This window comes from Myotis nattereri, assembly GCF_964212035.1.
Source record: "Myotis nattereri genome assembly, chromosome: 18".
Lineage (NCBI taxonomy): Eukaryota > Metazoa > Chordata > Mammalia > Chiroptera > Vespertilionidae > Myotis > Myotis nattereri.
Genome location: NC_138093.1, coordinates 5,288,208 through 5,426,694, shown reverse-complemented (window position 1 = coordinate 5,426,694; position 138,487 = coordinate 5,288,208). Strand labels below are relative to the sequence as shown.

Here is a 138,487-nt window from a genome sequence, read left to right as displayed (position 1 = left end):
TTGTGCTGAAGGACAGTCCTGTCCGAGACCTGCTGCCCACTGTGAGCTCTTCCGCTCGGAGCACCCCCTCTCCGAGCAGCCTGACACCCCGACTCCGGGGCAGCGATAGGAAGGGGTCCGTCAGGGCTCTTCGGGCAGCATCTGGAAAGAAGCCCTCCAGCGGGAAGAGGGTGAGTGTAGCGGCTCTGGGTGGGATGTGTGGCCCCAGACACAGTTCAGGCATAGAGTGGCTCCTTGTTGGGAAAATGGGGATAGTGAAATTCTACCTCACAGAATTGTTGGCATTAAATGAGATACCGTAAGCCATGCACTTTCCACTGTGTCTGTGCAGAACTCTATAGCGTCTATCATAAGCTCTCAATAAATGGTGGTGGTGGTGATGAAGTTAGCAGCTAGTTGCTGCCCTTCCTTACTGGGATCTAGGCAACTCTCCACCTCTATCCCTCAGCCAGCAGAACAGATTCTTTTTCCATTTTAGCTCTTTTTTTTTTCCCCTCTCTCTCTGTGTGTTTCAGGAGTCGCCCACTTGCAATCTGTTCCCCACATCCAAAAGCCCAGCATCTTCTCCTCTTGCCCGATCAACTCCTCCAACCCGATCAACTCCTCCAGCCCGATCAACTCCTCCAGCCCGATCAACTCCTCCAACCCGATCAACTCCTCCAACCCGATCAACTCCTCCAGCCCGATCAACTCCTCCAGTCCGATCAACTCCTCCAACCCGGGGGAAAGCTGGGCCCAGTGGGAGAGCAACAGCAAGTGCGAGGACCCAGGGAGCAAAGCTGGGGGTAAATGGGAAGAGGGAGGATGTGGAGCTTACCCTAATATCCCTCTGCCCCAGGCCCGCCAGTCCCCGTCAGACCAGTCTTGGCCCCACAGCCTTCTACCAGCAACTGTCAGCGCCTGTCTCGGCCACAGGGAGCAGCTGCTAAACCTTCCAGTCGACTACCTGTCCCCTCAGCCATCCCCAAGCCTGTCAGCCGAGTGCCACTCAGCAGCCGGAGTGTACCACCCAGCAGAGGTGCTCTAGCTTCAGATTCGGTGTCAACTCGGAAAGGACTTCCAAGACCAGGTGCTGCAGGGCACAGAGGTAAGGAGGAACGGACATCGGACAGGAAGTTAGGAGTAAGAATACCTACCCTCGCCCAGCTCTGCACTCTCCCAGAGCTAGTAACAGTGACCACTTTCTCCATCTTGTTACAACTCTATTTGAAGACGGTGAGTTTGGAGAAAATGTGGGACTGGACCAAGACTTTAGCCTTTTTTTTCAAATACCTTTCAAACGTGTTTACCTTGGGTGAGAGGGAAAGCATAATCCAAAACTCACCCTGCCTTCGTCCAGTGTTGATCTTTGTGAGGCGGTCACTTGACCTTTCTGATAACCCATTTCTTTTGTGGGCCCAAATCAAGTTCCTGTTTCCCAGCGACCAAATCTTCCTGGTGCCACTCGCAGCCATCTGCAGCCCCCCCGGAAGGCTGCAGCCCCAGCACCTACCAGGTAAGGCTGGTTAGGGTGCTCTCTCTCTCCTCTGTCCTCTGGGCTTCTGAGCTCTTGGGTGCATCAGCCCTGAATCCTGTGTGGCAAGATGGCGGAGAGGAGGGGAGCCTGGAAGTTGGGGTGTCCCGTTTCTTCCTGAGAAACTTGAGCTCAGCTGGGTGACATGGGCTCGAGGAAGAAGGGCAATCCAGCACTTCCTCCTTCTGCTGTCTCTTTAGGTAAAGAGATCAGGACAGCAAGCAAGAATTCAGTAACCAACCACGACAGTCCCTGCCTGGACTCGCCTCCTCTCCGGCCTCCCAAGCCCTCGCGTTGGAGGCAGTTCCGGACTCCTGCAGATTCTGGCTCAGGGGCAAGAGGAAGAGATGCCACCACGGCTGGTGCCCAGGGAGATGGGGTGGATTAGGGTGGAGCTGGAGGGGATTCAGACTCTCCAGATTGGAATGTTAGGGAAAAGAAGTCACCCCCCGGCAGTGAAATGAACAAACAGATGAGAAGTGGGTTGTCCTCATCCACCCCCACTCTGTGTTCATCCCCAGGCCGCGGGTCACTGGGCATGAGCATGGGAATGGCCTCTGTCGCTGACCTCCCTGCTCTCCCAGGAGCAGTCCTCCTGAATCACCTCCCCTACTGGACTCCGGCCTGTTTGGCGAAGCAGAGGCAGGCACCTGGCCTCCGGAACTTGCTTCCTGTGAATTCTGTGAATCGTAACAGGCCAGTTTATGATAAACTGACTCCTTTGGTCTATACTTTTCTAAAATAAAGTGAGTGTATTTTTATATTCTCTGCGTATGTGAAAGCAAATCCTGCTCCAGTTTCTAACACATTTAGAGTGAACACCTGTGTAATTCCAAAGAGGGAGCCAGGATGGGCTTCCCAGGCAGAGGAGCCTGAATAGGCCCTAGGGCCTCGAGATTCCAGCGAATCAGGCTGTAACTACCCCCTTGTTGGTATTAGCTGGAAGCAGGCTGCCTTTTCCCAGGGTTTGAATGTTATTAAAAGGTCCAGGTCAAGTTAAGTAGAGCTTAATTCACAGTGTGCGAGGCTGTCAAGTCAAGGTCTCGGTAAAGTATTTACATTTTAAATATATTTTTATTGATTTCAGAGAAGAAGGAAGAGAGAGAGGGAAACATCAGTGATGAGAGAGAATCATTGATTGGCTGCGTCCTGCACACTTCCCACTGGGGATTGAGCCCACAACCGGGGCATGTGCCCTTGATCGGAATCGAACCAGGGACCCTTCAGTCCACAGGCTGCCACTCTATCCACTGAGCCAAACAAGCTAGGGCAAGTATTTATATATTAAACTTGGGTGTCCTTTCAGGGCAGGAGAATGGAGCAGAATCTTGTCTGCTGTACTTATGGGCTGAGGGGCACTTAGGAGTCTTCAGCCTCCCTGACTGCCTCAGGCAGAAGATACCAGGACACTTCACGTTCCCCTTTACTTCATTAGGGTTGTTGGTCTCCTCTTATCTCTACTGGACTCCAGGGCTGGCACCAGGGTGTATAAGCCCCTGCAACGCCCAGGGTTGTGACTTGTATGGGGCAGAGAATTTCATTCCTTTGTTGAAAAAGATATCTGAGAGCAAGGGGGGCAGTAGTTCAATGAATGACAAAGACTCATTTAGAGCAGATTTAATAGTCCCCCTCTTCTCACAGCCTTTGATTTTGCAACCAGAAGCAATTCAATTCCTTGCGAGTTTTGAGAGAATGCCCCCTTTTTTAAATTTAATAAATTTTATTGATTTTTTTACAGAGAGGAAGGGAGAGGGATAGAGAGTTAGAAATATTGATAGGAGAGAAACATATCGGCTGCCTCCTGCACACCACCTACTGGGGATGTGCCCGCAACCAAGGTACGTGCCCTTGACCGGAATCGAACCTGGGACCTTCCAGTCCACAGGTCGACGCTCTATCCACTGAGCCAAACCAGTTAGGGCAAGAATGCCCCTTCTTGAAGGCCAGGCCATGACTTGAAGCAACAGGCAACTGGGTGCAGAACATGGATGCCAGCTGGTGCCCACCCTGCCCAGGTTTATGTGCACATAAGTGCCCAACTGAGGTATTGCAATGCCCTTTCTCTGTTCCCAGGCCAGGGGCCCTCAGCTGCTTTCTCCTTGTTTGTGGCTGATCGCCAGGCTCTTTTCACACATTCACCTCTATCACAGTGACAGCTGTCTAGACCTTCACCTTTCCCTCAGCCTCTTGCAACAACTCTTGCAACAACTCTAGGGTTCCCAGAATGGAGTTGGGGGAGGCGGTGTGGAGACACACTGAGCCTTTGACTCCGGAGAAATTTGGTGGCCAGAACACATGTGCTTCCCAGCTGGGCCCCGCACTGGGGTCTAGTGAGCAGGGTCTGGTCCTCACTGCCCGCTCTGACAGAAGCACTGGAAGAGTGCAAGACTAGGCACGCACATAGGTGTGGGTGCGGCCAGCAAATGGCAGGTGTGACCTGGGCGTGGGCCACGCCTTGCTGGGTTCTTAGAAGCAAAAGCAGCAGCAAACCCATGTGCTGTTGCCACCTGGTGGCCAGAGAGGACACGGCATGTTCCTCTGGCCCTCTTGGTCAGTCCGGAGTTTTATCCCCACCCCCACCCCAACCCCCTCCAAACCTGCTTGAACCTAGTAGGCAGTGCCAACTAGGGAGGAGGCCTGCCTGCCACAGCAGTCCTTGGTCAGCTACCTGCTTCCTTCCCTTTGGTCTGGCTTTCCATTTGTCTCTATGCATCCACCCCTGCCCCCACCCAGTAGGAACAAGGGAAGCCAACGTTTATGGACCTCTTGCTATGCACTGTGAACGGTTCTAAGCACTTTATGTGTGTTAACTCATTTAATTCTCATAAAAGCTCAATTAGGCAGATGTTATTATCATCCTCATTTTGCAGGCAGAGAAACTAAGGCTGAGAGATGAAGCCACTCAATCCAGTTCTTGGGTTTGTGTTCCTTTTAAAATTTTTTTTTATTTATTGACTTGAGAGAGAGAGAAGGAGAGAAACACTGATCTGTTGCATCCATTAGTTGCTTCTTGTATGTACCCTGACCGGGGATTGAACCTACAACCTTGGCATATCAGGACAATGCTCTAACCAAGGGAGCTACCCCGCCAGGGCCTGGGATTGTGTTCTTAATCACCACCCTTAACTGCCCCCCACCTCATTTGTTAAACAGACCTTTGAAAAACACAAAACTTGGGGACAGAAGAAATGTCGTGGAGGACACGGTTGTCTTGGAGTATGAGCAGCTGCTTCATTTCCATTGGGAAATAAACACACAAAGTGGACCAGAGAAGTAGCATTAGGAGGTGCCCTGTCACTAAGCACCTTGAAATTCCCATCAGCCTCTCAACTCCGCCCTCCCTGTCTCCTGAATTCTGCCCACAGGGTGCAAGCCCTGAGGGTTTGGGCTGGAAACCTGCCTGCTCTGCCAGCCTCCTCTCCAGCGACACAAGTCCCTTCTGGCGAAAATGAAACTTTCCCGCCACATCTTCCTTGGAAATGCCGGGGCACGGGCCCTGTGCTGATGAGGCTGTCTGGGGAGCATGCTGGGATGCTGGTAGCGAGTCTAGTCACACCAGCCACTTGTTGTCTGATTCCCTGACCTCCCGGTCCTGCCTGCTCTTATTTTTAAAGGCCAGAAAGATGAGCACCGCACCGAAGCAATAATGACAGTGCTCAACCCGCACAGAACTAGTTTATTCAGTAGTATGGGAAAATGGAAAAAATAAAACAACAAAAACAAGCACAAAACCCTACGATATTTACAGTAACAAACTGTACAATCTGATGGTTAATGTCAAGTTAGCATCCAGCATCTGTATTTTTTTAAGTCAAGTCATCAGTAGTGAAAACCAGTGACATGTTTAACCCTTTGCAGGAATTACTGAGGGGAGAGGGGAGGAACCAGGGCAGGAAAGCCAGAGACCAGCCTTACACATGAGGAACGGGAGCTTTTTCACCTGCTCCAGAGGCAAGTCCATGACAAGTCTGGATTACATGCTTAGCAGAAATGGTGACTCACATGAGTAGCAGTTGGCAAAACTGAGGAGGGGGAGGAGGGTCAGGGAGATGACAGCCTGGAGCAAGGGGAAGGGCCTTGGGCCCCATGCCAGGACTGCGGGGCACACACCCAACCTGTAACAGCCACATCAGACCCCCTGGGACCGGATACCAACCCATCCCCACACACACACAAAAAAAGCAAATAAATAAAAAATATATATTAACTCTCTCTTCGCAGGGAGCTGGGGCGGGGGGAGAAGGAGAAAGAGGAACAGGACCTGGTCCTTTGAAGAAGAGAGCCAATTCCCAGAAGGGGTTAAAACTAGAACATGTCTCAGAGGCCACAGCAGCTGAGTGGGGTCGTCGGCCTGATCTTGGGAGGACCCCAGAACCCAGACTTGAGGCCGATGCTGGGAGCGACTGAGCCAGCACTGTATTCACTCTTCTCCCCATCCCACCCACACGACAGCAAAGAAGCGCAACTGAACGTGACTGGCCTTCCCCGCGGGGCGTGCGGGTCTGGCAGGGAAATGAAGCACTTTTGGGTCAGCGAACTGAGCAAACGCCTGGGCTGCAGCGAGTGGCCGAGTCCAGGAAAAGGAGAGGAGCAGGGGTGGCCCGGCTGCCGCCCGGGGCACGGGTTCCCCTCAAAATGTGTTCATGCAGCATTTGGGGGTCCGGGGGCGCCGAGTCCTTCGGCCCCCTCTCCAGACGGGCTTCTTCAGTTCCTGGGAGGGGCGGCCCAGGCGGGGCCCGGGGCAGCCTGCCGGGCTCGGCACCCTGGGTGCGTGTGGCTTCGTCCTTTCCTTTTGGTGATGGCAAATGAGGGGCAGGCCCCCCAAGAGTCCCTCTCCTCCCAGAGGCACAGCAGATGGGAAACCGAGGAGAGGCTGGGAGCCTCCTGGAGGTCCTATCCTCTTTGGGAAGGGAATGGGGAGTCAGTTTCCAGCATATAAAAAAAATTAATCCCTGAAGTCATGAGAGTGGAGATCCTTTTTAAAATTTTTTTTTTCCTCTTTTCTGATAAACTCTGTCTTGGAGATGTTGGCCCCAGGGGTCCAAAGTGCAGTGAGGGGCTGGTGGGGGAGGGAGTTGGCACTAGATGGCCTTGGGGGGGGTGCCCCTCCCGGCAAGGCCCAGGCTCCTCAGATGGACGTTTCATCGCTGCTGCGGGCAGGCGGCGGGCGGCGGGGAGCGGGGGCAGGATAAAGCACAAGACAGGAGTGGGGCATGAGTGCCGCTGGGGAAGGCAAGGGAGCCTGGGGTGTGGGAACCACCGGCCCAGGGTTAATGCAGGAAGTTAAAGAAGAGGAATCTGGAGAGGCAGGAAAGGAAGCGACAGAAAAGGCAGACGGAGGGTTAGTCGGAGCAGAGCAGACAGCGAGAAGCTTCCACCAGATGAAGGAAACAGAAAAGCAGCCCAGCTCCCCACCCTCCCGCTCTGCCCGATGCCCACAGGGCACTGTGGTTTGTGGGCACGTCACCGTGAGGGAGCTGGGCCACACTCCGCCCGTTCGTCCTCTGACTGCCAACCAGAGCCCGCTGGGGAGCTCCGAGCCCAGCCGGGGCCTCTGTACCCCATCCCGCTCCCCCGGCCACACTCACTCGGAGCCTGACGAGTCCTCATCCACCGTGCCCGCCTTGATGCTCATGGCGATGGGCATGACCCCGTTCAGCTGCTCCTGGAGACTCTGTCGGGGTGGTGGGCGGGGAGGGGGCCCACCTCGGCTGCCCTCGCTGGCCGAGGAGCCCCGAGAAGACGCCGTGCCCTGCTCCAGGGGCAGCCGTAGGAGGCTGCTCTTCTCGCTGATGGTGGGCAGACACTTCTTCTTGAGGATGCCTGTGGGCCAGGAGGGCAGGTGCCATGAGGAGCAGGTGGTGACAGCATGGGGCGGCCCTAGTGAGCCCCACTGGCCGCAGGGCAAGTGTGGGGGGTGAGGCTGCCCACTCACCTTTGTGAGGTTGGGCAGAGAGGCCTGGAAGGGGGCCCAGGGACCCCTCCCACGCCAGGGCATCTCCATTCTCCCGAGGACGCTCCTCAGGGGCCCCATGGCCACCACTCTCCTTCGCTGTGGTCCCAAAGTCCGGCCAGGGGGCCTTCCCGGGCCCCGAGACACCGTCTGGTGGAGGAAGGAAGTAGATGAGTCCCAGAGAAGGCAGACAGCTGAGAGTCACCGCCCGCGTGTTGCCCCCCAGGAATCCCAGGCCCTCTGCCCGCCCCCTGGCCCCCAAAGGCCACAGCCCTGGCGCCGGCCCACCCTTGGGGGTGCTGTGCAGGGGCAGCCTCTCGGCCCCGGGCCCCAGCAGGCTGTCCCAGCCCGGCTCTCCAGGGAAGGCGGCCGCCGCCTCTTCCTCCTCCTCCTCCTCGCTGTCCGATGAGTGGGTCGAGGCATAGGAGCCGCTCTGGTCATCTTCTAGGGACAGGTCACTGTCGGAGTCTGTGTCAGGGTCTGGGAGGGAGAGAGAGCTCAGAATGGCCCACCTGCCTCTGCCCACTCTCAGCGGAACCCAGGCAGCTGCACCCCCACCCGACTAGCCGTCAGGGCCCCCGTCCTCACCATGCTGCTGGTCTTGACCTTCCAGGAATAGGCTGCTGGGGTCCCCCAGGCCAGGGGGCGCCTGCCCAGGGTTCAGTGTGGACTCCTCCCTAAGAAGACAAGGCCATGCTGGCCGGGTCAGCCTGTGCCTTGCCCAGGGTCCCGTTCTCCTGGGTTTCCCAGTTCTGCCCTGTGTCCTTACCGTTAACTCAAGCTGCCACCGGGTCAGCCTCGGTGCGCGCTCCCAGCAGCCGGCTGGCTGGACCTGGCATACACAGGGCTCTTCTCCCCCCTCTTCTCCCCGCCCCTCCCCTCCCCCCCATCACTGGGCTCACCTCAGCAAGAAGGGGATGTAGCTGGGCTGACTCTTGCCCGAGCGGCTGGCGCTGTGTAGAGAGCCGACTGAGTCTCCATAGGGCTGGTACAGCCGCCCATCCGCATACGGGCTGGGGCAGTTGTAGGACTGGATGGGGAACAGAGGGGTCAGTGAGTGCAGGAGCAAGATGGGGGGCGGTCCTAGGCTAGAAGCAGAAGAGCTGGGGGAGCCTGCCCCAAGTCCCACCTCCCACACCCCACGTCTGGAAGAGAGAGGCCCACATCTCCGCTGCCTCCCATCGCAGGGCCCAGGAGTGCTTGTGGCCCTGCCATCCCTGTGCCAGTCCTGTGCACCCCGAGCACCCGGACTCGGCTGTATACGGGCTTGTTGGTAAGAGACGGTACTAGGAGCTGTCTCCTGAGGGCCTCCTGGGAGCCGCGGAGAATTTACCTGGAGCCCAGGGGGTTCTCAGGTGTTGGGCATTCAGGACTTGATTACCTGTCCTGGCCACTTCCTCACCTGATTCTTCCAAACTCCAGGCCCTGTCTCCCAAGTCAAAGGCCCCCTCTCCTCCCCTCCCCTCGGGGGCCCCGTCTTCCCAGGCCACACATACCACTCTACCGCCCCTTCCTCCTTCCAGGAAAGAATGTAGGGATGGAGAGAAAGTGGGACCAAAGCACAGAGAGCAGGCTCCTGGGGCCTCGTGCCTCTCCCCCGACTCCCCGAGAGCCCTCCTCCTCCCTGAGCCCTGGGCCCCTCACCGAGGTCAGGGTAGACTTGGTGGTCAGAGCAGGGTCAGGGCTGGGCTTACGGCTGCAGGCAAACTTGAGTGCTTTCCGGACCTCCTTGCTAAGCACCACGTAGGAGAGGAAGATGAGGGGGCCCTGGCAGGCAGGAGGCAGCAGCTGTGTCAGTGCCCACTGGAGCACCCACAGCCCCGCTCCCCCTCCTGTCTCCGAGGGGCTCCCCCAGGCACGGGCGGCCGGGTACCTGGATGCAATTGCAGGCAGCGAAGAGGTAGTGGAAGAGGAGGGTGTCGCTGTTGACGGAGAGCAGAGCCAGCAGCCACGAGGCACTGAGCAGCAGCAGGACAGCGAACGAGGGCCTCAGGCCCGAGCTGGGGAGCGGGGCGGACTGTGAGTGGGGCCAGGCCATGCGGCCTCCCAACGCCGCCCATCCACTGCCCGGCACCCACACCCTGTACTCACACGGGGCCCTTCTTCTCAAAGCCCTGCCGGCGGGCAGCACAGGAGGCCCGGGCCGCCAGGATGTACAGGAAGACACTCATCTAGCAGGGGAGCGGGAGGCACAAGGAGGATCATCAGGGGGCAGCCAGCTTCCACCCACGGGCCCGGCAGCCTCAGTGTTTCCGAGGATCTGAGGACTCAACTCACACCCAGCCCCGCCCCCCCCATTCCAGCACTCACCGAGACAGCGAAGGCCACGGGGCCAGCGAAACTCCAGATGAGGGTGTCGTAGATGGACAGCCAGCAGAAGTCGGGGTTCCCATAGCCCTCGGGGTCCAGGCCCACGGCTAGACCTGGGAGCACGGGGACAGCAGCAGGGAAGGGGTGGTCAGCGCTGGGAAGCAGTCGGGCCGTCAAGTGGGCTCACAGGGCCAGGCACAGAAAGTGATGGGTGCTGCCCCCCATCTGTCCATGCCGTCCTCTCCGGCACGCGGGACCCAGCCCCTGCGTGGGGGCTTCAGGGACTGGGTTCAACCAGAGGGACACATGGAGAACCTGGCCTGGGCATTGGGATGTGGCGCCTCTGGGCCTGGGATACGCGGGAGAACGCAGCATGACGGTGGGCCGTGAAGGGGTGTGGGCCCTCGAGGCCCGGACGGGTGGGTACCTGTGATGAAGGCGGGCACACCCCAGCCCAGCATGTAGTAGAAGCGCATGGGGCCGGCATTGACGTCGCGCACCTCGGTGAGCGCCCGGTACAGGTGCAAGGCCTCCAGCAGAGCCCAGGAGAAGGTGCAGAGGAACAGGAAGTGCAGCAGGATGGCGATGACTGTGCAAGCGAACTGAGGGCCGGGCCAGGTCAGGCCGGGCACCCCAGGCACCCCCCGAGCGCGGCTTCCGCAGAGGGTGATGGCCTGGGTGTCGGGGGTGCTTCAGGGGGAGTCTGGGCCAGAGGAAGGTGTTTCTAGGGTGCTGGGGAAGTAAGGGAGCTAGAGAAGAGGAAAGCTGGGCCAGGCCCCGGGCTGGCCTCTTGGACAGTTACTGCTGCAGGAGCGGGTTGAGGCGGGTGGGGGGTGGGGAGGACTCATCTGGGAGCCTGGGAGCTGAGAACTAGGGGGGTTGGGTGAGGAGGGACATCTTACAGGGAGGTCAGCCTGGTTGATTCCCAGGAGGAAGACCAGCTGAGCCAGGCCCAGGGCGGCAGTCAGGTTCCGGCGGATGCCGTGCTGGTTAGAGCGCAGGGCACGCAGGAGAGTGAGGAAGAGGAAGGTGAGCAGCAGGGCAGCCAAGGTGACCCCTAGGGCCACGTACGTCAGCGTCTTCAGCGGCAAGATCTCCCCGTTCTGCGGGGCGGGTGGCAAGGGGTGGGGGGCATTAGGAAGAGCAGGGCCTGAGCCCCCAGCCCAGTGCCCGGGCTCCCACCCCAGCTCTGCGGGCACCCCTGTGGGCCCACCTCCCGTCGGGACACATCCATGAGCACGGCGAAGCTCGTCATGTGGTTGCACTGGCAGCTGACGTGGCTCTCATTGCGGAAGACGACTTCGCAGCCTCGGGCCGACCAGCCGCCTGTGCCACTGACCCTGCGGGAGGGAGGCAGGGTCAGGAGCCAGGGGGTTGGGGTTCCTAGGGGTCCCAAGCCTCAGGGGGGTCGGGCAGTGCAGGCTCACAGGATCGAGTGGTTCCAGAAGACACAGATGGGCTTGGTCCGCTCCTCCGTCTCCAGCAGCCGGAACTGCACGGTGACGGGCTTGTCCAGGGCGCGGGGCAGCAGCTCTTCGTCGTCATGGACGCTGATGCTCACCACGGGCGTGTTGATGACGGGGCGCTTGGGAACCCTGATGCAGGGCAAGCGGGTCCACCGTCACCGTGGGGGTCGGTAGTTGTATGACTGGGGCACGCCCCTCACCACTGAGATGTCCCCCGCAACCCCGGTCCTGCTCTGAGTCTCAGCACTCCCCCACCAGCCTGCACCCCAACCCCCCCCTCCTACCCTGGTCTCCCCAGCCACTCACCTCAGGCTGCGCTTGTCCGGGTCATAGTTATGGGGCAGCAGCCCGGCCAGGGTGCGGTAGATGATGACACTGGCCACGGCCTCGCCCTGGCTCAGCTCCGGGTGCCGCCGCTGACGCCGGGCCAGCTCCTCGGGCTCCTGGGCTTCCCCGGGGCCCGCGGACCTGACCACGGGGTGTGCTTCTGGGGTAGGAACACTGTCCACTCAGCGTGGCCCTGCACAGACACCCCAGCCTGGCCCCTGACCCACCCTTAGGCCCCCACTGACCTCTGAAGACAGACTCGGGCAGAATGACCGTGGTCTCAAGGTCCGGGGGCCGCTCCCCCCTCAGCGCCTCGTAGCGGGGCAGCTTGGCCCCCGCGAAGTTCCCCTTGTCCAGGCGAACCACGGAGATGACTAGGGAGGGGGCGCAGGTCAGACCGCGGTGAGGCCGGCAGGGCCTGGCAGGGCCACCTCGCCAGGGACTCTCTCGGGAAACCCCTCCCCGCCTCGGGCAGCAGTCTCACCGATGTTGGGCGTGACGATGGTGAAGGGGCTGAGGTAGGTGTGCCGCATGTTCTGGGCCAGCGCGCTGGCGTAGGCCTCGTAGTGCTGCAGCAGCCAGGCGGTGCCGCCCTCCGTCTGCTGGATCAGCTCCCAGTGCCGCTTGTTGGCCGCGTCCAGGAGGGCGCTGCCCACCCGCAGCAGATTCTGGGGGTGGGCATGGTTACGGTGGGCTGTGCCCGCGGCCCCCCCACCCCTCATCCCCACTACCAGGTGCCAGCCTGTGCCTAGACCAGCCCTGGCTTCCCACCCACCTTCCCTTCCTCATCTTTCCGAGCTGCCCAGGCCCTACCCTGGCACTGTGGGCAGAGAAGCCTGGTCAGACCAACCTCCAATACAAATGTTATTGTTTATGGGCACCTTGCTATGAAAAACATTGGGCCCGGCCGGCGTGGCTCAGTGGTTGAGCATCGACCTATGAACCAGGAGGTCATGGTCCAATTTCCGATCAGGGCACATGCCCAGGTTGCAGGCTCTAACCCCAGTGGGGGCGTGCAGGAGGCAGACAATCAATGATTCTCTCTCATCACTGATGTTTCTCTCTCTCTCCCCCTCTCCCTTCCTCTCTGAAATCAACAAAAATATATTTTAAAAAATAAAGAAAAGGAAAGCATTGGGAAGAGGTGTTCTAAGTTACCCAGGTGCTGGGCCATGGCTCAGGAGATCTCACGGAGGTCTCATGCCAGCTGGGAGCTGCGCAAAGGCGGGGCGGGGAGAGCTCTGGACTCTGCCCTCAGGAGCGGACTCACTCAGAGACCCCTCCTCACTATGAGGCACCCCTGCCCCCTCGGAGCCCCACCTCAGTGAAGTGCACGTCCTGGGTGGCCGACAGCCCGAAGCCCCGCTGGGCGCTCTCGTGGGCCAGCAGCCGTGTGGCCAGCTGGTAGGCCACCTTGACATCACTGCCGAAGTAGCCCGCCGTGTGCTGGGTGGCGTTGCGCAGAAGCAGGGCCAGCCGCTGGGAGCGCCCGGAGTCCAGGCCCGACTCGTTTCGCTGCAGCCGCTCAGCCTAGGACGGAACCAGAAGGGAGGGGAGGCAGGGGTCAGCACAGGACGGTGGCAGAGAGTTCATCCCAAGAGGGCAGAACTGGAGTGCAGGGGCCTCAGCAAGGGAGAAACGGCCTCTCCAAGTCGGGGCCTCAGGAGGCAGGAGCTTGAATCCCAGAATCCTGTTCTCCAAGTTGGGCGGGCCAAGTGAGCCTGGGCAGGGGAAGGGGAGGGAGGAGGTGGCCATGGGGAGGTTCACTTACAAAGCCCTTCAGCTCTGAGAAGGTGAGTGAGGTGCAGTTGAAGAGGTTTGGGGGGAGCCACCCCCTGTGCTCGTCACAGTGGCGCACAGCGGTCCCTGGGGAAGGAAGCCAAGAGGGCTGCCTCAGGAAGAGAGCACCGGAGGCCACTGAGACCTCGTGGGCTAGAGACGGGAGACAGGCAGACGAGGCCCTGCCCTCCTGTAGCCCAGGTGAAAATGGAAGGACAGTGTGCACAACACTAAAGCCAAAGGCTTGGCCAGATGAGCCTAAACAAGGGCTAAGGAGCACGGGCGCATGGCCTCCTTGAGCCCCCCAGTGTCCCTGCCCACCTCCAGCCACCACCTTCTGCTCTCAGCCATTCTCTGCTTGAGAACTCTGCTCATCATCAATCCGAGGACCAACAACAAACCCATCCCGGGCTGGGTCCCCTGGGACAGTGCCCAACATCCCTTGCTCCCCAGACTATGACAAGTGGCATAACTCCAAAACCAGGTGATGAGCTCAGGCTGAGAACCCTGTGGGGTTCATCTTTGAATCCCCAGCACCCAGCCCTGTGCTGGGCACACTGCAGGTCTCTCAGCACTTGTGTTAAGAGTCCAAGATGTAGGCGCCATTCCCCTGGGCACCCTTGGGAGCAGAGGAACCATGATCCAGGGAAGGATGGGACCTGGAGTCTCTAGGACCTGGAAGCCAGAAAGGGGGTCCCAGGGTCTGCAGCCAGGGGCTTTCGGCCCTCACCCCACCGATGAGAGGCTAAGTCCTCCATATCACATTCTAGGTCTCAAGGCCTTCAGCACGTACCAAAGGAGCCTTTGGGGCAGGGGGCAGCAGCAGGCAGCCCGAAGCGGGTACGGGGCCACCAGATCCCCGCTTCGATGGCCCGTGGGCAGCTGTCGTAATTCACTGCGGGGAAGCACACACAGTCACCGGGAGCAGATCTCCCCTGCAGCTCTGCCCAGGCTCCCCAGCCCTCCCTCCTCGGGTCTATCACCAGGGTCTGCTCCTGGCCTCCCTGGGACACCAGGACCTGGCACACCGTGAGGAGGGCCACCCACCCGTCGAGGGAGCCCCACCTTCACAGCCATTGGTGGTGACCTCAGCAAAGGGGTTGTCACAGCGGTCGCACTGGCGCCCAATGACCCCCGGCTTGCATGGACACTGGCCGTCCTCAGGGTCACAGACTCGGGACAAGGAGCCCGTGGGGTAGCAGTCGCACAGGAGGCAGGTGGGGCTGCCAGGGGGGCGATAGTGGTTCTCCTGGGAGGGAGGAGGGGGAGAGGGTTTCTGGCTCAGGCTCTGCTGGATGCTCATGGATCCTTTCCGCTGTGGCCCCTTGGAGAGAGGCTCCCTGCCCCCAGGCTCCCCTCGCCCCAAGAGTAGTATTCAAAATATTTAACTGCCAATGACCGGGAGGTTAGCCCGTCAGACACCAACCAGTCCGGTCCTGGGTCCCCCAGCTCCCGAGACACATGAGGACTAAGCGACTTGCCCGCCGCATTAGAGCAAAGGCACAGGGCCCGCAGTCTCTGCAGGAAGTCCTCTCCCACGGCCCCCTCGAGGGCCCGGGAGGTGTAGAGCAGGGGTCAAGGCCTAGGTCAGGGCTGTCACCTTGCAGTGGCACTCGCCGCTTGTCTTGTTGCAGTCTGGGTCGAAGCCTTTGCTGACATCACAGTTGCATGGGCCGCACGTGGGGTGCCCCCACCAACCTCGGGGGCAAGGCTGGTCGATCCTGCAGAGAGGGGCCCAGGCAGGCATGAGCTCCCTCTGCCAGTCTTGCCTGGTGTCGCCTTGGGTGGCCCTTCGGACCCTGGCTGCCACTTAGCCAGGTTCTCAGTGCTCTGAGGGACACACCAGAGGTAGGCAGTAGCCACTGGGACCTGCTACTGTGTGCCCGGCCCACTTACCTGGTCTCACAGTATGGCCCAAGGTAATTTGGGGGACACTCGCAGGTGTAGCCGTGGGGGGCGCTGGGCTTTCGGGTGCACGTGGACTGGTGCTCACATGGGTTCAGGTTACACACATTAGTACAGTTGTCACCATAGTAACCTGGGACCAGAAGGAGAGGCGAGGCTCAGTTCCCACCCTCCCCCAGCACTTTCTTTACCCATCTCCTTCCATTGTGAGCACCATACCAGCACTGGCTTTGCAGTGCAGGAGACCGAGGCTCAGAGACGTGATGTGCTTGGCCCCGCACACAGCAGAGCCAGACGGAGACCTCGGGCACCTGCTAACCCGCCCCATTTCCCTGGATCCCTGGCTCACCTGGATCACAGCTGCAGGAATAGCTGTCCCAGTCATCGCTGCAATAGCTGTTGGCAGGACACGGGTTCGAGTCACAGGGATCTGGCAGGCTACAGCCCGGCTCCACATTGATGCTTTCCCCACGGCTGGGATCCAGGCTGCTCACACCCTTGGGTGTCTCGCTCACCCGCACACCCTGGGAAGGACAGGGGCAGTGTTGGCCCCCGGAGAGCAGGCCTCCCGGTGGTGGTGGTTGCAGGGGGATGGGGTGGGGGTTGGCTGGGAAGGCCGGGGAGGATGCTCACCTGCAAACAGCCCCGGAAGCCTCGCGCCACACCGCTGGCTGGCCCAGGCACTCCTCCCACCGTAATGTTGCTCAGGTGCAGCCCGTGCAGCCGGGGGCCCAGGTTTCCCTCTGCCCGCTGCTGCCCATAGTCGAAGGACAGGATGGCATGGCCAGGGCCCCCGCTGGCTCCGAGCGCCAGCTGTGCATGGTGCCAGTCGCCGTCATTGGCCCGGCCTGGCTCCAGGCGGAGAGAGGAGGCCTGGAGGCCTGTGCCCTCCACACTCAGCACGACGTGGCCCTCCCGCAGCTGGCAGAGGGAGGAAACACAGGAGGGTCATCAGACCACCTTGACCGGCTCTTCTCCAGCCCACCGTCCCCCTTCCTGGACGGGAAAACCCATCCTACTGCCCCACTGAGGCCAGAGGACTAGGTGTTATTTCCTTCAGGGCCAACAGATGGCAGCAGCGACCCACCAAACTGATCACCTGCCTTTTCATTTCCAGGAAAGATCCATCTCAGACCAGCCCCCTGGAGGCTGCAGCAGCCCTGGCCAGGGCCCACCTCCCCCTGCCCTCCCTCCCTGCGTCACCTGCAGGGTGATGGTGCTTCGCCCCCTGGTGACGGCCTGCAGTAGGACACCGTCGGCCTGGCGTGTGCGGAACATGAGGCTGAGGTGCCAGGGCTGGGAGATGGGCAGCGAGAGGCCATGCCAAGCCACCAGGCTGCTGCCCAGGAAGCGCTGGGGGTTGGCCATTTCTGGGGAGGCAGATAAAGGCAGGCTGAGGGGCGGAGCAGACGAGCGCCTCCGGAGAGATGATGCTCAGTGGGGGTGGCCCCGTAGGAGGCAGGGCACTGCCTCTCCTGGTGCCCACTCCCTCGTCGGTCCCGCCCTCCAGAGCATTTACCTGCCCTGGGCCCGCCCCACGCTGTGCCCACGCCTGTCTATCACTGGGCCCTTTGTCTCCTGTGCTACCCTCTCAGGGCTCTGCCCAGACACGCTTTTCCACCCTCAGCCCCAGCTCGACAGGGCCCTGCCCAGTGCCTGTCCCTGCCAGGGCTCCCAGCGCTGTTGACAGCTCCGGGGCCTCGGCCTCTCCTCCTACCCTGGGCACAGCTTTTGCCCCCGAAGCCCAGAGGGCACTCGCAGCTGAACGCATCCCACTGGTTCACGCAGGTGCCCCCGTTGTGGCAAGTGCTGCTGTCACACACGTTCTTCTTGGAAGGGCAGCCTGGGATGGAGAGAAGGGGGCTCAGGCCGGGGTTCTGGGCCAGTGGCTGGAGGGGTTTTGAGACCCCGCATGCAGGTGTCCCCAGACCAGGTGTCCCAGACACAGGTGTCCCCTCTGTGCACTGGGCTCCGGGCCTTGCCCCACCCGGGCTCGCATACCAGGCTCAGTGCCGTTATTGGCGATGAAGTCGGCCATGTCCACGTGCCGGCTGTCCACCTGCAGGTTCCTCATGCAGCCCACGAAGTGCCGCGTGCGGACAGGGAAGCTCTCGGGCAGGTCAGGCACCCCGCCCAGCAGCAGGGGCCCTGTCAGATCCAGAGACCTGGGGGGGGCGGGCGACAACGGGGTGCCGTGAAAGCAGAAAGGGCAGCGGTGGCTCTTCCTTCTCCCGACAGCCTGCCACCGGGCCCCAGAGAGGAAGGGCCTCGGGGTCCAAGGGGCCCTGCAGAGCAGCGCCAGGGGGAGAGGAGGCACCCCATACCCACCTCCTCTCCTCACCAATTCACAAGGCCCTGATCTAATCCCCCAATCTCGCCTGCTCCTACCCCCAGAAGGCTGAGCAGGATGGGGGACGCAAGGTGAGGGTGGCCCCCATCTGGATTGGTTCCCCTTCCAGGGCCCCCGAAGGCTTCCTCTCGACCGTCCCTCCCTGCCCAGCCTCTCACCCCACCCTGGCATCTGGCCCTCTCCCCTGCTTACTTCTTGCTGCCACCCTGGGTGCCCTGGGCAGCGCAGGAGTAGTTGCCCAGCACAGCTCCGAAGCGCAGGGCCACCCCTGTGTCACAGCCATCCACTGTCACCACGGCCACCTTCTGCTCTGATGGGCCCTGGGGGAGGCCTGTCTGGCCCAACAGAGGCTGTGGACGGGGAAGGCAGAGAAGGGAAACAGTGGGCAGGAGCCAACTAGGTTCGTGGGCCAGGCACAAAGACACCGGCGCACTGACACCCCTTTGTGCCCACACATGTGCACACACGTGCAGTCACATGACTGATGAGCTTAAAGCAATGTCCATTGCGTTTGGCGAGCAGAATAGGGAGCATCTGGCACTACCCACTGGAATGGAAATGCCCCAGCAAGGTGACAAATGCCCACTCCTCCCTCCCTTTCAGGCAGACATGCCTGGGGACAGTGCCACCCAGGTCTGCGTGAGCACCTGAGCCAAGGGCAGGACCCGCCCACTCCCTAACCCCCTCCCACACCCACCTTATTGTAGTACTTCAGCTGTACTGTGTGCCACTGGCCATCGCTGACTCCCCCTGGCACAAACGGGGACACGGTGGTGGTGGACTCCCCTAGGGAAAGGACCCAAGTGAGCTGGGACACCAGGTGAGGGCTGGGAATGGGGGGGGGGGTCTGCTCATGCTTGGTCCTGGGCCCAGGTCTGGCTGGGAGAGTGGGTGACTTGGGGACAGGGGCTGAGAGGCATGGCGCCTCTGGGAGATGGGCAAGGACACAGGGCAACCAGATCACCTGCAGAGAAGGTGAGCTGGACCTGCTCCTGGATCACCTCGAGGGCCACAAAGTCATGCTTCTCGTTGAAGCGCCCGTTGTAGAGCAGTAGCCCGTCACGCTCCTTGGTGGCAAACCTGTGCGGGAGTCGGGGACGGGGGCAGGGAATGGGGCACCCATTGGCATGCCAGGTCCCCAGCCACCCAACTAGCCCTGGATCCTATTCAGTACCATCCAGACATCCAGACGGCCGACACCTTGGTCAAGGCCGTGGGCCATGGGGCTGCTAGAATGTGGAAGATGAGCCCAAACCAGAACCAGAACCCTGGCCCGCTGCAACTCCAAGTGCACAGACCTGGTTCTGCCAACAACCTGCACCCAACACTCCCGCTGCCTGCCCGCTCGCCTTGTCTGTAGAACAGGAGGCACCGGACTCCCACCATCCCCCCCCCGCCCCGCCCCCCGAGGCCCAGCCACTCACGAGAGGGCCAGCGTGAAGTGGAAGCGCTGGCGCAGGCCTCGGAAGGTGATGAAGGAGCGAGCAGGGAAGCTGCGTGTGGTCACCTGGCAGAAGGGCTTCTCGAAGTCTCCGGACGGGCAGTCGCACTTGAAGCCGCCGACCAGCAGGTTGACGCAGGTGCCCCCGTTCTTGCAGACGCCAGGGCTGCAGCGGCCTGAGCGGGCACTCACCTCACAGTGCTCCCCTGGGCAAGAGGGAAGGCAGGGTGGCAGCCAAGTCCCTGAGAGCAGGTGGGGGACTGGGGCTCCTCCCCACCAGGCGACACCTCCCACGGCCTCCTGTGACCCCACAGCACTCCCACACTCTCCCAGCACCCCTTTTCTCCCTCCATCCCCTCTGAGAAACCTCAGTCCTTCCCGCTGCACCTGGCCCCCTGGACCATTCTCACCACAACCCCATATACCCCTCTCCTGCAAGTTCCTGAAGCTCCCCGGCCCTTCCGTACCCCTTTTGGGCCTGTGAGGTCCCTGATCATAAGGCCTGGGTCCCTAGTAGCCTTTGGTACCAAGCAAGCTGGGGGGGTGTTCTGGCCCCTGCAGGGGTGAGTGTGCGCGGAAGGAAGAGCTGCAGGTCAGCATGAAGCTGGTGCCAAACGCCTTCCTCCCTCCCTCCCACTGGTGCTTTTGTCCCGTCAGGCACCAAGATCAGTTTCCCTCCCTGGGGATGAGACCAGGCTTCCACTTGGATTTGTCGGAGTTATGGGGGACGTGGGGGGAGGGCAAGGGGGGGACTCCCCAGGAATGGGGCGGGGACCTCCCACCCTGAGCCCTGGGGTCCAGACTGGGACCTCTGTGCACGTGGGAGATGCTAAGGTGGGAACTGAGCGCGGGGAGCAGACCAGGATTCAATGGAGGAGCTGAAAATTCCAGTGGGAAAACCCACCCCTTTCTCTCCCTCCCCATTCCCAGATTCTAGAGATAGGTTCTCAGCTCCTGTGCCTAGTGACTGGCTCTTGTTTCCATGGAAACTGTTGTTCGCCTACTCTAAGCCCCCCCTGTCATCCTCCTGGACAAAGACTCCACTCCCCTCCCCCAAACCCACCCCTCCCCTCCCCCCCACCCTCAGCAGCAGCTGAGAGGAGTCAAGTCTGGGAAGTTCTGGGCAGGATGATGCAGCAGGGGAGGCGGTGGCGCCACTGCGGGCTGAGCCGTGGGCATGGCTCTGGTGGAGGGGGAGCCAGGCCTAAGGCATGGGGAGGAGGGCCACGGGGAGAGGTGAAGGGTGTCCAGATGAGAAACGAGGGCCTGCAGGGAGGGGCCAGGAGCACAAAGCAGAGGCAGCCAGCAGGGGAGCGACTGGGTCACAGGCCAACGGGAGGCCTCCTGGGCAGGACCCTCTTTTGTGCACCTGAGGAGGGTGGGGTTATGCTGCGTGGGGTCGCACAGGTGCAATGATCTGAAACACCCTTATCCCCCACACCTGAGCCCCTCCGGTGTTCCCAGCTCTTGTGCCTTCCCCTCAATGCCTGGGGAGAAAAGCACTTTGGGCAGCTCTGGCAGGTAACTTACACTGGGGGGGGGGGGGGGGATCCGGGTGGAGGCCCAGCCTCACCTCTAATCAAGCTTTGAGGTGAGACCTGAAGCAAGTCACCGGATCTCAGCCAACATTTTCCATAGGCCAGCGCTTTCCGCGTATTAAATGAACTAAATTCATCCTCACAACCGCCAATGAAATTAACACTCACAGCTGCCACATGATGTAAGCAGCCTGATCATTGCCATTTTAAAATACTGAGGCACAGAGAGGTTAGGTAACTTGCTTAAGGACACACAGCTACTGGTGGCGAAGCTGGGATACCAACCCAAGCGGGTTGGCTCTGGAGCCAGTGCTGACTTTGGTGGCACTGCTTGGGGTGCAGGGGGTGGGGGGTGGAGAAGAAGGGCTCCCTTTTCTGCCTCCCTCCATAGGAGGTTGGTGTAAAAGAGCGCGCGGGGCGTGTGCATGGCCGGGGCAGCCTGTGCCTCGCTCTGGAAGAGGCGACGGTAACACACCCCGCCCCCAGCTCACCCGTGTAGCCATCGCGGCAGAGGCAGGTGTAGCCGCCCTCGCGGCTGCGGCAGCGCCCGTGGGGCCCGCAGGGCCGCGAGTAGCAGAGGTCCACCTCGGTCTCGCAGTAGTCGCCCGTGAAGCCGGGCGGGCAGCGGCAGCGCAGCCCCCCGACGGGGTGGATCGGCCGGAAGAGCACGGACGAGGAGGCGATGAAGGGCGCCGAGGAGTCGAAGCGCAGCACGGACACGCAGCGCATGTAGTTCTCGCAGGGCTCGCGCAGGCAGATGTTGTCGTCGAAGGGCAGCACGCGCTGCGCCGAGATGGCCGTCAGCAGGCTGCGGTTGAGGTACAGGCGCTCCTGCAGGTCCTCCGAGGGCAGGAAGGGCGGCCCGCCCCCGGGCCCGGGCGGCTGGCCCACCGACAGGCTGACGTTGAGGATGTGGCCGCCGGGGGCGTCGGTGTCCCGCTGCACGTTGAAGACCACCACGTGGTCCGGGGGCGTGGCCAGCGTGGCCGCCACCGCCTGGATGAAGAGGCCCAGCAGCGGGGACAGGAAGCGCTCGGGGGACATGTCCTCCAGGCGCAGGGTGATGCTGTGCGTGAGCATCTCGTCCGTGATGATGGTGACGCGCAGGGCGCACTGGGCGGTCACACTGTGCACGCCATCTGCGGAGAGGCGGCGATGCGGGTCAGGACCAAGAGCGAGCAGGGGTGCGCGCGGCTGAAACCCAGCGCGGGCTCTTGTCTGGCTCGGTTGCCAGGAAGGGTCTGGCTTTTTAGAGAAACATCGATGTGAGAGAGACACATCGATTGGCTGCCTCCCTCATGTGCCCTGACCTGGGCCAGGGACTGAGCCTGCAACCAAGGTATGTGCCCTTGACCGGAATTCAACGGGGACCCTTCAGTCCACAGGCCTGCGCTGAGCCAAACCGGAGAGGAAGGGGCTCCCTTTTCTAATTGGCATAAAGGTGCCAAGGAGATATGCCACCTGTAGGCAAGTGACTCCTTGAGGATCAGCCCCCAGAGATGCATAGGATTCAATATTCAGAAGTGCTCTCCCACCCTAGCCCGTTTGGCTCAGTGAATAGAGTGTTGGCCTGTGGACTGAAGGGTCCCAAGTTCGATTCCTAGTCAAGGGCACATGCCTGGGTTGCGGGCTTGATCCCCAGTGTGGGGTGTACAGGAGGCAGCCAATCAATGATTCTCTCTCATCATTGATTTTCTCTTTCTTCCTCTTTCTCTCTGAAATCAATAAAAATATTGTTTTTTAAAAAAGTGCTCTTTCCCCAAACCCTCTGGTGTGAAGCATGGTGCATCTTTTAATGTCTGTGCACCTTCCTCTGCCCAAGCCATGGTCCTGCTCCCTCAGGTTTCCCTGCAGAACTGTATTCTGCCTTTTTCTTACGTCTCCACAGGACCAGAGCACCAGGGGAGACCCACAAATCGAATCTTCCTGCCCCCTCAGACTCTTTATCTCCACACTGCCATAGCTCTGACCCTGGCTGTGCTCCCCCCTCCTCCACCACAGCAGAGAGTGGGGGATGAACTGGGTCAGTGGGCCACCCGGTCCTCCTCCCACTGAGCCCCATGGCTGCTTGGGCGCAGGCCACTATCCCCATAGCAACGCCCCACACAAAGCATTCTTCCCATCCAATTCTCTGGGCTGCTAAGGATAGCCTTGGGGGGTAGGGGGCGGGCTGCACCCCAGGAAATCCAGCTGAGCCACCTAGCCAGTGGCGACAGCACCCACTGCTCTGGTGCTCAGGGGTCTGGGGGCACAGATGGAAAGGCCTGGGCAGCTGAGACCCTAGACAGAGCCCCACTGGGCTGAAGCCTTCTCTGGCCCTAGGGCCTCTCACTACTCATCGCCCACTTGGCTCGCGGCCTCACACCAGGATGCCAGCCACACACTCACAAATGGCTACATGCTAACGCACTCTGCTGTCTCACTCCACCCACACGCTAAGCCCAGCAGCGCCATACACACCTGGACGCACAGACACACGGGAATGGACTTCATTTAGCTCGAAAATGCACGCTGCAGGTCAAGGGGAGGGGGGAATGGCTTGGCAGGGCTTATAAGGAACATTCCTGTTTTCATTTCCTACAGAGGCCTGCACATAGTGGGTGTTCAGTAAATATTAAGATGTTGATGAGAATCTATTCAGTCTCCGTCGTGAAGAAACAGTTTTTAAAACACAGCAGGAGGGGCGCTGAGTAGACATAAAAAAGAACCCCCTAGCAGGAATGGGGCAGGAGGTGGCGTTTCTGGGGCCGGGTGAGAGTCACAGAGGGGTCTACCGTACAAACGGATTCTGCTTTTCTGTTGTACCTACTGGAGGTGGCTGGCTACACCGGAGGGCTCAGGTGAGGCGAGGAAGACCATCTCAGCCATGTCTCAGCTCACTGCCCACCTGTCCTCCAGCCTCGCGGCCTGAGGTTGGTTGCAAGGCCTGCCCACTCTCCCAGCAACTCTGCTTGTCATCCCCCGTCTCAGCTCCTCCCACTCTTGTCTCACAGCCTGTTCTTCCTACCTGGCCTCCCCAGCCACCTAAACTCACCTACTCCGGGAAGCCTGCCCAGATCTATTGGCCTCTGGCTCTGCTTTGCTCCCTCTTTCAGACCCCCCTGCACTCGGGTAGGGTGCTGGCACAGGCCTCTTGTGTACCTGGGGCCTCTGCCTGGTGATTCCTTGAGGGGAGAGGCCCTTCAGGCAGAAAGCAGCCCCAGAGTCTACACGGAGTGCTCCAGCTGATTAGGGAAGGGAGCGGACAGTCAAGGCCAAGGACCCAGAGAAACCTCACCACCACGCAGCCTGGAAACAAGCACTTCTTCCTGGGTTCCCCCCACCACCACCCCAGGCCCCGCCTATGCCCCTCGCCCACTGCGTCTCTGTTGCCTCCCATCTGGTCCACCATCTGTGGCCACCTGCCCCCCCTGCTATGGCCCCCCATCCCCAGCAGTTAGCCTACTGCTCTCTCCTTCCTTTTTGTTCCTCTCCCCTGCCTTGACCTGGGTCGCCCCTCAGGTGCAAAGGCCGTGGTGGGAAGAGGGGTGGGAGGTGCATTGCCTGAGGCATGCTCCTGGGCATGGCCTCTGACCCCAGGAAACACTACCTGCGCCCAGCGCCCAGCCGGCCACACCTGGAAAACTGCCAGGGCCCAGACTGTGGCAGAATCAGACTCCAAGTCTGTCTTCCCCTGGCAGAGGTGCCAGTGGAGTCTGCAGGCTGCAGGAGGCCTGCCCCTCTGTGGGCTGAGCGGGCCTTGGACAGGAGCCCCTGTGTGTCCTAGCAGAGGAAGAAAGGCCAGGAGGATGCAGGTCCAGGACCGCCAGCAGCCCGGGCTGGGGCAGCTGCGGCCAGTGGGCACGAGAGGGGGGAAGTCAGAGAGGCAGCCACACGGAGACCAAACAGGGGGAGACAAAGGCCCAGGCAAAGAGCCTGCGACAGAGAAAGTGGGAAAGGAGAGACCAGCGCAGGAGAAGGCGAGAGGGCACTGGAAAGGGCAGTGCAGAAGGGCCCCGTGGGCAGGGGCGGGAAGAAAGGAGAGACAAAGAACAAGAGAAGAAAAACAAAGGGGCAGGGGGAGTCAGTGCCCCCTTACCCCCACCTCCATGAACTTTGGGGTTGCCGTGGCGACAGCCTCCAAGGGTCAGAGCTGAGGGGAGAGGGTGGGGCTAGGACTGGAGGGCCAGGGAGGCCTTCCCCTCTATCAGAGGGGAGCCGAGGTCTGGGTCTCGGCCCTGATAGGAGCCCAAAGGCTGGGTGGGGCCTGCTCTGCCACCATCCCTCGGTGTCCTGCCTCACTGGTGAGGGCAGGCTGGGCAAGGACAAGAGGGCTGTCCTTCCCGCTGCCCGGCCTCCCAGCAGAGAGGAACCCCGGCCTCCCACGCCCTCCTCTCGGAGGGGAAACTGAAGCCTCGAAGGCAGGGAGGCCTATTCGTGACCTCCAGAAGCCCCCACACCCTGGCCACCAGAGGAATGGGCAGGGAAGTGTCTGCCCAGGAAGGACCATGATTTGGGAGGAGCTAAAGCCATGCCCTGCATCTCTCTCCTGCCTCTTCCTCCCCCGGGCCCACACTCCCCTCCCTGATATGTGTGGAGTGGGGGGTCCATGATCAACCCATCCCCAGAGGCAGCCTTGTAACGAGGGGTCCTCACAGGATCCCAGTTGTTCCGAGCCTTGGGGAAGGGCTCTGCATCTGGGGCCAGCCCCTCCTTGTGGATGGCGCTCACTCCCCAGAGCTGATAGAAAAGAGCTGATAGAAAAAGCCCCCCCCCCACACCTTCCTCCCCCTCCCCTTCAGTCCAGGGAGTCTACAGGCTGAGCGCTTGGCCAAGCAGCAGGAATGCCCCGTCTGGGTCCTGGCCAGGCTCCCACACTCCAGGACTCTGTTCCCTCCCCGACCGGATCAGGGGGCTCTGCCCTCAAAGGCCATCAGTCCCCTGGCTCATCCTGGTCCTCGCACCCCACTCCCAGAGCCCAGGCTGGTCCCAGCCAGCAGGGAAGGCCCGGTGTCCTCAGAGCAGCCTCTGGGGTGGCAAGGGGGCCCAGGAGGTCTCGGCCTGCCCGGGGATTCCCTGCAGCCCCTCCCCCAAGCCGGACCGAACCAGGGCCTCTGACAGTGGGGTCTGTTTGGACAGAGACAATGAGCTCTGGCCTGACTTCCTGTGGGAGCTCTGAAGGGGGAGCCAGGCCTGGCCTTTCTGCCTGGAGGGAAAAGAATGCTGGAGACAAAGTCCCCCTCAGCTGGTGTGCGGCTCAGCTGGGAGCCAGAAGGGGCCCAAGAGGCCCGACGGCAGGGTCCTGACCCTGTGGCGGCAACCCTGTGCCCCACAGCCTCAGCTCCGCATGAGATCACAGGAGAATCCTGCTGGATGAGGGGTGGATAAGGGGCCCCACTGGCCTCTCTTCCCCTCTCCCAGCTCTTTGCCCCCCCCCCCGCCCCCCAGTCTTGCACCCGCCTTTTTTTCACAATTCCTGGCAGCCACAGCCAGGGCAGCCTCACAAGATTTCCTCCAGCACGTCACAGGCTGGTGGGCAGGGGCAGCCAACCGAAGCAGCCCAGCTCAGCCCTGTACACTAGCAGCCAGGACTCCTGGGGCTCCTTCCCAACCGGCTTCTGCCCTCAACCTCCGTGCCAGGCACCAGGCAGAACGGGGGGGGGGGGGGGGGGGTCGGGAGTTCCACCCTGGCCAGCCGCCCAGGCCCACCCCCTCGACCCTTCCTTACCTGACACCAGCACGCTCATGATGGCCTCCAGGGGCCGGTTGTTGTCCAGGGCCCGGCTCAGCCTCAGCTCCCCGGTGGAGGCATTGAGCAAGACCAGGCTGAGCTCGTTTCCCCGCTCGAAGCTGTACGTCAGGCTGTCTGAGACGTCGGGGTCGTGGGCAGGCACACGGCCGATGGCACCGCCGGGGAAGCTGCTGGAGCGGTTGGTGACATAGTTGTTGAAAAGGATCTCAAAGTTGCCCAGCACTGGCGGGTTGTCATTGCGGTCAAGCAGGCGGACGTGGACGGTGGCCCGGCTCACCAGGGGAGCCGACGTGGCCTGGATGACCAGGATGTATTCAGGCCGGTCCTCGTAGTCCAGGTCCACCAGAGCGGTGAGCTCCCCAGAGAAGATGTCCAGCTGGAAGACCTCGGGGATGTTGCCCTCCACAATCTGGTACATGATCTGGGCATTGGTGCCTTCATCCGGGTCGGTGGCTGTGACCCGGGCCACGGCCAGCCCAATGGGGCTGTTCTCTTCCACAAACACATCAAACTCGTCCTGCTCAAAGACAGGCGGGTTGTCGTTCACGTCCAACACAGTGACCGTCACTTCCATGGGCGTGCGGGCTGGAGGCATCCCCTTGTCCACGGCATATGCCCGCAAGATGTACTGGGCCACATTCTCACGATCCAGCCTCCGGAGTGTCCGCACAATGCCCGACGTGGACTCTACGATAAAGTCACCGTCGCCATCGTCACCCCCTTGAAAGGTGTAGAAGACCCTGCCGTTAAGGCCAGAGTCACGGTCAGTGGCTGAGATCTGCAGGACGCTGGTGAAAGGGGGCGCGTCCTCATAGATGCTGCCCTGGTAGGAGTCTCGCAGGAACTGAGGGGCGTTGTCATTCACATCATTCACCAGGATCTCCAGGTAGGTGGTGTCAGACTTCTGGGGAATGCCATTATCTCGGGCGGTGATGGCCAGGGTGTAGGAGACCTGGTCCTCATAGTCCAGCTCTGCCTGCGTTGTGACGGCCCCTGTGTCTGCATCGATACGGAACTGAGGGATGCTGTCCTCCATAAAGTAGGTGATGCGGGCATTCTCACCTGTGTCCTCGTCCGTGGCACTGATCAGCACCACCGTGGTGCCCGCTGGCCGGTCCTCGTTGACATTCACCGTATAGTGGGAGCTCTGAAAGACGGGCCGATGGGTGTTGGCATCCGTGACGTTCACCACTACCAGCGCCGTGTCCTGCCGCGTGCCGTCGGAGGCAGTGACAGCCAGCACGTACTGCCGCTCAAGCTTGTAGTCCAGCGGCAGAGCCAGGGACACCAGCCCGCCACCACTCTGGCTGGTAATGGAGAAGCGGTTCCGGGTGTTGCCACTGGTGATCTGGTAGGTGATGACGCTGTGGGCATCGCGGTCCACGGCCGACACGGTCACCACGCTGGTGCCCACGGCTGCATCCTCGTTGAGCCGCACCGTGTACTCCGGTTGGGTAAAGGTCGGGTTGTTGTCGTTCACATCCAGGATGGTCACGCTCACACTGGCCGAGGCGGTGAGCGCAGGGGTGCCATGGTCTCGGGCTTCCACCCCAAAGCTGTAGAAATCTACTTCCTCCCGGTCCAGCTCAGCAGCCACGGAGATCCAACCGGTGCCATTGTTGATGGTGAAGGGGAAGTCATGTCCAACCCCAGCGAGGCGGTACTCCAGGCGGGCGTTGTCCCCGGCGTCAGCGTCGATGGCCTGGACGTGGAGAACCAGGTAGCCTAAGGGGACACTCTCCAGGACAGTGGCCTGGAAGGGGGTGCTGACGAAGATGGGAGCATTGTCGTTGATATCGAGGACCTGCACTGTCACCAGGCCCGAGACGTTGGAGAGCGGGGGGCGGCCGCCATCCTGTGCCCGAACCCGTAGGGTGTACTCCTTAGTCGTCTCGTAATCCAGAGGGCTCACCACATCCAGAGCGCCAGTCTGGGCATCCAGGTAAAACTGTCCCCGAGCGTTGCCACTCATGATGCTGTAATGCACCAGGGCGTTGCTGCCCTTGTCTCGATCTGAGGCTGTGACTCTGAGTACCGGGGCCCCCGGGGCCACATCCTCCCGCACCTGCACCACGTAGCGCTTCTCACTGAACTGGGGGGCATTGTCGTTGTCATCCTCCACGGACAGGAAAATAGAGGCTGTGGCGCTCCGTGGACCGGGGTCCCGACCCTGGTCACTCGCCTCCACTGTCAACTGGTAGGATTCCACCTCCTCCCTGTCCACGGGGCCACGCGTTCGGATCACCCCAGAACGAGGGTCGATCTCAAAGACTTCCGAGGGGCTGCCCCCGGGCCCCTCGAGCAGGCGGTACAGAATATTGGCATTGGGAGGGGCGTCGCCATCGGTGGCCCGGACGGTGAGCACCTCATAGCCGACCTCCAGGTTCTCCCTGAGGCTCTCCTTGTACTCCTGCTGCTCGAAGACGGGGTCGTGATCATTGGTGTCGGTCACCAAGATGGTGAGGGTGGCCAGGGCGCTGCGCCGGGGCATGCCGTGGTCCTGCGCCGTGACCCTGAACACGTGGGTGCTCTTGGTCTCCCGGTCCAGCTCCTCGGCTGTGGTGACAGCGCCCGTGATGGGGTCCAGGGAGAAGAAGTGGTTGGAGCGGCTATCGAAGAGGGCGTCCATGGTGTACTCCAGCCGCCCCGCCTCGCCCTCGTCTGGGTCGATGGCCCGCAGGGAAGCCACAGGGGTACCTGCTGGCTGGTTCTCGGGCACCGTGGCCTGGTAGCTGGGGGGCTGGAACTGGGGGGCTGTATTCACATTCCTTTTCCGACGCCCACCCGTGGGCTCCTCTGCTGACCTTTCCCCTGCCCTGAGCCCTGGGGTCTGCACCAGCTTGCAGGACTGGCATCTCAGCCGTGGGGCCTTCAAGCAGGGGTGCTCCTGGGGCAGGGTGAGCTTGCCCTGTGGGGAAAGGTGGCCTCCGACGCCCAGAAGGCGACAGCTCCAGGGGCAGCCTTCGGGGGCCGGCGGCAGGGGGATGTGGGCCCCGGGTTCTGGGCACCAGACCCTCAGCCCATCGTGATGTGGCACCAGATGGCCAGTCAGCTCCGTCCCCGCGTCCCTGCAGCGGCTAGTGTAGAGCCAGAGGTTCGAGGCCGAGGCCGGGCAGAGCCAGCCCACCGGGGCGCAGGCCCCCGAAGAGCCGCGTCCTCCGCTCCCCAGGGAACGACAGGGCCCCACTTGGTCTCCCAGGAGCGGCGGAAGCAGCAGGAGCAGCAGCAAGAGCAGCGGCGGCAGCGGCGGCGTGGGAAGCGGGGTGCGGGCCGCCCGGCTCCGCATCTCTCCCTGCTCCCGGCCGGCCGGGTCAGCGGCGGCGGCGGCTCCTCCTCCGGCTGCTGCCGGCCCCGCCGCGCCTCATGCCCGGGCCGGGGCGCTAGGTCCCCGGGGGCCACCCGTGCGCCCCGCGGGGCCTGCGCCTTGGTGCCTCGGCGGGGCCGGCGCTGCGTCCTCCGATGCGCTCCGGTTCCCACCTTTCCCCGAGCCGGGCCCGCGCCGGGTCACCACGACCACCCGGGCTTGGCGCTGCGTCTCCACTTGCGCGCCCAGCTCTCCCCACCTGCGCTCGCGGGCCCCGCGCGCCCCAGGCCCTGCCGGCTCCCCCGATCGCCGGGTGCCCCCTCCGCCTCGGCGAGATCGCCCACCTGCGCCCACGGAGCTGGACACCCGGACTCGGCCGCCCGCGACGGCCACGCGCCGCCCGCTCGCGCCTCGCGTCCCCGCCGCGGCTGCTGCTGTCGCCGCGGCCCCCGGCCTAGCCCCGCGCTCCCTCGCCTCCCCGGCGGGCCGGCGAGGTCTGCAGAGCGGCGGCGGCGGCGGCGGCTCATTACCATAGACCTGCTCGCGCCGCCGCCGCCTTAAAGTGGCGACGCCAGCCGCACCGAAGGAGGTGGGCCCCACCCAGCGCCCTCCTCCGCGTGGATGCTCTAAGCTTCTTGTCCAGAACCTACCCACCCACCCCCATCCCAGATCCCTCCCACCGCCTAGGGAGGAATCAACAATCAGAAGCCAGAGAGCGAGTAATAATAACAGTGGCGCTACCCTAAGTATGCTTAGGTTTTCCGAACATTTTGAAGAGCTCTCAGAAGCCAAGTGCCCACCGCACACCACCTATACCTGCTGACTGCTGACTGCTGCTGGCTGCTAAGAGCCCTCCATACTGTCCTCTCCCACAGGTCTCAGCTAAAATGGCCTTTCTCAACAGTACAAAGCCTCCCCCATTTCCCAGAGACACCCCAGGGCCCTGGGAACGCACAGTGCGGCCCTGAGCCCCTCCCCTCATCCAGCTGTGACCTCACCAGGCTGTCCCTTGGGATCCCACTGCTGGGCGGGATGTCTTTGTGGTTTGGACACCACCTGGGCTTTGCACAGGGAGGTGAGCTGGGAGTGTCGTCGGGGCAGAAGCCAGCTGGTATAAACACGCTGAGATTGCCACTTCTGAAGCCCAGAGAGGGAGAAACTTGTACAGGGTCCCAAGGCTGGCTAAGGGCGGAGCCAAGCTTTAACACAGGCTTCCTGGGGCCTGGATCAAGGCTTTTCACTTCCCAGCGGGCCTCTGTCTGGAGAGATGACCTCTTGCTCCTCCTTCCTTCACCATCAATGTCCAGCTGTCATCCTCTCCTCCTACCCACAGCTTCGTGACCAGCACACAGCCCTGCCCAGTGCACAGGGCTCCTGGGCCCCTTCACCTGCTGACCCATGGCCTGGACCGTCCACTTGAAAGGGGTGAGAGGATTCCAGGAGTTCTGGTGTGGACGCTGACCATGAAGAAGCAGAGGCAAGGGTTCTCCGGAAGGGGATCCCCTCTCTCCTACCCCAACCAGGGCCACCATCCAGGGACTGCAGGGCCAACTGGGTGAGCAGCAGGGGCCTGGTTGTGGTGAGAGCTGGCTCGGGGAGGAGGCCAGGACTTTAGTCGGCCCCACCACCTGCTAGCTGTGCAACCTTGGTCCAATTCCTGTGCCTGAACTTCCCTTTTCTAAATAGAGGGGTTTGGATAAGGTCAATGGTTTTCAAAAGTTTATTTAGCAGTAGCATCCCTTTTTTTTTTTTTTTTTTTTAACCCAAATAAGATATGAAGTAGAAGCTCCAAATATGAAACAAGTTAAGATAGTGTCGCAGGGCGGGAGAGGGGGTCGGGGACTTGCCCCAACTCCACTGCTCCCCCGACCAAGAAAGCCCTCGGCCACCAAGTGGCATCGGAGGGTCTGGAAGAACCCAGTTTGAAAAAGCATGGGACCAACTGCCAATACTGTACTCTGATCACAAAAGAGGAGCCAAGAATCCCCTCACAGCCCCCCCCCCCCACCACCACCACCAAGGAACTTCCGTGTGACCCCCACAGTGATGCTAAGAATGAGAAATCAGCTTTTCACTTTCTCCCCAGGGGGAAGGAAAGGAGATGGGCCCAGAGACAGGGAGAGGGTTAGACTGCATTCCTGGCAATGGTGAGGGACACGGGGAAGGAGGTGGCGAGGACCCACGGCTCCAGGGAATCTCCTCCCCTTTAACCGAGATGAACTTTTTCCTTCTAGTCAAGGCCAAGGGCAGCTCCCGAGACAGGGAGGTGGCTCTGCCTCCTGGGACTTCCTCTGACTTTGTGGTTTGGGAGGATCTAGGGGCTGCGTGGGCATTTTGCTCTTCCCCTAATAGCCATGTGGTGCGGAGAATGCTCGGAAATTATACCATCTGTTAATTACCCTTTGAGTCGGGCTTGGGTAATGAGACTCTCCTTTCTGCTGAAGGCTCAGGCCGACACATGGAGAAACTGCAGCTCTCGTTGATCTCTCTCCTTTTGTACTAAAAGGAGCTCCTGGGTGCGAGGGAGCAGCGGCCTCGGCTCTGATCACGGAACATTGTTTTGGGGCCCAGCACCCAGGCCAGGGTTGCCTGGGAAGGCGCGGGGCAGGAGGGGCCCCTCCAGGTGAGTGGCCTTCCCGCCTGAGGGCAGACAGGTTGAGGGATGCAAGGAACCCCTCCCTTCATCGCCAAGCACGCTTGGCAAACAGTCCTTAATCCGCCCGCCCTGTCCCCAGGGCCAGCCCACTCTCACCTGCTCAGCTGTTTCCACTTCTCAGAAGCAGGAAGGAAACTTCCAAGTTTTCTTTCTATGCTTCACAGTCTCAGACTAGGGCTTGCCCTCGTGGTGTCCTCCTTGACCCCTATGGGAAGGGCTGCCTACTTCATGGAACTTTCAGCTATAAGGACCTTTTATTTTATTTATATATATATATATCTCAGAGAGGAAGGGAGAGGGAGAGAGAAACATCAGTGATGAGAGAGAATCATTGATCGGCTGCCTCCTGAACGCCTCCCACTGGGGATCGAGCCCACAACCCAGGTATGTGCCCTGATCTGGAATCAAACTGAACTGTGACCTCCTGGTTCATAGATCATGGCTCAACCACTGAGCCACATGGTCGGGTGCTAGCTGCTACTTTTTTTTTTTTTTTTTTTTTTTTAGCTGCTACTTTTAAACCGAAAGTTTATTCATTACATTTGGTCATTATTTTCCTCCCTCCCTCATATTGGCTGTTTGAAGAGTCCAGGCCAGTTTTCTTTGTCGAATGTGCCACAGTCTGGATTTATCTGATTAAAGAACCCCTCCTGGTGTCCCTCAGAGAGGAATGCTACAGAGGCAGAATCCAAGCAGGTTGCTCCCTTCCTGAAAACCTTGCACGGGGCCTTTCTCTTGTGCCTTGAATAAAAGCCAACTTCCTCATGTTGGTCCCAAAGCCCGGTGTGGAGGGGCCCAGCCTCTTCTGACTCCTCCCCCTCCCTTCACTCTGATCTGGGCATCCTGGCTTCCTTCCAGCTGTTGAATTTGGCAGTCTTCAAGGTTCCCTTCTTCATGGCAGGTACAGCAATTTGTAGTTACGTAAAGTATTTATTTGTTCATTCACTTGGATAACATCTGCTTTACCCAAGAGCAAGCAGCAACTGTCCAGGAGCAGGGACAGCGCTTGCACCTTGAAATCCTAGCACCTGGCACGGTACCTGACCCATAACAGACACTCAGTAAATGTCAGTCAGATGGATGCGTGGATAAATGGGTGGATCGCACAGAGGAGGGATCCGCTGTCCCTTCATTCCTGGAGCCACCATCTAGGCAGGTGGGTGGGTCTCTCGGCTCCTCTGTGGACAGTCCTGCAGTCATTCACTTTAACCGCAGAACTTCGCTCCCAACGCAGCTGCAGCGACGACTCCTAGGCCTGATGTCCCAGCCAAGTTCCATAGACTTTCTCTGAGGCTCATTAAAAGACGGCGCTGGATGCCTTCACCCCGTGATAGTTTCAACCCACAATGCCAGTCTTGTTTGCTGGGGGTGGCTCAACAGGCCAGCATTCCATACAGATGTACCGTTTGCCTAAGATTTTGCTGAGATCATTTTTGGCTCCTAAGCACAGAAGGGAAGAGATGGAGCCTGGGGCTGAGCCGTGAGCAGCGAATCCCAAAGCAACACCTTCAATAACTTGGTTGTTCCATTTATCAGAGCAGCCAAGGGCAGAGCCCTAGCCATGCTCTGGGCACCAGGTGAGGTGTGAGAGGGACGCACATGAACAAGACTCCAGCTCTGGCCTCAAGGACAGAGACAAATGCGCTGGTAGAGTTGTATTCATTAAAAATATTTCTGTGGGGGGTGAGAGGGGTGAGGGAAGGCTTTGGAAAGGAGGCGGCCTTTGAAGCCCCCTGAAGGGAAAGGAGGAATTCCACCGACAGGCAGCAGGAATGGCATCCAGGCAGAGGGAACAGCATGAACAAATATGGAGGGTTGCCGTGCTGGTCAGTGCTGGGGAGGTGAGTAGTCTGGTGGGTTATAGCTCAGAGCTGGCGGGGCGGGGGGGTGGGGGGTGGCGGGGGGTGCGGGGGAGGGACGGACAAGCAGAACAGAAGGGCCCATTCATCTGAACTGTGGCCACAGTTGGGTGGGTCTGGACTGTGACTGAGAAATCTGGGTTGTCCTGCTTTTACACATACACACACACACACACACACACACACACACACACACCTGGCCTCTAGTATGCATATAAGATCGTTGGTTAATCTCTTCCCACCCTCCCCTCTGAAATTCATCAGTCTGTTCCATGTTTCCATGCCTGTGCGTTGAGGGTCTGCTCCCTGGTGGTCAATGCACATCATAGCTACCGGTCAAAGGGTCGAACAGTCAAACGGTTAGATGGTTGCTTAGGCTTTTATATGTATAGATCTATCTATCTATCTATCTATCTATCTATTGATTTCAGAGAGGAAGGGAGGAGAGAGAGAGAAACATCAACGATGAGAGAGAACCATTGATTGGCTGCCTTCAGCATGCCCCACATTGGGGATTGAGCCCACAACCCGGGCATGTGCCTTGACTGGGAATTGAACTGTGACCTCCTGGTCATAGGTTGAGGCTCAACCACTAAGCTATGCCAACCGGGGAGAATCTGTTTTTTATTTGATAAGTTGAGGGAGCCGTTGGAAGTGCTTTGGCAGGGGAGGCATGGTCAAGGCTGTGGCATCCAGACTACTTGGCACAGAGAGCAGCCCCACGGGAGGAGAGCCTGGGGTCTGGCAGCCAGCAGGAGATGGCTGCAGCAGCCCAGGACGGGGAACAGGCTGCTTGCTGAAGGGGCAGATCTGAGTGAGGTAGGGACTCAGTGGGACTGCGTGAGGCTGGCCGAGGGGGGATGAGGAGGGGTGGCCCAGGGTGACTCCTGGGAGCTTGTTTTAGGTGCCTGAATACCCAGGAGAGAGTGGGCCAGATAAGAAGTTAGACTAGGACTTTTGGGTTTGCGATTCTGGTGGTGGAAAGGCTCCATGTGTATGCTGGGGGGCGGGGGGGGGGGGGGCTGGAGCCAGGGGTGCATGATCTCCTGGGAGCTCCTGGATTTTGGATCACAGATAGAGAGCACGCAGAGAAAGAGCAGGGAGAGGCCAGCACCCCCCCACCACTCCCCCCACCCCCAGCCTGGAAACTGGCACTTAGGGGCGGGCACTAACTCCTTATCCTGCCCACTTCTCTAGCCTCCACTCCGCCCCGCCCCCTGTCTGCACACCCGTACTCAGGCCTTCCTCCTGCTCCCTCATGCTGTTCCCTGTCTGGAACATTCCACCCTCCCTCTGAGAGGGTGGAGCCCAGAATGTCCAGGAGGTAGCCGGGCCTGAGGTGCCCCCTGTTGACCTAGGAGGGCATGGAGCCAGCTGGGCTCAGAATGGCAGGCAGGGCCAGGCCAGGGCGGAGGGACAGGGACGCTGCCTTAAGGTGGGGACTGTGGGCAGGTGGGTGTGCTGCGGGCATGGGTGGGGAGGGACTGATGGGAGAGCGAGCTGAGGATCCAGGGCTCAGGGGCTCTGAGGGAGGGCGGTGAAATCCAGGGCACCAGTGGCCCAGGGCTGGCTTGGGAGAAAGGGTAGAAAAAATTTTTTTCTCTTTCTCAGAGAAGATGGAAGGAGGAAAGGATTGAACGCTATTCTAAGTGGGCGCTAAATTCGTTCCTTTCTTCAGGGTTTCAACCAGTCGCCCTGGGGCTGAGACCATCCTATCAGCAATGCACAGCCCAGGAAAACCATGTTCCAGACCGTTTCTGCCGGCAGGTTTACTGGGGAGGGAAGCCCCGGGCCGACAGGGGGGCCCGGACTGCTCCCCAAAATGCAGGGCTTGTCAGCCAACCAATCAGAGCCGCGGAAGAGGAACTTCCCTTCTAGAAAAGGGGGCTTTCTCAGAATCAGAGGTCGCGGGGACCCCCTACCTCCGTGCGGCAGGGCAGGTCCGGGACCTAGAGGAGAACTGGCAGGGCTGCTGGGTCGCCTTCCCGCAGGTAGAAGGGAGTTCTGCCCGGGTTTCTGCAACAAGAACCTGCCTGCAGCACGCCCCCCCCCCCCGCCCCGTGGGGGGGGCTCTTAAAAGGGCAACGTCAGAGGCAGCGGTGTCAGCCCCATCAAGCCTCTCCCATTGGAGAGGCAGGGCTGTGCCCCTCCTTTTGTGTGTATCTGGGAGGAGCGTTGGGGGAACCCCACGCTGGGAGGTGAGGCGGGTGGAGCGGCCCCTCTCCTGGCACAGGCTCTGACATGCAGCGCATTTCTCTGGGCCCATCCCAGCTCCGCCTGTCAGGCTCTTCCCGGGAGCCCGGGAGCCAGGCCAGGGCCAGGGAGGTTTGGGGGTGGGAGGGGAGCAGGCTGTCTGGGGACCTGGGTAAAGGAGAGAAGACCTTCAGGGAAGGAAGAGCAGGACGGGTCCCTGGCGAGCTCCCAGGAGAGACTTCACCGCTGGGGTGTGGGCCCCTGGGCGGCCAAGGGACCCTCCCCGCAGGGCAGGCCGAGTGCAGGCCGGCTCCTTGCTCTCACGTTGGAGCCCCGCAGTTGCTGCTTCAGCATCTCTTTCTGGAAGTCTGGCTCCTGGTTGTCTCTATGGCTTGGTAGAGAGGCCCGGGGTCTCCTCTCCTGCCCGAAGCACCCAGGACGGCATCTTGGGCCCTGAATTCCTGGGTGTGGGAACCGAGGGTTGGTGAGGGACCCAGGGCGGTGACTCACCACTCAGCCCGTGGGGGTTGTTTGCTCACTTAGGTAACTCGGCCAGCCGAGGCTGGAGATGGGGCAGGTCAAGGTGCCAGGGATGAGGGCATCAGCCGTGGGTTGCGGAGGCAACAACTGCCAGGGTGGAGCCCAGGTTAGCTGGGCTCGGTCCCAAGTGCTCGGCTGCCTGGCCTGGAAGCCGTTCCTAAACACGACACGCTGGCATCAGCCGGGCTGGCTGCAGGGAGGGAAGGAGTGGGGTTTTCAGCTCACCCTGGAGGCAGGCAGGCCACACCTTCCCAACGATGGTGAGTTGTTTGAGAGCCAGGGCTGTGTCCCCTTCCTTCTGTGACTCCTGCTCTAATGGTGCTGGCACAGGGTCAGCGCTTGGTAAAGGAGTGTGTGTGTGTCCATGTGCGCACCAGCCTGTGTTCTTGTGACCTGCAGGGAGGGACCTCAGCCACAGGGTCATCCTTTCCTTCACAACTTCCAGCTGTTTTCTCCTCTGGCTTCTGGAAGAGCAGGGGGGCGGGCGGGAGCACAGTACTTCTAAGACTGGTGGGTCCACCCAGCAGCTATATTCTGAGCTTCCATGCATTCCTGTTCTCTAGGCGCACTCCCAGGCCAGTCCACGCCCTGACCCAGCCATGGGGCAGGTAGGGCCGAGGTCGGCAAACCGCGGCTCGTGACCCACATGTGGCTCTTTGGCCCCAAGTGTGGCTCTTCCACAAAATACCACGTGCGGGTGCGCACGTACAGTCAGTGCGATTGAAACTTCGTGGCCCATGCGCAGAAGTTGGTATTTTGTGGAAGAGCCACACCGAAGGGGCCAAAGAGCCGCATGTGGCTCGCGAGCCGCGGTTTGCCGAGCCACGGTTTGCTGACCACTGAGTAGGGAAGGTTGGCATGAGGAGCTGGGCTGCCAACAGCACAGGGCAGGAGGCTCTCTGCATAAAGCAGCAGGGAGCTCCAGGTGCAACCCGCTCCAGAAAACTAGTCAGGTGAGAAGGTGGTCAGCCAGTGCAGGGGAGCCGAGAGCTGGGCCAGGCACCATGACCTCAGGGCCCTAGCTTCTACCTTCCTGGTGGAAGGTCCCAGGCCCCAGGAGCCGAAGAAGGTAGGAGTGGGGAGTGGAGGGGGCAGCAGCGGTGACCTGTATGGCTAGATGGGGATGCTCAAGGCCATCTGAAAGTTTCGAACTCCAAAGCCCAGTGGGCTTTTGGAACAGGGATGGGTGGTGGTAAGTGAACCCAGCCTCCTGCTCCCGTGTAAATGCCTTTCTCCAGACCAAACAGCCGAGGTTACAGGAATGTGAAGTTCTGGTCCTTCTGAGTAAGTGCGAGCAGCTTGCTCTTTTGTCCCCTGGCCCTGGCTGTGTGATCCCGGAGCTGAGGGCAAGGGGCTGCAGCAGAGGCGGGCTGGTTGAGCCTGCCTGTGGCGAGAGCCACTGCGATCACCTTTTTGGGTGTCCCAGTTTTGACAGGGTTTCCAGCAGCAAAACTAACAGGACCAGCCCCGAGGTCCCAGTGGGAAGCCAAGCACGTGAGCGCTTTCCTGGTGCCAAGCTCCAGCGGCAGGCCCAGGGAGATGGCTGCTGGGGACTAAGGATGCTGAGATGACTTAAAGCCTCCTAAGGGACAGGCCAGTCCAGAGTCCTCCTCTCATCCTCCCCCCAAGCACAGCAGGCCTGAGGACTCCTGGCTTCCACCTGGCCGTGCCTCATCTCCCTCACCCACCTTGTATTCCGTCTCCCATAGGAAGGCAGGGGTGTAATCATGTCCCCACCCTCCCTTCTGGGACTGTCACAAAGATAAAAGAGACCATCTATAGGAAGTATTTTAGAAGCACCAAGCTGACAAGAGGTGTTATTAAAGCAAAGTGTTTGGAGATTGCAGATGAAAGGCAGCAGGGAAATAGAACCTAAACATCACTCTCCCCAGAGCAAGGGTGCCCTGGCTACTGGGCCACAGTGGGAGCCGCAGAGAAGGGATTAAAACACCCCCAGCCCCCGAACCTGCTGGCTACCTCCATCCTTTGGGTAGCAGCAACAAGCTGGTCTCCCATTTTGGAATGGCTGCAAAGAGAAGCAGCTGTTGGTAAGGCACTGCCTTATGCTCTTGAATCTTGGGCCTCTTTTGGATTAAATATAGTCTCATCTCCCCTAAGACATCACTGCCTCCCTCCCTTTCCAAAGAGCCCTTCCCACTGAACAGAAGTGCCAGGAGGCTTTTTAGATCAGCTGGTCTCTAAGTGAGTCCTGCTTAACTGCTTGGACATGGGAGCCGATTTAGCAAAGGTTTATATGGCGAAGGCGCAACGTTCTCCCTTCGCCCTGGAGCCTTTACTAATCTACCCCAGCCCTCGCCTACCTTCTCAGAGGCTCTCTGACCTGCTACATGGAACAGCTTTATTTAGGAGGAAAAGCACAAGTGAGTGTGGTTCCAGGGAGAGCTGTGAGCCAGGGTTTGGGCCCAGGCGGAGGACTGCGGGCGGGTCCTCACCTCCGCTGGGGAGGCTCATGGCATGACTTCCTCCGTCCTCAGTGGTTGCGTCCTAGGCCCACGCGAGCAGACAGGAACACTGCAGTGTGCATGGCAGAGGGCTCCCGTTTCAGCAATGCAGTCAGTCGGTGCAGGCGATGAGAGGGCATGTCTGGCGTCCCCGCCTGTGGGCAGGCTCTGGGATCCCAGCTGACCGAACCGGGGGGAAGGAATGTTCAGGAATCGGCGAGCGCCATGCTCTGCAGCCGGCTCTCCAGGGTGACATCGCTCTGTGCCCCTTTGTTTTTGCTGCCCTCCTGCTGCTTCTTCTGCTTCTTCGATGGCTCCTGGTCAATGGGCGCAGGCTTCACAAAGGGAATCAGTTCTTGGAGCCCTGGAAGGGAAGAGCCAACCGAATCACCCATCGTTTCTCAGGAGCCAGAGCCCACGGGCCTCTGCGGTGAGCCCGATGCCTTTGAACAAAAGGGCACCCATTCATTCTTTCCTTCCTGTTGGAATCTCAGCGGCAACTCAATAGAACATCAGGCCTGTCCTGGCTACTTCCTCAGCTCGGCCCTGCCATGCCCCGCACCAGGAGACAGGCAGAGTTTGGGGGACTGTGTGTGAACAAGAAGACCGGGTCCATTCTGAAAGGGGCCTCTATTCCGAAGTGTGAAGACGGAAAAGAGGAGGGGGACGGGCTGGGCTGGGTCTCACCTGGCGGCATGAACTCCTTCAACTTCTCGGGCACGACGATGCCCTTCTCCGTCTGGTAGTTCTCCAGGATGGCGCAGATGGTGCGGGTAGTGGCACACATGGTGGCGTTGAGCATGTGGACAAACTCCACCTGAGCAGAGGGAGCAGTTTGACCCAATCCTTAGCTGGTCTAACTGCTGACCGGGAGCCATCACCCCAGTAGCCGGACTCCCCCACTGCAACCAGCCAATTAGAAACCATGGCTTCCACCCACTCCTGAGTCTTCTCTGAGCCTGGATTCTGTCTGGAATTTACTGCCCATCAGGTGAAGTCCAGGAAGACTCCTCATGCCTCCATGAGTGGCAAACGAGGCCAATGGAGGGCTCAGTATTGTGAGCAGAGTTGGGTCCTTTGAGGGAAAAAGAAAACCCTATGGCAGGGGCCTCCCCTCTTAGCCCCTTTCAAGTCCCTGACTTGGAAAAGTAGGGTTTGGAAATTGGGTTTGAAGGGATAAGCTTACAACCCAGACCTCCCTGGGTGAGAAGAGGGCAGGCATTGCCTGTGACTTGTTCTGGGTAGACCAATGGGGGTTATCCTTTATTTGGAAAGACAGAAAGCAAAGCCCCAAAGAGAAAAGTTAGCATGACTTTGTAGAATGGAGCCGGAGTCCGGTTTCCACCTCAAAGAACTCAGCCCTGATTCAGGGGAAGTCATTTTCAGGTTCCCTTTCTGATCTAGACTGAAACGCCCAGGTTTTCCCGTGATGCTGGGGAATGTACTCCGAGGGCTGAGAAATAAGACCAATCCCCTCTGCTCCGAAGGCCCGCTGCCCGCCTTCCCCTGGGCCCTCTACCTTGTCCATCATCTTCTTGGTTTGCCCGTATCGGATTCGGAGGCGGCGAGCCTGGTAGTCTGTGCAGTTAGAACAGGAGACCAGCTCCCGGAAGGCTCCCGAGCCCGGAAACCAGGCCTCCAGGTCAAGCTTCTTACTGGCAGCGTGATTCAAAGAACCTGTAAGGAAACACCCCTCGAAGTCATGAAGGAGGGATGGTATTTCAGAAGGCTAACCTTTAGCAAACCTGAAGAATTCTGTAATTCACATCCCGTCCCCAGAAGTGAAATCACGCCCAGATATTCTTATCAGCAAACGCTCCCAAGGGAGAAAAGTGTGATCTTTTAATTAATGTGGGCAGTTAACTGGATCCTGAGCTATTTCTCTGTGTGGGGCGGGGGATGGCTGTGGGCTGCAGGAAAGGGAGGCTGGTACCTGAAACAATATTCACGATGTGGTATGGGATGCCCAGGGTCTGGTAGAACTCCTCCGCGGTGGAGATCATCTCTTCAAACATCTCCCACGACTTGTTGTCATGTGGTGACGCGTAGACAAACTGCTCAATCTGCAAAGAGGGGCCCAGGGAGACAGTGACAATGAAACAGGGCAAGTCCTCGAAAAGACCGAAGTGGGAGCTACTCTTGCAATGAAGACCTGTTCCTATCCTGCTGGGAGGCAGGCGAGGCTGGGCCCCAGCAAGAGAGATGGTGCTGCACCGGGCTGGGTGCAACAAGAACGCGTGCTTTACAGAGAGCTTACCGCACACGTGCCAGGTGCTTCCTAAGTGCCTCTCGTACTAACTAGTTTAATCCCCTCAGTGGGCCAATGAGGTGGGTACTACTATTACCCGCCTTTTACAGGGAGAAAACAGCACAGAGTGGTTAAGCAAGCTGCCTGAGGTGACACAGCTGGTAGGTGGTGGGGCTGGCATTTGGCCTCAGGCAGCCTGGTTCCGGGGTCGGTGCTGGCAGCTACTCCACCACGTGCTGCTCAGGCTCTTCCCCGAAACACAGATGTAGGCAACAGGAGGCAAGACTCTGGACCAGCCGTGGGCAAACTACGGCCCGCGGACCAGATCCAGCCCGTTTGAAATGAATAAAACTAAAAAAAAAAAAAAAAAAAGACCGTACCCTTTTATGTAATGATGTTTACTTTGAATTTATATTAGTTCACACAAACACTCCATCCATGCTTTTGTTCCGGCCCTCCGGTCCAGTTTAAGAACCCATTGTGGCCCTCGAGTCGAAAAGTTTGCCCACCCCTGCTCTGGACACATAGCTCCTGCCTCTCCCCTCACTTCCCTGGACAGACAGGTAGAAGGGTCCTGCTTCTCACTCTGACTTCTCTACTTACCTTCTCAAACTGATGGACTCGGAAGATGCCGCGGGTGTCCCGGCCATGGGAGCCCACCTCCTGGCGAAAGCAGGTGGACAGGCCAGCATACTTGATGGGCAAATCCTCTGGCCGTAGCCACTCATCCCGGTGGAGAGCAGCGATGGGCTGCTCAGAGGTGGCAATCAGGTATTTCTCATCATAGGAGTTGTCGTCAGACTTTTCACTGCCTTTGCCAATCACCTGAAGGAGGAGGGACCTTTACTGATTAAGAGTGAGGGAGGAGGACCTCAGCCAGAGCAGAGCCCACAGGGGAGACACGAGCGGTGGGACAGGGGACGTTTCTGGAATCCCGGCCTGGGAGTGAGTAGGGGACGCTGAAGACTAGGGAGGGAACGGGTCTGTCCCAAATGGGGTCCCCAATAGAGATCGGAGAAAAGCAAATTAAAAGGAGATAAAAAAAATTGTGATTCTTTTACTTATCTAATAAATAAATACATTTGTAAATGATATAAAATGGCCAATGATGGCAGATGTACAATAAAACCTGAGCTGGTAGCCATATAATGTAATCCACTCCGAGGAACATACAATGCTGGGCAAAAAGAGACGTGGTCTCTGCTTTCTTGGTGCTTAGGGTATAATCCTCAGCCACGTTGGCGGCAAGTTGACAAGAATGACCTTCTGAAGCTGGACTTGAATCCTCTTGCTCTCCCTGAAATGGCCCAGGGTGGAGAGGAACCACACATGGGAAGCCACATCTATGCCAAGAAAAGCATGGGTTGCCCTATGGAAGCTTCCAGTCTGGGGTCAGGAGTGGGAGGACATGGGAAGGCCGGCCACTTCTATAGTGTCCTTTTGTCCAGCCACTCAATAAATACGCTTCTTTTCTATGCTCATTATGTTAAAGCATGCTTATTTATTTATTATTTATTTTTTTATTATTTTTTTAAATATATTTTATTGATTTTCTACAGAGAGGAAAGAAGAGGGACACAGAGAGTTAGAAACATCAATCAGTTGCCTCCTGCACACCCCCTATTGGGGATGTGCCCGCAACCAAGGCACACGCCCCCGACCGGAATTGAACCTGGGACCCTTCAGTCCGCAGGCCGACGCTCCATCCACTGAGCCAAACCAGTCAGGGCTATTATTTATTTTTAATGCCCTGATCGGGAATCGAACCATGACCTCCTGGTTCATAGGTCGACACTCAACCACTGAGCCATGCCGGCCGGGCAAAGCATGCTCATGTAGACCCATCATCCGGATGAGCTGGGGGAAAGATCAAACAGGCCCTAGGTCTGCACTGTCCCATACAGTAGCCACTGGCCACGTATAGCTACTTAAGCGAAAATGTCACTTCCTCCGGCGCACTAGCCGCATTTTAGGTGCTCAACAGCCACAGACCTAGACCACTTCCATCACGGCAGGAAGTCTACTGACAGCGCTGCTCTGTATCTGTGAATTAAACTTCCCAACTAACGAAGTTTTTCTGCCACTCTGCCCAGCTACTCACCTTGTAAAGCTCTTCATCAAACTGGCTGAGCTGTGCCACCTCCTGCATGACCTCCTTCCTCATGAAAAACGGGGTGTAAATGGGAATGTAGCCCCGACTTCCCAAGGTGCGAAGGGCGTACTGGATGAGCGCCTGTTCCAGAAACACCAGGGGCCCCTAAGGAGAGACAGCATTGGGTGATTGGGTTCTGTCGCCATCAAGTTCAACTGCTAGAATTCCCTCTGAGGCAATGGGCCCAGCAGAATGTGACTAACCAGGGGCACACAGGAGGCCAGGAAAGACAGGGTACCCCAACAACCAACTCAAGAGATTCTGACTTATCGCCAGTCCCGAGCAGATCCCCCAGGCAAACAAAGTGTAAAGAGAATTCTCTTTCAGATACCAAGCAAGAGGAAAGGATTAGTGGCCCCGCACGCATGGGAATGTTTTCTTGTGCTCATTCTTACGACACTAGACTCATTTGCATAGAGTAGAGCATACCTATGTATGTGTGTATATGGAGAGTATAGTTGGCCCTTGAACTAGGAGGTTAGAGGCACTGAACCCTCCCCCACCATAGTCGAAAATACACCTATAATTTTTGACTCCTCCCGCAAATTAACTACTAATAGCCTACTGTTGACCAGAAGCCTTACCAATAACATAGTCAACACGTGTTTTGTGTAAGTATCATATACTGTATCCTTACAGTAAACTAGAGAAAAGAAAATGTTATTTTAAAAAATCATAAGGAAATAAAATCAATTAAAAAGTCATAAGGAAAATACATTTACAGCATTGATTGGGGAAAAACCCCCACATATAATGGGACCAGCAGTTGAAGCTGTAATTCCAAAATTATTTTACCATGTCTTTCTAGAAGCCTTCTTTCTCTGAGTGCACCTGCCCTCTGTCCCAGCTAGCCTGGGTTTGCCTCTGCCTAGCGGCCTCCCTGCGCTCTGGGCCTGCTCACACCACAGTTCCGTGCACCAAAAAGGGCCACGTACCAAACCTGACAAGCCCAGGGGAGGCCGGCGTGGTGGGCCCTACAGGCTCCAGAGACTGAAAATCACCACATAGGATTAACGGAGCCTGTCTGCTGCCTTTTTGCATCGGAGCTAACAGGCCTTTGAAATGTCAGCATCATCTCCTTTACCAGACCCCTCGGGCTCACCCACCAGAGCACAGACCACAGAACCCACTCTGTCACCTTGTCTCCCGGGATCCTCTCTCTGTACTGGGAATGTTCACCATGAACAATCCTGTACTCACCGACGGAAAAGAAGTACGTGTCCCTCCGGTGTACTTTTTATCCAATCCCAGCGATTTCACCGCTTTGCTTCTCCCACCTCCCAGATCTGCCACCAGTGGATTTCATGCACCCACCCCCTTCCCCACTTACGTCTCTTCCTTTGATTCTAGTGTATTAAATAAGCTGTAAAACTGCCATTCCCCAGAGCATTTTCTCAATCTGTTGAGATTTTGCTTCCTGGCAATTGTCATCAGTTTGTTTCAAATCAACTCATAAAAATAATTCTCTACAGTTTTGGACGTTTCTTATGTCGACAGTACTGATCACAGTGGCTTCTGACTGTGACTTGTCTGACTGTCAGATTACACTGAGCTCGACAAAGGAGAGACTGTTCTGATTCCGTCGGCAAACATATGCTCCCTGCGGGGCATCGCGCAGTGGCTTTTGTTCAGGACTCCGGCCTAGAAGACACTGCATCTAATTGCCAATAAGTCTGTGGTAGAAAGGCGAGCACAAGTGTGGACTTGGGGGCCTCCTCGAGGAGGTTATGTTTTCTGCACCGTGTTTTTTAAATTCCTTCTTCATAACCCCACCCCCACTGGCTCCTGACTCACCTTCAGGAAGTACCCTCGACTGCCAGCCACCACGACCCCTTTTTCGCCTTCAAAGCCATCGACCATCACCACCAGGTCCACATGCGAGTACTTCTTCTTGACCGTGCAGTCACCCCAGATCCTCTCGACTTTGTTGTCCGCATCCTGAGGAAACAAGAGCAGGAGCGAAAGATGCGTGGCCTCTGAATTCTACAACCTCCATCTTTCCAAAGCCTGTTCTCATAACCCGGAGCTTTGGGAAGCCACGACTTAACTCAAACACCAGGTTTTGGTCATCGTGTCCAGAGACTGGAGAAGGGAATATGCTAGAGAATTTGTGCTCAGTAGAGAAATAATCATTTTCAGATTCCTAGAAGGGATTCTAGCCATGAAACTCAAAGCATGATTGTCCAAAAGATCTCTCTCTCTCTCTCTCTCTCTCTCTCTTTTACCCCTTTAAATGCTTTGTATAAGGACACCTCAACCCTAGACAATCAACATTGCCTGGGGTGCAGAGGAGAATGTAGATTTCTTTTTCCAGGCTCTCATTGGTCCCAGGGCCACGGGAGGGCGGGCTCAGGGCCCCAGACCTCCCGAGTCTGCCACCCCAGCCAGCAGAGAGTTTAAACATTCCGTTCACCAGGGAATGAATGAAAGAGGCACAGATGGGCCCCGCTCTGGCTGGGGTGTCAGGGAACAAAGGCTGGGCTCAGAGCAGCTTTGTGCTGGGGAAGCTCCCTCTCAGCAGGAAACTTTTATCATGCAGATTCCCCTTCAACCTGCAGCTTCTCAGCGGGGTGTGGGTGAGGGGTGAGGTTGATTTAGCAGATCCCTCCCGCGAGACTGGCTGCTACCAGGGGCAACAGTGGAGGACAGCAGCCAGATGCAGAAGAGATTTCTGGGCCAGGAGTCTCCTACCTGCGGTCTCTGCCACTTCCCAATCAGGCAAGGATCTGACGCTTTCAATTCTCAATTGGTGGGCAGGGCGAATACACAAAGGACCTGCTTCTGCTACAAGGCCCGTCGTACAGAACGCCAGTGTGTCCTTATCCTCCTTCCGACAGAGGAGCGGTTAGCTGTGGCACCTACACCTACCTCGTCGTTACTGATGGGCACCGAGGGATGCAGAAGGTTCCCGATCTCTCGGAGGTTCTCGAACCGCTCTTCCTCCAGCTTTATCCGCTGGGCGTCACACTTCAGGATGGCTTCGTCGATGAGGAGTCGGAGTTTTTTGATCTGTGACACTTTCAGGTTCTGTGGACGAACAAGCCAGGCCCGCACCCAGGCCACAGCGCATCAAGGACAGAGTAGGAATGCGAGTCTGTCCCCTAACCCAGCTGTGCTCTGCCGACAATCCTTGTGATAGCCTTTTCAAGACTGACAATGACGGCTTTCAAAGCGACCTTGCCCTGACAAACCCACTGGCATTTCCTTCTGGGGTGCCTGAGGCAGAGATGGCTCAATTCTGGCCACTCTTCTGGTGCCTACATCTCTCAGGAATTTTAACATGTAGCTCTCTCCAGGGCTCTTTCTTCCTGAGTCAACCGATTCAGCGTTCTATTACGCACGGCACTTCACTGTTCTCCAGGAAGATGACACCTTTATCCGGAGCAAGAGACTTTGTCTTAAGCTAACTTTGTATCCCTCTTGCAGAAATTTCAAACTACTGATTTCATGGGGGAGCCCTGAGCAGGTAGGGCTGGACAGGAAGAGCGCCCCCAACCTAGCTCTTCAAGCACAGCAACAGCTTTCTAAAAATTTATTTATTTATTTAGCACCGCTTTTTTGTGTTGATGCTCTTGCTATGCTTTTGTGTTAATGGGTTTTCAGAAAGGGTTTAGCGACTAAAAACTTGAAAATTACTGCTTCAGGCCCTTTATACAGTGACTGTCTACTCAATTACAATAAATTTAAAAATGACCTGACTCTGGGAAAATAGAACACTATAAGCTAACCATAGTTCCTTTTTTCTCTTCTTCCTCCCTTGACCCTTCGACTCCATCTGTCTCCTGCTCTGCTGTCCCATAAACAAAGTACAAAGTATATAACAAGAGTAACAGGGACCCGTCCCAGCTGCAGAAATTCAAGGACAATGCCGTATGCAGCAGTTTTAGCGTTTACTTGTCTAGGAAGAAAGTTACGATAAAAGAAGAGAAACCCCAACCTAGAAAAGGACAATAACTTACAACTAAAGTGTCTGAAGTGAGGTCTTCGAGGTTTAACAAGTTCTCCGGAATGGACTCATCATTTCCCACTGGCTCTTTTTTCTGCAGGAAAAACAAAAAACAAACGAACAACACTATTAAATAAAAAAGTTCTGACATCCTAAGTGCACATCAAAGTAACATCACATAAACGAATCACAGAACTTCCTACACAGCTGTCTAAGCAAATTGGAAGTAAGAAAGATTAGCGAATTGGAAGTGAGAAGTTAAAAGTTTCAAGTCTCTGTTCTGCCGCTTTTTAGCTTTTTGATCCTGGACAGACTGATTAACCCATCAGGGTCAGAGGGCTGACATCATGGGGAACATGAGAAGAAGGTCTGCCCTGGATGTAGAAGAGTGTGGGCACCAAGACTGGGTGAGCACAGTGGTGTGGCTCAGTGACTGAGCATCAGCCTGGGAACCAGGAGGTCACGGTTCGATTCCCGGTCAGGGCACAGGCCTGGATTTCAGGCTGGATCCCCAGTGTGGGGCGGCAGGAAGCCGATGGATGATTCTCTCATCATTGATGTTTCTACTTCTCTCTCCCTCTCCCTTCCTCTCTCTGAAATCAATTATATATATATATATATATATATATATATATATATATATATATATATATATATTTGTATAAAAAGAGAGAATGGGTGAGAATGCTCATGCGCTGGGTGCTCAGTAGAGGTCTGGGTGTGAATCTATGAATCCCTGTCTACCTGCTAAGAACAGTCCCAGTGCTGAGGCTAGGTAGAGCTCGACTACACTGAACAATGGATGGGATGATGGGATGTTAGAGAGGCAAGGAAAACTTTTTGAGGGAAAAGTCACAAAATCTGCACCTAAGTTTAGAGCAGTCAATGCAAGCTGGCAAATAGCAGGGATATACCCAGCACTCGTCTTTTCCCCCCTCTAACTTCTTGCCTCATCCTTCTTTATAATATTCTGCCAAATCATTTCTAATCCTTGTCCACAGCCAGGGGGAAGATAATTTTAATTAATAAATTAAATTATCAAAGGCCATTATAACAAGACCTATAGAACCTCAGCAAACTTGTATAAAAACAAGATGAGCCCTAGCCGGTTTGGCTCAGTGGATAGCGTCGGCCTGAGGAACAAAGGGTCTCAGGTTTGATTCCAGTCAAGGGCACGTACCTTGATTGCAGGCTCCTCCCCAGCCTGGGCCATGGTTGGGGCGCAGTTGGGGGGCGTGCAGGAGGCAACCAATTGATGTGTCTTTCTCACATCGATGTTTCTCTCTGTCTTTTCCTCTCTTCCACTCTCTCTAAAAGATCAATGGAAAAATATCCTCGGATGAGGATTAACAACAACGACAAAAAAACTCCAAGGTGAGATTTAGAGTCTGTTTTGCAAGTATAAATAAAATGTGTAGAAAGCATACTCAATGTCCTTAAGGTCTTAAAAATTCTACATATACAATAGGCAATTATATTTATACAACCTCATATCCTCTGTGCAAAACTGAATCATGAGAAAGGATAACATCTTCTAAGGACAAAAGCATAGAAATCCTTTAGACTCATTACACATTCGCACCCACCAAAGCGAGAAGTCAGGATTCCAACCATAACCCAACTCACATCCTTCCGTGACCCAAGCAAAATCATCTCGAAAAGTTGGGAAAGTCTGAACATATCAGAGTCTTGACAAGAACAAGCATAGACTACTGAGGCAGAAAAAAGGTGGCCCAAAACACAATATTTCCCAAGGGAGCTGAGGCTCCCTTGCTATCTGCCAATCCCTCCTGTCGGAAAGTTCTGAGTTCAAGTTCTGCCTCTGCAGCTAGCGTAATTTAGGAAAGCCCCTTAATTTCCTCAGGTTATTTCCTTGCCCTTTCTTTATTTTATCTTTTCCTTGCCCTTTAAATAAAGCTGATAATTGTACCACCCCACTGAGGTTTAGAACAAAGATCAAAAGCAAAATGTGATATATACAAAAAGGTTTGTAATACTTTCAAGTGCTATACAAGTGAAAGCTAGCACCATTCCCATGGATAGCAAAGGAGAATACTCCTTACAGGGTTAGCATAAAGGGATCCAAGAATCTATAATAACAAAAGCATAATATGCTAATTAGACCAGATGTCCTTCAGGACAACCTTTAGGCTGAAGCCGGGACCGTGAGGGAAGCCTGGGTCCTGGGTGCCGGAGGAAAGCTGGTGCCGGCAGCCGGAGGAAGAAAGGCCTATTCTTGCACGAATTTCATGCACCGGGCCTCTAGTGTTATTATAAATGAAAAAACTTAGTCCTATCTTCTTCTTTCTTAAATTTCAGAGAGGAGAGAGGGAGAGATAGAAACTTCAATGATGAGAGAGAATCATCAATTGGCTGCCCCCTATTGGGGGACCGAGCCTGCAAACTGGGAATGTGCCCTGACTAGGAATAGAACCGTGACCTCCCAGTTCACAGGTCGATACTCAACCACTGAGCCATGCCGGCCAGGCTAGTGAAATCTTTTTTTTTTTTTTTTAAATATATTTTATTGATTTTTTATAGAGAGGAAGGGAGAGAGATAGAGAGTCAGAAACATCAATGAGAGAGAAACATCGATCAGCTGCCTCCTGCACAGCCCCCACTGGTGATGTGCCCGCAACAAAGGTACATGCCCTTGACCGGAATCGAACCTGGGACCTTTCAGTCCCCAGGCCGATGCTCTATCCACTGAGCCAAACTGGTTAGGGCTAGCGAAATCTTTTTATTATGTTCTTTACTGGGTCAGGTTCCTAATTTTTAATCTTTTGGTTTAGTTTAGAGGTTTACAGCTTAAAAATTAGACAGGCTATAGGGTGCATTTCATATGTTTTTTAAAAAGTGATTAAGGGGATATTGTTAAAAAAAGATTAAAAACATGTACTGTTTTGAATACCAAAGGAAGGGCAGAACCGAAACTGAACATTTTCAAGCATGGAAGGATTTTTTGGATGAAGGCCACCCATTGTTACTCGTAATCGATAATAACTACATGCTCTTGGTATCGTGCCAGGTTCTCTACATTTTTAACAAATTTCGTTTTCATAATTCTGTTCTAGAGGTGAATGTTCATATTGTCATTTCAGATGAGAAAAACTGAGGCTGAGAAGTTAACTTGCCTCAAGTCACGTGGCCAACAAACAGTCCAGGATGTGGAGACCCTATCCATGCTCTTTTCAGAAAAGAGCTCGACTGCACTGATCAAAGAACCTAAACTCTGCCGTAGGAAAGTCTTCCTGGCACTGGAGGCTAAACTCAAGAAATAACTGGAAAAGATTACTGGTGGGATCTATGTTATTATAAGAACAGCATAAACAACAGATGACTAGTGTGGCAGGACTCTGGCCTTGCTATAGACTGAAGGTTGAGAGTCAACAGATTCCTATGTTGAAACCTACCCCACAATGTGATGGGATTTGGAGGTGGTGTCTTTCAGAGGTGATTAGGTGACCAGGACAACCTCATCAGAGACCCCACAGAGCTCCCTGGCTCCTTCCGCCATGTGAGGACACAGCAAGGAGACTGCCTATGGGCTAGGAAGTGGAGTGGGCCCTCACCAGAGACCAAATCTACCTGGGCCTTGATCACGGACTTCCCAGCCTCCGGACTTTGAGAAATAAATTCTGCTGTTTATAGCCACCCAGATTATGGCAGCCAAACAGACTAAGACATATCTGAATACAGAAGATGGACTCACCCCCTTACTTCCCTATCTGCCTTCCTTCCTTTCTTTTTTAAAATATATATTTCTTTATTGATTTCAGAGAGAAAGGAAGAGATAGAAACATCAATGATGAGGGAGGATCACCGATCGGCTGCCTCCTGTACGCCCCCACTGGGGATCGAGCCCACAACTCAGGCATGTGCCCCTGGTAGAATTGAACCTGGGACCCTTCAGTCTGCAGGCCGATGCTCTATCCACTGAGCCAAACTGGCTAGGGCCTTCCTTCCTTTCTTTAAAACACATACTATTTTGAATATCAAAGAAGGACAGAACCGAAACTTAACGTTCTTCAAGCAAAGAAAGATTTCCCCCAGCCCTGGCTGGTGCGGCTGTTGATTGGGCATTCTGTGAAACAAAAAGTTGATGGTTTGATTCCTGGTTAGGGCACGTGCCCAGGTTTTGGGCTCGATACCCCAGTAGGGGGCATGCAGGAGGCTGCCGATGGATTTTTCTCCCTCATTGATATTTCTCTCTCTCCCTCTCCCTCCCTTTTTCCTAAAATCAATAAAAGCATATTTTTAAATAAAATAATTCCCCCATATGGGCAAGAAATTCGTATCCCATGGACTCAGACACTAAACTAGAAATTATTAACTGCGCATAAGATTCAATACCTCGGCTAAAGCTCTCATGGCTGTTAGTTCTCTTACCTTCATTTTCTCTCCAATTGTCTTGCTGCATAGGTTCTTCAGCTTGTTCAAGTTGTCGGTCTGAAATCTGCCTGAAGAATAAAGAACCCAAGAATATTCCAAAGACATGCAGATAAATAAGATTCCTCCCTCCCCTAATCATGGCTCCTTAGGACAGATCTCAGCCCAAGGCCAGAGAGCAGGCAGAGCTACAGTCTCTGCCTCAAGAAGCTGTGAAACCTTGTAGCTTTAGAGCCCCAAATTTTAGTTGGCATAATAGGGTTCCCCAGCATTCGGTGACAAGGAAAAGGCCGCTCTGAGGCCGAAATGAAAATGTATCAGAACCTGGGTGACACTGTTGTAGAGTAATACATCTGAGGAATCAGGAATTAATCGAGTGACTATAAACTGCTCGATTCCCTTCAAGTTCATTTAAGAAACTATGTAGTGTGCAGGGGAATCTAGAAAGAGGGCAGTCAGATTTCTACTACCGTGAACTTGGTTGCTACATCTCTATGCTAGAAATGGTTAATGTTATTCCCTTTGCTTTGACATCATGCTCATCCTGCAGCCTTCAGATTAATTTTACTTTTTACATCTTGATTTCTTTTGGGGAAAGCAGGGTACTAGTCAGCCTACTTAGGTATTCTGGCCCAAATTAACATACTGGTATTGTGGTTTATTAGACCGACTTTTGCTTCTAAGCTTTTGGAGCAATGTGGTAAAAATCAAGTTTTAACAGGTAAAATGCAATAGCATCTAGACATAGCTACTGTTGAAGGGTTTGCCAAACTTTACACTTAAACTGAACTTTAGCCCAGCCCGCATGGCTCAGTGGTTGTGCGTCGACCTATGAACTAGGAGATAATGGTTTGATTCCCGGTCAGGGCACACTCCCTGGTTGCAGGCTCAATCCCCAGTGTGTTAATGATGTAAATTTTGGATCATGGGTTAAATAAAATATATTCCTAAAATTAATTTCATCTGTTTTCCTTTACATTTTTTTAAGTGGCTACAAGAAGATCCATAATTATACCTGTGGCTCACGTTGTATTTCTATCAGACAGATTTAAGGGATGTAAGTCAATGCAAGACTTAAGCCTGGAAGCAAAAATGACTAGATTTTCATTTCACATGTCCTTGGGTGTGGCCAGGACTGGGGTGAAACTGAAAGTAGAGTTATTCCAATGACAAAGGCCTGGCTGAAGGAGTCTGCAGTAAAGGTTAAGAGGAAATAACAACTTCAATTTATAGTAAAGAGAAATCTCATTCGGAATAGCACTTTTGGGGGGAGGATAGAATTCTGGTGGTTAGCAGATTGCAAGATAGGTGGAAATCCAGTGGCTTCAGAAGTTGTCCATAGAAATGCTTATCATATGCCCAAATGTGTCCTCAGCCTATTACTCTGAATTGAAAAAAAGAAATCACGGTTTGAATCCTTGGAGCTGTAAGAGCCGTGGTAAAATCTGTGGTGCTAGGGCTCCACGTTTTATCCAGTTCCTTTGAGAGCCCCCGTGGCACCTTGGAGGTGTACAGGCAGACAAATAGGTGCCACTGTCTTGTAGGCCCTTCTGAGGCTTGCTGTGTCCTCAGTCAGGGAACACGATGAGTTCTTAGTGTGGCTCAGGGTTACAAGTCCTCATTGCAGCCAATGACAGGAGAGCCCCAACTTCTGATCTGAGGTTTGGATATAAAAGAACTTTGATGCAAGATCTGTCAATGTCCTACTCTGGCGGCCAACAACTTGGGAAAAACTCATTAACTCCCTCTGGCTGCAAAGAGAACACTGGAAAGGGGTGCTAAGTAGAAAAGAATCAAAGCACAGATGTGTGGAAAATAAACGAAATACACTGCTTTTCATACAGAAGGGCAAAGGCCCTGAACACAGAAGATACTCATGAATTTAAAAAACCTTTGTCGCCCTAGTCGGTCTGGCTCAGTGGATAGAGCCATCAGCCTGCGGACTGAAGGGTCCCGGGTTCAATTCTGGTCAAGGGCATATACCTGGGTTGCAGGCTCGATCCCCAGTGGGGGGCATGCAAGAGGCAGCCGATTGATGATTCACTTCATCATTAATGTTTCTATCTCTCTCTCCCTCTCTGAAATCAATAAAAATATTTTAAAAACAAGCAAGCAGTGCAGTGCTAAGTACTGGGAATCTATGTATACATGTGTACATGTATAACCTGTATGCATATGTACTAGTATACCGTAGGTATTGGGACATACAGATGCATACACCACAGCCCTGTCCCTAAAGAACTCACCCCCCTCACCATCACCATATATCCATTCATTACAAAAGGGATGAAACTCCCTGTAGATGTGTGCATTATACACAAGAGAAGAGCTCACATACTCAAAGGAATTTACTGCGGAACAATGGGTAACAGGATAACAAAAATCCGATACTTCTGATTCAGTAAAACAGTGTTCAGTAAAGTTTTTTCCTTCCAATTAATTTAATTCCATTACAATTCAGATTCAGGTGGTTGGATCTCACAAAAGCGTCACAAACTACCACATTAGAGTGACTGAGACATGGAATTAACAGGCAACCCGAGTTAAACAAATACTCTCTTGGTACCCAATACCCTTATGAACTCAGGAAAATCAGTGTTCCTACTAGAAAGCCACCACACTCTTGGACAGGGACTGCCTTTGCAGTGTGCTGTCATAAACTTGGCTCTCAGCTGGTTGCAGACTTATTGCATCAGACAAAAATCACATGTGCTTGACAGCATCCGGCCAATCGGGGACTACTCCAGTTAACCCAGGCAAAGGATTCTATGATTTTATTTTCGGTTCCAGGTTTTGGCCAAACTCTACCAATATCTTTCCCGGAAAACTTCCACAAATCACAATGACACCGCCTCAATAATTACACGCGTTGTCTTGCCTCGCCGCAGCCCTCTCTCCATGCCTGACCTACCGCGGAACAGACTTTTCGCCATTTTTAAAGGTATGATCACAAGCCAGGGGGACGGCTCTCCCCACAGCTCCGGGATCAATGCTTTTTAGGCAGAAGCGGGCTCCAAAGACCCCAAATGCTTCCAATGTGGGTGGAGCGAAGCTATCACGCTGCAGATGTGACTCGGGCTGGAGCCTTTCATCCTATCCACCTAGGAGATCACGCTGGCCTTGCGGACCAAGAGAGAAAGGCCGGAGGTGACCAAAGATAAGTGTTGGGACAGGGAAAACCTCCCGCCCTGGCTTTCTCGGGGCGACCCGTGCAGGGGGAAGCCTTGACAGCTCTTGATGCGCATGCGCCATGCTCCTTCCCAGACCACCGATCCGCACCGAGCACGCCCGGGAGGGAGCACGGCTGACGGAAAAGTGGGACGGTCCGGGCTACCCAAGCGTTCTGGGGGATAAGGAACGCCTCGGAGCCACCGCATCCAGGGAGTGGGGGGAGGGTCTCCTGAGGGGCGGGAGCTGCGGCTCCAGGAGCGGGAACGAGATCCGAGAGCTGAAGTTGGGCTTAGATGGGGGACGTCCGGTACTCACATCTTCGCCACTCGCCGTCCGCCTTCACCAGCCGATCCACGAGTCCCGGGTCCTTGAAGCGGTTCTTTTGCGTCTCTCGGATGCGGTCCGGGTCCCCTCCTTTATCCGTCCGAAACAAGTCCAGGTCCAACACCATCTTTCCTCCTCCCGGGTCAACAATGAGGAGAAATGAAGCTCGCAGCCAGGGAGTCAACCAGTGACCGACGCACTGCGCCTGCGCGCGGGCGTCCCCCCGCCGCCCCCCGACGCCGGAAGCGGCTGTGTGGGAGGCGGGGCCTCGGGGAGGAAGGCGGGCCGCGGAGGAGACGCATGGGCGTGGGCCTCTCGGGCTCTGTCCCCCTCTAGTGCTTTCTCCCCAGCTCCGCCCCTCCCTGCAGGGGCTCTCCCTGCCCCGGGAAGGTGAGTGCCTCAGATTCCTCCTCGCGTGAAGGGCCTACCTCAGGCTGGACAGGCGCCTGCCGGCGGGAGAGCTTGGAAGCGGGCGCCTCCAATGGAGGCCCGTTTCCGGCCCCAGGCTGCGGTCCTCACCGGACCCTCTCGCCTTCCTCTGCTCTCTTCTCCAGTTTTTAGTCCCTGGGTTACCTCAGCTCAAGATTCCTGCTCTCCCGCCTTAGAGCCCTTGGCACTAGGATACACTTCTTTCTCTCCTTTAATTAATTGTGTTAATCCTCACCCGAGGATGTTCTTTTTTATTGATTTTTAGAGTGGGTGGGAGGGAGGGAGGGGGGGAGAGAGAAACATCGATGTGAGAGAGACACGTTGGCTGGTTGCCTCCCGCGCACACAACCCCCCCCCCCCCCCACACACACACACACTGGGGCTGGGAACCTGCATCCCAGGTTCGTGCCCTTGATGGGGAATCCAACCTGAGACCCTTTGGTGCGAGAGAGCCGACACTCTACCCAGGGCACCCCACCAGCCCGGGCTGGGGTGCATTTCTTAACCTCATTACTGGATAAACCAGATTGTCCCTTTACCAGCCCTTAAGAGCATCGGGTCGGAAAAAAGAAAACACATGTAAAAGAAGAAGGAACACACTCACACACACACACACACACACACACACTCACACAACAAAAAACGGGGGGAAAAGGTCGTAGGGTCAGGGAAGTGCACTGGGCATCTTTGCAGAGACACGGAGAGAGGGTTCCCAGCGGGACACGGGTACCAGGGAAGGCGGTACAGGTGCTGAGCACATGCCTGAGGGGCTTTGAGAACGTGAGCAAAGGTTCCCTCGAACTTCATTTTGTAACATTCGGGCCTTGACCGTAAAGTTCTGGTTGCCGGTGGAGCCGAAGTTATCAAAGCATCTCCCTGGTGAGGAGAGAGCTGGGGGATTTGGGAGCAGGGCTCTGTTTTCCCCATCCTCCCACCTTACAGGGACCTGAGAGCCCCCCCACCCCCCGTGTCCCAAAGCTAGCGGTGCGGAGACCTTGGTCTTACCCACCTGCAGGGCTGCGATAAGGCTGCCCCACCGCTGTCCTCCCTCCCCATCGTGTGCCCCAGGGCCTTGCCCGCTAACCCTGAGGTGGAGGGCGGGGCTCGTGGCAGTCGGGGAGCGGACACTAGAGGTCCCGAGGGAGGCGGAGGAAAGGGGGTTTCTGGGTTTGCCCCCCTCGGGTCAGTTTGCCTAGGATGTTAGGTTTAAAACCAGTGGAAGGGGAGCATAGGGAGCTGCAGTCTCTGAAGAAAGCACGTAAGAAGACTGTCCTCCGCGCTTGGAGTTCTCTGAGTTGAGAGCGGAGTCTGCTAAGAAGAGTGGCCGCTGCTGCATCAGCGAAGGCCAGGTGCTGCCAAAGTGTATTGTTTGCCAAGTTTCAAAGCAATGCTGCGTGTACCCCCACCCCCCCTCCCACCCCCACCCCGAGGCTGCACTGGGGCCCAGGCCCAGGGGAGGAGGGCCGCTGTGCCAATGCTTTAAGGAGGACATTCATATAATTGAAAGGATGACCCTGATGTCTGGCCTCTCCAAATTTCCTTAGGAATTTTCACCATTAGTCTTTGAGAGACCAGTCGGGAACCGAAAACCAGGATTACAGGCTTTATTAGGGGAAAAAGACCTGCCGGGCAGTCTCGCAAGGGAGGACAGCAAACCGTGCAGAGGTGGGCACTCCTTTTGAGGGAAGGAATGGGGGCTTGGTGTACTCGGCACGTGCTGATTGGTGGCTTAATATATGGTCCATAGAGGAACAAGGGCTTAGGGTATTTGGCAGGTGTTGATTGGTGGTTCAGTGTATAGTCCATATAAGGTACATGGTTTGTCACTCAGGTATTTCCGGGCTGCAGGTTATATCATACTCTGCCCACCAGTTGGGGGGAAGGGAGGATCTATCAGTCTTTAAAAGTTATATATATATTTTTTTACTGGAGGCCCTGGTGCATGACATTTGTGCACTGGAGGGGAGGTCCCTCAGCCTGCCCTGCGCCCTTTCGCAGTCCAGGACCCTTCAGGGGATGTCCTTAGTGGTGCCGCAGAGGCTGGAGAGGCTCTTGCCACCACGGGGGCTTCTGGCTGAGTGGCATTACCCCTGTGGGAGTGCACTGACCACCTGGGGGCAGCTCCTGTTTTGAGCGTCTGCCCCCTAGTGGTCAGTGTGCATCATAGCAACCGGTTGTTCTGCTGTTTGGACTATTTGCATATTGGCCTTTTATTATATAGGATTGATTTCAGAAAGAGAGGGAGAGAGGGATAGAAACATCAATGATGAGAGAGAATCATTGATCGGCTGCCTCCTACACACCCCACACTGGGGATCAAGCCTGCAACCTGGGCATGTGCCTGATTGAAGGTCAATCGAACCATGACCTTTTGGTTCATAGGTCAGTGCTCAACCACTGAGGCACACCAGCCAGCCTCACTGTTAGTCTTATCATTAGATTACAAACATCTTCCTTTAAAATGCTCATGTTACCTGATAAATACAAAAATGAATATAATGGCATACTTCATTTATCAGGTTAGAATCCCAGGATTTTTAGAGCTGGAGGGAAATCTTAGCTATCTGCTAACCTATTCCTAATCTTTTCATCGCCTTGTTCCTCATGTTTTGAAATACCTTTGTCTAACAAACAGGATTTAGAAAACAATAATTCATTTCCCCTTCTTATTAAAACATATATGGCTGCCAACTAGAATTTCTGGCTATCAGGAAATAACTAGCGTTACTGCCAGAAGCGCGCACACACACACACGATACTTTAGTCATGGAGAGATGGTGTGAAGCCATACCACCTTTGAATGTGTGGTTTCTGTTAGCCTCTCTTACTGAGAAGAGCCCTTGGGTGCTGTATCTGAGGATTTAGGGGTTCAAGGATCCCCAACTGGGAAACAGCTGGATCAGCCACTTTTTTTATGAGGAAACAGGCCCACGGAAGCTAAGTAATGGAGCTAAAACCTGAGCACTGGTAAATGCCTGCGAGTCTCATTTTGGGCTTATAATTTTGTTAACATTCTCTAGCAGAAAACAGGGTCTTGAGGAACCTTTTAAGAAAAATAGGCTTCTTTTTTTTTTTTTTTAATATATAAGGCAGATACCATTGGATATTTGTATCTTTATCTCCACAGGACGAAGCACAGAATCTGGCGTCTGGAAGATGCTTATTCCATTCCCATTGGGTGAGAGACCTGCAGGGAGCGGGCTGAGGGCAGAAGCTTGTTGCAGGTTTAGGGAACAGAATCCTGGGTGAGCGACTGCCTTGGAAGCGCTGGGCAACTAGTGGGTGTTAGGGTCACCGAGGGAAGAATGAACGAGGCCGAAAGAGGTAAAGAATTATGAATTTATTAGGTGATCTGGAAAACCAGATAGGCTGAGCCCCAAATTGGCACCAGCACCCAGGGATGGGGAGTCAGAGTTTTAAAGGACGCTAGTGGGGGCTTTTTCTGGGCGGGGAATTCTCTGGGCGGCTCCGGATTCTGGGAAAGTCCGGAGGGGAGAGATAATGGTCTCAGCCAGAGGAATGTGGTCTAAGCAGAAGGGAATGTCCAAAGGGGATGTCCGCTGTGAAGTGGACTAAAGGTCAGTTCCCAGGGGAGGGGTATGGATTCAATTATTTGATCAAACCTAACAGTGGGCAGCCCAGGGGGAATGAGTACCTGCAGGGAGGGAGCAAGTAAAAGGGTGGGGAGCCCAGCCATAGATGCCATCCTCAATGTTGCCCCCCGCCCCCCAACTTCCCCTTCAGAGCTGGCTAATGTGGAAGGGCTCTCTCTGGCCTCACTTTAACACACTCTTTGCTCTTTTTTTGTTCCTCTTTTTTATTTTATTTTTTATTTGAAATAGGATTTCTCAGTATTTAACAAGCAAGCCCTAACTTTGCACTCCCCTGCTAGAAGCCTTCAATGACTACCTGTTACTCTCAGGAGGATGTCCAAACATGGCTTGCAAAGCCCTTCATGACCTGCCCCCTAACATGTTCCCTATCTCTTGGAATCCCCCCGAGCTACTGGTGGCTCCCTGTCCTTGCCTCTGAGCCTCCATACAAGCTCCTTCTGCCTGGAACTCTGTTTCTCTCTCCTTTTCCTTCAAACTGGCTATTCTCTTCCTCCAGGAAGTCTTCTCTGATGCTCTCTTCCCCTCATGATTGATTTTGGCTCCCTTCTAGGTTCTCACAGTACAGTGACATTTATCCCATTGTTTTAGGCAAAACGGACAACCTAATCTCCAGTTCTCGGTGTCCACTCCCTTCTCTCAGAGAGTCACATCAACAAAAGAGGGTGATGTTGCTGTCCTTGGATAACCAAGGAGGAACCATTTAAAAATAGCACAGTTCAGGGAAAGCTGCCAGGACCTTGGCGACTTTGATCCCGCCTCTTCCTCTGTTAGAATTGGAATGAGCTGTCGATTATCCTACCTACCACATGGTATTGTTCAGAAAATTGCACTTTATGTGGGATTGTTACCTTTAGCGATAAAATGAAATTATTTATATTCCAGACTCTCCTTGAATAGCTCTTCAGTTATACATAAAGTTTTGTATATGCAACCCTCCATCATTTTTAAAAATTTATTAATTTGGAAGAAAGGGAGAGACACACATTGATTTGTTGTTCCATTTATTTATGCATTCACTGGGGATTGAACCCGTAACTTTGGCATATCAGGATGATGCTGCAATTCAGCCAAGGCCGCCATCAATTTCTATGTCGCTGCAATAGCCATTGTTGCTCTGTGGTTTTCAGTCAATTAAATGTCTTTAAGTTTTAGACCAAGTCATCAGTATCTTCTTGCCTGGTCATCTGACAATGTGTTTCACTTCTTTTGTCAGTGATTGGGAAGTCCTTAAAATCATTCACACATCTCCCCGCCACACACACACACACACACACACAACCACTACACACACACACACAGTTTCATGTTGGGTCATGTCTGCTTCTTGTTTGATGCATTAGGACACTGCACAGTATATGGTTGAATTAATAAAAATTAACTGCACTTTGCCCATATAATTGTTTCTTCCCTATTGTATCCCCAGTGGGTGAGCCAGAAAAGGTTTCACAGTGGGGCGACTTTGAGGACGGGGTGAGGTCTATCCGGTGAAAAGGAAGGGGCGGAGCAGAGACATACACCAGGCAGGGAGGTGTGAAACAGCGTATGACTGAGGCACAGTCTAAAGCTCAGTGGTTAGAGTGTAGCCTAGGCTGCTGGGGACCTTCTATGCCTAACTCCATTGGAGGTGCAGTTCACCTGTTAGAATGGGAATAGTACCCGCCGTTAAGGGCTGTTCTGAGAACTAGGTGGGTACTTAGTTCAGGCTTGACACACAGATGCCTTTTCTACTTTCCTTTTTAAGAGGAAGGTAAATATCTCCCTGGCTTACAACTTTACCCTAGAAGCAGGGGTTATATTTAAAGTCTTTAACCACCAGTACAACCCAGGGACCACTCAGCCAAAACAGATGTGGCTCACAACCAACCAGCTGAAGAAGTCCTTTTGAGGAGATTAAGTGCCCTCAGCTAGAATGCAGTAGAAAAAGACGCAGGAAAACCCAGCTCTCCTGGGAAATGGTTCCGGACTCCCTCTAGGATTTTATCTAGTCCATAATAATCCACCTCAGGCCCCAACAAGCTCATTGAACTTGTATTTGTAGACACTTTGTTACATGGCCGGCCTCCGTGCCACCCGAGAGCAAGCTCAGCTGGAAGGGAAGGGAACTGACGGGCTACGTGTTTGATGTGACCTCTCGTTTGGCCTTTACTCAGTCTTGGGAGGTGAGGCATCATTTAATGCATTTATATGGTGGGAACTGAGGCTTCGGTTGATGGCTGACTCCTCAACAGGTGTAAGCGGCTGCTAGCCCAGGGCGTGTTGCTTCAGAGGATGCTCTTTTCTCTGAAGGATCCAGAACCCTTCTCTTCTGCAGTTTAAGATTCAAGGACATTTACCAGTTCCCAATCGCCGTCAAGCCATCCAGCCCATGTTCAAGAAAAACAACTTGAAAGGTATGTTTTTATTTCACACAAAAATGTGACATGCAATATCCATCCCCTAATAAACTACAAACTCTTGGAATACAGAATAAAAAAGGAAACCCATCCAGTCTTGATAACGCAAAAACATTTGGTTTCACAAAGCTGAAAAACTCGTTACAAAGTTTCTGTTGTATAAATATAGTCAGTCATATCTTTAATGTAGAGTCAGACAAAAAATAAATAAATAAAGGTTTTGTTGGCATAAGAAATCCCCTGGTCTTTGACTGTGCCACAATCTTCATTTGTATTCCCAACCAAATACAGGTCACATCTATGTGATGAGAGTTACTTGTGTGTTCTAGGATGTTAGGTTACCAAATAGGATTTAAATATTTTATCGGCTGAGCCCACACTCCCTCCCCCAATAGCTTATACAAACCACTATAGCCTTAGCTTAAAGGCATAAGGCTTGTCCCATATACCGTCTAACATGTGTCTGTTCTAAAGTTGATTGTGGTGATGCACACACAATGCTGTGCGTACACTAACATCCATTGAATTGTGCATTTTAATTGAGAGAATTGTGTGATATTTGAATTACAGCTCCAAAGAGCTATTAAAAAGTATCTACCCTGTGTCTAAGTTGCCAGGGGAGCTACAGGTAGACCCCATAGCATAACTCAGGCGTTCCTGGCAGGACACAGGGGAGATCCACAGGAGTCAGTACACTGAGGGATGGTGTAAAGGAGATCCTTAAAGTACTATGACTACATCAGTAGGATTTGAGGTTGCCCTGGGGACACTCAGTTTCAAGATGTCAGAATAAAGAAGTCAATGGGGTATGTACTTTGTCCTACAGCTTCTAGAATAGTCTAAGCATATCCTGTGGCCTCTGTCACAAAAGCAAGTTATTCAATGGACAAGCAGATGTCCAGAGTGTTGCTGAGGCTGCAGAAAAAACTGGGGCTGGAGCTCAGAAGCTGGCTGTCTGCATCCTTTTGGAGAAATTCCAACCAGGCCGCAGTGTCTGCGAGCCTGACTCCCACAAGAGAGGGAGAATTTGGATACCCGAAGAAAAGCTTCTAGGTGTGTTGAGTCAAAGGGGCTGCCTCCCTTTAGTGATGCTGTTGTTTGCTAGAGTCACACAGGGCTCCAGTCCTCGTGGACCCTTTTATAAGACTATTTCTGGGACAGCAATGGCTAATGAAGACCAGCAAACCATTTTGTGGCAGACAAACCGCTTAGAAATGCCACCTGCATCCTGTTCCTACCATCTGGTCACCAATAACCACTCAAGAAGGGAGACAGGCACAGACCATGGGCATCTGGGCCCTAGACCAAGGGATGGTCATTCTAGCCTGACAGTGATGGAGGGAAAATTGTCAGTGGTAGAAAGTAAAAGGAAACTTAAGCCCTTGCTCTGGGCTTACCATCCTAGTTAAAGTTCATCCATTGTAGGTGGTGTAAGAGTGGAGAAAAGGGCCACCGAGGACACTCGCTTTACTCACCTTTCAGAAGGGATGCTGCCAGGAATCGGGGCCAGAAGTCTTTTTAGAGGGTTGGCACACAAAGAAGATGAGAACAGGAAAAAGGCAGGACAGGGGCTTGAAAGTGTGAAGTGTCCCAGTTGGGTGAACTCCTAGTTCACCTCCCTTTGTTTTTCCTCCTTAGACACTGATCTGGTTCTGCTGCTGAGTTTGGGGCCTGTGAGTCAGTTCCTTTTCTGGCCAGCCTAGAAGTTACTTACTCTGGCTGAGTAGAAGAATTACACTTAGAAGCCAGTGTCACCACTTCAGGTCCATCCTATTGTGGGCTGGATCCCCCAGTATGGCCCTGTTAAAACCATGGTCTCCTCATGTTCTTTCAAAATATGATACCCCTGTAGCATGATATGGCCCAGGCCTCGAGGAATGGGGCACTCAGGGATGGGGAATTGTCCTCACTGACAGGGTTTGTTATCTGCGGGTAAAAAGAAGTAGGACATCGGGGCTTGGGGGTTACCTGGTTTTCTTTAGTGTCATAGATAGTGAGAGATTTAAAAAAAAAAAGCAGGGGGAGTAGATCCACCAGGGCCTTGGGCATTTTCTCAGTGAACTGTTTCCTTTGGCTCCAGTGAGAATATTTCTCTCTTATTTACGAAAAGAGAAGGAAGTACCTAGTTTAAAGAACAAAACCAGCCCTAACTGGTTTGGCTCAGTGGATAGAGTGTCGGCCTGCGGACTGAAAGGTCCCAGGGTCGATTCCTTGGTTGCGGGCACATCCCTGTTGAGGGGTGTGCAAGAGGCAGCTGATCGATGTTCCTCTCTCATCGATGTTTCTAACTCTCTATCCCTCACTCTTCCTCTCTGTAAAAAAATCAATAAAATATATTAAAAAAAGAGAAAAGAACAAAACCAAACCTTCCTCATTGCCTCTCTTTGTGCTTATCAAGCCTTCTTACCCAGGCCTTACTCTCCCAGCCCTCAGCCTATCCATTACCCTCAGTGTGAGCTATTTACCCAGAAGAGATGAATCCAGGCCACCATGAAGATGGTGCACCAAGGACACCAGTACCCTCTCACCCAACCTCTCTCCTAAAGAGATCAAGAGTGAGGGCACATGATCAGGGAAACTCCCAGCTGCTTCCGCCCTTAAATGAGAGGACAGAGGAATAGGTGCTATATTTAAGAAAAGGGAACTCTTTTCATTCTAGGGCTGTAAGAGTTATGAGCAGGTGAAGCTATGGCTCTGATAGCTGGACCATTTTGGGAAACAAGATGCAAGCAAGGGAGTAATATACAAAGTTGGGTGTATTTGGCAGGTTTGAGGCAAGCATAAAGGAGAGTTTGGATACTCTATAAAAAACACACAAAAGATCTAAAGTTCAAACTTCTGATAAGGCCACAATGAAGAGATTTCCAGCAGTGGGTGTTGCAGGAAGCTGGCACCAAATCGCCACAGGCTCGAAAGGTGGTGTGCCAAGGTGAGGAGGCAGGAGAGGCAGGGCATTGCCCCTCACAGGTCCATGTCTGGGCCTCCTGAGGATGTCTTCAGTGGCACCGAGTCAAACCCATCAGGAGTCCTCTGAAAGAGAGATGGTGACAGGAGCTGGCTGCTGCACAGGGGCAAGTTGGGGGAAAAAGGAGAGAAATGGAAAATAGGTGACAGAAGGAACCCTTATGGAATTCCTGCTTTCAGTGGCTTTGTGGAAACAGAGACATAAGCTACCCACTATTCTTGCTCCCTTCAGTTAGCCAGAGAATAAGAAAAATCTTTAAAACCCTCTGCTTTGCATCTTTGTGGAAGTTCCAGAAAGACTCAAGCATCCCAGGGCAAATTGTTCTCCCACCAATAAAAAATAAATTAAAAAATCAAGGCCTAAGAGGGCCAAGGAGCCATCCTGGTAGGTCAGCACGAAGGATATGAGATTCGGCTGTCTGAACACCCATCCCTCCTGTCCTCTCCTACTGTCTTACCGCCCTCCCTGCCCACACCTGTTTGGATGAGTGGGTTCAGGGCACCAGTGAGGTGTGGGTACTGGCCGAGTGGGGCTGCAGAGGGCTGGGGCCCTGGAGGAGTTGCTTGGATGCTCACTGCTGGCCTCACGCCCAGTGACAGTGCTGTCTGACTTGTATTAAATGAGCTTCAAACTCGCTCACCCACCCACGCAAAACCAGCGCTCCCAGGTCAGAATTGCTCAGTGCTGAGCAGCTTAAATTTAGCGATGACTCAGCCCCCAGGGGGCCAGGGCCAAACATCTGGGGAACAGCACCCACCACTGGCCAAAGGAGAGCCTGACTTCTAGCAGAAGTTGATCTAGAGATCACCTCTTCCCCTCCTTCCAAAAGAAAAGAAAGGGGGGGAATGATTCTTACACCATGGATGGTTCACTACTCCTCCTGGAAGTTGAAAGGCCCAAACAGTTCATCAACTGGAGTTGGGAGAGAAGGAGCCTGGTCAAGAGCAGCCTTGGGCCCCAGGGAAAAGAGTATTGGTATGAAAATACAGAAGGCAGAAGCCAGGATTTTCAGGGTCGGGGGACAGAAGAGTGTGGCAGGTGGGGAGCAAAGCAGTGGTCCCGGAACAGCGTGGGACCATTCAGCGCCCTTGGACTGGTGTCTTCTCCAGCCCTCCAGGCTGACCTCAGCGCACTGGCCAGGCTCCCTACCTTGGAGGTAAATGATCTGATCTTCCCAAAGAAGGTCTTCTTGCTGGTATAGAGGAGGTCATCCTCCACGTCCTCGCCTTCCATGATGGCGCAGCTGTCGGCTGCTGGCAGGTCGTAGTCCTTGAGGGAAGCGTTCATCACCAGCTTGGAGTACTTGTACTCCAGTCTGTGAGACGGGAAGGGGAAAGACAAGACACCAAAATGAGGAATAAACAGAAACAGGAGAGAAGATGGGCTCTGAACAGATCTTCCCGTTCCATGGGTAAGGAAACTCAAGCCTAGAAAGCGGTCTTAGGCTGGGCATATGGCTAAGCAATCTTGGCTCCCAGGTCAGCGACCTTTTTTCCTTAAGACTGGCTGTTTCTTGGATCTAAAAGCTTAATAGAAATATTGGAATTGTATAGTCACTTTTATTATCAAGGATGCTCTTTGCTTTGCTTTGGAGACTATAACAGCTATTTATAGACTGCCATGTGGTACCATGCCTCTTCAGGAGTCAGGACAACCAAGGCATACTCGGGATAAGTGGCTCAGCAAGTCTATGGCCAAGGTCATGGGGTCTGTGGCTGACTCCAGAAAAAGGCTCCATGAATTTACTCTCTGAGATGATCTCCTCCCAACCCTGTCCATCCCCAAACTCCAATACCCATCATCATGTACTTTTGATTCTTTTTCCAAAAGTAGCAGGTCAAGACGGTGAGCAGGATGGCAGTGCAGGTGCCCGCGGAGATGCCCACTTTCAGCCAGAAATCGATAGTTTTGCAGATGGTGATTCTCTGCTCAGGCAGAGCGTCGCCGCCCACGCATAGCTTTGGTTCTCGCCACACATAGGTAGTCTTCTGTTGGGGAGAAAAACAGGCAACTCAGATATCACATTCCCTTCTCTCCTGGGAAGTCTCCAACCAGAGAAACCTACCTGGATCCCAGCCACGCAGCTGCTGATGATAGCGTGGTAGTCATCGGCCGAGCAGAGCGGACAAGCGGCTGCGCTCTCCCACAGGAAGTGGAAGGTACAGCCATCACAGGTCCCATCAGAGCACGTGCTAGAAAGCAAAGAGGAGACTTGAGCTCACTCGCTGGATCAGTGGAGAAAATCTGTTTGGAGTCCTATCATCGCAGAGCTCGCCTGGTCCATCTCCTTACCAACCTGTGAGCCTCACCAGGATCCTTCCAACTAGGCCTTAACTCAGGTTTTGCTCTCTAATTTCCCTGATGACAAGATGCCTCCCCGACCTCCACTGGGCTCCCCACCCTGTGTGTTTCTGCTGACATCCGATGAGAGCCAGTGTACACTGTCTGAGCTCTAGCATGCTGCCCAGCCAACCCCTCAGAGGCTCCTGTTCTCCCCGTGGACGTATGACATTTTGCAAAAGCCACTTTGATGCAACTTCCTGGTGGTGGGGGTCAAGGATGGACTTTAGGTCATGGATATTTAGTTCCTTTCCTGTGATGTTGACAACAAGAACAGGGATCTTACATGGTTGAGTTAAATGTCCTGTCTTGTTCCCCATCTCCCTTATCAGTTGTTTAGGAGCAGCGTTTCCCAAACGGTCTCCCTCAAGGCACTAGTTCCCCTTGAGATGTTAGTTGGTGTGACTTGAAAAAGAAGGTGGGGGCGGGGCGGAGATGAGGGGTGCTGTAATCAAATTAGTTTGGGAATTCTCTTTGGGCACTCAGCTCTTAAACTCAGAATTGGATCTTTTAGTTATGGAGGGATTTCTAGGATTCCCTAAACCAGTGGTTCTCAACCTTCTGGCTTTTTAAATACAGTTCCTCATGTTATGGTGACCCCCAACCATAAAATTATTTTCGTTGCTACTTCATAACTGTAATGTTGCTACTGTTATGAATCGTCATGTAAATATCTGATATGCAGGATGGTCTTAGGCGACCCCTGTGTAAGGGTTATTCCACCGCCAAAGGGATCGCGACCCACAGGTTGAGAACCGCTGCCCTAAACCCTTATTAATTCTAATTATAGCAAGTACACGCCAGGCACCCTGAGAAGTCCTCCAGTCTCAATGTCTTATTTCATTCTCACAAGGACCCCCTGAGGGAACTTCTTGTTATCCCCATGTTATAAATAAGGGAGAAGAAGCCTACAGAAGAGGAGAAATGTATCCACGACAACAGAGCTTGTGAGCAGAGGCGATGAGTCACATCTGCTCTTGGCTATGCAACTGCTCCCATAACCGCCTGGGAATGTGAAGGCAGCTTTGACTCTTTCCTCTGCTCCTTTCTCAACATCTGAAGATGGAGGGTTTGGAGCACAACCATGTTCTCAAGAGCCCAATAATGGCTCTCAGACTGTTTTCTTGTTTGCTCTTTTTTGGTAATCTCTGCCTCTTGGGATGGAACAAGTCCAAGGAAGGGCAACTCTGTTACCCGTTTACCTGGGCAGGGACAGACTTCCCGGGGCAGGCTTCAGTGGACTGCATCTGACTCGGATGGTGGTGGCCCTCCCAGAACTGCAGGACTGAGTCACCTCATTGGACCTGCAGTGAAAGCCAGCCCCCAAGGGGGAAATGAGTCACTCATTTGTGCCACTGGAGAGCCACTAAGTGAAGTCACCATGGAGCAGGTCCCTGGCTGGGGAAGTCAGGACTTGGGCTGCGACCTGGCACACAGGGTGTGCACAGCCCTTGGTTTACTTGGAGCAAGTAGGGATCAGGAAGATGTGGTCCGGGGGAAATGCGCTGGCCTAGGAAAGGTCAGTGTGTGCATAGCACTGAGGGTCCTTAGGTGAGAAGAGAAGTCTACAGACCATCCAATGTTACTCCTTGTCTCTAAGACAGACCTGCCCAGGAATACCCAAGAAGCTGGGATCAGGGGACTCCCAGCCTTTAGCTATCATTGCTAGGCAGACCTGTTAGGCCTTGGGCATGGTCAGGCTCGATAAGTATTAAATGGCTAGAAGGGGTGGGGCATGCAACAGAAAGTGTGGAGGAGCCCTAAGTTTCACTTGCATTAGTCTGGCCTCCCATCGTCACCTATAAAAGAAGATCACGTCCGGTATTCCCAAGGATTCTGGGTGGAAAAGTTCAGCCAGAGAGGTGATTCCATCCACAGTCATATATGTTGTCACCCCTGCCAAATCAGAGCTCCTGATTAGTTCTCACTGGCAGCCACTTCAATTATTTCAATACCCATCAACGTCCAATCTTCCTTCGTCTCATCACATCCCCTAGTGGCTCATGAAAGGGTGAACTGCAGTTTTGTCAGAAGCCCCTGGGGCACTTGGCACCCTAGGATGAGTAGGAAACAGGTCAGAGGTTGGGTCCCTCCTTGGAAGCCCTTACCTCGGAGCCTGGTAGCCTCACTCTCTCTTACAGGCACACACTCAACAGGCTGCAGCAACTGGGCTACTCACCGACAAGCCGATCAGCGAGGCTGACAGGCTGCGAGGACACTCCAGCCTTGTAGCCTGTCACCTCTGGAGGAATGATGAGCGCCTGGCAGACGTAGGCTGTGATGGATTTGGAGAAACCTGACTCCCCCTCAGGAATCCGGAGGTCAGTGACATTCTCAGTGCACACAGCCATTTTCTTACCCTGGGCAGGAGGGTGTGGGGAGGAAGAAATAGGAAGGAGAGAATGGTCATGGAGCTTTCAAAGGGAATGGGGACATTTTTTTTAATGTCTAAAATTTTTAGTCTTCTAATGGTATGTTGCAGTGGAATGATTCATCCCAGATCTAATTATAAGGAGCTTAAAAAAAAAAAAAGCTAAAAATAAGGCCTAGGTGTCCTAGTTTCTGGAACTCTGGCCCAGGGGATCCCAGTCTTTTAGTTTCATTGGAGTCATGTGGGGAGCCTATAGGAGCACGGTTGTAATGGTGGCAACTGATTGGGAGATCTAATCTATCAATTAAGGGCCTTCCTTATCATAGTCCATTTTCTAGACAGATACTGAAAGATGTAACTGACCCCATGAAGGTTTTTGAACATCTGGCCTGGGTCACATTCCTTTTCTGTGTCTCCCTTGGTGCAGTAATTCCACCATGCTGGTCTCTGAAGCACTTCCCAGACAGCAGCTCCCAGGGGTTAAAACAGACCCCATCCCTAATCCCTTCCCTGCCTTGAGATAGGCCATCTTAGGACCAAGTGGAACCTATTCCATTTTTTAAAAAATCATTAAGAGAGCCCTAGCCGGTTTGGCTCACAGGATAGAGCATTGGCCTGCAGATGGAAGGGTTCCAGGTTTGTTCCCGGTCAAGGGCATATGCCCGGGTTGCGGGTTCCATCCCCAGTGTGGAGCGTGCAGGAGGCATCCAATCAATGATTCTCTCTCATCATTGATGTTTCTCTCTCTCTCTCTCTCTTTCTCCTGCATAGTTTTTATATACTTGTGAGGGAATGAAGGTCAGGGAGGAGTAAATGGACAACTTATTTAAAACACTTTTAGTTTCCTAAATTTTTATAATCCAAATGACTTAATTTTAAAGGAGGGAGGCCTCAAAGAGAGGAGTAATCATTTGAAAGCCATTCATCTCCTCAATCTCCTGCCTGAAGGTTTGCTAGCTTTTCTTCTGTGTCCTTCTCTGGCCTCCCGTCCACTGGTAACCCCTCTCAGTTCTCACACCATCGGCTCTCGCACGCCTTACCTCGTTTCCACAGAGACTGAAGGTGAAGTGATGGAAATATTTCAGCCCTTTGGAAGTGAAGCTTGGCCCGCCAGCCAGAGAGACGGGGTCTTTCAGAGCCGAGAAGTTGTAGTCTAACGTCCGGCTCCCAGAGCTGACTGAGAAGGTGCAGTCGTTGTAGCACAGAGTGTGGATCTGAGGGCAAAGAGGTTGTCAGCCGGCTGCGGCAGGGCCTTTGAGGGGACCGCAGTAGTGACCCAGCCCGGTGCAGCCCACGCGGGTAGAAGCAGCAGGGAGTGCAGGTGGGCACTAGAAGAAGCGAAGCAGTGGCTGGTGGGGCTTATGTACATCTTGCCATTCAATCATTAGCACATGTATGATGTACGAACCTAAACCTGTTGTTTTCTAGTAAGCAGTTGGGTCAGATTCCATAGCTTTGTCCCTGTGCTTAGATTATAGAACTCTCAAGGCACAACATGGCTGTTCTTACTTTCAAGCAGAAGACAACAAACGAGGTGCTAACTCGAAGAGGGAAGTCCAGGATGGCAGGAGAGAAACTACAAGCCTTGACCCTCCCCCCATTTTAAACTAATTGGATCCTAATTCCTCTTTCCCAGGGTCTCTGTAGGAAACTGAACTTCAAAGGGGGCTTGATTCCCCATAAGCCCTTCCTTACTCTGTTTTAGGGTCCTCATTCAGCCCCTGCCTTACACAACTGTCATTCCCTTCCTTGGCAGCAGAGGGAGCCCTCGGAGAACAAGTGTGTGGCTAAAGTCCAGGAAGCCCCAAAGACGCTGCCAGGATCTGCAGAATGTTGCACTTACTGCAGAGCTAAACCGAGCAACGTTTGCAGACCATACATAATGCCTTACAGATGTATACCCATGTGGTTGTGGTCAGTAAAACACAAATTCACTTAAAAGCATTAATGAATATTTAAGAGCTTTTAGCCAGAGTACTTTCCTAGATTCAGACAGTACGTGGCCAACAGCACTGCTTTATAAGAAACCACTTGGATAGAAGACAGCAATGCCAATTAACCGTATGTCCCAGCAAAGGTGGGTTACCTTCCCAAAGGAGAGGGGCCAGATTCCTCTGATAAGAGGCTGGAGTAAAGTGGGTCTGAATTTGAGCCACAGGTCCCACTGTTCCTTCCCTTCAGGCCACTGCCCAGATGCCAAATGACCCTCGGGACCAGACGGTCACAGACCTCCCTTACCCATCTCTTGAAGATGAGGCTTGTCCACGACTGAGGCCTCGCCCCTGACAACCAACTTCTACAGGTAAGAACGTGCCACCCATGGTCACAGCCTGGATGGGGGTCCTCCAGGACTCCACCCTGGGAGTATGCTATGGGGGACACCTGGGGATCAGCCCCGCCAGAACCCCATCTAGGCCCTGGCACCCTCTGAGGCTGAGGTGAGGATGCACGTCACGCTGCTGGCACCTTGTTGCTCTGGGTCCCTGAGCCACAGGGCTCGCAGGCCTGGACTCCATAGGGCTGGTGGGCTTTCAGGATGGTGTTAGGGGGGCAGGAGTGGCAGGTCCCTGAATCCCGGTTAATGTAGTAGCCAGCAGGACAGGAAGTACAGGAGGAGCCCATGTCAGAGGCTTCCAGGGCGCAGGGCCGACAGTAGGAGGCCACCCCGTTCATGGCATTGGTGACATTGATGGAATAGATCTTGGCGATATCGTTGGTGTACTTTCTGCCCTGGAAACAAGGAAACGAGAGAGAAGGCAGAGGCCTGAGACACCAGCAGCAATTGAGTTCTCCGGAAATAGTAAATGACTGCCTCATCTTTTTTATCTGTAATGCTTGAGAAAAGTCTGATAAGCACCTTCTTCCTTTATGTACACTTTGTGTCATTTTTTAAAGCAAATCTGAACCATTTAAACATGTCTACAAATATTAAGTGCCATGGGGGAAATATGCAGTAGAGATTGTTATATGAAAAAAGCAGGTCTTGCCCATGGCCAGTGTGGCTCAGTTCATTGGAATAGCATCCCGTGCACAGAGGGTCACAGGTTTGATTCCCAGTCAGGGCATATACCCAAGTTTAGTCCCCAGTTGGGGCATGTGTGGGAAGCAACTGATTGATGTTTTCTCTCTCATATGGATGTTTCTCTTCTCTCAAACTCTCCCATCCTCTCTCAAATCAATTTTTTAAAAAGAAAGAAAGAAAAAAACCAGGTCTTTTTATCTGTGAAAGGAAAAAAGTATTTGTAGAATATCTCCTGGATAGGAGGTACTTAGATGTTAACTGGGTTTTCTCTGGGTAGTAGGATTATAGGTGATATCTCTCTCTCTCTCTCTCTCTCTCTCTCTCTCTCTCTCTCTCTCTCTCTTTCTTTTTACCTTCTAAGTTTCCTGCAATTAATTTGCATTAAATTGAGTGAAAAAAATAAAACCAGAGTTATTATTATTAAAAACAACAGGGATGAACAGGATGTACAGGTGAGGCACCACACTTGTCCTCAGGGCAGGGCTGCTGAGGGGACAAGGTGAGTCATTTGGACAAGGTTCGATGCTTCTCAGGGGCCTGGAATAGGCAGTTCTCGGCTTGACCCCTTAAGATCCTTCTAATCCTTGGGGTCAGACCCTCCCACTCCCACTCAAACTAATGCTAAGGATCCTCCTGGGTTCAGAGGTCTCTCTGGGAGCCAGGGGTCTGAAGAAGGGGAGGCGCTTACGATCTCGTGGAAAGTGGTCCTCTGGAAGGCCCAGGTGAAGCTCACGGTAGCGTTCTTCTCAACAATGTAGGTGAAGGACTGCTTGCCTTTAGAGCCTTTCCACGTCTCCACAGGAGTGTTGGCCCTAGAATTCACACCCTGAACCCAAGACAGACAAGTGAAGAAGGCGCGATGGCTGGGTGGCTGCTGGGGAAGAGCCACCCAGGGGCCATCTGCCGTCCCAGGGGCCATCACAGTTGGCCAGATCCATGTTAAACGGGGAAGCCCCTGACGGGCAGTCTGGGCCCCTCCCCTGTGAAATCACTGTGAGCAGGGGTATCAGTTATGTTGATGCACCAGTGGGGCCGAGGAGGCCAGCTCTCCCTTCCTGGGAACCCCATCACAAACAAAGAAAGGAAAACATACCACCATGAAGTAGAGCTCACAGTTCACAGAACAGATGGTCTCAAAGACAAATGTGATCCTGGCCACCTCTTTGTTCTCTGTGTCCGCCATCACCGACTGTGGAGGTCTGTGGGCCAGAAGTTAAAAGTCAGTTCAGAGGCAGGGCAGTGCTTATTGCAGAGTCCAGAGAGCAGCAGAGGGTCTGCTAGAGGGCTCGGGGGTTGGGGGGGATGCAGGGGGCGGAATTAACCTCCTGGTATATTGGAAAGAGCATGTACGAAGTCCAATCCTGCCCCTTAGCTATGTGACCCTGATGTAGCCAAACTGTAGTTTTCTCATCTGTAAAATGGAGGTAATAATATCTTCCTTCTTCACCTCCCATTACTGTGGTGAGATCCTAAGTCGTACCAGATGGGGAGGTGCTGTGTGAAATGCTGGACAGCCTCACCAGCAGAGTGCGGTCCCCAGACCAGCAGCATCGCGTCACCTAGCGCTCGCTCACTAGACCCCCTGAGTCAGAATCCGCACATTGACCTGATCCCCAGGTGATGCACATGGGCATTAACGTTGTAGAAGCACTGCTATCATGAGATGCACATTGTCTACATTCACTTAGCAGCTCTCTCTTGGGGATGGTGAGAGCTTTGCCTGGGTTCAATGAGCAGATAGTTCAGTTTGTAATCTCTTCAGCAAAGTTCTCAGGGTGCTCCTTCCTTTGGGGAAGAGAGAGCCAGCTACAAAGCCAAAGCGGGGAGGGAGTGGGTGAGGTGCAGGAGCCTTTACTATGGTGATCAGATTTGCAAATTGAGACATGCCCCCATAAAAGCCTAAAGAGTTTTCTTATCTCTCAAACATGGGCTTTATCTGCTCAGCCCTGAGTAACGTAAATTAAGGGAAGGGAAACGAACATCTTCCGAGCCACCACCATGGACTGAGCACCGTCCAGGGATGGAAAGGAGGGAGCTTGGAGGAGGGAATGGAGAGGCCAGCCTGGCAGTCAGGAAGCCCAGTCACTGGTTCCCCCTCATCTTTCAAGTGCACAAGAGTTCACTTTGGCTTTGGAAATCCACTTAGGGCCTTTTCCCAGCTTTGGCCATTTGTTTGAATTCTGAGGACCTGCAGGCCCAAGCTCACAGTTGTGCTAACAAGTGGACTGAAGAGTCATCTCAGCCTGAGTTAGTCCAAATTCACACTATCAATCCCTGGTTTTACAGACCAGGGGCCTAATGCCTATAGGGGCACGATGGCTCCCAAGTTCACAAAGCCAGTAGGTGGCAACATTCAAGTGCCCTGTCTTATAGTCTAGTGCTCATTCCATAGTACCACACTGCCTGTAGTATTTTTTTAATGGCAAATAAATTGCTTTTTGTCCTAGGTCTTCTTGAATAAGTGGATAAATATGATAAGAACAATCCCTCCCAATCTTCTTGCCCCAAATAACAATGAACTATCTATGGGCACTTCTGGTCCTATTAAAAAGATGGGGTTTTTTTAATTGTATCTGATGCTGTGAGGAGGAAGGCTTTAAGTAGCATGTGGCCAGTGAATGGAAGGAGCTAGATGGGACGGGAGAGTGGTAGGTAGATTAGCATGGGCAGCGACTAAGACCCTGGGTCAGGGTCAGGTTCACACTGTCAGACCATTGCTGTGCTCTGTCTGTCTGAACTGCTGCTTCAGCATGCAGAGCCCTCTCCCTACTGCATTCCAGGGTATGTGGGCCATGGATGTGGCCAAGGTGGCGCTGGCTTCCCCTTAGTTTTGCATTCCTCACCTAAATCCTGGCACAACCAGAGTGAGGATCATGAAGTCATTGTCCGAGGCTCCAGCCGCCGTGTAAATGTAATCCCCGGCCACCTCCCAGCCTGGAAGGAGAGCGGAGAGTTAACGCCCCAGTGGTGTTGGGTGCAGGGCACGCATGCGCCCAGATGACACTCTGGAACCACTGCTGGACACAACCATGTTACACCTGTCCCACTACTTTGGTCAAAGACTCTGAAGCTCTCAGAGCAAGACCTTTGGGGCATGTGCATGCTGTTACTAGTTCAGTTTTTGACTCTGAAACAAGATTTGGCAGAATACATGCCCATGAGGAGTGGAACTTTCCAGGGAATGCGTGGCCTGGTTAGCTCATTTCCCCCTAGACATCATGAGTATGAAAATATGTGACGTAGGAAGAGCCCCCGTGGGTGTGCAGGGAGCCGAGAGTGCGTGGCAAGGGGAGAGGCCCTTACCTGTCATGCCCTTGTACTCAAAGTTGGTCCCACTGAGAACGGTTGTTTCCATGTTCGTGGGCAGCGTGTTCCACCATTTGTATTCAAATCCCACGACAGGCTCAGTGCCGGCTGGGCAGTGGCTACAATCTGGGGGGACCATAGATCCATGCATTCAGCAAGAAGGCTGCAGCCACCCTGACCAGGGCTGCTGTCACACAGACAAGTGGCAACCGTCGTGGGCAGCCAATCAAGGGAGTGCTGAGTACTGCTGCACAGTGATATGAAGTTGACCCAAAACATTCTGGCAATGTATTTAACAGGCTCAAGCTGCACATACTGACCCTTCCTTCCCAAGTCCCAGCTAGCCTCCTCGCCCACCTAATTTTTCTTTTCCAAACGTAGATGTATCTTCTGGTCTGATCCATACAGTTCATGTTATTTGTCACATTAGGAGCAGTACATGCATTCACATGAATAGGCACACAAATTCCCCCAACTCCTCTCTGCAGCATGGCTCACAGGTCCATGTGTGTCCAGCTGGCCACCCCAGCTCCCAGACCTCCGGTTAGCATCCCTGCCACCAGCTGGGAGCCTCCGGGGGGAGGATGGGGCCCCTGCAGGCCGGAGTCACAGTGGCAGTTGGAATGAGAAGAGCAGGCAGTTCATTCTCAAGTGTCACTGTGACCTACAGACAGCCCACCCTGACTGCTCGCCTCCTGAACTTAGTCCTCGGGGGTGTCCCAGCCCTCACTGCCTCCCTCGGAAGGACAGCTGACCACCTGTGGGTGCTGTGGAAATGGATGAGATGCAGGGACCAGGCAGGAAAGGGGGGTTACCAGAGCCGTTGGAGTAAGAGCCATAAGGGCAGGGCTCGCAGGTGCTGTTGTCGGTTTTGTAGAAGCCTGGGTTGCATGGCGGGCAGCGAGTCTTCACGCCAGAGGCGGGCAGCTTTACCGCCCCCTCGAGATCCTCGTTACAGATTTTCGGCTGGGCCCATTTGTACATGAGCTGCGTCTGCAGAAATGGATCAAGAACGGCTCAGCCTGTACGCAGCTTAGCACATCTTTAGAAAAGTTGACTTTGAGGACAGGGAGATTCTGGGCTATAGTGAAAACTCCACCAGGGCGGGGATCTTTATCTTGGTCACTGATGTATCCCAAGCACCTAGTCCAGTGCCTGGCACATGGTTGTGCTCAATGAATGCATTTGAATGCATGTTGACTGGGGGAAAGGGGATATACCTAATGACGACTTGTGTGACATGGGGTGGGGGGACCAGTTGTCTTCAGAGAAAGCTCGGATTCCAATGTAGAATCACAGGAAAAGCAGCTGGTAAATCCCAGAGCACAGAAAGGCATGGATGGAATTCCCAATTTGTCTCTTGGGTGCTGTCTTTGCTTTTGCATTTATTCAGAAAACTAGTAACATCTATATGTCAGACCTGGAGACTCAGAGATGGTGAGAGAGACAGGGCAACAGTCACATAATAACAATCCACATGGGGGTATGGACACTGTGTTCTGGGACATCAAGGCTTTGATCAAGCCTATGTTGGCCAAGGGCTACAAACTTCCAGTGATGAGGCCATTATGCTCTGGGGATGTAGTGTACAGCATGGTGATTACAGTTCGTAATAACGGATCATATACTTGAGAGTTGCTAGGAGTGTAGACCTTAAATGTTCTCACCATAAAAAAAAAGAAATGGTAATTATGTGATGTGATGGAGGTGTTAGCCAATGCTCTGATGCTCATCGTTTTGCAGAATGTGAGCGTATCAGATCAACATGCTGCACACCTTCAACTTACACAGTCTTACATGTCAGTGACGTCGCAATAAAGCTGGGGGTGGGGAGGCAAGAGGCCAGTGGACAAGAGAAGCAGCACCCTACAGATCGAGAAGGCCTTGGCCCAAGCGGGAGGGGAGAGTGGGGCAGGAGGGAGCAAAGATGGGCACATTCAGCCACATGATGTGCCCAGAGAGGAGAAGAGGAGCAGGACTGTCCTCATGAAGTCAGGGAGTCAGCTGAGGCCAAGAAAATGGCAATTTTTACAAGATCCGATGGAACACCAGATGCTGCAGAACTGAGTCTGAGGCGCAGCTGATAAGATACAGGCCATTCCCGCTTGCTGCTGGGGAAGGGGATGACGCTGCAAACATGAGGGCGGGGCGGGGGCGGGGAATGAGAGATGACTGAAAAACAGTCGCTGCTAGGACCAGCCTTTATCCTGTGCTTAACAGGCAGAACTCAGCCAGCCAGCAAACATGTGCCTGCTGACAGCCAAGCACACGCTCAGTGAATGCAGCTTCCCGTCTCCTCGGGAGGCTCTGCTTTAGAGAGGCAGACAGTGCATCCAGAGGGTCTGATCCAAGACAGACCCTCCACTCGGGACCGAGTCACTCTGCAGGCCTCTGGGGTTTTCTCTGGTGCAGCTTCAGTGGCCGCTGGAACTCCGAATGTGGTAAAGCCCAGGGAGCGGGAAGAGGGGCCCCGAGACCGTGCTACCCACCTCTCCGTTGGCATCGCAGGCCGTGTGCGTGTAGAAGTAATCTTTGTCGGTGCAGGCTGGGCGCATTTTGCAGGAAGAGGATCCTTTTTCTAAACGGCAAACGCGAGGACAAATACTCGGGTTACATAGGAGAGCAGAGCTCTTGACCGCTTGCTCATGACCCTGTGGCCCCAAGACCCCGGGGTCCAGCACAGCACAGATACTGCGGGAAGCAGGAAAGCCTGCACCAGCCCGGCCCGCGGCCTCAGTGGCAGAAGCCACAGTGCCTGAGGCCCTGCTCGGACGCCCCTGTGCTCCGTCCCTGGTGTGGGGAGAAGCCACAGCCGCGCTGGGGGGCAGCGCGTGGAGAAGTGGACTGGCCGGAGGACCCGCAGTGAGGGTGGGTAGCTAGAAAGAGCATCTCACAGGTTAACCACCACCAACCACGTTCCCTGAAACCCGCCATCTTCCAGGTCAGAATCCTGACTGGGTGCAGTTTCTCCTCCTGAGGGGAACAGAAAAGCTTAGGACAGTGCCTTCATGCTCTTATTCTAATTCTTTCTCTGAATTTTCTCTTCATATTTTCTTTCTGCACAACCTCCCCCCCCAGCACCCCAGCATTCTCTGCACCTGATGAGAAATGTCAGCTATCGTTTCATTTATTCTCCGCTTGTGTGTTCTCATGTGCCTGTTAGTTCTGTTTTAACCCTCTGAACCCCTGCATGGCAAGAACTGCTTCAGTGAATCCCTCTTTAAAACAAGGGACCTCACCTTTTAAAAATGATGCACCCTTTAGAGAATTTGAAAGAGAGACCTGTTTTCTCTATCCAAAAATACACACACCCCATGCATTAAATTTCCAAGAAATTAATTTTCTCCAGAATAAAAATCACTGCTTTAAGAACGTGAGTGTACACTAGTACCACTGCTGTCACCACTGTTTCTAATATGACTGCAGTGTCCTGCAGGCGAGCATGTGATCACGCGAGACTGCCTGCCTCTGTTACTGACAGGCAGTGTGGTGGAGTGGAATGAGCTACTAACTCAGACAGGTCTGGGTCTGGGTCTGGATCCCGCGTCGTCATTTCGTAGCTGTGTCACGTCGTCAGGCAAGTTACTTGACCTCCCTGGCCTGAGTGCTCTCATATGTAGAACAGGAATAATAATATCTACTTGGCAGGAGCCAGCACACCTGGCACATTGTAAGGAGGGACTCACTAAATGCTGGTAACTCTTATTACCTGGGATTGTAGGAGTTATTTTATTTGGTAACTGTCAAGGGTTTTTAATAAGGATTAAAAGTCTCTTTCTCTCCCTTCCAGTTAAGGGCTTATTTCTCAGTTGAGCTCTTCTTCTTCCCAAGGCACCAAATGAGTTCCTAGATCAGAAAGTTTCCCAACTGTCGCCTTGTTGGCCTGCACCAGGGAGTTCCCACAACCACGCACCTCCACGCCTCTTCTGTCCCTGTCTTATTAGCTTGGGCAAGAGGGAACTACTGGCTGAGAAACATCTGGGGCCTTCTTAGCTCGTTTATTTGGTTAACAAGCAGAAGGCCTAATTCAGCACAGGGGGATCAGGGACTCCTATTTTTGACTGACTTGCCAGGAGAAATTTGGGGGGAGATACTGAAAACACACCAATTCCCAGGACCCTTATGTATTGGGTTTAGCAAATTGCAAGCTGCCTGTTAGAAAGTGCATTCCAGCTCGGCTGGTGTGGCTCAGTGGATGAGTGTCAACCTATGAACCAGGAGATCACAGTTTGAGTCCCGGTCAGGGCACATGCCCATGATGCAGGCTCAGTCCCCAGTGGGGGGCGTGCAGCAGGCAACTGATCAATGATTTTCTCTCATCGTTAATCTTTCTATCTCTTTCTCCTTCTTCTTTCCTCTCTAAAATAAAATATATATATATATATATATATATATATATATATATATATTTAAAAAATGAAAAGGAAAAGAAAGTGCATTCCACACTAGGGCCTTTCTCTGCTTGTCAAATATTTGCTCAGCCTGACATGCTTGCTCCAGGTATCAGCAAAAATAGTCCAGCTGTTTACACATGGACAACTGTTAAGGTGGTGTTAATAAATGATTAACCCAGATGCTGGGACAGACCTCACTCTCCTGGCCCAGGTTTCATCATGGTGTTTAAGTTGGGTACTAGTCACATTTGAAAGATCGGCCTAGATGTTTGAGAAAATGAAACGTGATTCCTGTAGGATCGGGCCTGGCCAAAACTGTAAGGAATTAAAGTCTATCTTGGGGGCTCCAACTCCTCTTTTTGTACCTTCCTCTTCCTCTCAGTGTCTTCCCCCTGCGTCAGGAGAATAGTGTTCTCATTCTGATACACTTTAGCAAAAGAAAACAGGCCAGGCTCAGATACCACCTCAGACTCTGGGCAAATCTCTGAGCCTCTCTGAGCTGTTCTTTATTCGTTTGTGAATGGGGAAGTCACTCTTGTACTATGCTATGAGTGATAAATGAGATAATATTTTATAATTTGTCAAGTACCATACAAGTGTCATATTATTATTGCTATCTATGCCAATAGCATTTGTATATTGGCAGAGGACTGCTGGGACAGGCCTTAACGTAATGAATTAATAAAGTTGCCGAAACCAGTTTGGCTCAGTGGATAGAGCGTCGGCCTGCGGACTGAAAGGTCCCAGGTTCGATTCCGGTCAAGGGCATGTACCTGGGTTGCGGGCACATCCCCAGTGGGGAGTGTGCAGGAGGCAGCTGGTCGATGTTTCTCTCTCATCGATGTTTGTAACTCTCTATCTCTCTCCTTTCCTCTCTGTAAAAACTCAATAAAATATATTTTGAAAAAATAAAAATAAAGTTAGTGCTCACTACATGCCAGGCCCTGTTCTGAATCCTTCACCTGCATTACTTAATCCATACAGTAACACTATGAGGTAGATATGATTACTGTCATTCCATTTTATAGATGATGAAACGGAGGCACAGACAGATAACTTGCCCAAGGTGGCGAAGCTAGTAAATGGTAGACTAGAGATTTGAACCGTAGTAATTTAGTTCTGGGGTCCAGGCTCTTAAATCCCAGGCTGTTCTCTTAGGAAATGAATCCCTAACTATTTAATGTAACACAAGGTAATTAATCCTAATGATCAAGTTTTAGGTATCAATGAGGAAAATGCTTTCTTTCAGTTAAGCTTTTGTGCTTAACATCTCCTCCCCCAATGGCTCTGCCTTAGTCTAGGTCCTGGATACCTGGACCTGTTGTAAAATCTCCTTTCCTCACCCATTTTCCAAATGGCAGCCAGAGTGGTCTTTCAAAAGCACAAGCCAGGCCATGTCCCCAGCTTAAAACTTTTTAGTGACCCCACTGCTGAAAGAATTAAATCTCAACTTTTGAGCAGTGGCACAGAAGGACGGTCCATAATCTCTGTTCCCTGCCCACCTCTCCAAGTAAGCTCCAGCCATGCTAGTTACTCCAAGTTCCCCGAGCCTTCTGGCTTTGGCTCACACTTCTTCCAGAACTTCCCGCCCTCATCAAATCACCAACTTGTCTTTCAAGACTCAGTTCATCTCTCAGGACCACAGCTAGCGAAGCCTTTCCTCTCTCCCTAGAGAGGAATGACCGCTTCCCTTCTTCATCTCCACTGCACCCTACACTCGGCGCTCCTATCCCAGCACCTCCGACTCCATGAAGTCACTACACTTAGATGTTTCTATAACCATGTTTCCCCTTTTCAACATAAGCTGGAAGGCAGGCACCGCTCTAACCCTAGCACCAAGCTCAAGCCCTGGCACCTACCAGACACCCAGGACGTATTTGTAAATGGGTGACTAAAGGTTCCCAGGGTCTTCAGTCACTTCCTTCATGTGCACTCCATCATAGGCTCTCGTCAGACTCTCTCAGCAGCTTCCCAGCTTCCCATTGACCCTGTATTCTGGAGGAGTCAAGTCCCAAAGAACTGTAACCCTCTTTGTACCCCTAGCTGGTAGGTGGTCGACAAGCTGACCTTGTTCTTCGTAGTAAAAACTCACTCCCCAGCCAAAGGGGTGGAGTGGGAAATCGGTGGCAGAAGGAGAATAGACTCCAAGAATTCAGACTCCAAACCTACCACTTCATAACAGCTCTCTGGATACAAATCGCTTTACATGGAGTTGATCAAAATACTCGTAGGTAGTTATTTAGAACCACTTGCCATTCACCCCCTTGTACAGCAGCTGGGCTGGAAAGAGCTGCAGACTTAGACTAACAAAGGCTGCCATTGACGGAGCAGAGATGAGGAATAAGAAAGTCGAGTGGAAGAACAGGAATTTAGACGTATAGATAAAAACTTCCCGCAAGATCTGAACATTCCTGTTCTTGCTGAAATCTATACTCCTCTGGCAAGATCCGTGGACAGAAACAGGATTTCTGTTTTAAAAATAAGCAGTTCACAAGTCAGTGGCGGGTCTTGGCTGAGCCAACACATACTGTAACACCTATGTTAAGGCTGGGTGTGTCTGTGTAGGGATTCGGGGTCTGCTTGAGAGAGCGCCTTGAGCTGGGTTTGTGTATGGTTCTGTGTGAGAAAGAAAAAATGAAATAACTAGTTGTGAGTGTTTGCAGAGGCAGAAAAGGGACTCTCTCTCTCTCACTACTAGTTTTTTCAGAACCTATCTTGGAGATTGGCCCCCTTGCCAACTACTGGAGTGCCTGAGCCGGGGCCCTCTGGTTCATAAGTTGACGTTCAACCACTGAGCCACACTGGCCATGCCATGCCATGTACTTCTTACTAACATACAAATTAAACTTATATATATTTATTGTTTACTTATTATAGTTGTTGTTTATTGTCTGTCTTACCCCCTCCGGCATGTAAATTCCATGAAGACAGGGCACTTTGTCTATTTTGTTCCCCAATATATTCCAAGCACCTAGAATAGGCCCTGGCAGATAGTAGAAGCTCAATGAATACCTATTAAATGATTTCATTTTTATTTCCGGAGCAATTGGTAGGATGTGGGTTGGCAAGGTTCTTCCAGTGTCCAGAAAGCAAGGGTTTAAGAATGACCGGTCTGGACTTGACCAGAAGGATGGCTCCACGGCCTGTTTCTCCCTGTGCTTGGTATCACCCTCCAAACCCTTCCTGCCCTCAGAAACATCACCTGAGTATTTGTCGGCGTCACACTGGTGGCAAGAAGTTTCTTCCTTGTTTGAGTAAGAATTTTCTGGACAAAGTTTGCAGAAAGAGGAGCCCTGCTCGTCTGCATATGTGCCAGGTTTGCAGGGGAAGCATTCCGAAGTGTAGGCCACCCCTGGGAAGGAAGAACATAGAAAAGCAAAACTTGCGCCTAGAGACTGAGCCCCCTGGGGACTGGCCCCCACTCTCCTCCTACAGAGTCCCAAGGCTGAAAACCCAGCAGACCCAGACCCCGCCCCCTCTCCATACCTGTGATGACGATGTTTCTCACCAGCACCGGCTTGGAGACTTTGGACCACACTGAGAAGGCTGTGGTTCTCCAATAGAGGACGTTATTGCCTCGATTTAGCTTTACCTACAAACACAGACAGGAGTTAGTGCAGCCTCTTGCTGGGACCCCTCCTCTTACCAGTGCCTATTCTGATCCTCCCCCTCACTTCCTCAGCTTTGCACTTGCTCTTGTCTTGGCCTTCCTCCTCTGTCTTCTGAGCTTCCTCTACAACCATCTCCCACCCTCAGTCACATACACCATGAGAAACTCTGCAGCGAGACTGGTGAAGGGATCTGACGGTAGGGTGGATCTGACAGTAGGGTGAATGGAATTCCTCCTTCTTCTCTGATTCTACTTATCCATCTCCTGTCCCCAGAAGACCTGGCCTTTAAAAAGGCTGCTTATCCTTGGGGTCAAGCCACTGGTGCAGCAAGACAGCCCACACCCATATTTCGTCAACTCATCAGGAGAGAAACTGCAGCATCCTCATCATGTCAGACCCCTGTCCTCTGGGGAAGGAGGGATGGAGGCCTGGGATGGGAGGAGGCACTCCTCGGAGGAAAGGCCCTTGGTCCCTTTTCCGGGATTCTTGGGAACAGCTGCATCTCTAGCAGAGGCGGCAGGAAGGCTGGCTTGATGCTCACATTGTGGAATTCCCATCCTTTCTCTGTGGTCCTCATCCACCGGGAGTCATCCGCATTGGGCTGGCACTGGTCATTCTGGACCTGAGGCAGCAGGAGTTTGGGATCAGAGTCTTCTAAGGAAATGGGTTCTTCCCCCACGCTGTGGCAGCCTCCCAGAGGACCCTTCTTGTGGGAGAAGAGCTGCCAATTTCCTTTAGGAACAGAGCTCAGAACATACGAGCCTTGAAGGAGGGCAGGAGCTAGTCACACACACAAAACGTCAGGCACTGACAGCAAAGACATAACCGGTAACTCAGAGAAGCCATTCCATGCGGTGTGCGTGTCTGAGCAGGGCGACACCCCCAGGATTCCCAGACTCCCCTCCTCCCCTCAGATTCCCTCGCCTCTTGAAGCCTCAGCTCCTTTTGCCCACAGTTCTCTCCAGAGGATAACAACTGTGGCGATTTCCCAGGCAGGACTGGGCTTGATTCCTGCAGGTGCATCTGAGCCAGGGAGAGTTTCTGCCGCCCACCCTCCCCCTTGGCCAACAGCTTACAAAAAACTCAAAGATGATGTTGGAGTCTGCGTAGTAGTATTCGAAGCTGACAGTGCCCGACTGCTTCAGGTTGACGGCATACTTCAGTGTGGCCGTGCACTCGTCCGTGTTGGAGGCGATGTAGTCGCCCAGGGGAACCCACTTGGATCTGTGGGTTGAAACAGGGGCCAAGTTCACTGTCAGGGGCACGGCCCACCAGCTTCATGTGACCTTCTAGGTCTCTGGGGGAATTCTTGATTTGTGATTCACAGGCGAAAGCTTAGACCTGAAAATGCTCAGTAAAGAATGACGTCTGAGCCTGGCCAGCGTGGCTCAGTGGTTGAGCTTCGACCTGTGAACCAGGAGGTCACGGTTCGATTCCCAGTCAGGGCACATGCCTGCCTTGCGGGCTCAATCCCTAATGTGGGGCATGTAGGAGGCAGCCATTCAACGATTCGCTCTCATCATTGATATTTCTATCTCTCTCCCTCCCTTCCTCTTTGAAATCAATAAAACATTTTTTTTTTTTAAAGAACAACCTCTGGATCAAGGAACCAATAAGAGGTGGCCCCACATTATGCCCCCACTATTTCACTGTTTTGCTGGAAACCAGCTCATGTCTCCAATGACTAATAATGTGCCATTAAGGGGACCTCAGTTTAGTCCCCTGGTTTCCTCCTGTGTTTGTCAGACTAACATGGCACTTCCAGCTCTTCAACAGTTAGCGTTATTCTCGCATGGAAGCATATCCAAAGCACCTATGCTGAGCTCCTGCAAGATTCCCGCACTAACCTAATGGTATTGATTGCTCCTGTTAAACGAGACAACACTGAATGCTGATGTGCTCCCTGGCATCAGCTATAAATAACTGCTGAAGTCAGATGAATAATTAAAAGGGTGCCATAATGGGTTACATTTGCAAAATGCATCACAATTCTGGTGTTTGTCAGAGCTGTCCCTGGCGAAGAGCACTTCACACTCAATCAGAACAACATGTCTTCACCGATTTCTAGTGCCAGGCGTTGCTCCAAATTCTTACTCTTATCATCTCATTTAATTCTTACCACTCCCTATAAGAGGAATACTATTTTTAGGATGAGGAAACTGAGGCACCTGGGTCGGCTCAGTCACGTTCTCTATTAGGACACAGATGGCGTTGGCTGTCTTAACCTGCCTTCCCTCTCCTTCCAGCTTTAATCCTCTCCAGCTTTCTCTCGGAGGCAATGTTGTCGTGCTAATGATTTTGACACACAGTTTGAATTCTAAAACTGGACTCTGAAATGCCTGCTGCCTGGCTCCGACAAGGGTACTTCTAGGAGGTTAAAGTATAAGAATGGGAGACATTGCTCTCGTTTTAGAAATCCAAGTGTAATACAGTTATTAACCCCTTTTTGTCCTTTTGATTGCTTGGGCATAAGAGACACTTTCATGGACGTACTTCTCTCCCGTATTCTTGGCCAATATTTAACAAAGAGCAGTGGACGATTGTCTTTTACATCCATGCACCGCCCCCACTTTCTTCCCTAGGTTCCAGCGTTGCCTCGCACACACTGACTCATTTGAAGGTGGCAGCTCGGGGCAGTAGAAAGCTTGGGACTGGGTGTGAGTTCCAGGCTCGCCAGCTGTAAGCCGGGTAACAAATGACGAGTCACTGAATCTCACTCGTTGAGTCTCCAGTTCCTCGCCTGTGAAATGGGAACAGTCATGCTATTTCACAGGTTCTCGTGGGGATTAAAGCATCCAGCATGGTGCTGAACAACAGAAGGCACATCATTTCACTCCGACCCCTGGCATTACGTATTCAAAGATTTTGATAAGGAAAGCTCACCAGTTCTACAAGCACCCTGAGCTGAGCTTTTCGATTACTAAAAATATCTCCTTTTGAGCTAGGAACTTTTCAGTCACTGGAGTCTCAAAGGATTTGAAAGCCACCGCAGACCAAAGCTCTGGTCCTGCTCTATCCCCCCCCACATCTGGGGGTTGGCAGACCAGTTTTAGAAGTTAGCACCGAAGCTAGGAAGATGCCCAGGGCTTTACACATTGTGTTGCCATCAATGTGAGGCTGTTTATTGGCTGACCCAGAATTGCATGGTGGAAATGCAATTGGATTTTGTTTTAAATGACTGGGCCCTTGAACCTGTGGCCATCTTACCTACCTCTCTCTATCTCCCCATGTTTTTCTCCTGCCACAAATGCTTGCCCATCACTAGGAAGCTTATGTCCGTGAATGGGCTAAGGTGGACAGACATCCCACCTAACAGTGCTGCGGGCACCTGCTTCAGCCCTCAGCCTGGGCTCCCTCCTCTCCACCCTCCCTGCCCGCCTGCAGAGCGGAAGAGGGGTGCTCCCTGAGCCCCTTCCCAGCACAGGGAGGAGGGAGCACAGGGGTGGGAGAGGACAGGGAGAGGGTGACTCACAAAGTACAGTTCTCGGTAGACTCATTGGTGCTGTCGTTGATCTCCACGTTGGATGAGTGGCTGGCAAAGCCGTGGGGCAGCTCGTCCCACTCGTCAAACCGGATGCCTGTGCCAAGGGAGTAGCGGCCCTCAGTGCAGGGCTTACAGGACTGGTCCTTCATGTCCAGAAACTCCCCAGCTTTGCAAGAAAAGGCTGGAACACAAAGCAAGGACAAGGGTGGGGTGGTGAGGCCGCTGCTGCCCTAGGAGAAGTGGGCAGGTTCTGGGCATCCTACAGGGAGGAGCAGAGGGTGGAGGTCGAGGTGTGGGGCCCACTAAGCGTTAGAGCCATGCATGTCTTGTCCAAGTCCATTAACATGGAATGTCCGGACAGGCAAATCCACAGACACACATGGTGAATTTGTGGGGCCAGCGACTTGGGGGAGAGATGGCTGGTAGATTTGATGTCTCTTTTTGGGGTGATGATAGTGTTCTGACATTAGATAGTGGTGATGGTTATGCAACTCTGAATATTCTAAGAACTAAGTGAACTTTACACTTTGAGGTGAATTTTATGACATGCAAATTATATCTCAATAAAGCTGTTACTTAAAAAAGAAAAAGACTTGGGCTGTGGAAGCTCTGCCTTGCTGAGGGATTTGGGCTTATCCCTTTCAATCTTGTTTCCTAAGGGAGTAGCCGTGGCCATTCCGAGACCTCTCCAGTGAGAGGACACCATGGTCTCTCACGCCGACCCCTCTGAAGGGCACCTGGCCCTCCAGCCTCGAGTTTCCCCTTGAGTCTCTGTCTCCTTTCCGGTTCCACTGACCATGCAGTTGGGATTCTCATGACCTGTGAGCTCACCCTCTGCAGTGTCCCCCTAATTTGTGCCCTGTTTCTTGTTTCTGCTCATTTTGTGGTCAGAAGTATCATTCTAAAACATTGACTTAATTAAAAAATGATCAGGTGCCCCTCTTTGGTTATAGAATTAAGCTCTCAGCCAAACTTTCCAGCTTCTCTCCCACGCAGACCTTTCTCCAGCCCAGCCCCATCCTCACGCTGCCTGTGTTGTCTTCATCCCAGGCCACGTGTTCTTCTACCTCCAAACTTTTGCTCACGTGGTTCTGATCCCTAATAAGTATCCATAGCCCCCATCCTTTTTCACCTCGTATTAACACATCGTATTGATGGGAGCCTGCCACCAGGCCCTGACTCCTCCAGGGATGATGGCTCAGTGACTGACACGGGAGCTCTCCATAAAGGCTTTGCTGACAAATGAATGGATATATGCACATAGGAGGAGCTCGATAAAGTTGGCCCAGTTCAGAGAAGACGGCTCATTTGTTTCCATTAGTCACACCTCCGTTCTGCTCGGGTCTTAGCAATATTCATTCTCTAATTTAACAAGTATTTATTTGCCCACTTACTGAACCAGGCATTATGCTAAGCCCTCAATTTCCTTTCCAAATTTTCAAGTGTTCCTTGATTGTAGTCTCTGATTTGTATTGTTACTCCCTTTGCATATCTAAAAAGAACAGTGCAGGAGAATAAGCAGCTGATTGTAGAAAAGCTCTAAGAGTCCCAGAGGTGGGAACAGGAGCTGCAGGCAAGCCATCGCCTGGCTGACTGCACAGTCAGCTCCAGTCAGGGAAGGTTCTTATTTCCTGAAGTGATGCCCAGTGTGTTTTAAATTCATCTTCTCTGGCTTCCTTTTCAAGGACGAAAGCAAATTGCAATCTTTCTAATGACCAATTGTGGCTGGTGAGTGCAGATTGGAGGCATGCGCAGGCAAAAAGGAAAATGTATGCACACTGAAAAAAGTATCTGCATGGCACACAGCTGGAATTACTTACACGTTATACCCTAATGGGATTTAAAAAAATTTTTAAAGCAAATTCAGATACCCAGTTTGCATCTGTGAAATAACATTTCTGCGCCAAATCTCAAAAGGGTTGAGGATGGGGACTAAGTGTGGAAAAGATCTGATTCCTTAAGGCAGCTGCACTGTCAGGGAGGGCCTCGCTTGCAAGGCAGGAGGCGTGGGGCAGGGGCTGAAGCTGAGTGACAGGTGGCCCTGGAGCGGGATGGCTGCTTACAGCACTCGGTGCCCTTGACGGGGTCCGGGAGGCTGGTGCAGAGGCCTGGGGTGTGCGGCACAGCAACCCGCCACCTGGAACTCGTGCTGTCACATGCGGTGTACTCGTAGTGGTACTCAGACTGCAGGGGAGAGAACAGTGGGCAAAACCCATGTTAGTGCTGATCCAACCATACCAGCTTCTCACCCTTTTCCTCCCCAGCACCAGGGCTACTGACCCTCATCAACAGAGTAACACCCTGAGACCCTGGTGGGGAGCAAGGCATCATGGGAGCTATAATTACTTAGACCACTCCTCTCCATCCAGTCATGGTCTAGCCTTTAGTCCTTTCCTTTTCTTTTCTTTGGGGTGACTCTCTTTGCCGTTATGTATAAGTAATGTCCTGATATTACTGAACAGACTAGAAACAGATGGAGTTTTTCTTACCCCAAACTGTAGAATTTATGAGCTAGGACTATCCATTAAAAATTTCCAAAGGATTGTCACAGAAGCTGTATTTCTTTTACCCTGTATTCCTCAGGCTCCCTTCTGCCCAGAAAGACGATGAATTCCCACCTTCCATTTTAAAAACGTCATATTTAGCCCACGCAGGTGATGTGCTCTCATCCTGTGGGTCTGTTCGTGCCTGATTTCTCTGTGCAGTAGGAAACTCACAGTTCAGTTGCTTTACTTGAACTAAGAATAAGCTAAATAACAACAGCAGAACAGCCAAATCAACCACTAAGTAGGACAACAAAAACCATTACGTGGGAGAGAGAAGACGGAATGAATGTTTATTCTTTTAAATATTGTCATAAATAATAGAGCGCAGAATTGGTTTGACTTTGGCTCTGACAAGTATTTTACAATCTGCACTAAAACTATATCCAAGCACAGAACTACTTCGTATTATTGTGTCCATAAGAAAAATAGAGGTAATGTCGCCTTTCAACCCACATGAAAGCATGGTTGCATAACATGTATAAATGCAAGGAGCTGAGCCTGAAAATGAGACAGCTAATCTCAGAATGCATCAGGACCACAAGGGAAAGCTTTTCCTTTGAAAGAGGTGGCCCTACCTACTGCATTTCATCTCTTCTAAAATGCCCATTTCTTTCCCATTGTAACATCAGTGAGATCAAGATGTGTGGCTTATAACTGACACGACAAGGAAGCATCGCGCCATGTTTTAATTCTCTGTGGTACCTAACAAATGGTGTGTCTGAGAAGCAGTGGCATCCCCAACTTGTGGAAATAAGATAGACGTGTTTCTGTAGTTTAAGACACTTAAGGTGATAAGAGGACAATTGTAGAGCTCCTCTTTTATTTTCCTCTATTATAAATATTTACCAAATATGTATTGTACACCCACCACTTACAGGTACCAGATGTGGTACCCGGTGGGACTCGGCGCCGCCACCCACAAACTCAGCACTTTCCTCCGGAGGGAACAGATGCAGAGGACAAGGGGGCAGTTTGGGGAACCGTGAGGCTAACTTCTGATGAGCGTCTCCGGCTTTGCACTTAGACGTTGCTGTCATCTAGGGAAGAAAGAACACCAGGATGGCAGTTCTTTGTGCCTTTGGCTAATATCTCTCGGGGTCTGTTTTTCCTCCTAATTCCAGTCTTTTCCTTAGCTCAGAGGACTCTCAGATAAACAGGGCAGGCAATCCCACATGTATCAATTCCAGGTCTAAAATGATGCGTTCCAAAGGGTTTTGCAGCAAGAATGAGGGGTAAAACCCACGGTATGTAAATGCAACGCGGAACTGAGCGAAGCAGGCGGAGAGGACTCAGGCTGTGAACGTGATCATGCCGGTCATTAGCATAGTGCTTCCACAGTTCCCGCAACAGCGGCTCATTTGCTCTTCAGTCTGCCTTCAACCAGACAAGCAGAGCAGGGTTGTTCCCTTCCTTGTACAGACAGGAAACACTGTCTACCGGGTGAGATGCCTTGTCCAAGGTCACACTGCTGGAAGGTCACAGAGCCAGACCCAGGCCTTCCCACCAGGAATCCTCCATCCTCATACCTCGAGCCAAACACAGGCTCACGCTGGGCCAAACTTAACAGCCAAATCTAAAAATTAAACAAGACGGTGCTGGCTGGCTGCCAGCAGCCAGGCTCTCCTTGAGGCCTGAGCATTGGCACTAAAATACCTAATCTGTGCGAGCAGATAGCTCAGCCCACTCTGACTGCATTTGGTCTTTTGGAGATACACGGGCCAAGACCATTTCTTTTCATGGCCTTTCATGAGACCCACTCGGGGGAGGTTTGCTGGGAAAATGGTGGTTCCACCATGTGCTTATTTACTTCCTGTCACTTGGGGATATTTACACCATCCAAGGTGGCTGGCTGTGCTGCAGCCATTTCAGACCCGAACGCTTTGCACTCTCATCATGCAAGACATAAGCTTAGACAGTTAAATCAGAGACATAACTGGCAGCAGTCCTCAGTTATACTCTGTGAGCAAGTCAGTTCCCCAACAGTGCCTCAGTTTACCCAGTGACCTGTCTTTGTACAGGTACACCCTGCATAATACACAGATTCACAAAGGAGACACACAGATATATTCAGTACGTATGTCAAGCACAAGTCCTTGCTCCCTCCCCCGGCACAATGATATGAAAATATCCAGATCACAATTTTAAATGGGGCACAGTAGGCAGTGGCTACTGCCTGTTCATCAGAAAAAGAAGGGGAGAGTGATGAGGGGCAGGCACCTTAGTTAATCTGCCCTCCCCTAAATCACCCAGCCACATACCATGCTCCGGGGAGCATGAGAAAGAAGGGAAAAAACCCCAAAGTTGGAACCTGCCTTGCCAAATATTCAGCTATCTGTAGGGAACACTAATCTTTTGGCCCCAGAGGAAGAAGAATTTACTCAGACCCACATGATTCGGTTTTGGTGGAATTGTCGAATGAGGTGGGCAGTGCTCCTCTGCCAAGGCCTGGGCACATGCCCACAGGAGGCTAGTCAGATGCTCTCCCTGGGCAGGTGGGAGATGGGATGAGGGGCTGAGGACACAGCCATGAGTAGGGACCTGAGGTGGGTGGGAAGTGAGGGAAGGATGGGGCAGGGGAAGGTCCTCAGGGAGGTGACCTTCAGGTGGATCACTTGACTGGTCATTTGACTCCTCTGAGCCTCAATCTTCTCATCTGTAAAATGGGAAAATTGGACTTAGGCAATTTCTAATTTCTAAGATTTCTTCCAGTCCCAGTATCATATTTCACAGCTGATACTTGCATGGAAATCTGTTCTTCCTTCCACCTATTCTCCTTTCAAAATGGCACGCCCAGGTTTATTTATTTATTTATTTATTTGTTTATTTTAAAATATATTTCATTGGTTTTTTACAGAGAGGAAGGGAGAAGGACAGAGAGTTAGAAACATCGATAAGAGAGAAACATTGACCAGCTGCCTCCTGCACACTCCCTACTGGGGATGTGCCCGCAACCAAGATACATGCCCTTGACCAGAATCGAACCCGGGACCTTTCAGTCCGCAGGCCGACTCTCTATCCACTGAGCCAAACCGGTTCAGGCGCACACCCAGATTTAAAAATGATTTTCAAAGTAATACAAGTTCATTCTAGAAAAGATGACAGCACAGGCTAGAATGAAAAAGAAAACCTGCCACGAGTCCACCTGTAACATGTAGTGTATTTCTTTCCAGATTCTTTTCCATGCACATGAATACATCACATGGTATGTAGTTATGTATTCTGACCTTTTTTTTTTTTTACATTTTAGGTCACAAGCACTTTCCTATGTCTTTAATGGTGGCACCATAGTTTCTTTAACCATTCTCTATTGTTGGACATTGACTTTTGTCCAGTTTTTCACTATTTTACATAGCACTACAATAGCTAGTATCACTAGTTATTTCCTTTGGGAAGATTCCTGGAAGTGGAATTACTAAGTAAAGAATATTAATTTCTTTAAGATTCTTGATCAAGAAGGGAGATTTCTAGTGAAAACAAACATTTCTAAGTCTCTTTAAAAAAATTTTTATTACGGCAAATTTCAAATATATATATTTCTATTTTTCCCAAATATATATTTTTAGCAAACAGATATATAATGCCCCCATGTGCCCATCACCCAGCATCAGTACTTACCAATTTCTGCCATTCTTGCTCATTCACCTCCACCCACTCCTCCCCAGTTGAAGTTATTTCTTATAGGTTTTGTGTTTTCTTAAGGTGAAATTTGTATGGGATGAAATCCACATATCTTAGCCGTACAATTTGGATAAATGGGACACTTGAGTAAAGCTCTGACAGGGCTGAGCATCACTACCCAGAGACTGCTGGGGAGAAGGGGCCCCTCCCCTGCCACCTCCACCCCCAGGCAGAGTAGACAGTCAAGCAGGTGCCTCACACGCTGAGTCTTAGAACCTCCGAGCCACTGCTGCAGGCAGTCACGCCACCCAAGGAAGCAGGGCATCGGCACGGCTTGGGTTTGTCTTGGCTGGGACAGGGTGCTTCAGAAACAGGTTCTTAAGTAAACCGGGATTCTGACTAGAGGCCTTGGGGTCTGGAGGAGGTGGTGTCCTGCTCCCACACCCATCCCCCTGCTGGCTAGCCCCCATCTCCTCACTGTCCCTGAAAATCAGATCCTTTGGGGAAAATGTCAAGATGGGGGCAGGGTAGGGAGGCAAGCGCCCCAAGCTTGGTACAGTGGGGTCAGTAGGTGTTTGCTGACTCAGTTGTAAACCCTCTGCTTGGAAAACTCATGCCTCGGACAAGAGCAGGTCCCACTCAACAGGCCTGTCTGTCAAGGAGAGGCTGGCCCTTTGCTGGGAGGGAGGAATGAGCTAGTGGACTTAACACAGAACATGGGAAACCATGGAGAAGTGTCAGAATTTGAAAGTGCGACTTTCTCTTAGGCCCAGCCCTCGCTGGATGGTTTCCCGGGCTCCTGTTCTTTGTCTTTGTTTGTTTGTTTGTTTGTTTTTGCTTTTGGCATGCCCAGCAGGTTTTGGTTTTGGTTGAGGCTCAGGGCATCGTGGCCTTGCTTTGTCCCCTTGTGAAGGGTAGGGTGGAAGGCACAGCACCGTTGTTCTCTAGCAGGTCGGGGAAGGGGGGGGCGGGGAGCACCGGGCGCACAGTAGGCCTTCTCCCTCTCTCCCACCCTCCTTCCCACCCTCTTTAGAACTGCCTACTCAGTAGCAGGGTCTCCTGAGCCCTACAGCCTGCCATCACAGCTCCAGAGCTCTGGTGCCTAAACCTGCATCTATCGGATCATCACAACTGCCTGGAGATGACGTGAAAAATACAGAGTCCCGGGCTCTGCCCCAAGATTCTGGTTCTCCTCTAGATCTTTTTCTGCCCCCTCCTCTTTCAAAACTCACTCTTCTTAGCCTCAGGACTTAAGTATTTATCTCATAAACCAGTCTCCTACAAAACAGGGCTCCTAATCTACAGGCCTTGGACCACTTCCTGCATACAACCCCATGCAGAATTTTAGGTATGTGGAGAAAAAGAATTTTAGATATGTGCATTTTTCTGGGCCAAGGGTCTGCAGTTTTCATTGGAGCATCTCAGGAGTCTGTTACCCACCTTCCTACAGGAAAACATTAAACTCTGTCATAAAGTAATTTAAAAAGAGCTTACTATTTTACCAGCCAAAGGCTGTTCACTTTTTAACAGGGGGCTGGAATACTTCAATGCAAGGATTATCAAATTGTGCTCCTGAGGCCAGAAGTTTAGAAAGCCAATCCCTTTGCTGGGGGGTGAGGAAGGTGAGGCTTCCCCCCTCTTTTCATGGAGCAACCTTGTTTGTTGTTTAAACCAAAAGTTTCACCCACAAAAAGTTTAACACTGCAGTCTTAAGAACAAATCGCTCTCAGGTGGAATTGTAGGTGCTGAGGCAGACTCAGGGTTAAGGATGCCTTTGGCCTTCACCTCACCAGGTCATTTGCTTTACTCACAAGCAAGGCACCCTCTTCCCCAGAGCAGGCACCAGACCCAGCAGCAACCAAAGCAAACAGACCTCAAGCAGGCCGGCCCCTGCTAATGGTCCTCAGTCTGGGGGTTGCCTAGCAACATGGTGCCAGTAGCCCTGGGGCTCCCAGTCTGAAGAAGTATAGGGGAGCCTGGCCTTACATCACCCTTTTTTCAACATTTGCTATTCTACTCTGGGTTTCCAGCTCCCATTCTGATCAAAAATAGGAGGGACAGTGCTTGGTCACCCCGACAGGGCCTCCCCCTCTGGTTTGACCGTGGACACATTACACAAAGCAGATTCTGGGTCTCAACACCCAGCTGAGGCCACCCATGTCACCATGCTCTGGGCCAGCCTGTCGGTAACTTGAGCTTCCTGTCTCTCTGGGGCACAGCCTTGGCCTGGGGGCTCCTGGAAGACACTGACAGGCTAATGAGGAGGTGGGGTGATCACAGCCACCATTTGTGAGCACATGTGAGCACCCATGCCCCCTCCAGCGTTTTCCCCTTCAGCCCCCACAACCCTTCCTGATATGATCCCTACTGCACGACCTCCCTGTTTACAACTGTAATCTGCTCCCCTCTGTCCCAGTGACCCCGACATCCTGAATGACTTTTTTTCCATAGCACTTACCACCTACGACACACTTAATAATCAGTTACTCATTATGTGTATTATTGATTTCTGGTCAGAGGTAAGCTCCACGAGAACAGGGAGCTTTGTTTTTGTTCACTGAGGTAGCCCAAGAGCCCGGAACACTGCCTGACACCTCGCAGATATCCATAAGGAGTTGTTGAGTGACTGTGCGGTGGGGCACGACTCTAGAGCAGTTCTGGAGCTGTGCGAGGCGCTCTGGATTAGAGCAAAGATCTGGACTCTCCTCTTGTCCTGCCACCCCAAAACTGCACCATCATGGACTAGTTATTAAATCTCCCCGCCCTTGGTTCCCTTGCCCATAAAATGGGGATGCTAACACTCTGCTAAGAAGATTAAATAGATTACCCCCAAAACACACACACACACACACACACACACACACACACATACACAAAACTGACTAACGTCAACCTCTCGGGACAAGAGGAAAGCTCTTTGTAAACTGGTTTTAAAAAAAAAATAGCATCCACCTACTGCTAGGACCCTGCCTGGGGATGGCTCATGGAGGGCGCCCAGGCCCTTCTCTCCTCTCTCTGGCAACAGGGCTGGGATGAGGGAGCCTGGTGACTCTGGCCTAACAGCCATGGTGACAGCAGCAGCGAGACCCTCCCCAGCTCCCATTGTTTACTGCCTGCCCTGACTCACGTTCTTCTCTGATGCATCTTCTCATACATATGAAACAACATCTGTCCTTTTCCTACTTCTTCTCCCCTGGCAACTCCCCCAAAGCTAATCTCTCCAAAACAGGCTGGCCACTGACATTTGTGAGACCCAGGAACTGGCCAGCCCGTCAGGGGCAGAGGGCTTTTCAGCACTGCTTGTAAATATCCCTAGGATCGAAATGGCTTTGTCGCTAGGAAACAAAATGTCCCTTTATAAATTCCAGTCCCTTTCTGATAGGTGAGAGATGGCACACACATCTGTCTACGAGGCAGAGCTTTATGATATTATATTTCAAAAATGTACTTTTCTTGTTTTTTTTTTTAATGAGGTCAAAATGTCCCATTAAAGTTTTCACCTGAGCTTTTTAATCAGACATGAAAGAAACAGATCAACAGGTCCTGGCCTATGCAAAACTCCCCAAGGACAGCTCGTGTTTGGTGTGCCAGCTGTTCGTGATGGAGACCATGAACCTGGCGGACACACTCCCTGCCTTTGGTACCCCCTCTCCTCCGAGCCTCTCTCCAGGCTGCAGCCAGAGTGACCCATCTGAGCTGCAAACAGAACGTACCACTGCCCCACTGTTGCCCTCAGAGCCAGCACCGGACTCTCTGCAAAGTTTACAAGGAAGGCCCTTCACTCGCTGGCCCCTGCTTATTTCTCCAAGTGGGTCTCTTTGTTCCGACCCTATGCCCACCCCCACCATATCACTTTGAGATGTTGCCCACTTCACGTCAAAGTAATTCAGCTAAAAGCATTCCCTAGGTATGTGGTGAGGGGATACCAGTTCCATCAAGGCAGCCCTAGTATATACAGGGCCGCTGTAAGCTGTAGGGGCTGCGCACTGCACAGTTCCCGGGCATGCCAGTCAGATATGGTACGCCAGGCACTGTCCTGAGAGAGACGTGCCACAGAATAAGAATGCTACAGATGTATCCGTACACACAGCACCAGGTAGTGAGCGACAGGTGAGAAATAACATGCTTTAAGAATTTTTAAAAAGAAGCTACTTATTTAATGACTCCTAGTTTTTTTGTTTGTTCGTTTGTTTGTTTTGTTGTTGTTGTTGTTGTTGTTTGCCTCTAGTTCATATCTATAATCTCCCGGCTTAAAATTCAACTCCTCCAATCCCGACCTGAATTATTAAAATTAATTTAAAGGAACTCCTCATAACTTGTGTGCTATACTTTGATTTCGTGGGCATAGCATGGGCGGAGAGTGGAGAGTTTTCATCCTGACTAGGAGGAGGGGGAGGCAACTGAGAAGGGATTTAGAACAAGAATGATGTATAGGGCCCAGCTGGTGTGGCTCAGTGGTTGAGCATCAAACTATGTATGGGCCAGGAGGTCATGGTTCGATTTCTGGTCGGGGCACATGCCCGGGTTGCGGGCTTGGTCCCAGAGTGGAGCATGTGGTTCTCTCTCATTGATATTTCTCTCTCTCTCTCTCTCTCTCTCTCTCTCTCTCTCTCTCCCTCTCCCTCTCCCTCTCCCTCTCCCTCTCCCTCTCCCTCTCCCTCTCCCTCTCCCTCTCCCTTCCTCTCTGAAATCAATAAAAATATTTATTTTAAAAAGAATAATGTATAGGGATTGTTTAATGTTGTTTGCTGTAGAATAGCTTCCAGAAATGCTCTGAGGTCTTTTGGGAGCTTTAGTTGGATCCTTCTTGAAACAGGTGGAATTCTTCAGCTATGGGCCAAGCAAGAATTTTGTGTGTGTGTGTGTGTGTGTGTGTGCGCGCGCGCGCGCGCATTACTTACTGACTTAAGGTTTGAAACGACTGATAGCGTAAGAAAAGGTGAAGGAATACAAAGTTAAGGGGGCGGGGGGGACCCCAAAGTTAAGGGGAAGTAAAATTTGTGCAAAGGAGAAATTGGATAATATATGTTTGATCAAGAAATCCCCCTTTCTAGGAACATAACTTAAGGAGTTAACAGAATGACAGTTGAACAGTGTTTATAAGTATATGTGCAAAGGCATTCACTTCAGTATATGTATACTAATGAAAATTCGAAGCTATCTGAATTGGTTGGTTAAATAAAGTGTATACATGCTACAAAACTCTGTGCAGCCTTGAAAATGATGAAGGAGACCTGTATTTATTAACAGGTAGAGGTGTCTTCTGCACGTTACAGAATGAAGAAAACATTATGAAATACATGTAATATGATCCCATTTATGGAGAATTATATAGTTATATCCATACATATACATATATAGTAACAGAAGTATAGGAAGATGTAACAAAATATTTATAGTGATTTTAACCAGTTATGAAATTTTGGTAAGTTTTGTGGGGTGTTTTTTTTTCATATAAATTTCTTATTTTCAAAATGAGAATCTATCATTGCTATAAAAATTTTAAAAAACTATGCAAAAATAGTATTCACTAGGTCAAAAGGAAACGAGGCAATCCGGAGGTCAGTCCCATTCCAAAACCAATACTTTGTATGCTTTGCCTTGAGCATGATATTTCTATACTGGGCTCCATTTCCTTGCTGTATTCCTGAAGCAGTGATCTATACCAGCAGATAGTGATTCAAAATTCTCAGCTGTCCTCTTTCCAGCAATATGCTGAAACTAGTTCTGTGATATACTGTAAATTAGTTCTCATTGTAATCATCTCTCATCATATCTTTCACTTTCCTGTCACAGCACTTAGCCAAGTTTACAACTGTAAGTCAGTTGGAGTGGTTATTTGTATCAACTCTGCTTTTCACGGGGTGTACTGTAAAAGTGGCAACAAAGTCTTCCCTTCCCTATATGTATGCCCCTTTGAATGTGACTGCAGGCCCTCCCATCAAGAGATGGAGTCTATTTCATGGCATGACCATGTGACTTACTTTGACCAATAGGACATTAGCAAACATGACACAAGCAGAGTCTTGAAAAGAGCTTGTGCATTGGGACTTGCTGTCTAACTGCACTTGCAACTCTGAAACCATGTGTAAATGAGTCTAAGCTGCTGGAGAATGAGGAGTCACCTGGAAGAGAACCTGGGGACCCCAACCAACTATCAGACATGTGAGCGAGGCCATCCTGGATTATCTAATTTGTAGTCGACCCACTAGCTGACCACAGTCACATAAGGCAGCCCAGCACAGATCAGCCAAGCTACCCCAAACCCAAAGAACCACCCCTTTGACCTACAGAATTGTGGGCTAAAAATAGTTGTTTTGAGGTGGTTTGTCTTGGGGTGGTTTGTTACTCAGCAAACACTAGCTGATGCAGATTACCTTTTCATTGAAAGGTTATTTGGGGCAGAGAAGCCACATCTAAATTAAGAATGTAAGATTCTCTAGCTAACAATCTTCCTTAAAGTAAGGAGTACACAGGCAAGGAAGACTTCTGCTATTGGACAATCAGAGTAGGAACAAGATCTATATTGGCAGAAATTATCTAATTCCATAGGGCTAGACAGTCCCTGGTAATGTCCCTTTCTCAGAAGTTAGTTCCTCCAGTGTATAGGCAGCATTAAGCCCCTCATTTTAGGATTCATCCTGAATGTAAAGGGAAACGCTAAAAGGTAACTGAAGCCCGGCCAGTGTGGCTCAGTGGTTGAGTGTCGACTCATGAACCAGGTCATGTTTTCATTCCCAGTCAGGGCCCACGCCTGGGTTGCAGGCTCAATCCCCAGTGTGGGGCATGCAGGAGACAGCCGATCAATGATTCTCTCTCATCATTGATGTTTCTCTCTCTCTCTCCCTTTCCCTTCCTCTCTGAAATCAATAAAAATATTTAAAAATAAATAAATAAAAGGTAACTGAATCCACCATGTCTGGATATGGGGTTAGATGGCCCAAGGGCATTTCCCTGAGAGCCATTACTACACCTCAGACTCCTCTCAGGTACAGTGGAGAGCAGTGGCCATCTCCTATGCAGTGACACTTCTGTTGTACCAGTTTCCAGAAGCCCACCACTGGAGGTAACTTTCACCCAGACTCCATTCGGTGAGCGACCCTAATGTGAATATGTCTGTCCAGCTTCCAGATTGGAAGAAAACCCACCCGAGCTGGGATGCATCCAGTCAGAAAACACTGAAAACTGAGGGAAAACTGTAAAATTCTAGGAAAGCAGGTCCTTCTCCCAAGAGCGCTGAGGAAATGGCATCATTTACAAAGGGAGAGTGGCCCCACAGTGGAGCCCTCGCTTAGCATGCCTGGGGCTAATGGGCCCGAGGGCCTTCATGGAGTCTCGGCCTCTGGGGCCAGTGATGAGTAAGCTAAGGCAGCTCCCTCAGGTGGGAAACAACCTGGCATTCTTTTGTCAGGATGAATGTGTGCACACCCCACAACCCAGCACCCCACTGCTAGGCTTATACCTTCAAGAAATGTGGACCTGCTCACCAGGTGACAGCTCCACAATGTTCAAAGCAGCCTTGTTTGAAATGGCCAAACACAGGAAACCCAACCGCCTCTCAGCAGGAGAGTCAATTTTTAAATTGTGAAGTAGTCGCACACAGGAATATTTTACAACCATTTAGAGTTCATAAAACTTGGTTAAGAAAGTAGGCTCACATCCTCAAGTTGTTCCAAACACGGGTAATAATTTTTCAGTAATGGAACCGAGTATCCATTTTAACTTGAACTTTAAATGAATTAAGATTTTAAAAAATTACAGTTTCATGTCCTCAGCTGCACTAGCCAGGTTTCCAGTGCTAACAGCCACAGGTGGCAGGGGCAACCACACCCGCACAGCACAGCTCCGGACTCTCAGTGCTGTCTCCTTCTCTTCAGCAAGTTCTGTCAACCTTTTCCTCGGAACATCTCACCATCTACTCTTTGTTCCTTTTCAATTCAACCCACTTTTACCACCATTAAATTTTTAACTTTTACCACTATAAGATCATGCAAATTATACTTCCACTAAAAATCTAATTCTAACAAGCCAACTTTATATATATATATATATATATATATATATATATATATATATATATATATAATTGATATTTTACAGAGAGGAAGAGAAAGGGATAGAGAGTTAGAAACATCGATGAGAGAGAAACATCGATCAGCTGCTTCCTGCACACCCCCCACTGGGTATGTGCCTGCAACCAAGGTACATGCCCTTGACCGGAATCGAACCTGGGACCCTTCAGTCCACAGGCTGACCTATTCTAAGCAATGTACATGTGTTAACTCACTTAACTGTCATAGTATAGTCATTAAGTGGACTCTATTAATATACCCATTTTAATGATGAAGAAACTGAGGCAGGAGGAGATTAAATAAATTTCCCAAGGTCATAGTAATTGAGTGGAAGAGCTAGAAATTGAACTGAAATAGTTTTATCCAGATCCCACACTGTACCACTATTCTGTTTCTCTCTCACAAATATAACCAAAAAAATGATAGAGTGACCCTGTCCAGGTGGCTCAGTTGGTTGGAGCGTTGTTCCATGCACCAAAAGGTTGTGGGTTTGATTCCCAGTCAGGGTACATACCTAGGTTTTAGGTTCCATCCCCAGTGAAGTTACATATAGGAGGCAACCAATCAATGTTTTTCTCTCTCCCCCCCCTCTCTTTAAAAAAAAAAAAAAAAGTCTACAATAATTCATTTTTTTAAAAAAATGATAGAGTGATAGGATTATAGGTGATTTTTATTATCTTCTTTTCATTTATCTATATTTTCTAATTTTTCTGCAAATGAAAAGTGTCACTTTTGTTATTTTAAAATCTTTTTAAAAGTAAAGTCAGATAACTATCAGACTCTTAGTATACTCTTACTTTGAGCCAGGAGAATAGACAAAATGCCTTCGTAAATGCCTTCAGATCTCAAGAAGCTGTTCTTCTTTAGCCCCTTTGGTAATAAACAAAAACATCCCATCTTGCTATCCTATAAGTACCTCATGACAATTGGAGAATTTTAATTTTCTCTCTTCACCAAATATGGCAGGATGTTTTAAACATCTAACCTTGATGGTTCCCGAGGAGTCTGCTCTCAGCCTCTGGCCTGCCTCAGCCGTGTTTGCCTCATGCTCTGCTAACCCACTCTCAGCAGGATTCTCCACTTCGTTTCTGACCTTCCAACCTTGATTTCTGGTGGCCCGCACCCACTCCACGTTTCAGCCACCTCGTCTTCTTGCAGTTTTCAGACTCTTGTGTATTTCCCACCTGTGGACCTTTCCTCAGGACCCTCCCTCTATCTGGAAAGCACCTTTACTCCATCTCTACCCTTTGAAATTCTACTGATTATTCTAGGTCAAGTACCAACTGTTTAGATAAGTCTTCTTTTCCTGTCAACCTCTATCGCGCCACTCCTGTATTGTTTGCCATCTGTTAACCTTATCTCGTCCCTTATATGTCATTATTTGTATATTTACCTTTTCTGCCTACCAGTATTTCTTATGCATCTATGACATGTCAAGACTATGTACTAGGCATGTAACATGTGTTATCTAATTTAATCCTCACAACAGCCTCTGGGATAGGTATTACCATCCCCATTTTACAGACTGGTAATCTGAGGCTGTTAGAAGTTTAATTAACTTGCTCCACTAGCATCCTTACTAAGTGGGATCACTCATTCAGTCTGCGTCTGCCAGATTCCTCAGTCCTCCGGGCTTTTCTGGGTAGGTTGGGAAGGCCGTTTGGGGGCAGTTAGCACTGGAGCCTCAGGACCAGGCAGATGTGTTAAAAGCCGTGTTCTGCTTCTCTCGAATTTGATTTGGGTTCATCGTGCTATAGGAAATGCTTGGTCCTTGGCCTCTCAATCAGCACTTAGCCTGGGCTAGCACAGGACGAAAGAAATGATTCGTGAAGACAAACTCCATTCAGGAGGTTTAGTTCCACTGGTGACCCTGATGATTGGAAAACTATGAAAGGAATGCCAAGCCCCAGCTCAGGCTTAGAAATCTAGAACTCCCTGGTTTTAGGAATAAGAAAAGCGTTTAGGCCACAAGCCATACCTCTCTGTTCCCTGACGAGATCCAGAGCAATGGGTCAGGTTTCAGAAACAAGGCTGGAGCAACGCTGTTATTATGAAGGTCAGCCTTGGCCTGATAAGAGTCCCACCACAGACTCGCAAAATTCATAAGCAGATACAGCACAGAGAAGGGCTAGTCTGCCCTGAATTGGTTTTTCACCATTTAGGGTTGGAAGCCCCGAAACTAGTTGGGTCAGTTCCTATTGCCAAGCGAAGACTGTTATGATAATGAGTTTATCCGCTTCCTTATTGATTTGGAGTGGAGGGTGTTCTGCCGCCACTGTTTGCTCAAGGAGTGCAAACAGGACCTGCTGACTCCCGTGACTAATGGGCATGAGTCCTGAGCCACTTTCACTGTGGCCTGGGGTATGGATCGAATGGTAAGGAAGCCGACTGGGAAAGGGGGTTAGGTAACTCTTATTTGTGCTTTATTTGTATTTTCCTTTCAGTCCTCAAAGCAATCCTTTTTGAGGTGGGTGTTACTGAAATGCCCATTCTACAGATCCAAACACTGGGTGGGAAGTCACAGGCAGGGACTGGAGCGCTGAAATGTTGAGTCCCACAGCTTTGCCCTAAGCTCACTTGCGGTGGCAAGATCTTTCACTTTGGCAAACGGCAGTCATTCAAAAGGGCTAAAGGCAAAATGTGTAACCCAGTTAGAGCTCTCAAGCATCAGTATTCGTCCCTGCCTCCAAACCGAAATGATACAAAATGTTAAATCTCTTAAATGTCTGCAATTTGCACCGTTGACAAGGATCTCAACAAGAGTGGCAGATGAACTGTAAGGTTCTTACCTTCTACTCAAGAGACTCCCATGTTGGATTCTTAGGCAAGTGGGCTTGTTGGGACTGTTTACCTTAGTTGGCTCAAGACCATAAGCCACCAAGGCCAGTAAGCCACAGTCACTAACGAAATCATGCTGTTCCCAGCTCTATCTTAAACAGGAGAGAAAGTGGCTGGGTGGAAATGGGATTGTATATGGGATGGCCCAGGGCTGGTAGTCACTGGGATTGGTAAACATTTTCAAAAATCATACTGACTTGTGTCGTATTCATGAATGAAGTCAAACATCTGTACTCACACAAAAATTCTCTCCTCTCTCCCTCCCTACTTTTTCACGATCTGTTATGTTGTAGACAGTCTATGGTTAGAACACCATAATAATATATTTCCATATGGGATGGGGTTGTGGTTGCTAAACAATTAGTACTGATAACTTTAAAAGAAGTATTTCAACTTCTCTTCCTAATATGCCAAGGTATCAGGTTTGATCCCCACTCAGGGCATATACAAGACACAACCAATAAATGCATAAATAAGTGGAACAACAACAATAACATTTCAACTTCTCAAAACCTTAGCCAAGTATGACATTTTGGATTATTTTTGCATAGATATATTATGAAGTCTTTCACATTTCTCAGAAACTAAAGGACAACTTTTGTTTTGCCTTCCCCAATGCGGTTCTTATAAATATTTCTTGCTGCCTCTGCCATATGGTTGAAAAAACACACGTTACTCAGAGCACAACCAAATATTGTTATTTCAATATTATAGAAACGACTGAGTTTTGTTACTGCTTAATACCTTTTTGTACCTCTCCAAAAAGAATGTTCAAAAGGCACTTTTGGCTGAAAGGCATTCACCACCTATCGTCTGAATTATGTTGACAACATTTTGGAAGCACCTTGAAAAAGACGTATGACCTATGTCAGGCGAGTCAGAGAAGGATAGTCGGGATTAACGGAAAGTGAGATGTCATAGGACTCAGTCTGGCCACAGGCGGGCCATGTGCCGACAGGAACAGTAAGCCAAGTACAGGGGGAAGCAAAGCTACAAGGAGGCTCTACCTTCAGCAGCCAGCAAGGTGACTGGGTGCTGGATAGGAGGGGGGAGAGGGGACGAGACCTTTCAGTGCCTCTCCTACGTCTCCTGCTTTCACACTCCTTCCGAAGCCAGATAAAGGCACAAGGACTCCCATCCGCTCCTTTCCTGTGGCCTTCCTAACTTCTTCCCCACCCCGCTTCTCCCCTTGCCCACTTTCTATTTCGCCTCTCTGCACATACATCAGCTTTTGTTCTCCACCACTTTTAAGGTCATCACCCCAGCTGGAAAACAGCTCATGTCTTCTCCCCCGGAGTCCGGAGTCCAGTCCCAGATGGTGGACCTTCCTCCCCGGACTGTGAGCCCTCCAGTGGGCTGGCCTCTCCATGAGCCAGTCTGCTCCTCTCCCTCCCCCCGCCCATCTTCATCCCATCTTCATCCCCCCAAAACTAAACTCCGTGGCCTCTGAAACTGTCTGTGCTTAGGTCCCCAAGGTCTCCACCAGGATCCAAGATTTTTCTGACCAAAGTGGGGTCAGTTCCGGGAGGACAGTACCTCTTTGCAGGCGTGAAGCTCCCGTTCCGCTCCCTGGGTCACCTGGAAGGCGGTCCCGACCCAGAGCAGCAGCCGCAGGAGCCGGAGCCTGCGCCGCTCCGTTCCTCCCCTGCCTCTGGCAGGGGGATGGAGGCTGCGCCCAGCATCAGCCATCGCGTTGTCCTGAGCTGGCGGCGGCCGCGACTCAGGTGCTGCAGCTGCTGCTCCCGCTGGCAGAAGGCGGAAAAAAAGGGGAGGGAGGTTCCTAGGGGGAGGATGCAAGGGGCTGGGCTCACTTCAGTCACCTCCAGGCCACCACGCCAAAGCCGCCCATCCTTCCCCCTCCCTCCTTCCTCGTCTCCTCCTACCCACGTCGCCTTGTCAACTGCCTTCTCTTTCCTTCCGCGCGCGCGCGCGCGCGCGCGCGGGTGGGGTAGGGGTAGGGGTAGGGACCACGCGATGCTCTGCCTCTCACCTGCCGGTCGCCATGGCAGCCGTCGCAGCTGGCACGCGCTGCGTGGAAGTGCGCGCGCCGCGTGGAAGTGCGCGCGCTAGGGACAAGGGGACGAGTGAAGAACGCGGCGGGAGCATCTCCGAGCCATCGCCACCAAATTCATGTTTCCCACTGCCCTTGTGGGCCCCGGCCGTGCGCTATGAGCATCTCGGATTCTGCAGACGTGGCGGTGGACAGATACTGAGCACGTCCTGAGTGTAAAGCGCTAGAAAGATGGAGACGTCGTCTCTCTTCTAGAAGTTACAGCCTACACGAGTGGCTTAGAAGGTGTTACCTACTGCAAAGACAGCCGCTCCATGTCCATCCCTCCACATCCGTCTGGGCCTTTGCGGCCGGCTTGATGCGAAGCCTTGAGACTCATATAGTTAAACCGGGTTTAAGCAAGGAGTGTTTGCTTAGGCGGCAGTGTTCCATCTCTGGACATCCCCATTCTCTTACTGCTTTGAAAAATCCTTTTGTTAGATGCGCGGGAGAAGGGCATTTCTGGGTCATCTTTTAGGATTCCGTTTGCTAGCTGAAGCCTGTTGCATTAGTCCTGCATGCCGGAGGCCTCTGGTTTTCCGCCTAAGGTTCAGGAGGGCAAATCCAGGGCTCCTTGGGTATGGTCAGCGGCTCTTTCCCTGTTTTCCCAGTAACTTCCTCCCAAGGGGCGTCCCACGCTTGACCGCCAGGTGGCGCTCTTCTTGATAGGAATTCTCCTGTCATAGACGGTGGGCAGTTGCCTGGCAACCGAAAGTGAGCCTTCCAAACAATTGGGACCCGCGATCCTCTGTGTGCAGGCTTGTGTGCGGCTGCGCCGGCCTCCCATTCCTCCCAAGAGCTTCTCATTTGACCATGCCTCCCACCCGAGACCCTTTCCGGCAGCCAATGCTGAATAACGATGATTCCGGCCCGCGGAAACCGAGGGCTTCCAAGGTACTGTAGCTTCTTGCGCAGTCCTGGTGGCCATGGCATTCTTTCTGTCATGAGGGGGAACTTAAAGGGCTCTGGTGAGGACACTGAGGTCCTGGACAAGTCGGTTTCCTGCCTGCCTCCATGTCCCCATGTTCCGGTCGGTCAACGTTTCAGGGATGCTTTTGAGCAAAGAGAAGTAAATCTCTAGACCAGAGGAGCTAGGGGCTCTCGCCAAAGCAGATTGGTGTAATGGGGCTGAAACAGGCCCAAGGTCGCCGAGCCTTTGCCCTGTTTGGAAGGCGGCCCTCTAAAAGGCTATGAGATATGGAGGGGGAGAAAGTCCTCGGAAAGCCACCGGGTCGTGTGTCTTCGCACCGCCTCTGTCCTCTGGTTCAAACTGGAATGTGTGTGTGTGTGTGGCAGCGGCTTGGGAATTCAGATGATCCTTTTTCTAATAGAAGTGGCTGGGATGTTTGAAGTGGCGCAAACTAAGGAGAATTAAATAGTCATTGTGGCTTAATAATAAAATCAAAGAGCTCCTTTTGGTTTATTCGTCATTTATTATCTACTATATGCCAGGTGCCACTAAACACTGAGGAGCTATAGATTAGCAGCTATAGATATAGATATATTAGGTATAGCACCTGCTCTAAAGAAACTAGTAGAAAAGCCAGACTGACAACATCAACAGCTGTAACGCTTGCACAGTAGCATGTGTGTTGTGAGTTATAAGAAGTGTGTCGGGAGAACTGGGAGCTCCAAGGGGAGCAGGCGAGTTTTGACATCAAAATATGAGTGAGCTGAGCCAGGTGGGGGAGGAGGTGAAATGTGAGTTGGGAAGAAAGAAACAGGAACCAGACACTGGTCACCAGCAAGACAAAGGAAGCAGCAGGTGCTCAGACGCCTGAAGAGGGGAGACAGTGTGGCCTGTTTGGGGCCGAGAAGGAGGAGGAGGAGGAGGAGGAGGAGGAGGAGGAGGAGGAGGAGGAGGAGGAGGTGGAGGAGGAGGAGTGGAGCGAGCAGGCGCTGGAGAATGAGCTTCCTGGGCTGGGTGCGCTGTGTGCACCATGCCACTGAGCTAGGATCTCATCCTGGAGGGGCTGGGAGTCACATCAGGATCTGAAGCACTAGAGCAGCGGTTCTCAACCTGTGGGTCGCGACCCCTTGGGGGATCGAACGACCCTTTCACAGGGGTCGCCTAAGACCATGGGAAAACACATATGTAATTACATATTGTTTTTGTGAGTAATCACTATGCTTTAATTATGTTCAATTTGTAACAATGAAAATACATCCTGCATATCAGATATTTACATTACGATTCATAACAGTAGCAAAATTACAGTTATGAAGTAGCAACAAAAATAATTTTATGGTTGGGGGTCACCACAACATGAGGAACTGTATTACAGGGTCGCGGCATTAGGAAGGCTGAGAGCCACTGGTCTAGAGCGACACAACAGATGGGTGTTTCAGAAAGCACAAATGGCAGTGGATTGGATGGGGTGGGAGTGAGACAAGAGGGCTCAGCTAGGAGGCAGGAGCCTCCAGAGGCAGCAAACTCCAGGAGGAAGAATAATGGACCTAAAGCAGTGATGCAGGGGATGGCGATAAGTTGCAGATAAGAGAGATGCAAAAGGCAGGACTGATGGGACTTTGTGGCTGACTGGATATGAGCCCAAGAGAGCGGATGAGTCTAGGGTGACTCCTCATTCCTGGGGGCTTAATTGATACCATTTACTGAATGAGGCCTCAGGGTAAGCAGGGTTGGGGGGAGAGAGTCAGATCAATGATGTAGATGTCGCTTTTGTGGTGCCTGTGGGACATTTAAGTGCGAATGAATAGCAGGCAGTTGGTTGAGAGTTCTGGGCTGAAGATGTACATCTGGAAACCACAGTGTCCATATGGTGGTTGAAGCCACAGGAAGGAATGAGCTCATCCAGCAAATGTGAGAGTAAGAAAAGCAGAAACGAAGCTCCCCCGGAATGCCGAGCAGAGCTGAGAAGCAACAGTTAAAGGCAGGAGGAAATTCGGAGGAGCCGGACCCACAGAGGGTTGAGAGAACATTTGAGAGAGTCAGCATCATGGTGCCAGAAACTGCAGAGGTCAGATAAGACCAGGTCTGGAAAGGATCCACCCGACCACGCCTCAGAAATCATTGGTTACCAGCAATAGCGGTTTCTGCAGGTGCTTGAGGCAGAGGCCAGACTGAAAAGGGGATGGGGAAGGGGAGGAAGTAAAGATAGTAAATGTGACCCTTGGAGAGCCCGGCTCTGTAGGGAAGGGGATAGAGTGGTAGTTAGATGGGTATAAAGGAATGTGAGGGAAGCGAGTCCAGGGGATGCCAGCATGGCGCAGGTCTCTGAGGCACAAGGAAGGGCTGGTCAGGGAAGACGGGTTATTCTTGAGGAAAGAGACTTCCATCCCTTCTCTGAGATGGAAAGAAAGTATGGCATTCATGCTTGACTTTCTTTTTGAAAGACAAGCTCATTCTTCGATAGAGATGTTGAGCTTATGTAGCCTTCGAGGAATGGGAGGAGAGCTACCTACGCTGCATCATATATATTTGTAGTTTTCTTGTTCATTTTTCATCTTTCTTGGTGATAGCACAGAGTGCTTGGCGCAAACTGTTCAATTAATGTCCAACTGAGCTGAGCACACAGCGCTTTTCCATGTATAGGGAAGAGGGTTCCAACCTCAGGCAGGTTGATGAGATCTCTACTAGGTTGCAGTTGTGCTCACTGGAGTCCAGTCATTGATTCAACCAATATTTCATACAGAGAGGAAGGGAGAGGGATAGAGAGCTAGAAACATCGATGAGAGAGAAACATTGACTAGCCGCCTCCTGCACACCTCCTACTGGGGATGTGCCCGCAACCAAGGTACATGCCCCTAGCAGGAATCGAACCTGAGACCTTTCAGTCCGCAGGCCGACGCTCTATCCACTGAGCCAAACCTGTTAGGGCCAGTATTTCATTTTTGAACATCATGTGTTAGGTGGCTGGCTAGGTACTAGGGACACAATGATGAACAATATGGCATTTTACATGTAATGAAGAGAACAGTTATATGCCTTCATGCTTATGGGTTTTTATTTAGAGGATTGACTGTCCAATGGACGAGAGAGAGAGAGAGAGAGAGAGAGAGAGAGAGAGAGAGAGAGAGAGAGAGAGAAAGAAACATCAATTGAATGCCTCCTTCACGAACCCTGACAGGGGACCAAACCCAAAGCCTGGATATGTCTGTCCCCTGATTGGGATTGAACCTGCCACCTTGTTGATGTACAGGACAACACTCCAGCCAGCTGAGCCACACTGGCCAGGACTCCAATGGACTTTTTCTTTGACAACCCTCAGGCACAATGATCCTTCTCTATTGAAATCCGTTTCTCACCTGCTTAGACACTGCACTCTGCTGGGTCTCCCGTATCTGATTGCCTCTTCCCTTCCCTTCCCCAGTCATAATATTGTGCACTCATGAACCACTTTTTCCCTTTTGGCCACTCTCGCTTTTGCAGGCTTCAACCACAGCTGCATGGAGATGACCCCCGGATCTCAATTACTAGTCCTGAGCTCTCCAAAAAGTCGCACACTTCCAATTTTCTACCTGTTAATGGCATTAGGATGTCTAACCTTTTCCTCAAACTCAGGATGTCTAAACCTAAGCTCACCATCTTTCCTAGATGTTCCCCACCCTTTGCCCCTGTCCTATCCACGCCTTTCCCTCTGTTCCTGGCCCTTTTCTGTCAGTTCTAAGATTGAAGACTTAGGAGGATCAAAAGCCTGGGGCGTTTTGCCCGATATTGTTCTTCTCTTTACAGATGTTGCTCTGAGATTCAATTAAAATAGGATGAAGGGGCGGATGTCACTGAAGCTACCATGGCAGCAAGGACCTGTATCCAGGTAACCAGGTCCTCGGCGGTTTTTCTGTTGCAGATGCTGCAATATAAGAACCCAACTCACCTTGACCAGAAGCAGGAACCCTGGAATCGCCTCAACTCAATTCCCACGATTACCTCCATTAGGCGGAATTCTTATTTTTTTGAACCTGAGGTACCTGCTATTGAAATACTATTTCTCTTTACGTCCAATTAGAATTCATCAGTATCCTCTTTGGAAGGAAGTCTGTCCCTGACTTCTTTAGTATCTTTCCTTTTGTCCTCAATCCAAGATCCTACCAAATTGAAAACTAAATACCAATTTATCTGGTCTCTGGGAAGTTAGAGCCCTGGGTTCTGCTCTAGTCAGACATCTGAAGCAAATCATTTTCTCACTGGACTTCTCACTCTTCTGGTTAAAACAAAGATTGAATATAACCATGAACGCAGTAAGGTCCATTGAGCCCAATCCAGGACAGTATAGTGATTCCCATATCTACAGGGAGAGCTCACTACTCCTTAGACCCAACCATGGGAGACAAGAGTCACCATGTACTAGTTGGTGTGTAAGGAATTGGTGGATCCAGGCCCAAAAGGCGTTCTCTCTCCTTTTGGGGAAGAGTAGAGCCCAGAAGAACTTGACTAGAGCTGGGGGTAGAGGTGGTGCATTAACCCTGCGGGGGTTAACTTCCTCTGTAGATTCCAAAGGACAATCTGGATTTCCGCTTAGCTGTCTTGTACAACCACCACACGGGGTCGTTCAAGAACAAAAATGAGGCCCTGATCCACCAGGAGACCTCCAAGGACAGCCGTGGGTAAGTGGTGGAGGCAGAGCCTCCCCATCCTAAGGGTAATACCATCAATTAAATAAAGTAGAGGCCACCTGGGAAATAACTATCAATAGGTGCTCATTGGTATACAGATTTCTGTATTGTTCATATCTGTACCTGGAACTTCTGTATCTTTCCCTTTATTCTTTTTCCATCACCATTTATCCCCCATATGCCCCCTTCTTCCTTCCCCCTCACTCCCACAGTCACAGCACTGTTGTTCGTGTCCAGAAGTGTTCTTTTTTCTCAATCCCCTTTCTTTTCTCAAACCATCACCACCACCACTCCCACCAGAGCTATCTGCCTGCTCTCTGAGTCTGAGTCTGTGTCTATTTTGCTTGTTAGTGCAGTTTGTTTATTAGGTTCCACATATGCATGAAATCCTCTGGTACTTATCTTTTTCTGACTGTCTTATTTCACTTAGCATAATGTCCTCCAGCTCCATCCATGCAGTCCAAAAAAGATAAAATGTTCTTTTTTATGGCCGAGTAGTATTCCATTGTGTGAATGTACCATAGCTGTTTTCTCCATTCGTCTACTGATGGACAGGGGCTGCTTCCGAACCTTGGCTATTGTAAATAATGCTGCAGTGAATATAGGGGTGCATTCTTTCGAATTAGTGTTTTGGGTTTCTTCGGACAAATTCCCAGAAGCGGAACTGCTGGGTCATAAGACAGTTCTATTTTTAACTTTTTGAGGTAACTCCCATACTGCTTTCCACAGTGGCTGTATCAGCCTACATTCCGACCAAGAGTGTACAAGGGTTCCCTTTTCTCCACACCCTCACCAACACTTGTTTTTTCTGTATTTTTATTATCTGAAATGAACAGAGAACTTCCTGTTTTTATCTGTATAAACCAACAAAATCTTCACTTAATTCCACTGAGTGTAAAAAGGGCCTTTGGCTGCTTTATTTTGGAGGTGGCATGTAATTCTTTCCCTCCTTACCTTTCTCCTGCTTGGCTTCATTCTCCCCTATTCTTCTCCGTACCCATCCTCCAGGATCATCAACATCCAGGCCCCTAGAGAACACTTACCCGCTGCCCCACCACTGCCCGCCACCTCCCGAGCTAACATCCGACAATGGATCAGCCCTAAGAGGGAGTCCATCCACAGCATCCATGGGTCCATAGGTGAGTAATAGGGCAGATGGTGGTACAAGTTCTAAATGGACCCAGGAATCAGGGACTTGAGGTGATTGGCTATGAGGGAACAGGGGGGGATAACTGAGGGTCTTGCAACAGCGGTGATTAAGTTGTCACATATCAGACAGATCAGGGGACATGCATGCTGACTATGGAATGAATTCCACTTTTCCGAGTCTCTAACTCACTCTTAGATCTAGGGGACAGAAATTTCCAGCAGAAACCTGGGAATGGAAGACCTATAGCTACCTCCTATCGGTCTTCTATATGCCAGTTCCCCAGCTGTTCTAAGAACCTTCTCTCTGGCACCCATAAATGGGTGGGTGGTTACAGGTTCCCAGTGAAGACAGGATCTGACATTCACAGCCCACTCCCTCTTTTCTCCAGTGTCCCCTCACACTGCAGCCACCAACGGAGGCTACTCCCGAAAGACGGACGGTGGCTTCTTCTCCACCTGATGCTGACAGGCCCCTGGATTGATTAGTCGATGGGACAGCCTGCTGCCCACCTTCATTAAAAACATTTGCGCATGGTGAAGCCTGAAGTGTCTGTTACCCATAGAGTTGCCACTAGACTGCTCTTAAAAGGTGGAAGTTTCCCAACTTCTAGAAACTAGTCTTGTTGAGAATATTTACAAGGACTTAGGACAGCCCAGTTTGGGGCAGGAGGCGGGTATTCCTTTCTTGTAAATGAGTCATTCCAACCATACAGATACACCATTCAATATTTCTTGCAAACCTTTGTGTCAGAGCTGTGTTTGGAAACAAGAATGGATAGAGCCCATTGTCTTAATGAGTTTACAGCCAGTCATTTTAGTAGCTCTATGTAGCATTCTTATGCTGATGTCACACTGAACAGATTTCCGAACTCCTGGATTTAGTCATCTGCTGGGCTCTACTTTTCCATGGGGGGGGGGGGGGGGGAGCAGGGGACCTCCATCTCCCTGGTCCTGCCTCCTTGCCATTGCTTTCTCTAACTGCTGCCAAAATCTTGCTGGGAATCAGTTCCCTTGCCTTTGTATGTCTGTGCTGTTATCTGCCCCTAATTCTTATAAACACGGCTCAAAAATCTGGTGCTTGGGTTTGAAGCTACCTAAAAACGATGCACTTACGTGGTCTCTAAAGTTACAAGTCACAGGAACCTGCTATTAGATTGGGCAAGAAATGGCAGACCTAGCCTATGGTACAGAAGTTTGGCATTGTTGAGTAAGAGATAGGAAAAGGCTGATACTCAAGTGCCTGGTCCTTAAAATACCACCAATCACAGCCCCTCTTCCACTATTTTTAAAAATAGTTTTACTGCTTTCAGAGAAAGGGAGGGATAGAAACACCAATGATGAATCATCCATGGGCTAACTCCTGCACGCCCCCTACTGGGATTGAGCAACTGGGGCATGTGCTCTGACCAAGAATCCAAGCTGACCTCCGGGTTCTTGGGTCCATGCTCAACCACTGTGCCACACAGGCTGGGCGCCTCTTCCACTATTGAGATCGTGTGGTGCCAAGTGGCCAATTATTTAGAATGGCTGAAAATGGCCGAAAGGGTGACTGCTTAGTCACCTCATGCAGGTTGATACTGATCATTGAAAAATTGATTACTGTGATCCATGCATAGAGGCATTTAGCCCTCCCCAGTTTGGCTCAGTGGATAGTGTCGGCCCTTGGACTGAGGGTCCTGGGTTCAATTGTGATCAAGAGCACATACCTCAGTTGCAGGCATAGTGTGTGCAGGAGACAACCAATCAATGTGTACACATTGATATTTTTCTCTGTCTCCCTCCCTTCCATCTCTAAAAATCGGGGAAAATATCCTCCAGTGAGGATTTAAAAAATAAAAAATAGAGATTTCTAGCCCTGGCCGGGTGGCTCAGCTAATCAGAACATAGTCCCCTAGCCAAAAGGTCGCAGGTTCCATTCCAAGTCAGGGCACATACTTAGGTTGTGGGTTCCACCCTGGGTTGGAGCACGTACAGGAGGCAACTCATCCATGTTTCTCCCTTTCTCCAAATCATTAAAACAGTATCCTCAGGTGAGGATATATTCTGGTTAAGTAAATCTGGGGCGGGTCCCTGGAATCCGTAGCTGTAAGTTCTCCAAGTTCTTGGGGAGCTATATGTGCATATAAACACAAATATATGCACATATAAACCTGCACCCCTCGGCAACAGGCTCGGTGGGGTGCAGTCATCGTGACGAAGCGGGCCTCGGGGAGGCAGCTCAGACATCCTCGCCCTCCCGTCAGCGCCCGGGCCCGCCGCCACCACACACCACGGGCGGCCGCCCCGGGGCCGGGCTCAGATCAGAATCGCCTCGATAATCAGCGGCCGGGACAAGCCCGGCCTCGTCTATCTGATCAATTCATCACTTCTGAGCGCCGGGCCCCGCAGATCGGCTCCGGGACCGCGGCGCCGCCGCCACCAAGGGCCTCGCTGCACAGCGCCCGGGGCGGGCTTCGCAGGAGGGGAGCTTTTCATCTCGGGCCGGCCCGGCGGGCGGGGGTCACAACCCGATCAAATAAGATCAAGGTGTAGACGGGGGGAGGGCCGTAGGGGGTGTCACGCACTCGCCTAGCACGCCCCACGCACGCTCACATCCACCCACACACACACTCGGCCGCACGCGCCATCCACGCGACACCGCAGCACCACTCACAGCACCCGCACCCCAGGCCGCGCTCCCTCCCGTGAGGGGGCGGAAGTCCGCACCCCCTTTTAAAGGCCTCTGCCCCTCCCCCCCCGCCTCCGAGGATTCTGGGAGGAACCACCGAGCGCAGCCCCTCGCCGAGAGCGCGCTTTGCTGCCCTCTCGCGGCTCGGAGGGGAAGCCATGTCGCAGGGACAGGCGGGACAAATGCTTACAATACTGAGTCATTGTGTTCTTTTGATTTTTGTGCTGCTACATATTTATATTCATTTCTGTCGTTTTTCTTTGACCTTTGATCCCAACTTCTGGATATAAGACGATTCGATCTCAGTAACAGGTGAATGACTCCTTTTCCATGGAGAAGGCAAATCCTGGTCTTGACCAACATCAGCTTCCCCAGGAGTGCCTTCTCCCTTCACATCATCTACCAAAGGGAAAGTGAGACTAGATTAGGTGTCAGGATCTGTGAAATGAGTGAAGGGAGGAAGGCTGTCCCTGTCCTCAGAGCCCTCTTGCTCCCCAGAACTTGATGCTGTGTCAGTCATATTGCTGAACCTCTATTTACTTGCATATCCATTAAAACCCATCAGACCTTCAAACTCCAGAATGAGTAAACTGAAAAACAGACGCGATTATATGAGTAGAATTAGTTCCTTTTACAATCAGAGCACCTAGGCATGTGCCCTGGACTGGGAATCGAACCCACGACCTCCTAGTTCATAGGTCAACGCTCGACCATAGAGCCACACCAGCCAGGCTCTTCTCCTTTTTCAATGAAATAGGTATGTGTGTGTGTGGGGGGGGGGGGGCTGCAAATCAGATTTTTGGACACTGGTATAAAATGATTTGTGAAGTTATAGTTTATACTTTTGCCAGCCTTGCCATGAAGTTGGGATAAACACATAGGGGAAAGCATCCAATGTATGTGTCGGAATCCCATTGGCTCAAGGGTTTTCTGTGTGTGGTTGGTTAACCTAATATCATTTGAATGTTTATGGCTGGTAAAGGCAGATGGTACTTATATTTTAATAGCGGTAGTATGTAAAATGTATTGGGGAGTAATCTACCTTACTTGATACACCTCAAAATTTATATATATATACTGATATATACAGTATAAGCTGGTATATAGATCAGCTCCCCCCAAAGGAGAAAGCTCTCATAGATCCTGAACTATATGATACAATGATAGGGGTCAGCACAAATGATGGTATTAATTTATTTAAACTAAAAAGGTATACTATGGGCAGAACCCAAGGGAATATGGAACAAAGTTCATTAAATTCAGCATGTGACAAATAAAATGGACAAAAACAGTAGGGAAAGAAATTTTATTTTCAAGAATTTGTGCAGACAATGGTGAATAAAAAATTGTATTTCAACTATAAAAAGCTGACTTCACGCCACCCTGGCATACAGAATTTATGGTGATGCCAGTATGAGTCTGAGGCGATACTGCTATCCCCATTCTCCCACCTCTAAAAGACCCTCTTAGAGGAACCACTTCTATTAATTTTCAGTCAAAAAATATGACACATCAAGTAAAGTAATGAGTTAAACAGGTTTCTGCTTATCTGCATATATAAAGTCAAATGAAATAAGCTGTGTGTTTTGTTTTGTTTTGCTGTAAATTGCCTTCACTCTGTGCACTTTTTGGTACATTCTGGAATGAAAATATCTCAAAATATTATAATTCAAGAGTTAAGATGACCCACCCAGGAGGCTGTAAAAAAATGGTTTGAATAACTAGAACAGTGAAATGGAACTAGTTTAAAATCTGAAACAGCTCTAAGCACAAAGCTTAGAGACATTAGCCCTATTAGAAAAAAAAGTCATTAAAGCTACACAGTAACAAGTGCAAACATGCTGAACTTGTATTTCCAGGGAGTGACACCCCTGGTGGCCGACAGGTCCCAAACTCACACCCACGAGGTGTAGCTCTTCTTTCCCTTTTCCTTTCTTTCATGTGAGACCCTCAGAAATGACCACTGAAAACATAGGAATCATTGAAATGTTACCCTGTGGACCAATTCCTGAAGAGACAACAGCCACAACTCTGAGATGATTCGACATGTAGTGTTTACGTGATGACTTTCTGTACTTTGAGAAATCCTCAAAGACTAAACTGCCTATTTTAGAACCTAAACTTCCTAGCAGCTTCTGTCCTTTTGGAGAAAGACAAAAGACAACTTCCTGTCACACAGGGGCAACCACCCTTACTTTGTCCACAGTCAAGTTTTGCTCTCATGGACAATCCATGGTAGACCTATGTCCATTCTCATGGTAGACCTATGTCCATGCCTGCTTTTTACAATTTTAGACCAACTTTTTTTAAAATAAATAAGTTCTAGGCTTCAAAAATAAAACATTGGATCCTTTTGCTGATACGAGGAGGGAATGGAGAAATCTTCCCTTCAAATGTTGTCACCCTCATTTTATTCATGGATTCTATGAATTGTTCAAATATGCCTATGAATATCAGCAACTTCTCTCACTCATTTGAATGTCTCATGTTCTTATAACACAGGATTTACAAGGGACAGCTAAAGAGGGTTTTACTATGAATAAAATTAAGAGTTGGCCAAGAAAAACAAGTAATCGACTAAAAATTGCCATAATAAACCAGATTTAAACAAAGAATAAGTTTGTATCTTGGATAACATGATAAAACTTCCATTGAACATCACAATCAATTTATACTAGACAGCTTTACTAGTAATATGAACTAATATACTAGATATATTTCTTCTACCCTAGCTGCAAATATATTAAATAATTATTTCTTCAATCGTTTCTCTTTTCCCTAGTGGTGGCATTTAAAATTGAGTAACAGCATGTAGCAGTCAGTAATTTAGAAAATATAAAAAGGCTTTAGGAAAACAGACAGTGGATTCATTTTCATATACCATTTGTTGGGGTGAAGTCTCCTTTTGGGGATACTGGTGAACAAAACCTTATTTCTTGTGAGTTCCTGCTTTCTGGTCTCACCACAGACAGACAATCCCACATCTTATGGAGGCCCCGATTATACCTTGGCAACACTCTCCAGCACACAGCACAGTGATTTCATGTTCTCTTTTTGCAGTGAGGACCATGTTCTCTTACACTGCCAGATGGATATATAAAAGATAAATTTCCAAAGCCCAAACATTTCTTGGCATGGTACAACTCCTGTTTCCTACCCAGTCCCCCCCACTTTCCTCCAGTTTGCCAAATCTAAATCAAAACAGTAAAAAAAAAAAAAAAAAAAAGTCAAGTCTTGAAAATTATCTCCTTCCAAGAGATCTGAATACAGCTTATTCCTTCCCTAATGAGCCTCCATTTGAAAAGATCCTGACAAGGACTGAGGAACAGAACAGGTGACAGGTTTTTAGGCAGGAGGTATGTAATGTTATCACCCAGGGGTGCAATTTATCTGGACGTTATGTGCTGTCTGCCGAGGACTGATGTAAGGATAATGGCTTTCTGGAGTCCCCTGAAGCATGACTAATGTTTGTAACCATGAGTTTTCCCCACATGTGGGAGGGGCAGGTGCTGTGGTGTCATCCTGGTGACTTTGATGATTTTAGCTGAACTCTCCTACGCTGGGTCCAGGCCCCAGGTTCTTCACCCTCGTCCCCTCGGTTGGCAGTTGATGAGATGGATGCTTTGGAATTCATTTTATAAACAGGACATAAAAGGCCATGAGGACGCAGGTGACCGCCACAGCAGCATGCAGCCTGGTTCCAATCACAGCAGCTAGCAGGCAAAAGTAAAAAGAGAAAAGAAATCATAGCCTGTCCTTCATATTAGTCCTCACTTTCAAGGTGATATATTTTTTCCCTCCAAAATATATTTTTATTGATTTCAGAAAGGAAGGGAGAGGGAGAAAGAGAAACATCAATGATGAGAGAGAATCATCAATAGCCTGCTCCGTGTACTGGGGATTGAGCCTGCAACCAGGCATGTGCCCTTGACCGGGAATTGAACCATGATCTCCTGATTCATAGGTCCACACTCAATCACTGAGCCACACCAGCCAGGCTCAAGGTGATATTTAGAAATTTCTAGTCACAGATGAAGAGAGCTACCAATGGTCTCAAGAATCCACTTGGGAATGTATTTAAGTACTACCCTAGTTGCTAGATGAATATATTGTCTGTTTACATTTTGCCCTATTTTGCAAACATATTTAGGTAGTTAGGATTCCAGATGAAGGTGCCCATAATAAAATGTAAAAAAGCATTTGAGCCTGGCCAGTGTGGCTCAGTGGTTGAGCATCGACCTATGAAACAGGAGGTCATGGGTGAATTCCTGGTCAGGGCACATGCCTGGGTTAAAGGTTAGATCCCCAGAAGGAGGTGTGCAGGAGGCAGCCGATTCATGATTATCATCTATGATGTTTCTATCTTTCTCTCCCTCTCCCTTACTCTTTGAAATCAATAAAAATACTTTTTAATTTTTTTAAAAAAGCATTTGAGTTAATGAAAGCAAAACTTAAAAGACTCCAATACATTCTTTCCAGAACTTCAGGAGAACTTTTCCTTGGCAAACTATTCTTCCCAACAATTCCAGTCCAGTCTAAAATTGTTTAATTTATCTACGTTTCCTCCGTGTAGAATATTAAAAGTACCTCGACGCTAAAATCAACAATCATGTAAAAGTGAAACGAAATACGATCCTAGCCAATCTTTGCTGCACCCCACTGTCCAGAGACGGCAGTCCCCCCTCCTGGGCAGACAGGCGCTCACCTTTGTAAAACACACCCCACACTCCCTTCTTCTCTGATAGCAGCCAGGTTTTGAGACGAGGAACTTTCTTGAAGTAGGCACAGGTGCACACAAAGAGCAAACCGAACACCAGAATCCCATCCAGGGAGTACACTGTCACGGGAAGAAAAGAAAACCGTCGGTGCTCGTCACTTTGGGGCGGGTGGTCCCGCTGCAGAAAGAACTCCAAGGAGCACAGAGTGATACACTATCGAGATGACAACCCCAACAGTGCCAACCCTTGGCACGAGGGAGCCAGGTCCTGGGACGAGCAATGTTCGCTGCCTGTTCCCAAAGGCTGCTTGCAGGCGTCCCCCTTACGACAATTTTACGGTGCCCCGCCCTGCCCTCCCCTTTTAAGAACTAGAAATCCTGAGGAAAGTGCGTCAGTTCATGTAGACTCCGCCTCCCCGGGTTGGCCAGAGCTGGCAAGAGGTTGAGAGAGCGCTAAAATCCTCGGAGCCTCCGTTCAGAGAATTAAACATATTCTTATTGCAAATCGCTCATGTGATAAAGAACAGCGAGATATTTAGCCGAGTCTCTGAGACCTGCATCTGTTGGAGAAAACAGTCAGGCGAAAAGTGAAGCTTAGAGAACAACACAGACTGATGAACAGGGACAGATCCAAAGACAGAGAAACAGCAATCAGACCATTAATCCCTAGAGGGAAAGTAGGGGAGGGTGGGGGTAAGGGGAAGAGATCAACCAAAGGACTTGTATGCATGCATATAAGCCAAACCAATGGACATGGACAACAGGGGGACCGGAGCATGGGTGGGGGGGGGGGGTGGTTAATGGGGCGGAATGAGGACACATTTGTAATTCCTTAACTAATAAAGAATTTAAAGGTCAAAAAAAAGTGAAGCTTAAGGGAAATTGCAAGTTAGAATCCATATGACTACAGCTTTCCTACGTTTCTCGTACACTTCGTGCATGATCCTCTTCTGCCAGGATAGCAAGATTCTTGTAAAAGATATATATATAGCCCTGACTGGTTTGGCTCAGTGGATAGAGCGCCGGCCTGCAGACTGAAGGGTCCCAGGTTCGATTCCGGTCAAGGGCATGTACCTTGGTTGCAGGCACATCCCCGGTAGGGGGTGTGCAGGAGGCAACTGATATTTCTCTCTCATCGATGTTTCTCTCTATTCCTCTCCCTTCCTCTCTGTAAAAAATCAATATATTTTTTAAAAAAAGATATATATATATCTTTCCGAGGCTGCGACATTTCAACATAGGCGAACAATTGTGGGAGGACCTTTGAACAATTCTATGTAAACTTAGCGATTTCTTGTACATGGACAATAAATCACCTCACTCAGTGGTCGGGAAACCGCGGCTCGCGAGTCACATGCGGCTCTTTGGCCCCTTGAGTGTGGCTCTTCCACAAAATACCACGTGCGGGCGTGCACGTACAGTGCGACTGAAACTTCATGGCCCATGCACAGAAGTCGGTTTTCGGCCTGGGCGAGTCTATTTTGAAGAAGTGGCATTAGAAGTGCCGGGTGTCGGTAGGTCAGCCGGTCGGTCACAGCACAGGTGGGCAGGCGGGCCGGGGGAGGTACATTGTTTTGAGGTATGTTCGCTGAGGTCAACACCTTCCAACTCTCCCATCCACACTCGTCTATCTGAAACAAGTATCAAGACGAGTGTGGATGGGAGAGTTGGAAGGGGTCGACCTTAGCGAACGTACCTCAGTCAGACTGAGGACGTTAGGAGCACCCTAATTAAGTTAATAACAATGTACCTACCTACGTAGTTTAAGTTTAAAAAATTTGGCTCTCAAAAGAAATTTCAATCGTTGTACTGTTGCTGTTTGGCGCTGTTGACTAATGAGTTTGCCGACCACTGACCTAACTGCAGAAAGAAAAAAAGATATCAAACCACAAAAGGGGGGAGGGTAATTATGTGTCAGACCGCTCCCCTATTTCCTGGCCCGGATGATTTCTGCTCTGGGTGATGTCCCTTCTCCTGTCCCCAGTAACCCCAGATCTCTGCCGGCCAGGAAGCTCCAGGAGGGTAATGGACAGCCGCTGCCAGCTCTGCCCGCTCCACCTCCCCGCCTCCTTCCTAAGCCTCTCCGCGAGGAGTCACACAAGAGTAAGTTAACACACGAAGTCTTTATGGAGAACGATACCTTCACGGGCTAGTCTCCTCCTCCCATAAGGTTTTGCAGGCAATGCCAAAGCTCTCAGGGAGGTGAAATGTGAGTCTCCGGTGCGTTTGAGAAATGCGTTCCTGGGCCCCTCAGGTCACACTACCTCAGAGGCTCTCTCCTTTCCTGCAAGGCTGACCCTACAGACTGCAAAAGCCCCGCCTCCTGCCCTCCCCTGGAATTCAGAGATCTCCCACACAAACTGTTTGGGAAACTAGGTCAGATAAACAGGGAGGCAACGGCACATCGTTCAGAAGAGGCAGTACCTACCCAACACCGGCTCGGGTCTCCAGATGCAATCACCCAAACAGAACACTTTTTGCAAAATAAGACACTTTTTTTAGGCTCTACATTCACCCCTCAAAAGTGTGGGGCTTGAGATCCTTTGTGATTTCTTGGCCTCCTAACGAGCCTACTCTCAGAAAGTACGAGAACGTAGGGGGCTGGGAGGAAAATCCTCTCTTTTCCCCGGTGCTGAACGTTAGCAGGTAAAGCAATCGCTCAACCGGAGTGGCCATTCCCGGAGGCTAGGAAGGGGGGCAGGGAAGGCACAGGGGAGGGAGGGAGGACGCGGGGTGCGGCCACGAGAGGCACTGGGGTCCTAGGTGGTAACCGCTCCGGGGAACCGGGGAGGGATCTAGAGGCCAGAGGTCAGGGCACCCAGAGAGGCCAAGAGGGCTGAGCGGGGAGGGGGCGGGGAGAACGGCCACGTCAGTCCCGGCTCCGCCCGCCACGTTGCCCCTCGTCCTCCCCTCACTTCCTCCACTCGGGGCGTTGGCTCTCACCGTTCGTCATGGCGGCTGAGCCCGGGCCTGGCTAGAGGGTCCGGGATCAGCGGTGGCAGGAGCGCAGGTGGGGGAACCCAGCTCCCGCTTGACACTTCCCGATCCCGGCCGCAGCGACGGGTAGGGACCGTCGTACGCAGGCGCAAGGGCAGGCAGGCGAGCGCCGAACGCAATCAGGGGTGGCTAGCAGATTGCCGAGCGAGGGACCCGATGTGGGTGGGGCTTGCGTGCTTCTATCTCAGAAGCGCGTGGTCCGGGAGGCGTCCTGCGTGGCCATGGTAACCAAGTCTCTTCCGGGTGCCGGTGCGGAAGAGGTGCTGGGACGTACCCTGACCGTTCACTTTGCCGGTGAAAAGGTAAGGACTTGCACTTTGTGTTGTAGTGTGTGCGATGGCAGCTCCTGTGTCCGTTTGTACGTCTGCAGCCCTCGTGCAACAGAGAAGGCTGGGTCCCGGGCTTCCGCTCAAGAGCCTGGCCCCCGGGGTCAAGAGGGGGCCCCAGGGGCCTCCAGGACTGCCCTTGCCGCGCGGCTCTTTCTGACTTCTTATGAAAAACTGGATAGCCAGGCTGCGTCTGAACTTCCTAAATGAAATAAGGAAATTATAACAAAACCGAGCCTCATATTTCAGATCACAAAGCTCCACGTTGTCGGGAAACATTCAGATAATTGCCAGTTTGTTTCAGGAGAGTCTCCATTATCTCCTGTATTTAGTTAAGGTTGGGATCACCTCGGCCACTGTCACCAGAAACCGGCGATTGTCTGGACAGCGCTTCCCACAACACAACACTTTCACAAGCTGGCGAGAGCTTTTAGTCAGTTTTTAGGGAGGGTAGGGCGTGGGGTGGGGATGGGTAGAGACAAAGTCACAGATTACATTTTGTACATTGAAACACCTAATTACACACAACTCGACCTTCTTTATTAGACTCCGGGCGGGAGAGCGACAGAGTTCCCGGAGATGAAAGTGTAAGGTTAGGATCCCGCAGTGGTAGCCAAGCTGCGGAAGGGATTCTCCGACCTGTCCCAGTGCCATCTGCTGGCTGTGGCCTGCTTGGTCACGCAGGAGAAAAGCCACCCAAGCCTCCTAGATGCAGGACAGACTCTCTGAGATAATACACATAAATGTAGAATAAAAAACAAACAAACAAATGGAAGATATACGGGCCAAAACTCAAAAGAAGGCCAGATATATGCCAACACACACACACACACACAGTGATTAGTTGTCTAGCTACTATTTCAAAGGACAGTGAAAGATCACATTCTACTCTGATTACACAGTTACTTTTCACTCTGCTCAGAAATTACCCTTTTCTGTTTCTCCTTTTTTCATGTGTTTTCTCCTTCCTACTCCTTCTTCCCACTCATTCGTAATTTCTTCCTTACTTTTCCCTCCACCACATTTTTTTCCAATTTTTATAAAGTAGTTTACCTGTTTTTATATAAAGCAAATCTCACCAGATTTTTATTTCAAAATCAGTTATACCAAGAATTTAATATTTTTAAAAAATTAGAGTATTCTGTTTCTCTCTGTAAAATTGGGGTACCATGGTTGTTCCTTTCTAGGGTTGTTGAAGGATTCAGCGAATTATTATTTACAACATCTGGCATGAAGTGCCCCAGAAATATTAGATATTACTCTTGTTGTTGTTTATTTAAAAAAATATTTACCAGTGTCTACTACATGCTGGGCACTTTGCTAGATTTGCAGGAATAAAGGTAAAAATGAGTCCCTGCCCTCAGGTAACAAACTTTATAGGAGAAGATATATGAATAAACACATTTTAGCAGAGCACAGGCATGTGTGTGTAAAGGACATTATCTTTGGTCCTCACTATTTTGCAGAATATTTTTTCAAGAAGAAACCTGAGGCTCAAAGAAGGAACATGAGTGAGATAACATTGCTAGCTAGGATCCAAACCTCGGTCTGTTTGACTTCAAAGCTCCCTCCTGTTATCACACTGTCTCAGATTAGGATGCTGTCACCGATACGGATCTCTGATGATTTTGTTTCAAGCATTAATGTTTCTTTCACCCCAGAGCCTCACATCAGGCCAAAGCCTGGGTCACTAGCTCTTGCAGCTCAACTGTGAGAAATAAGTAGAGCCCTCCCGGCTGGGGACTCAATTCAGACAGTCCTTCTCAGTTCATTTCAGCCTTCGTTGGAGGACAGGCAGTTGTTGCCAAACTCCTGTCAGTCAAGAACAGTGGCCTGTTTGTTACGGTTATTTCGGTCACTGTGACAAACACTAATCAGTCTGGGGACCATGACATGGCATTCTGGTTTAACCAAAGAGTAAGTCCCGTCCCCAAAGGCACAGCTCACAACAATAGCTTCATTTGAATTACAACATATTTGAAAAGGGATGTCAAACAGGCATTCATTTCTGCTGCAAATATTTGTTCTAGGACTTTTAAGTATCCAGGAATGCACGAACCTTTGGGAGCTCAGAGATGAAAGAGAAACACTCTGTTCTTAATAAGTTTAAGATTTAGTGAACAAGATAAGCTGGGTGTATAAATAACCAGAAAATACAGTAGAAAGGGAGAAGTGTTGCAGGGAAATGGAACCAGGGCTGTGGGAGTGTGAGGGAGAAAGTGCTTTCGGCTGAGAGCCCCCGGAAGGCTTGATGGAGGAGCAGACATTTCAGCTGGGCCTGAAAGGCATGTAGCATTTCCATAGAAAGGAAAGGAATAAAAGTGCTGAAAGGCACGGAGATGGGAAAGTACAAGATAAATCGGGGCACAGCACACTCTTTCCTCCCTCCTTCACTGGCTAACTCCATTCATCGCTCAGGTCTCAGTTCAAACCTCACTTTCTCAAAGGAGCCTTCTCAGACCTTCTTGGGCCCCCTTCCCACATCACAAGCTTCCAGAGCATATATTATCTCTGTAATTCATGCCCCCCCCCCCCTTACAGGCCCCCAGGATACCCACAACTTCTGTCCCACTTGGCTACAAATTGTGACCTCCTCTCCCTTGTATTCTATTATTTGCTGGAACATCTCACAGAACTCAGGACAATACTTAGGTCTACCAGTCTATTCAAGGATATGATCAAGAACACAAATGAACAGCCAGATGAAGAGAGATATTAGGTGAGGTTTGGGAGGGTCCCAGTGAAGAGCGCCTGTCCCTGTGGAGTTGGGGTACGGTACCCTCCCAGTATGTGGATGTTTCCCCCACCCTGGAGGCTCTCCGAACCTCCTACGATTGGGTTTTTTATGCCTCACGGGTAAGTACAATCAACTCCATTCCCAGCCTTTCAACCCTCTCTGGAGAATGGGTGGGTGGGGTTGAAAATTCGAAGCTTTACTAGTAGTAAAGAACAATATCCCCAATAACCAACACAAAGCTTGGCATGAATAACAGTGGAACTCCAAGTTGTGGAAATGGTTTAAATACACGCTTGGGGCAGCCCAAGGCCGCCGGCTAGCCCCACAACCACCCATCCATTGCTTGGCAGTCCCGAATCGGAGAGTGGCGACCCCGCATGCAGAAGCACATGGAGGGTGACCACCAGGCACACGCCGCCAGGGCTTCCTTTTCTTTGCCGTTTAATTCCTTCTTCGTGGTTTCAGAGCCAGGAGCTCATTCCCACGTCCCTCAAGAGCGTCTCGGCTCCGCCCTTAGGCGGGACCACGCGTCCCGCCCTTTCCGGTCCCGCCCGATTAGGCCCCGCCCAACCCATTGCGTCGCCGGAAGTGCGGCGGCGGAAGTAGTAAAAGCCGCTCGGAGGTCTGCGACGTCTCCTTTGACAAAGTAGTAAAAGCGGGCCGGGCGCTGTGGGCTGGCCGGTGGGATGGCGGATGAGGAAGAGGACCCCACCGTGAGTGACCACCTCTGTTCCCACCCGCTCTTCCCTTCACTGCCCCGGGGACAGTGGCGGAGGCCGGGGTCGGAGCCGGGTCTGCTTTCCTGAGTGACTTCAGCCGGGAGAGTCGGGGACTCGACGCGGTGCCCGGCCTTTCCCTTCCGTTCGCTTTTCGAGGGCGTGGGGCCGGGCGTGGAGCGGGGAGCGGAAGGCGGCCCCCGCCCCTGGCGTTGGGTCCACACCTGCCAGACGCCCCTCGTGACGCCTGGAGAATCGTCGGAGGCCAGAGCGAATGTCTCTCAGCGCTCCCGGCGAGCCAGCAGCTCAGCTGCTCACAAAACTGCCCCCTCGCTGTCCAGTGTGGACCGGAAGTGGGAGCCTGGGTTTCCCAACGTCCGTTGCCCGCGAGCGAGTCATTTCAGTTTGGTTCTCGGGGTCCGTGGCATTCAGCGGGGCGGAGGCTTCCTGAAGGCGCCTTCCCAGCTTTGCTTCAGCACCAACTCCCGCACTGGGGAGACTGCCTAGCGGTGGGCCAACCTGGTGTTGGGGGGGAAAGGGTAGTCGATGGAATCCCCCGGGAGGGGCAGTTGGGGGATTTGCTAGGGACATTATGGAAGCCGTTGCTGCTTGAGCCGGAGGTTGGACTAAAACGCTGTGGTTTCCCGAGTGTCTGCTGCTCGCCGTGGGCTTCATGGCACGATGTCAGTGTCGAAAGTGGAGGGGGACTGAATTATTAAAAAACCAGTGCCGTGCAATGGCTTGACATTTCTCTCTGTACATTTTAACTTGTAGTTTGAGGAAGAAAATGAAGAAATTGGAGGAGGTGCGGAAGGTGGGCAGGGTAAAAGAAAGAGACTTTTTTCTAAAGAATGTAAGTCATATTTACAATGATTCTATTGCAGATGATTGAAATGTTTTGGACATGTGCATCCAAAGTAGATTTCTTGTTCTGGCCCAGCGGATGTGGACCAGTGGTTGAGCATTGACCTATGAACCAGGAGGTCCTGGTTTGATTGCCGGTCAGGGCACATGCCTGGGTTGTGGGCTCCATCCCCAGTGGGGGGCGTGCAGGAGGCAGGCAATCGGCTTCTCTCTAATTGATGTTTCTATCTCTCTATCCCTCTCCCTCTCTCTAAAATCAATAAAAATATATTTAAAAAAACACAACAAAAACAAAGTAGATTTATGTTTCTGAATTATTTCCCAGTAGGGACACTATTCTCAGACTTGCCTGTAAAATTCTGTTTAATTTGTGAATCATAGCTAGTAATGATCCTAACCACAACTTACATACACACATATATAAATACTAGAGGCTCGGTGCATGAATTCATGCACTGGTGGGGTCCCTCAGGATGGCCCAGCTTGTGCCCCAGCCTCGAAGCCCCACCCTGCACTCCGCCTTGGCCTGGCATTGCCCCCTCACATGTTCCGCCATCCCATGAGGGGTGATCGATTGGGGCAGGCCCCCTGTCTGGCTCCCTCAGCACCTGGAAGCCAGGCCCCTTGCCACGGCCACTGGTCACCCTCGGCGGGGTGGTTGGGTCCCCACTCGCACCTCCCTTGGCCTGGCACCACCCACTCACCTGCTCTACCATCCGGCCCCAGTCCCGCTCTTGCTCTCCTCAGGGCTCATCGGGGCTGCAGCACCTCCATGGCTGCCTGCTGCCAGCGCAGTGTTGCCAACACCTGCCATGTTCTGCGCTGCCCCCTGGGGTCAGTGCACATCATAGCGAGCGGTGAAACTCCCAGTCGAGCGACTGCCTGAGGGGACAATTTGCATATTAGGCTTTTATTTTATAGGATGTATATTCATATACATACACACACACACACCTTTTTTTTTTCAAATGAGGAAATGCGATCAGTGTTTCGATTCAAGGCCTAAGAACATACCTCCATTTCTTCCCTTGTCCCACACCTTTGCCACAGTAGAAGCAGGGACTTTTGACCAAAGGTTAGGATGAATCCTGGAACATGCTGAGCCTAGAAGTTAAATTGGAGCGCTGGACTAAGGCAGGAGGTGGTGAGCAGCGCAGGGTCTTAGAGTGGCATAGAGATTATAATGTGTCCGCCCTCCATTCTACTCCCTCGGTCGACAGGTTTTACCCTTTTTGTCGGTAGCAGGAGGGACTGGTCCAGGCCAAATTCTGAAAGGCACCGTGAGAATTTGCTCTTCATCTCCCATTCCGGCTCCCTTACGTATAGTTATGGCCGAGTATTGACAAACAGGGCCATTCATTGATGCTGAATCAGATGTAAATAGTTCCCAGAGGCTCTTGAAACTGCAGGGCCATTATGTCTGTCTCTTTGTTTTTTACCACTCAGATTTCTCTCCACATCTCAGTTCCTCACCTAAAGCTGACTGCTCCTTATTCCATCTCTGATGACATGTGCTCCATTTGTTTGTGGTTTTACTTTTGTCAGCATCCGAAGGGGACTCCTACACCTGGGCACCCCAGAGTGATGCTTGCATAGTCGGTTCTTAGCAGAAACTTTTATTCTATGTGGATTATTTTATTTTTATGATGACAAGAATTTGGAATCTTCACCGCTTGTCTTACTGGAATATATCTTACTAAGATCTGTTCTCCTGATCACAGACCCTTAACCAGATACAGTTTACATATTTCCTATGTAATATGTTTTCCAGTGAAACATATTTCCCTACTAGTAAAGTTTACATCTTCAGGAAAAATAAGAGTAGTATTATTTTTGGAGAATCTGGCAGACATTACTTTAGCCATGTCATCAAAATTTTAATATTTTTTGTATGTCTTTTTTTTATTGATTTTAGAGAGAGGAAGGGAGAGAGAGAGAGAAACATCAATGATGAGAGAGAATCATTGATTGGCTGCCTCTTGCACAACCCCTACTGGGGATCGAGTCCGAAACCCGGGCATGTGCCCTGACCTGGAATCGAGCCGAACCTCCTGGTTCAGTGGTCGCCAACCTTTCGGACCTCACACATCACCCGTGGTCTGCAGACCACGAGTTGGCAACTGCCGTCCTGGTTCATTGGCCGACACTCAACCACTCAGCCACACGGGCCAGGCTCGAATTTTCTTTTTAATTCCTCGCCTGAGGATATGTTTTTATTGATTTTTAGGGAGAGAGGGAAGGAAAGAGAGCAATACTGATTGGTTGTTTTTTTTTTTTTAAATATGTACTAGTATATATGTGTATGTATGTATATACAATATATTTTTGTTGTTGTTAATCCTCACCCGAGGATATTTTTCCATTGATTTTTAGGGAGAGTAGAAGAGAGAGGGAAAGACAGAGAGAAACATCGATGTGAGAGAAACACATCAACTGGTTGCCTCCTGCACGAGCCCTGACCAGGGCCGGGGGCAGGGAGGAACCTGCAACCAAAGTTCGTGCCCTTGACCGGAACCGAATCCAGGACCCGTTGGCTCTATCCATTGAGCAAAACTAGCTAGAGCTTGGTTGCTTGTATGCACCTTCACTGACAATCAAACCCACAACCTAGGTATGTGTCCTGACTGGGAATTATACCCACAACCTTTTGGTTTACAGGATGATTCTTAACTAACTGAGTCACCTGGCCAGGGCAACTTGACTCAGTTCTAATTTGAAAGCATTATTGATCAAGTGATTAAATTTGTCCAGTAAGAATGATTTTTCTTTTACAGTACGATGTATGATGTATGGGTTTGGGGATGACCAGAATCCTTATACTGAGTCGGTGGATATTCTTGAAGACCTTGTTATAGAGTTCATCACTGAAATGGTAAGATATTTTTTTGTTGTTATTGGTCTTAGTTAATTGAAAAAAAGATTTTAAATTCAAACTTACAGATAAGACTAGAACTATGGCATCCTTTAGAAATAAGCTATTCATGTGAGTGCCTGTTTTGTGGAAGTTACTGATTACTATTTATCATTAGGAATGGAGATTGTATATGTGTGTGTATGTACATACACATATATGAGACACCTAGTATAGAGACACTATTGCTAAGATTTTGGTGAATATTCTTTTGTCTTTTTGCACATATTTTTAAAATTTATAAAATTGAAATTATATAGTTATAATATATAATTATAACCTGTTTTGTTGTTGTTGTTGTTTTCCATTTAGGTAAGCCTAGAACATTTTCCTCGTGTCATTGCATAACACTATATTTTTAATGGTTTCATAAAATTGAATGGATGTGCTCAAATTTATTTAAAGCCTTAATATTTAGTTTCCCTTTTTTTAGTCATCAGGAATAATGCTATGATGAACCTTTGCTTTTGCACAGGATGAATCTTTAATGACAGAGGGTGAGATTTGATTTTAAGAAAGCCACCAATATTGAGATGGACACAAATTTTAAATGAAATGGGTAATTACAAAGAAATTACAAAATTATTTTACACAGTGAAGGCACAAACTACATATATCAAAAATCAAATAAAGAAACATCAGTAAATTTGATAGATTTTGTGTCTTATTTAATATTAAAAAATGTCTATAAAGCATTAAGAGAAACAGTGCTAATCACATAGTAGAAAGTGGATAGAGGTATGAATAGAAGATAATTCACAAATGAATAGCTGTAATAGAAAAGTCTTCAAACTCACCAGTATTAAACATGCAAATTTTAAAAAAGACTGATAAATACATGCAAATTAAAACTAAAATATATTTTTAAAAATCAATTGAATTTAATATGCTTTTTTTGCAATAGACTCACAAGGCAATGTCAATTGGAAGACAAGGGCGGGTACAAGTTGAAGATATCGTCTTTCTGATACGGAAGGACCCAAGGAAGTTTGCGAGGGTTAAAGATTTGCTTACTATGAATGAAGAATTGAAACGAGCTAGGAAAGCATTTGATGAAGCAAACTACGGATCTTGACAACTTTGGAACTTACTGAAGCTTCCTTATCTTTTGGGGAGACCATATATATAACCATATGTTTTCCATAGGAAGGTCCCCATAACTATCGATGTAAGTGAAAGGTGGAGAAGCACGAAGTTTCCCACCTTCATTTTCATGTCTTCTATTTAAGAGTGATATTTGAGCCCTAACCGGTTTGGCTCATTAGGTAGAGCATTGGCCTGCGGACTGAATGGTCTCAAGGTTCAGTTCCGGTCAAGGGCACATGCCTGGGTTGCGGGCTCAATCCCCAAGGCAGCCTATCAATGATTCTCTCTCATCATTGATATTTCTATCTCCCTCTCCCTTCCTCTCTGGAATCAATAAAAATTATTTAAAAAAAAAAAGAAAAAAAAGAGTGATACTGGAGCCTTTAACTGCCTGCCATTATACAACCATACTTGAATTACTTATTGGGTTTTAATGACCATACATAAGTTAAAGGATCTTGCAAACCATGTAGTACCTTCTGACTTCTGACTCTCTAAACCAGTGGTCGCCAACCGGTGTTCCGTGGGACACTGGTGGTCCGTGAGGTCTAAAAGGTTGGCGACCGCTGAATTCTAAACAATGAAGTATTTTTGTATCAGGTGCATTTGTGCTGTTGTGGGGCATGCTCTTTATTTTATTTTTTTAAATAATTCTTTATTGTTGAAAGTATTACATATGTCCCCTTTTTCCTCCCTTTGGCCCCCTCCAGCTTCCCCCTCCAGGTCATGCTCTTTAATATGTGAACTCTAAATGGCAACTTTGACTTTCTGATAGCTAAGACATGATAATTAAAACAATGTTTTCAGACTACAGTAATCTGAGAGGTTATTAAAAGATAGTAAAATGGTTTGTGTTTCTTTTAAGGAGAAGATGATAGAAGAAAATACAGTCTTTTGTAGGAGTGTTTATCTGTCGTAAGGTAATACTTTGTTTTAATATTCTTTCCTTTTGATAGAATGCTTTTTGGGAGGGAGAAATTAAAAGGTTCATGTGAGTGCTTCATGTTAAAGGCTTTTTTGATTTAAAACCTCTAGGGCATATACGATTTGTCAAGTTTTAAGAAAACTCATTTTCCCAGGTCAGATTTCCCTTCTGTATAAAAATAAATGCTTTCAGTAGCAGGAATGGCATTGTTAAAAAGCTGACGTCGGGACAAGCATTTAGGTGTTTTATTAACATTTGTTAGTACTTGTTCATTGTGGAATTGTGTACTTGACTAAACCATATGTGGTTATGGAAACTACTTTTGTAGATCAGGATATATAGCTTTTGTGTGTATTTAGCTCAGTGTATTAAATTATTATTGTACTTAGCTTAAAGTCAGGATTAAATTGCATTTAGAGGGATCACTGAATATTACTCTGAAACTGAATGTGTGCCACTTCTGAACACCTATAAATCAGTCCTGGAGAATTTTACTTTCTTACCCTATTTAAGGTCTGAAAAATTAAAAAAAGATCAATACTATAATTTGACTGTGTATGATTTATTAGCTTTTTTCTCCCACTTAAAATATAATTCTAGCTGCTTAATCTCACTAAAGTCTCTATACTATTAGTATAATGCACTTTAGTTGATAGTGAGATTCAAGATAGCTGGGCTGATCTCTTTGTTATTTAAAAAAGTAAAAACCAGCCCTGCTGGCGTGGTTCAGCTGGTGTGGTTCAGCGGTCGACCTATGAACCAGGAGGTCACGGTTTGATTCCCGGTCAGGGCACAGGCCCAGGTGGCGGGCTCAATCCCCAGTATGGGGTGTGCAGAAAGCAGCCAGTCAATGATTCTCATCATTGATGTTTCTAGCTCTCTAGCCCTCTCCCTTCCTCTCTGAAATAAAAAAATATATATATTAAAACAAAATTAAAATAAATAAAAAGGTAAAAAACAGTTGAAAAGCTACTCCAGACTAAGCTGAAATAAAAAATGGGTGCAGAGCCCTGGCCAGTTTGGCTCAGTGGATAGAGCGTCGGCCTGTAAACTGAAGGGTCGTGGGTTGGATTCCGGTCAGGGGCACATACCCGGGTTTCTGACTTGATCCCCAGTTGGGGGCATGCAGGAGAGCCGGTCGGTAATTCTCTCTCATCATTGATGTTTCTGTCTCTTTCTCTCCCTTCCTCTCTGAAATCAATAAAAAATATATTAAAAAAAAAAGAATGGGAGCAGAATAATAAAACATGAATATATCACAATTTTTTCTAATCAGGGTCCACTTCACCCTGAAGAAGGAACTGGTAGTAACCGGCCCCTGGGCGGTTGTACTGGGTGCCTGTGTTAGTCTGCTCGCTGCCTTAGCAAATGTCATAGACTGGGCGGCTTAAACAACAGATTCCTTTTCTCACGGTTCTGGAGGCTGCACGTCCCAGAGCATGGTGCCAGCATGGTCAGGTTCTGGTGAGCACTTCCTGGATTGCAGATAGCTGCCTTCTCACTGTGTCCTCACATGGCTGAGAGCTCTGTTGTCCCTTCTTCTTCTTAAAAGGGCAGCACTCTGTAACATCAGGATTCAACCTGATGACCATATTTAACCTTAACCACCTCCTTAAAGGCCCTATCTCCAGTACAGTCAGATTGAGGAGTCAGTGGGGTGGGGGGTGTTAGGGCTTCAACATACAAAATCTGGGGGACACAATTCAGTCTAGTAGCAGTGCCATTAGTCTTACTATTTTGCTAATGACCCTAGCTAGCATATAAGAAGTTTCTTTGTTTTGTTTTTTCAGAGAGAGAGGAAGGAAGAGGGAGAAAGAGAAACATCTATTTGAGAGTGGAACATCGATCAGCTGCCTCCTGCACACCTCACCCTACTGGGGATGGAGCCTGCAACCCTAGCATGTGCCCTGATGGAGAATCGAACCCACAACCTTTCAGTGCACAGGACGACACCCTGCCAATTGAGCCACACTGGCCAGGGCTAAGAAGTATTTTTATGGGAATTTATATGAAGACTTAGGTTGCGAGTGATAGAACTTAACTCAAAAATAGCATAAACAAACGAAACATAATTTATTGGCTTATCTAACTGAAACAAGGGAATGAAGAACTTGAGAATCCAGACTGTCCATCTTTATAAGCATTTTGGCTTTCCTCTCTCAGGAACCTCAGTGTGTCAGGGAACATGATGGCAAGTAGCTCTAGGGTTCCATCCATATAACTCCTAATCGGGGGAGCGGCTTCACCTCCTAAGGCAGAGAGTTCCAAGTGAGGAGCACGGTTGCCATGGCTCTGGTCATTCTTGGACCAACCACTGTGGCCAGGAAGAAGTTGTACAATAGCCTGGATCTCAAGCCCCACCTCTGGCAAAGAAGGGCTTGGAGTGGGGGTGGCAGCTGGGCACTGCTATTAGCAGGAAGAGGAAAGAGGCTGGGCAGACAACAATAACAGATGAGCACTGACTTGATTCATGAGCTGACTTATTAACTGAATGTGGATATTCATGGCTCTCTTCCAGTATCTAGAGCTGCACTGGGTAATAGGGTAGCCACTAGCTACATCGAGCTATGTAGCTAATTAAAACAAATAACATTAAAAGTATTTTATTGCACTAGCTATATTTCAGGTGCTCAATAGACCCATGACGAGTGGCTACTGCACTGAACAGTGTTGCTATATAACATTTTCATTATCACACGGTGGTTTCTCCTAGGTTAGTTCACTTTTTTTTTAACCTACTACGGAAAATCTCAAATATACACAGTAAGAGGATAATATCATGAGCCCCACCTTCGACAATTAACCTTTTGCTAATTTAACATCTTACCTATTCTCCTACTATTTTTTGAGGTGAGAAGGGCAGTATTTTAAAGCAAATTTCAGATACTGGAGCATATCATCTATGAAATACTTCAGTATGGAAATCTCACAAGAGTTTAAAAGGTAGCCCAAATACTATTATACCCTCACAAAAATTAACATTAATTCCTTAATATTCCATCTAATAACCAACCCTGGTTAAAAAAAAAAATCTCTTGAGTATCTTTTTGAGTTTGTGTGTTAGTATTTATTGCTGCGGTAACAAGTTACTGCAAATTTAGTGACTTAGAACAAAATCATTATCTTACCAGTTTTCTAGGTTGGAAGTCTGACATGGGCCTCACTGGGCTACAATGAAGGGGCCAGCAGGGGCCCGTTCTTTTCTAGATGTTTTAGGGAGGAATCTGCTTGTTTGCCTCTTCCACCTTCTAGATTAGCGGTTCTCAACCTGTGGGTCGCGACCCCTTTGGGGATCGAAAGACCCTTTCACAGGGGTTGCCTAAGACCATCGGAAAACACATATATAATTACCTGTTGTTTTTGTGATTAATCACGATGCTTTCATTATGTTCAATTTGTAACAATGAAAATATATCCTGCATATCAGATATTTACATTAGGATTCATAACAGTAGCAAAATTACAGTTATGAAATAGCAACGAAAATAATTTCATGGTTGGGGGTCACCACAACATGAGGAACTGTATTAAAGGGTCACGGCATTAGGAAGGTTGAGAACCACTGTTGGAGAGGCAGCGTTCCTTGGCTCATGGTCCACTCTCCTCTTCAGAGCTAGCCCTGTTGCATGTCTCTGACCCTTCTTCCGTGGTCATATTTCCCTCTGACCCGAGCGGGGAAAGGATCTCTGCTTTTAAGGACCCAGGTGATTATAACAGGCTAATCTCCCATGTCAAGGCCCTTTAACTTAATCACACTAGCAAAGACCTCAATGTAAGGTAATACGCAGGTCCGGGGGTCGGGGAGGGGGTGGGGGGTGGGCACTGTTATTCTGCCTAACACAGTTTGTTTGTAAAAGGCTCTAAACAAGGTGTCACTGAATTTGGTTGGTATGTTTAAATATTTTTAAATCCATAATAGCTCCCCTCCCCCACTTTAAGTGCAGTTCTCTCTTTAAAAAAGTCATACCGTTTTTAAATTTATTTTTAGAGAGCATGTTTGTTAGATGCTCAAGCAGAATGTCTAATACACAGCAATGATTCACTTGAAATTGTTGATTTGACTGTAAACTGGTCTTAAGTAAAAACGGTAATAAAATTCTGAGTGTAGAAATTTTTAACAAGGGGAGGTAGTTCCCTTGGCCTCTCATCAATGGAGAGAGGCGTTGTCTGGAGAGTCACTTGGCTGCTTTCCAAGAGGCCTCAGGAGGTGGCATGACTCGGGAGAATGTATTGTTTAGGCCAGATGATTCGCAGGATTGCAGGCTCAGAAACCGATTTCATCAGCATCTCTCGGGGTGGATCTCCGAAACCAAGGTCACCACACCAGGGTATGGGGAAAATGGATGCCAATTTACAGATGGAAAACTTCAACGGTGGCCAGCAAAGTCTTCCCTTCTCTAGGCAGACCCATATGGGAAACTGGAACATCATTATGAAGGTGGATCAAAATGAGGGGAGTTAAACAGATTCATGGCCTAGGCTTAAGGTAAGAGAAGGGTAAAGTTAAACCAGAAACAGGAATATTAGCTCTCAGGGCCCGGGGACCTACCTTCAAGATGGCCTCGCGACTGACGCTGGGAATTGGGCTCGAGTTTTCGCTTCCACTGACAACACCCACCCAAGCACCGTCTGTTTGTAGGCGTTAAGGTGATTGCATAGTTCTACTCTAATTTATTGAAATGTTGATCTCAGAGGTAATTCAAAAAGGACAATTTTATTGCCAAGTTCTTTAAGGAAGCCTTAGCGTTGCTTCTGAGAGCCGACAACACTGAGCATTGTGCCTGAAAACCAAGAACTTAAAAAACTTTTTTAGTTTTTATCTTAATAAGAAAATAAAGGAAAAAACAAGAACGTACTTTTCCTTTCTGTGTGTGTAGAAAAGGAAGCAAGAATTTATTGACTGCAGCAAAAACATACTTAGGAGAGGGAACCCAGGAAGGGCATAGAAGCAGCCGAAGAGCCGAGGCGGGCCGCTGGGGCTCACTGGGCAGAGAAAAGGGGGCCTTGGAGACAGGTTCCGGGATGAGCCCGGGACGAGCTGCCACTGCCCATTGCTCCCCTGGTTGCAAGTCACAGGAGGCCCTTAGAGGTTAGGGGATACGTGCCTGCAGGGGAAGGGGAATGGCACAGGTCTGCACCCTGGAGAGAGAAGGCCTATTTTTCTTTTTTAAAAAATATTTTTATTGATTACAGAGAGGAAGGGAGAG

General features: G+C 51.2%; 7 protein-coding genes across 16 annotated transcripts in view; 3 read left to right on the top strand and 4 right to left on the bottom strand.

Annotated features, from left to right (window-relative positions):
- The window catches only part of PSRC1 (proline and serine rich coiled-coil 1), a 3,578-nt gene extending 1,302 nt beyond the window's left edge, over positions 1 to 2,276 (top strand). Inside the window, 5 exon segments of the mRNA XM_081112719.1 lie at positions 1 to 170; positions 516 to 820; positions 822 to 1,087; positions 1,408 to 1,495; positions 1,714 to 2,276. The exon segment at positions 1 to 170 is cut by the window's left edge and continues 272 nt beyond it. Of these exon segments, the coding sequence (XP_080968845.1) occupies positions 1 to 170; positions 516 to 820; positions 822 to 1,087; positions 1,408 to 1,495; positions 1,714 to 1,717 (833 nt within the window). The 3' untranslated portion in view covers positions 1,718 to 2,276.
- Positions 2,277 to 5,172: 2,896 nt separating this feature from the next.
- Positions 5,173 to 29,599, bottom strand: CELSR2 (cadherin EGF LAG seven-pass G-type receptor 2; the record flags this gene model as incomplete). Of its 2 annotated transcripts, none has more annotated exons than XM_081112717.1 (34): positions 5,173 to 6,811; positions 7,102 to 7,336; positions 7,449 to 7,616; positions 7,755 to 7,946; positions 8,055 to 8,143; positions 8,369 to 8,496; positions 9,111 to 9,233; positions 9,340 to 9,466; positions 9,558 to 9,637; positions 9,777 to 9,889; positions 10,204 to 10,378; positions 10,679 to 10,879; positions 10,990 to 11,116; positions 11,204 to 11,371; positions 11,549 to 11,729; positions 11,815 to 11,943; positions 12,054 to 12,237; positions 12,890 to 13,099; positions 13,341 to 13,435; positions 14,142 to 14,243; positions 14,414 to 14,597; positions 14,949 to 15,069; positions 15,245 to 15,386; positions 15,603 to 15,777; positions 15,887 to 16,174; positions 16,457 to 16,623; positions 16,971 to 17,096; positions 17,255 to 17,418; positions 17,796 to 17,953; positions 18,301 to 18,389; positions 18,568 to 18,683; positions 19,028 to 19,250; positions 21,074 to 21,721; positions 26,290 to 29,599. In XM_081112717.1, the coding sequence occupies 34 exons, from the start codon at positions 29,597 to 29,599 to the stop codon at positions 6,784 to 6,786; spliced, it is 8,766 nt and encodes a 2,921-aa protein (XP_080968843.1). The 2 variants fall into 2 exon arrangements, with proteins under 2 accessions (XP_080968843.1, XP_080968844.1); XM_081112718.1 differs by having other exon boundaries at positions 6,642 to 6,663.
- Positions 29,600 to 39,210: 9,611 nt separating this feature from the next.
- On the bottom strand, positions 39,211 to 55,792 carry SARS1 (seryl-tRNA synthetase 1). 2 transcript variants are annotated; one of them, XM_081112035.1, is made up of 12 exons: positions 55,549 to 55,754; positions 52,063 to 52,133; positions 47,687 to 47,767; positions 46,596 to 46,754; positions 45,522 to 45,665; positions 43,677 to 43,832; positions 42,179 to 42,400; positions 41,261 to 41,390; positions 40,847 to 41,004; positions 40,523 to 40,594; positions 40,015 to 40,144; positions 39,211 to 39,691 (listed from the first exon to the last, which is right to left on the bottom strand). In XM_081112035.1, the coding sequence occupies exons 1-12, from the start codon at positions 55,682 to 55,684 to the stop codon at positions 39,534 to 39,536; spliced, it is 1,617 nt and encodes a 538-aa protein (XP_080968161.1). In that variant the 5' UTR covers positions 55,685 to 55,754; the 3' UTR covers positions 39,211 to 39,533. The 2 variants fall into 2 exon arrangements, with proteins under 2 accessions (XP_080968161.1, XP_080968160.1); XM_081112034.1 differs by lacking the exon at positions 40,523 to 40,594 and having other exon boundaries at positions 55,549 to 55,792.
- A 28-nt stretch (positions 55,793 to 55,820) lies between these two features.
- Positions 55,821 to 113,867, top strand: CFAP276 (cilia and flagella associated protein 276). 5 transcript variants are annotated; one of them, XM_081112037.1, is made up of 10 exons: positions 55,821 to 55,947; positions 57,531 to 57,651; positions 59,114 to 59,164; positions 61,829 to 61,990; positions 69,440 to 69,619; positions 71,851 to 71,971; positions 111,419 to 111,535; positions 112,060 to 112,175; positions 113,193 to 113,323; positions 113,723 to 113,867. In XM_081112037.1, the coding sequence occupies exons 7-10, from the start codon at positions 111,419 to 111,421 to the stop codon at positions 113,791 to 113,793; spliced, it is 435 nt and encodes a 144-aa protein (XP_080968163.1). In that variant the 5' UTR covers positions 55,821 to 55,947; positions 57,531 to 57,651; positions 59,114 to 59,164; positions 61,829 to 61,990; positions 69,440 to 69,619; positions 71,851 to 71,971; the 3' UTR covers positions 113,794 to 113,867. The 5 variants fall into 5 exon arrangements, with proteins under 5 accessions (XP_080968163.1, XP_080968165.1, XP_080968164.1 ...); XM_081112039.1 differs by lacking the exon at positions 57,531 to 57,651 and having other exon boundaries at positions 55,825 to 55,947; positions 61,639 to 61,990; XM_081112038.1 differs by lacking the exon at positions 57,531 to 57,651 and having other exon boundaries at positions 55,829 to 55,947.
- ELAPOR1 (endosome-lysosome associated apoptosis and autophagy regulator 1) lies at positions 61,980 to 106,491 on the bottom strand. Of its 3 annotated transcripts, XM_081112031.1 has the most exons (23): positions 106,097 to 106,485; positions 89,550 to 89,670; positions 87,475 to 87,667; positions 85,079 to 85,226; positions 84,544 to 84,624; positions 83,878 to 83,983; positions 83,594 to 83,743; positions 78,487 to 78,575; positions 76,813 to 76,990; positions 75,995 to 76,123; positions 75,535 to 75,625; positions 73,785 to 73,890; positions 73,380 to 73,517; positions 72,136 to 72,399; positions 70,710 to 70,883; positions 69,478 to 69,658; positions 69,098 to 69,194; positions 68,501 to 68,602; positions 67,024 to 67,150; positions 66,768 to 66,946; positions 66,108 to 66,273; positions 65,815 to 65,870; positions 64,734 to 65,054 (listed from the first exon to the last, which is right to left on the bottom strand). In XM_081112031.1, the coding sequence occupies exons 1-23, from the start codon at positions 106,247 to 106,249 to the stop codon at positions 64,955 to 64,957; spliced, it is 3,129 nt and encodes a 1,042-aa protein (XP_080968157.1). In that variant the 5' UTR covers positions 106,250 to 106,485; the 3' UTR covers positions 64,734 to 64,954. The 3 variants fall into 3 exon arrangements, with proteins under 3 accessions (XP_080968159.1, XP_080968158.1, XP_080968157.1); XM_081112033.1 differs by lacking the exon at positions 65,815 to 65,870 and having other exon boundaries at positions 61,980 to 65,054; XM_081112032.1 differs by lacking the exon at positions 65,815 to 65,870 and having other exon boundaries at positions 64,732 to 65,023; positions 106,097 to 106,491.
- Positions 113,868 to 117,292: 3,425 nt separating the features above from the next.
- On the bottom strand, positions 117,293 to 123,776 carry TMEM167B (transmembrane protein 167B). The gene is made up of 3 exons (XM_081112030.1): positions 123,662 to 123,776; positions 120,707 to 120,838; positions 117,293 to 119,714 (listed from the first exon to the last, which is right to left on the bottom strand). The coding sequence occupies exons 1-3, from the start codon at positions 123,669 to 123,671 to the stop codon at positions 119,632 to 119,634; spliced, it is 225 nt and encodes a 74-aa protein (XP_080968156.1). The 5' UTR covers positions 123,672 to 123,776; the 3' UTR covers positions 117,293 to 119,631.
- A 29-nt stretch (positions 123,777 to 123,805) lies between these two features.
- TAF13 (TATA-box binding protein associated factor 13) lies at positions 123,806 to 132,701 on the top strand. 2 transcript variants are annotated; one of them, XM_081112027.1, is made up of 4 exons: positions 123,806 to 124,017; positions 128,269 to 128,347; positions 131,133 to 131,230; positions 132,174 to 132,701. In XM_081112027.1, exons 1-4 carry the CDS (start codon positions 123,937 to 123,939, stop codon positions 132,342 to 132,344), a joined length of 429 nt encoding a protein of 142 aa, XP_080968153.1. In that variant the 5' UTR covers positions 123,806 to 123,936; the 3' UTR covers positions 132,345 to 132,701. The 2 variants fall into 2 exon arrangements, with proteins under 2 accessions (XP_080968153.1, XP_080968154.1); XM_081112028.1 differs by lacking the exon at positions 123,806 to 124,017 and adding an exon at positions 127,391 to 127,491.
- The last annotated feature ends 5,786 nt before the right edge of the window (positions 132,702 to 138,487 follow it).

Excerpts from the sequence above, each read along its gene's own strand:
- TMEM167B (XM_081112030.1), bottom strand. Across the intron at positions 119,715-120,706 it reads GTGGGGTGTGTTTTACAAAG|CTGCTGTGATTGGAACCAGG; the intron begins GTGAGCGCCTGT and ends TTTGCCTGCTAG.
- ELAPOR1 (XM_081112031.1), bottom strand. The coding sequence starts at position 106,249 with ATGGCTGATGCTGGGCGCAGCCTCCATCCCCCTGCCAGAGGCAGGGGA. Across the intron at positions 70,884-72,135 it reads CAGGGACCCAGAGCAACAAG|ATCCACACTCTGTGCTACAA; the intron begins GTGCCAGCAGCG and ends CTTTGCCCTCAG. Across the intron at positions 69,195-69,477 it reads CCTCGCTGATCGGCTTGTCG|GGGTGACAACATATATGACT; the intron begins GTGAGTAGCCCA and ends CTGATTTGGCAG.
- CFAP276 (XM_081112036.1), top strand. The coding sequence starts at position 107,424 with ATGCCTCCCACCCGAGACCCTTTCCGGCAGCCAATGCTGAATAACGAT. Across the intron at positions 112,176-113,192 it reads ACCTCCAAGGACAGCCGTGG|GATCATCAACATCCAGGCCC; the intron begins GTAAGTGGTGGA and ends CCCATCCTCCAG. Across the intron at positions 113,324-113,722 it reads CAGCATCCATGGGTCCATAG|TGTCCCCTCACACTGCAGCC; the intron begins GTGAGTAATAGG and ends TCTTTTCTCCAG.
- TAF13 (XM_081112027.1), top strand. The coding sequence starts at position 123,937 with ATGGTAACCAAGTCTCTTCCGGGTGCCGGTGCGGAAGAGGTGCTGGGA. Across the intron at positions 128,348-131,132 it reads GAGACTTTTTTCTAAAGAAT|TACGATGTATGATGTATGGG; the intron begins GTAAGTCATATT and ends TTTCTTTTACAG. Across the intron at positions 131,231-132,173 it reads TAGAGTTCATCACTGAAATG|ACTCACAAGGCAATGTCAAT; the intron begins GTAAGATATTTT and ends TTTTTGCAATAG.
- SARS1 (XM_081112035.1), bottom strand. The coding sequence starts at position 55,684 with ATGGTGTTGGACCTGGACTTGTTTCGGACGGATAAAGGAGGGGACCCG. Across the intron at positions 45,666-46,595 it reads TGCCCATCAGTAACGACGAG|GATGCGGACAACAAAGTCGA; the intron begins GTAGGTGTAGGT and ends TTGTTTCCTCAG. Across the intron at positions 40,595-40,846 it reads CCAAGAAGATGATGGACAAG|ATAAAGGATAACCCCCATTG; the intron begins GTAGAGGGCCCA and ends CTGTCTTTCCAA.